General features: G+C 41.5%; 3 protein-coding genes across 3 annotated transcripts in view; 1 reads left to right on the forward strand and 2 right to left on the reverse strand.

The window, feature by feature from the left end:
• The window catches only part of LOC309844586 (olfactory receptor-like protein OLF3), a gene marked incomplete at its 3' end in the record, with an annotated part of 5,764 nt that extends 1,912 nt beyond the window's left edge, over positions 1 to 3,852 (reverse strand). The window contains exon 1 of the mRNA XM_082691663.1: positions 3,675 to 3,852. The remainder of the gene's footprint in view (positions 1 to 3,674) is intronic.
• Positions 3,853 to 25,041: 21,189 nt separating this feature from the next.
• On the reverse strand, positions 25,042 to 38,744 carry LOC309844596 (uncharacterized protein). The gene is made up of 5 exons (XM_082691674.1): positions 38,647 to 38,744; positions 37,326 to 37,488; positions 28,006 to 28,515; positions 27,674 to 27,909; positions 25,042 to 25,185 (listed from the first exon to the last, which is right to left on the reverse strand). The coding sequence occupies exons 2-5, from the start codon at positions 37,328 to 37,330 to the stop codon at positions 25,178 to 25,180; spliced, it is 759 nt and encodes a 252-aa protein (XP_082547800.1). The 5' UTR covers positions 37,331 to 37,488; positions 38,647 to 38,744; the 3' UTR covers positions 25,042 to 25,177.
• A 1,977-nt stretch (positions 38,745 to 40,721) lies between these two features.
• Positions 40,722 to 106,978, forward strand: LOC309844619 (uncharacterized protein). Its single transcript, XM_082691717.1, has 19 exons — positions 40,722 to 40,923; positions 47,534 to 48,167; positions 61,832 to 62,826; positions 63,095 to 63,192; positions 64,482 to 64,695; positions 65,008 to 65,247; positions 66,226 to 66,563; positions 67,855 to 68,105; positions 79,182 to 79,320; positions 82,850 to 83,132; positions 83,221 to 83,746; positions 84,009 to 84,418; positions 85,735 to 86,362; positions 98,207 to 99,183; positions 99,476 to 99,573; positions 100,639 to 100,852; positions 101,169 to 101,408; positions 102,260 to 102,597; positions 104,238 to 106,978. The coding sequence occupies exons 2-19, from the start codon at positions 47,548 to 47,550 to the stop codon at positions 104,484 to 104,486; spliced, it is 6,858 nt and encodes a 2,285-aa protein (XP_082547843.1). The 5' UTR covers positions 40,722 to 40,923; positions 47,534 to 47,547; the 3' UTR covers positions 104,487 to 106,978.
• Positions 106,979 to 144,179: the final 37,201 nt, after the last annotated feature.

The following is a 144,179-nucleotide window of genomic DNA, read 5'->3' on the forward strand; positions in this document are numbered from 1 at the left end:
TATTACACTTTCCTGTTCTCCTAATGCTCAAGAGGAAGAAAAAGACACAGAACAGATTGTCTTCCCATCACTGTCCCCCTGTTGCCTGTGCAAGCTGCCTGGACAACAGGCCAGCCTATGAGTCACTCTGCTCCTCTCGCCCACCCAGCACATCTCTTTATTACAGCCTTTGTCTCATGACAAATGAGAGACAGTGTCACACCCCAGAGAAAGCAGGACCTTTAGAGCCTGGAAATTCTTGCTTTAAATCTCTTCTCTCCTGCTTACTGAAAGATAGAGCAAGCTACTTTGCCTCTTTCAGCTTTATATTTTTTAATTTGTAGAATGTGAGAAAATATGGCCAACTGAAAGCGTCATTGGTGAACTCAAATGTCTGGCAAATCTACAGTTAGTAGTAGTACAGTTAGTTGCCATTAGTGACTGAATAGGCTGGTCTCCATCATTTAGTGAAGATAGCTGGTTGACCTTTCATTTCACATTGATCACAAGTGGGATCTTAAACCTTTGTTCATTCCCCTTTCTACCATCCTGGGTTTCTCTTGCTCCTGGTTGATTCTTTTTCCCTCATTATAGAAACTCAATCCTTGCTACATAATTACCATCCCGATTCTCTCTTTCTTTCACACCCAGAGTTCTTACATGACTGGTATCCACTAGCAGGGTTTATTTCCTCACAACATTCATCCTTCAGGCCATGGAAATCTGGTTTCCATTTTCACTAGTCCATGAACGCTGCATTCTTCAAGGGCACTCATGGCTGTGTAATCATCAAATTCAGATATCTTATTCTACTTTATTTCTTTATTGTTTAAACAACTGAACTATTTGTTCCTTCAAATTCTCCACTCTGTGATGCTCTTCTGTCCTGATTTTCTTCCAAACTAATGGTTTTGTCTGTAGTCTTTGATAATTATTTTGAACTCTGTTCCTATATTACTGTGAGGATTTTCTAAGGTTCTGTGCACAGGGCTTATACTCTTTTCCTATAGCTTCTGCTTGGAGGACTTGTATCTAATACTGGATCTTCCATATCAAGCCCACAATGACCTCCTAGACATCTCTGCAAAGTCCAGATGCATAATGAATGATTCCTAAATATCCCACCATTCATTCAACTCGTATGTCCACAAACTGTATGCCCTCCAGATTCCTTTGTCTCTAGCAAAAGACTAAAATTCCTCCTCTCTCCCACGAAATCATGTTTAATTTTTCCTTCTTCCTTACATTCCACAGAATAAATTCCCTTCTTTCATTGTTTAATTACAATTCTCCCATCTCTCCCTTCTACTTCATTCACACTGCTAATATACCACCACTGTCTTAACTCCCTCCATCTGGTCAGTGCAATTACTTGCTTTTGAATCTCGCTAATCCACACATTGTCCACTGTTGCTAATACTTAGATATCCTTCATGGATACATGAGCTAATTACTTTTAACCCATCAAACGTATATATATTTCTAAAAAGTCATTTGCCTTGAAACAAGATGGGATTGGGAGGGAGACAAACCATAAGTGACTCTTAATCTCACAAAACAAACTGAGGGTTGCTGGGGGGAGGGGGGCTGGAAGAAGGTGGATGGGGTTATGGACGTTGGGGAGGGTATGTGCTATGGTGAGTGCTGTGAAGTGTGTAAACCTGGAGATTCACAGACCTGTACCCCTGGGGGAAAACACATTATATGTTCGTAAAAATTTTTAAAAAATAAATTATTAAGAAAAAAAAAGTCATTTGCCTTGGATTTAAAATCTTTAAATTTTGGTTAATTGATATCCAAATATGTCTGTTTTCTACATGATACAGTCCATTCAAATACCTGGTAGATTAAGAAAATAGAAATAACATCTGTGTTTATTTTTTTGGTGTGGAAATCATCTTTTTTGTGAATTTTACGGGTGTAATTATTCTAAATGGGATTTTTTAAAACATAAATTACCTGACCATTTTAAAATATAAATTACCTATACTTAAAATATAAAATATAAATTATATATGGAACCTTTAAAATAGGTCACATAACAGTAGAAAACTGAGACCCTTAAAAATGGAGGAGGGATCAGAAATGACACTGAAGGGGCGCCTGGGTGGCTCAGTGGGTTAAGCCACTGCCTTCGGCTCAGGTCATGATCTCAGGGTCCTGGGATTGAGTCCCACATCGGGCTCTCTGCTCAGCAGGGAGCCTGCTTCCTCCTCTATCTCTCTCTGCCTGCCTCTCTGCCTACTTGTGATCTCTCTCTGTCAAATAAATAAATAAAATCTTTAAAAAAAAAAATGAAATGACACTGAAATTATAGGGAAAATCAGGTCTTAGGCATGGATGAAGACATCAACTCTTCATTGTTAAAACAGAACATTTGGCCCCAGTTAAAGTACCTCCATGTGCCTTCTCTCATTATCCAGTTATTAATGCAAACAGCAAATAGATCCAAAATTCTTTTTCTCTACAACAGAGATATACAAACAAAAAACAAATGTTCAGATTCCTAATAAAACACATTTTATCTAACTTAGTGCAACTAATTAGAAAGCTCCACTTTAATCAGTTATGGGTTTTTTTTTTATTTAAATAAAGAAAATTCATCCATTTCCCTGAAACTGACATGAACTTGGATGTTGGGGAGCTAAACAGTCTTGTCTGGGACAAGTGAAAGTTCCAAATACAGAAGCAGAACACATGAAGGCAGGTCCCACAACCTACAGATAGTTCTCTCACACTGCTCAAAATAACTCGGAGCCATACCTTCAACAAGTTGACCTGTCCATGGAAATGGCACTTTCATTTAAGGAGAGATTTCTCTGACTCTTGACTGAAGTGTTGGTGAGGTAGACACTGAGAGCATCCATCCAGAGTAGGAATGCTTGCATCATCCTCATGTATGAAAAGAGAGAACCTATGGGTGGCTGGCGTGGCTGGTATCTCAAAGAGGGGTTTGACATCCTGAAAGAAAAAAAAAATGTATTCTCTTTGTGGTCTTGTTAACTTCTTCTATCCAGATTTGGTAACCAGACTTTTCACTTAATCCGAGACTAATTACCAAGACCAAGTTTCTCAAACATGTATGAACCTGACATTCACTTTTGGTGACATTGTTTTATTATGGTATCATGTAAATTCTCGTCTTCTTTATACTGCTTATTCCCTGTGGCTAAGATGAGGGTTTTCATGGCAATATAGTTGCCTCTGTCTGGCAAGTCTCCACAGTGCAATCTTGCAGCCAGCTCTAGAAAAAACCAACCCTGGAATGAGTTAGGACACCTGAATCTTCATTGTTAAAACTGAATCCAGTTCAGTGTCAAAGATTTTTGAGTAAGTCCTTAATTGCCTTACATCTTCATTTATCTTTTTTTTTTTTTAAGAAAATCACAATATTGTGAGAGCCACTATTCAGAAAGACCTGAGATAGGAGGAGTTAAAGCAATAGATAATGTATCTTTTCTTGCCTGAAAATGTTATATTCTAATATTGCCACCACCTGCTAGTCAATATCAATATCTAACAAAAGATATAATCATACTTGTGGTCTTCTTCCCTCTTTCTTTCTCTCTCTACATCAGTACTAAGCTTTAGAATTAAGAATCCTGTTGTAAAATTATACCCAAGCTTCATGCTCCTGCAAAATTCACAGTCATTTAACCACATTTGCTATAATACTTAAGATGAGAAGACCTCACCAGTCATATTTTGTGCCTCCTATTCAAGTCCCTAACAAGTCACATCATCTCTGTCTCTGTCCCTGCCACGGCCACATTCCCACAGGCTGTGGATGCCATTCAGATGTTCATCAGTGCTCACAGAGAAGATGTGCCTGCTTTCCTCTAGGTTCAAACTGGTCTCAAGAGCTCTCCCTCCAACACAGGGTTGGACACATAGAAGAGATACCCCAAATTCCTTGGGTCCCCAGGGTGCTTCAGTCACCTGGGACTAGTTGCCATTGCTAGGGACACTACTAAGAGGACGCTGACAAGAGCTCGGAAACAGCTCACACACAGACCTAATGAGCTTTGGCAGCAGCTGTATTTGCAGGGGAGGGCTGACACATCCCCCCAGGAGCCTTCTGTGTGACAGTGTTAATTGCTGCCACCACTCCCAATGCACAGGACAGGGTCTCCACCCTGCCCTTCTCCCTGTGGAAGGCTCTTCTCCATCCCTCTGCCTCTCACATCTTCATTATAGCCTTAGGTCATTCCAAACAGTCAGAGAAGCTAGCCTTCTGAGGTTGGAGGATGTCTTCCTAGAGCCCAAACCTGATGTTAGCCTTCAAGGCCCCAATCCAGGGAGCAGTGACCGAGGCTGCATCTAAGTCTGCTGGAAACACCAATTCTCCGCTTTTGGCTCCAGATGCCCTTACTTCTCCTTCTGGAAACAGAAGAGATGTGCTTCCCTCCCTTGATGTACACACCATGTCCAGTAGGCTTCTGTGATCATTGCAAGTCTGATGGACATCCTAGCACATTCCTCATGATACTATTTAAGCTCCAAAAATAACAGCATCACATAGATAGATTTAAAAATCTAAATGTATAGAAAGTTGATAAAGGAAGTATTAGTAACTACTGAAAAAAAAATGGAAAAGAATTAAGATCATCCAAGATCCATAAAACAGAAGAGTGAAACTTCTACCCCTCTTCAAACGTTTTTTTTAGGTTTCTAAACATAAAATTGACAAAATTGCAAAATATTAAAAGTCCACAACATGATGTCATTTATGTATACATTGTGCAGGGATTAAAAGTTTATTTTTAATTAAACATTGTACTTAAGATCATTATGGATATACATGCTGTTTTAAGAAATACTATACAAGTATCCTTGTGCCTTTTCCCAGTTTCCCCATGGTAAGTAACATCCTGCAAAGCTACACTGCCATGTCAAAAGATAATATGATATATAAAAGCATATAACTATATACATATTAAATTTTAATGATATGCCAATGTGGTATTATAATGTCACAAGATATTAGCATCAGTATAATAAAGGATACTCCATCACCACAAAAATCCCTCATGTTGTCCTTTTATAACCACACCACTTCCGTGAAGCCCCTACCCTCTCCTCGACATCTGATAACCACTATCTGTTCTCTATATCTAGAATTTTGACAGCTCAAGAATTATATATAAATGGAATCATCTAGTATATTTCTTCTAGAACTGGCATTTTCAGTCAACATAATTCTCTGGAGTTTCATCCAAGTTGTATCTATCAATTGTTTATTATTTTTTATTGTTGATGAATATTTTATGATGTGTATGCACCAACTTTTACTTAATTGCCCACATTATGAAGTTGAACCAGATTGTTTCTGGATGGTGTTTTATAAATAAAGTATTTGTAAACACTAATATTTAAGTTTTTGTGTGAGTATAAATGTTCATTTTATTAGGATAAATGGCCAGCAGTGCTGTGGCTGCCCATAAGAGGGTACAAATCAAACTAACATATATACAAATGGAATCCCAGAAGGAGAACAGAAATAAAAGAATAAAGAATAAATATCTAAAAATATAGTGATGGGAGATTTTCCATAAATCATTAAGTACATCAAACCACAGATATAAGAAATTCAGAGAACACTAAGGAGGATAACTACAAAAACAAGCAAACAAATTTAAAAAAAAACTAGAGATATCATATTCCAACTGCTTTAAAGAAAAAAGATGAAAATCTTGGAAGTAACAAGAAAAACAGGTATGTTATATGCAAAAGAATAAAAACATGAATTAAAAGACTTCTCTTTAAAAATATGCAGGCTTGAGGTGCCTGGGTGGCTCAGTGGGTTAAATCCTCTGCCTTCGGCTCAGGTCATGATCCCAGGTTGCTGGGATCAAGTCCCGCATTGGGCTCTCTGTTGAGCAGGGAGCCTGCTTCCCCTTCTCTCTCTCTCTTTCTGCCTGTCTCTCTGCCTACTTGTGATCTCTGTCTGTAAAGTAAATAAATAAAATCTTAAAAAAATGCAGGCTTGGGGCACCTGGCTGACTCAGTTGCTGGACTTTGTGACTCTTGATCTCAGGGTTGTAAGTTTGAGCCCTACACTGGGTGTAGAGATTACTTAAAATAAAATCTTAAAAAGTATAAGTTAAAAAATGAAACTATGCAGGCTGGAAGGCAGTGGAGTGATGATTAGAAAGTGCTGATAAGAAAGAAATAGTTGTCAACTCAAATTTCTATACCCAGAGAAAATATCTTCTGAAGATGAAGGAGAAACAGGAGTTCATCAGACAAACCAGAATAGAGTGTACTTCCAGAAAATCCACACTACAAAAAATGTTCATGGAGGTTTCTCAGACAAAGGGTACTTGATACCAGACAGAATTTGGAAAGATTTCACAGAAAGATGTGAAAAGTGCTAGAAATGGTAAAATTGAAGATAAACATAATACTCATTTTTTAAGGATTTAACAGACAACAAGATAACAGCGTAAAGTAGAGGCTGCTTGGTGTCAGCTCACAAGCAGGACCAGGAGCTGCACATGACCTTCAGCTTCAACAGACCAGACACAGAATGTGATCCAGACTGGAAATTCAGTTTGCTTCTAATTTCATTTTCTTTTAATTAGGTTTGCTCCTGATGTAGCAAATATATAGTACAAAGAATATTTTTTAAAAAACCAGGATATAAGGGGTACCTGGGTGGCTCAGTCATCCAGCTCTTAGTTTCAGCTCAGGTCATAATCTCATGGGTTGTGAGATGGAGCCCTACATTCCTTAGCAAGGAACCTGCTTGAGATTTTCTCCCTCTCCCTTTCCCTTTTCCTCTGAACCACCCCCTCCATTCACTCTCTCTAAATAAAATATATATACATATATATGTATATATGTATATCATATACATGTATATATGCATATTTTAAAAATATATATTTTAAAAATCAGGATGCAAGTGAAAGAAAGGTAGTCATGAGAACATTTAGTGAATAATTGATACTTGGGATTTTTTTTAATTTTATTAAGTATAATGATAGTATTTTGGTTATAAATTTAAGAAGTTTTTATCTTTTAGAAGTTCAAGTAAGATATCACTTCAGAATGATTGAAGCAAGGGGAAATGGTGAGGTTCTATATAAAACAAGATTGGCTGTGATTTGATCATTTTGAGGTTGAGTGTGTTTAAGGGGACTATACACACATATATACTATGTGTGCCTTGAAAGAAGACTGCAGTAGATGTGTGAAGAAATTTATAGTTTATAATGTATACTTTGGTACTATTGGAAAAGTTTTGCCAGGCACAAGTAATTTTAAAAAACGTAATAAAGTAATAAAAATCAATTTTTAAAATCTTGGCTTTATGCCCTACTAGCAGTGTGGTCTTAAGGATGTTTCTTAACCTCTCTGGCTCTGGTGACTCTTATTTGAAATAGGCCTAATAAAAGTATCTTCCCCCAGGGATAACACTGAGCACCAAATTAGTTAACATGTGAAAGTGGTTCCTGCCTTTACTTGTGTTGTTGAGAAAAAGAAATAAGGAAATAGTCTAATGCTTGAGGATTCACAAGTCTTACCACATAAACACATTACTCAGGTAGAGTAAATTGCTGAAAAGTTGGGACGTCTTCCACTGGGAAACAATAACTTGTAGGTTGCTTTGTTATATATACTCTAACCTAGTGGTTCTCCACTGGGGGGGGGGGGCAATTATATCCACTGGGGGACACTTGGTTCTAGTGGATAGAGGCCAGGGGTGCTACCAAAGACCCCACAATGGACAGGACAGTCCCCTACAACAAAGTATATGGCTCAAAACATCAATAGCAACAAGGTTGAGAAACTGTTCTAATCTGTGACCAGCATATGGAACTGTTTCTTTCAGAGCCAGAAGAACACTCAGATCTAGGTTCTGAAAGGTAAATCAGAGAGTAGCATTTTTTATAGTTAGATCTGTCATGTCAAAAATCACTTAAATGCATCCCTTTTAAGATTAAAAATCTACCAAAATCCTTTATTTGCTTTTGTATGCATAGAGAAAATAGATAAATCGAGTTTTTTTGACTAAAAGACATGTGTTCACAGATGTTCTAAGATTCCACACATGCATTTAAGTACCTCTACCCTGGTGACTAAATACCCTAAAGCCCTGTGGAGATTAAATGTTATGGTCCAGCAGAGAAACAGGACAACCTTTCATACCCAGATGTCCCCAAAGGGCTTTTGTTTTACAGACAAACTTTAAGGATGCCTTTATGGTTATTAAATACTAAATCAGATTTTTATTCTCAAATATTTCTCAGTGCCCAACTTTAAAAACAAGTTTCCCCTTCATGGCTCTAGTGCAGCATTTCCTTTTATGTCGCCCTTCGTCAACAGCCCTTTCCTCTCTACTGTGTGTCCAGATTGTCCTTCGTGAGCATCTACTAATCAGGAATGCCTGTGGTCTCCAGGGGGCCCACTAGGATTTAATGTATTGGCACTGGCTGAGAAAATGTTGCCCTGAAAAATATACAGTCAATGCAATGGAAAAGAGAAAAACAGAAATTTAACCAGTAGACTCTGAGGATCATGATATGTTTCCACATACTTAATGCCCACTCTCAACATTTCTGCTTTCTCAAAAGGAAGACTAGATGACCCTTTGGGTGAAGAAGGTCAACAAGTTCTGCAGCTGGGGGAAGGTGAGGGATCATGGGATGGAAAGTGGACAGAAGTCATACTGTAATTATATTCCAGTCATAAAATGGAGTGCAGTGTTTTCAGCTATTCTCCTCCTGGCTGTTGCTAATTTTCTTCTTTCACCTCCTTTCCTGTTCACATTAGTATACGGGTAGCAGACTGCCCATGCAGGACTTTGACAACCTAGAGGAAGAGTGGAGTAAACATGGGAGGAAGGTGATATGTTCATTTGGACAGCTGAAGCTGTGAAATGTAAGCAATTAACCTCTCATGATATTTTTTCAACCAGTGTCTGAACCTTCCTTCTGTGTTTGGGGTATCCTACCCCCAAAAGAGGCTAACATGTTTTCAGCATTCCTGGCAGCAAGAGCACAGAGTGTGACCCAGGCTTTGTCACTTGGGGGTGTTTATGCTGGATTTGGGACAAGGAACCAACAATCCAAAAAGGGAGGAACTTCCCAGAGTTAAACACTGTGAGGCTGGCACTGGAGGCAAAGCAAATATCATTTCTAGAATCAGCAGTGGTACTGGTGCACTAGGGGTATCTGCAGCACACACTACACTCTCAGACCCAAAAAAGGCTGGTGGTGTCTGCCAGGGACTACTTCCGCAGAAGGATTTTTGACCATTTTTCATAATGTTGGTCAATTCCATGCCTGATTTCAGAGAATCTGTGAGCTATTTAGTCCCCTTTAATAACTGTGTTTTCTGCTTACATTAGCCAAACTTTTCCTCTACTGCTTGTAACTATGATCATTGGATGAAGATATATGAAAATTTGGCAAATAATAGGAATAGTACAATGAGTGGGCTTTTTCCTTCTTTCCATTTTTCTGTTTCACTATCATAACAGGAGAAGGAGAAAAAAAGGGTTTCCTTTTGTGTTTGCTTATCTGCTTTTTCCTTTAAAAGCTTGGCTCAGCCTATAACCACAGGGAGGAGGCCTTCAAAGAAAGGTGATGAAGATTAACTCTTGAAGCTTCAAGGCACCAACCTCAACTCACTCACCTGCCATGACCTGTTTTGCACCAAGATGAGAGCTTTGCCCTATAAAAGGATGACTCACCACAGAGAATCAGGAAAAGCACTTCAAGCTGTCTGTCAGCAATTGCCTCTCTGGACAGCTTTCAAAGCCAGCCTTCTGTCCCTGGCAGGGTCAATTTTTCTAGCTTAAGCATGTAGAGCTAATTGAAAAGATATATTTGTTTGCTTTTCTAGCTACCTTTATTTTCTGGGAAAGTCTTCAGTATTTCCCTCCCTCTCAATCCTCTCAATCTTTTTGTCTTACTCACCTGAAACCCAGAAGGTAGCTTGTTAGGTCTGTAGAGGCATGTCACTCCTCAAATCATGAAAGCACCTTGACTAGTTCTTTCCAGTTGTAAAGACCTTTGGGATTTCTATTTCCTTTTTGAAGAAATGAGATGTAATTCCCTTCCCTTTGTCAAATGGATTTTTCTGACTATCCCTGGTTTAAAGTTTCTTGGCATTTAAGAGTACTTCTCAAAAACCTTTGGAATTAATAACCAACAACTTCTGCAAATTCTTTACCATAGTTCTTCTATAAGAGATGTGTCTAAAAGTTTGGATCCCTCCCAAAACAAAACATTTTAGTGTAATATTCAAATACTATTTTTAAATTAGCAGATGCAGTTTTAGCTCCCCAAATTTTCTAAGAACAGAAACTCATGAAAGTGTATCTATAAACCTTAAGTAACTAATCTAGCACAATTACAGTCAGCAAAATAGCCATAATATGCAAACTGAACATTCACATGATAGGCAGCAGGGAAGTTTTTCTGGAAAAAATGGACTTAATCGCTAATATATAAAATATAAACAGGAGTTAATGTGATGTGTGTGGAGAGGGTGTCCTGGGGAGTGGAGAAGTGAAAAAGAACTTGATGTCTGTGAAAGAGAATGGTCTCTCTACAGCTCTGGCTGTGGGAGGTATCACAGAGCTATGTGTTACCACAGGAGCCTAGATAGGTGAGTGCAATCAAAACATAAGATATAAAAAATTTTAGTCTCTCACAACCCAAAAGGACATGATTATATGTGCCTGGCTACAGTGTGGAGAAAGGATTGTTGGATACAGTAATAGATAGAGGGCCAACCAGGTTAGAGGTATGGTCATCCTTGGAGAGAACTGAAAGCAGGCTGGACTTGAACAAGGTAGTGTCCATGGAGAAAAGGAAATGAATTTGAAATCTGGGAGGTGAAATTCATGTGGCTTAATTATGCATTGCCTTGATTCTCATTAGCAAATTCTTGACTCTTATCTTGGATGGTTCTACCTCAGCCACCCTCATGACTTGACCTTATCTCCTTCACTTCCTCAGCACCTACTGTTTTCTGACCATGTTTGGCATTTTCTACCTCAGATCTTTGCCTGGGTTACTCTTTTGACCAGGACCTTCTTCTCCAAATACCCACATGGCTCATTCAACATCTCCTTTAAAGATCTGCCCAAATAATTGCATTCTCACTGAGACAACCAAGATTTCCCTTTCCTCCACACAACTGATCTTCCTCCTTTTCTTTTTTCTATAGACTGATCATCTTTGAACATCCTTTAAGTTAACATATCCTTTTCTTACTATTGTGTTTGTTAAATCTCTTCCCAGTAGAAAGTAAGCACAATGAGAAAAAAATTTTAGTCTCTTTCACTCACTGATCTATCACCAGCTCCTAAAACACATCTAGAATACATAAATTCACAATAAGTATTCAATGAAGGAATGAATAAATGAAGAAGGAATATATTAATTATCACCATTGTTTTGATGATGAGACCCACTAAATACCAAAGAAATCTTTGGTATCAGTCTCACCTGAACTTTCTTAGCATGTTTGTTTCCAGGTTGCTGACTGTTATACATGCCAAAGCCAGCTGTCTATATTTTCTGAACTAAAATGACATAAACTCAAATTCTATAGCATTTTCAAATGTGCTAAATCCTTTAATCCACAGCTTGAAGAACATGGTAATAAAAAGCATCCTATAAGGAGAATTAAGGTCAAAATGCAAGGCTGTCCATGAGTGAAGTCATCCAAACTCATTTTAAATGTACATTTGCTTGGGGACTACATTGCAAAAACTATATCACCTTGCTTTTCATGGCCAAAACCAAGACACACTTGAAAGACAACTTGTAGCCTCTGGAATCTAGAATATAAAAGTTGACCAAATGACTAATCATTTGCCTATAACTGATTACCTTGAACATTCTAACCTAATATGCTCAGTGGCTTAAGGATTAATATTAGTGCAGTATTTTCTATCACTGTATGTTACTTTTTAAAAATGAGATATGGAGGAGTCAAGATGAGGAGGAATAGCAGACTGAGATGACATCAGGTAGCAGGAGTACAGCTAGATAGATATCAAACCATTCCAAACACCTACAAACCAAACAGGAGACTGAATAGAAGAGTGGCAATTCTAGAAACAAAAACTGACCACTTTCTGAAAGGTAGGACATGCAGAGAAGTAATCTGAAGCGACAGGAAGATAGCCTGCAGGGGGAGGGGATGGCTCCCAGCAAGCGGTGGAGCAATGGAGCACAAAATTCAAACTTTTAAAAGTCTGCTCCACTGAGGGACATCACTCCAGAGGCTAATTGGGGTGGAGTCCTCACAGAGACAGTGTGGTATCAGGTACCGTGGGGTCACAGAATGAGCAGGGGTGTCTGAGTGTAGCAGAGCTCGCAGGTATTAGAGGGGAAGCCAACTACAGAGACGGAGCCAAGGAGTGAGCTCTCAGCTCAGGATTACCTTAAACTGTGTTCTGTGACACAATCAGTCCACTGCCCTTTGAGCAGGGACCCCACAAGTAGCAGACTAGGGAAAGCCACAGGAAGAACAGAGCAGCAGGAACTCTGCCGGGTTTGCAGATCCCAAATGGGGCTCTGTGCCAGATACAGAAATGCTTGGTCATGGCCAGGTGAGCTCGGAGTGCGGCTGGAGACCAGGGAGATGGGAGTGATTGAGTGCTCTTCTTGGAGGGCGCAAGCTCTCAGCTCCCAATCTCCTCCTGGCCAGAGATTGGGAGGCCAGTATCTTCATTCCCAACCTCCAGAACTCAATGGGAAGTGTTCAGGGAACAAAAGCTCCAGATGGTGAACTTAGCCCAGCCCCTGGCAAGAGCAGGGCAAAAAAAGACTAAATCCAACAGGAGAAGAGACATAATAAAGATCACGGCAGAAATCAATGAAATAGAAACCCAAAAACCGCAGTAGAACAAATCAACAAAACTAGGAGCTGGTTCTTTGAAAGGATTAATAAGAGTGATAAACCCCTGGCCAGACTTCTCAAAAAGGAAAGAGAAAGGACCCAAATAAATAAAATCATGAATGAAATAGGAGAGATCACAACCAACACCAAAGAAATACAATTATAAGAACATATTAGGAACAACTACATGCTAGCAAATTTGACAATCTGGAAGAAACAGACATTCCTAGAAATGTATAAACTTACCAAAACTGAACCAGGAAGAAATAGAAAACTGGAACAGATGCATAACCAGGAGATTGAAGTAGTCATCAAAAATATCCCAACAAACAAGAGCCCAGGGCAAGATGGCTTCCCAGGGGAACTCTACCAAGCATTTAAAGAAGAATTAATTCCTATTCTCCTGAAACTGTTCCAAAAAATAGAAATAGAAGGAAAATTTTCAAACTAGTTTTATGAGGCCAGCATTACCTTGATCCCAAAACCAGACAAAGACCCCATCAAAAAAGAATTACAGACCAATATCCTTGATGAACACAGATGTGAAAATTCTCACCAAAATACTAGCCAATAGGATCCAAAAGTACATTAAAAGGATTATTCACCATGACAAAGGATCCAAAAGTACATTAAAAGGATTATTCACCATTTTAGGATCCAAAAGTACATTAAAAGGATTATTCACCATGACAAAGATTTATTCCAGGGCTGCAAGGTTGGTTCAACATCCACAAATCAATCAATGTGATATAATACATTAATAAAAGAACAAGAACCATATAATACTCTCAATAGATGCTGGAAAGCATTTGACAAAGTACAGCATCCTTTCTTTATCAAAACTCTTCAAAGTAAAGGGATAGAGGATACATACCGCAATATCATCAAAGTCATCTTTGAAAAATCCATAGCGAATATCATTCTCATGGAGAAAAACTAAGAGCTTTTCTACTAAGGTCAGGAACACGGCAGGGATGTCTGTTATCACCACTGCTATTCAACATAGTACTAGAAGTCCTACCCTCAGCAATTAGACAACAAAAAGAAATGAAAGGCATCTGAATTGGCAAAGAAGAAGTCAAACTCTCACTCTTTGCAGATGATAGGATACTTTATGTGGAAAACCCAAGAGACTCCACTCCAAATCTGCTAGAACTTGTATAGGAATTCAGTAAAGTGTCAGGATATAAAATCAATGCACAGAAATCAGTTGCCTTTCTTTACACCAACAACAAGACAGAAGAAAGAGAAATTAAGGAGCTGATCCCATTTACAATTGCATCCAAAACCATAAGATACCTAGGAATAAACCTAACAAAAGAGGCAAAGAATCTATACTCAGAAAACTATGAAGTACGCATGAAAGAAATTGAGGAGGACACAAAGAAATGGAAAAATGTTCCATGCTCGTGGATTGGAAGAACAAATATTGTGAAAATGTCTATGCTACGTAAGGCAATCTACATATTTAATGCAATCCCTATCAAAATACCATCCATTTTTCTCAAAGAAATGGAACAAATAATCCTAAAATTTATATGGAACCAGAAAAGACCCTAAATAGCCAGAGGAATATTGAAAAAGGATGCCAAAGTTGCTGGCATCACAATTCAGACTTCAAGCTCTATTACAAAGCTGTCATCACCAAGACAGTATGATACTGGCATAAAAACAGATGCCTAGATCAATGGAACAGAATAGAAAGCCCAAAAATAGATCTTCAACTCTACGGTCAACTAATCTTGGACAAAGCAAGAAAGAATGTCCAGTGGAAGAAAGACACTCTCTAAAACAAATGGTGCTGGGAAAGTTGGTCAACCCCTTGCAGAAGAATAAAACTGAACCATTTCCTTACACCACACACGAAAATAGACTCCAAGTGGATGAAAGACCTCAATGTGAGAGGAATCCATCAAAATCCTTGAGGAGAACACAGGCAGCAACCTCTTTGACCTCAGCTGCAGCAACTTCTTCCTAGAAACATCGCCAAAGGCAAGGGAAGCAAGGGCAAAAATGAACTACTGTTACTTCCTCAAGATCCAAAACTTCTACACAGCAAAGGAAACAGTCTACAAAACCAAAAGACAATTGATAGAATGGGAGAGAATATTTGCAAACGATATTTCAGATAAAGAGCTAGTATCCAAAATCTATAGAGATTATCAAACTCAACACCCAAAGAACAAATAATCCAATCAAGAAATGGGCAGGGGACATGGACAGACATTTCTGCAAAGAAGACATCCAGATCTCCAATAGACACATGAAAAGGTGCTCCATATCACTCGGCATCAGGGAAATAGAAATCAAAACCACAATGAGATACCACCTCACACCAGTCAGAATGCCCAAAATTAACCAGTTAGGTAATGACAGATGCTGGCAAGGATGTGGAGACAGCAGCAATGGCTACAATAGCCAAACTATGGAAAGGACCTAGATGTCCATCAACAGATGAATGGATAAAGAAGAAGTGGTACACACACACACACACACACACACACACACACACACACACACACCAGAATACTATGCAGCCATCAAAAGAAATGAAATCTTGCCATTTGAGACGACATGGATAGAACTAGAGGGTATTATGCTGAGCAAAATAAGTCAATCAGAAAAAGACAATTATATGATCTCCCTGATATGAGGAATTTGAGAGGCAATATTGTAGGCTTGGAGGTATGGAAGGAAAAAATGAAACAAGATGGGATCGGGAGGGAGACAAACCATAAGAGACTCTTAATCTCACAAAACAAACTTGAGGGTTGCCGGGAGAAGGGGGATAGGGAGAGGGTGGTTGGGTTAAGGACATTAGGGAGGGTATGTGCTATGGTGAGTGCTGTGAAGTGTGTAAGCCTGACGATTCACAGACCTGTACCCCTGGGGCTAATAATACATTATATGTTAGCTAAATAAATAAATATGAGGTATGACTTTTATAGAATAAAATGTATAGATCTGAATGTTCAGTGCTGTGAGTCTTGACATATATACCCACATAAGCTGCACCCAAATAAGATATAAAACATTTCTAGAAACACATTTTACACCTCTTGCTCCTTTGTAGTCTATATACTCCCTCAGGGGCAACCTCTTTCTGGTCTTTATCACAACAGATACTAGGCTTCCTGTTCTTGCAATTCATTAAAATGAAATCTCCAGTGTCTAATCTTTTGGGTCTCACTTTTTTCACTCATCACCTAACATACCTGTTTATTTTAAAGAACTGTTTATTTTCTGTCTCTTCTCAATAAAGCAGGGATCTGTATTTGTTCAACACTGTATTCTGGGTGCCCCAAACAGGGCCTGGCATATGGAGAGTACACAAAATTATAATATGTTGTTAGGGTGCAGGTAGTTATGAAATGGTAGGATGAGGGAAGCTTTGTGGTGGAGTTCTGTATCTCGATCACAATCAAGAAACACAAGTCTAGGGGCGCCTGGGTGGCTCAGTGGGTTAAGCCACTGCCTTCGGCTCAGGTCATGATCTCAGGGTCCTGGGATCGAGTCCCGCATCGGGCTCTCTGCTCGGCAGGGAGCCTGCTTCCCTCTCTCTCTCTCTGACTGCCTCTCCATCTGCTTGTGGTTTCTGTCTGTCAAATAAATAAATAAATAAAATCTTTAAAAAAAAAAAAAAAAGAAACACAAGTCTACATGTGAGATGCAATGGCATAGACCTGTACACACAGACACACACACACACACACACACACACACACACACAGGAGTGCATATAAAACGTGAAATCTGAGAAAAACTAGGTGAAGGGTATGCAAGACTTCCTGTACACTTTTTTTTTTTTTTTAAATAGGGAGTAGATAAAGGTTTTTCTGTTTTTAAAGATTTTTATTTATTTATTTGACAGGCAGAGATTACAAGTAGGCAGAGAGGCAGGCAGAGAGAGAGGAGGAAGCAGACTCCCTGCTGAGCGGAGAGCCCTATGTTGGGCTCGATCCCCGGACTCTGGGATCATGACCCCAGCCAAAGGCAGAGGCCTTAACCCACTGAGCCACCCAGGCGCTCCTACACTTTTTTTTTACGACTTCTTGTGAATTTATAATTATTTCAAACTAAAAATTTTTTCAAGTTGTTGATTTGATTAATGAATTCAGCACAGCATGCAGCTGTGTTTTTTAAAATTAGGGGCTGAAAAAGGAAGAAAATATTTAATAATGCTAAGAGTAGCTTTCTTTGGACCTTGTTATGATGGCAGATTTATTTTTATCTATCTAGGTATTTAAGTTCCTAATGGAAAAATAATTTAACTTACGGTTTCATTTTGTTTTGTTTTGTTTTGTTCTCCTTTACATATTCTTTGAGTCTTCTGGCACAGAAAGAAAGAGGTTTCAAATAATCTTTGAAATGTAAAGACCTCAACCATGCCTCACTCCCAGACCCCTAAGCTGAACCCCCAGGTTACCTTAAGGTGAGAATATGTCCCTGGAACAGAGTGAACCACATGGATGGCTAGCAAAGCTATTTTGGGCTTTAGAAAACAATGATCTCTCCAACCAGCCTTCCTAAACTGCTTGTGTCTTCAGGTACCAGAGTAGTCAGTTTGTATTGTTTGGCATTGGAAGCTCAATGAAAGAACAGATTGGGTTCGTGGCTTTTAGGTATTTGCCTAAAGGAAATATTTTCTCCTTGTCCCTCCCACCTGAAACAGAAAGAGAAGTTTTGTGAGCATGTAAGGGCACAGGGCTCCTAATACCACTGGAAAGCCATGCCCATGACTCATTCTTTCCATTCCTAGACGGCAGCTCAGCTTTTTTAATTTGTAGTTCTTTATTTTAATGCAAAACAACCTCCTTCCTTCTTTTTGCTTCTTTACCGGATAGCCCCTTGGTAATAATTCTCAGAAGCCTTTTGGAACTAGCAACCTCTAATTGTGCAAAATGTCTCTGATAGCACTTCGGTGAGAAAGGTGTGTCAAAACCAACAGCTAAGAAAGAATTAGATCCTTTAAAAGGAAAAAAGTCACATTTTAACGAGACTAAAATATTTGTAAGTGGTTTTGTAATTTCTTTTCACCCAGCCTGTGAATTCCTGAGCCTAGGAGCTCCACAAGACACGTCTATAAATCTTACTGAGTCAGGAGCACCTCCCCTGCAAAGTTCCAGCCCCTCGGGCCCCCAGTGAAGCCCAGAAGGAAGAATGGGGGCTTCCATGGACAATAATTCTCCTTTTCACTCTCTTTTCCTACTTTAAAAACTCTAGCCTATTTATCTGTCCTTAGCATTTCTCTGAGTGTGACCCTACTTCTAAGCATGTTCTGAGCTGAAATTGTAAGTAGCGTAGACAAAGGAGTTTTTACCTTTCAGAGTTTCTGGAATATGCAAGATCAGCTTACCAGGCATGGAGAATGAGAGGGCAGGAGGACCTTTCCTTGGGCAGGGCGGCAGGGAGGTGAGTGCAGTCAAAAACAGTGCACGTAGCTACAATGGTAGATCTTTGTGAACTTGTGAAGCATAGGAAGGTATGTCTACAAGGAAAAGACTCTCTTTGAACCCAAAGGGGCCAAAGTTTCCTTGAGGATTATCTGTTTCTATTTTACTTCACTTGTGTTATGCTCATACTTTATTTCTCATCTCAGAATATCATCATCCTGACACATTCCTTTTTTCTTTAGCTGTGTTGAAAGAAATTGTCTCTTCATTTCCACAACATGAAAACTGAGCTCCAGGGAAGAATGAGGATTGCTCAGCGTCACGCAACAATTTAATGACAGAGCTCAGGCCCAACTCTCCAGGTTCTCTGCCTCCATATGTTTTTCCATTGCATAACCCCTGGAGCTCAGCATACTCACTCACCAGTTCCACGTGCTGGAAGGACAGAGAAGAGTGACCCACCAGCCAGCACTTTTACACTTGGCACCCAGGCTTGGGTGCAAGCTTGATTCATGACCCTGGGTCCGAGCTTGATTTCTGACAGCAGATGCAGACACAGCCCTTCCTCTCCCAACCACTTTAGTCATCCCACCTTCTCCTTACCTTCCCATCAAAAAAGGCAAACAGAAACCTTCTAAATAATCAAATAAAAAAAGGCTAACACGATACGAAAACTATGCCGATATGAATAAAGCCAGGCCAGTAGCCTAAGGTATACCACTGCTACCACATTTTGTAAAAAGTGAATTTATGGGGTTATAAGATAGGTGCACTAAATTAATATGGCATTGGAAGACTGTATTACAGGGGAGCTAAATGAGAGATTTTGCTAAACAAACTGCTTGGCAGACATCACCTTAATCAAGGAATGGGCACGAACACATTTGTAATGGGAGAGGTTGAAATAATGTGACATCTGATAGGATGAAGAATTCCCTGTTGCTTCTGTGATGCTCTGGCCAAAACGCATAACCTGAAACTCAAGATGAGGAAATAGCAGAGAAATTCAAATTGAGTATATAGAAAGTAACTGCCTGTAGTTGTCAAAAGTGTCAAGGTCATAACATGAAAGACTGAAACGATGACAAATATAACAGGTATGATACTTTGGAATGGGCACTGCCAAGTCCTTCCTGGGAATCATGGATCTCCAAAGGTCAGGAGGGCTATGGGATCAACAATGAGTCGCAAGACTCTGACTCAAATGTCCAACATCTTTCTGCCGCAATCATCCAGTTGGCTAGTAAGACATTTTGTTTAACTTCAACATGAAAGTGAAGTCCCTCCAGGAGAGTAGAGTTTGTGATCTCCTGAACATTGGGTTTTCATCAATAACAAAAACTGAGGTGTTCTTTCTACCTCATCCTCCCTGGGGCAACATGGGTTTTGCTGCCTCTCAGGGCTCTCTGTCCTTAGAAGAGTAGAGCCACCTGTTCAACCCGTCAGCTCGTTCATCATCCTCCAAGACGTGAGCCAGGGTCCAAGATGCAGGCTCAGCTGTTCCATCCTGAGTCTCGTAATTCTCCCTGGCTCTGCTTTCCTCTTCTGCCTCTTCCATTACACATCAGCAAAAAGAATTCCAGGCTGTTCTCAGGCTGGTTTTGCAAACAGAGTCATGAGTCAAGCTGGACTCTGTGCTTGCCTGAACCAGGCCATATTTTCAGGGTCTCGATTATTGCCTTACAGAAAACTTTTTGTAATCTTGTCCCCTGACAGGCAGTCAGAAATCTGGCATGCATTTACTCAGCCCTCTCCAGCCTTCCACAGACCCTAAGACCAATACCTAGTAATGTGCTGAGCTATTGCTTTCACAGCTTTCAGTTCAGGCATCACCTTTAGATTCTGTCTGCCATTAAGTGTCCTTTGTCTCTTTAATGTATTTGTTCCATAGTTTAAACTCCTTACTTCTGCCCTGCCTTTCTGTACCTTATAAACACCCTTGGCTTTCTGTACTGAAAGATGTGAATGTGACCCCAGGGGGATGTGATTACTTGTCCTGTTGCCCATCATAGACCAAAAGCCCAGGATTCTCGAAATGAAACCAGCAAATCCCATTCTGTTTGGATTTGTCATATTATCCATTGATCTAATGTTATCCTCCAAAATATGTTAATTGACATCAAACCATCCTCAACAGCACACATCACCCATCAAGCTATGAGCTATTATTCCCCGGCATCTTTCACAACTCAGAATAATCCTGACTCTGCAATTGAACCATCAGTTTTAAATTATAGACTTAATTTTTAGAAATGAGAGCACAGAATCCTTTTTTGCCCTCAGAACACATTTTAAGTACCATTATCACTGTCACAGAGTCTACTTCAGCTTCTTGAAACTATTTTTCCAACAGTTTAGCTGCCATGAGTAACCAATGCCATTAGCTCAGTTCTATGACCTGATGGTATTCAAACACTGTAGGGTAATGCACAACAAGAGAACAGCCTTCATGTTACCCAATCCAACACATAACTCATAATCCCAGAGAAAGACTAATCATTTCTTATTAGTCTTATTAGTCTATTTTGGTACACTAGAAATAAAAATATATTTCTTTAACATGATACATATTATCTCTCCATTTTAAATCAACAGCCAATATCACACTTAATAGTTTCTTTAAAGAAAAGATCAGTAGAGAGGCATCTGGTTGGCTCAGTGAATAAAGTGTCTGCCTTCAGCTCAGGTCATGATCCTGCGGTCCTGGAATCCCCCAGAGCTGGGCTCCCTGCTGAGCAGGAAGCCTGTTTCTCCCTCTCCTTCTGCCCCTCCCCACTGTTTGTGCTCTCTCTGTGTCTGTATCTCCCAATAAATAAATAAAATATTTAAAAAAAAAATCAGTAGCATTCCTTCAGACCAGTATGATCAGTTAGGAAATGTAATAATTTTAAAAAAAGATATTTTAGGTGAACAAAATACATCAGCTATAAATGGGATTTATATCAGTTCTAATGTAAAAACCTCACATAATCACAGTGGTTACATACCTGGGTTTGTGCCTGACTTTTTCAGCCCTGCTGCACTTGCCGATGAAAATACACCCGTCCATTTCTTGAGGATATTTTTCAGTAATCCAACAGGTATCCAACTTTGTGGGCATTTTAGTTTTCTATCTACAAGCAAAGAAAACATAGGGGCTATGGTTTTTTTGTTTACTCTTTGTCAGGAGCAGAGGTTGAGGACAGGACTCAGTACCTTCCAGGTAGAAAGAGATCACCATGAGCATCTCCTGGCCATCAGCTAGATCTCCTCAGGGCGTCCAGGTCAGGCCTAGAGTGGGTTAGGGGCAGAACTGGAGGTTAGCTCAAGGGGTATGATTGGGTTGAGCAAAGAGGTTTCCTCACACCCCAGGATCTGTTGGAGTCTATTGTCTTTCAGAATGCATGGACCTAGGTCAGCTTCCAGCCTCTCTGGGGCTTCTAGCCTAGCATCTAGGCCCTGGAAGAAAAGGGATGAGGACAGAACATCTGCCAGGCTGAGGAGGGGTGGATGGGTTGGGAGGCTTCTGCTGCCCCTGGCTCTGCTGAGACCATCTCCTAGTGTCTGTCTTCAGGATATGGGAGATTCCTCCACAAATGGCCAGCCTGAATCTGACTTGCCCAGGGGTTATACACTTGAAATCCAGACCCTGATCTGAGGGAATTGGGGCCCAGCAGGAGGCTAGCTGAAGGAAATGGGTGGCTTTGGAGTCTCTGATAGTGTCATCACTAGGGAACACCATGTAAGCCAAGGAGGGTCTACAAGTGCCCCCTAAGAGTGTCTGGGCCTGTGTCAGATCTGTCAAGACTTGTTAATGGATCCCTTAAAATAGCTTATTTTTCTTCATTTAGAAGGATGATAGCATATTTTGCTTTTCTTTCTCCACATCAGCCTATTTCAATTTCCTAAATGGGATTAAAGAGAGACAGACAAAGGGAGAGAGGCCACAGATTTAGAGTATGGAGGCTATATATTTCAGTGACCAGGAGAAAAAAAGCCCTATGAATTTTTTTAAGTTAAATGTAAAAGCTGAACATTTGATAATTCAACAAAGGAAAACAGGGGAATCCTTCCAGGAACATGTTGGTTAGCATACATGCTGGCTTCTGCTAGAAGGCAGAAACAGGAATTTCCCTGTAAAAATGGCAAAAGGAGGCCAGATCACAAAATTCCTTTTCATCAATACCTAGTGAAATTAGTTTGAAGAAAATTGTAAGAGCAATCAAAACCATAATGAGATACCATTTCACATCAGTCAGAACAGTTAAAATTAGTAACTCAGAAAACAACAGATGTTTTTGAGGATGCTGAAAAAGGGGAACTGTCCTACACTGCTGGTGGGAATGCGAACTGGTGCAGCCACTCTGGAAAACAGTATGGAAGTTCCTCAAAAAGTTAAAAATAGAGCTACCCTATCACCCAGCAATTTCACTGCTAGGTATTTACCCAAAGGGTACAAACATAATGACCTGAAGAAGCACTGCACCCCAATGTTTATAGCAGCAATGTCCACAATAGCTAAACTATGGAAATAGCCCAGATTTTCATCAACAGATGAATAGATAAAGATGTGGTAATATATACAATAGAATATTACTCAGACATCAAAAATATAATCTTAACATTTGCAATGATGTGGATGGAACTAGAGGGTATTAAGCTAAGTGAAATAACTCAATCAGAGAACTATAATTATTATAGGATTTCACTCATATGTAGAATTTAAGAAACAAAACAGAGGATCATAGGGAAAGGAAGGGAAAAATAAAGTAAGATAAATCAGAGAGGGAGAAAAAGCATGAGACTCTTAAGTGTAGGGGACAAACTGAGGTTGCTGGAGGGGAGGTGGGGTGGGGTGATGGGGTAACACGGTGATGGGCATTAGGAGGGCATGTGATGTATGAGCATGTGTTATGTGCAACTGATGAATCACTGAACTCTACCTCTGAAACTATACATTTTATGTTAATTAATTGAATTAAAATTAAAAAAGAAAGTTGTAAGAGCTTAAAAAATTTACTTCTTAGTATAAATCAAAGAGGGAATGGGGGTATGACATCATTCCACAAAACCCAACAGTGAATATAATTTAATAAATGCATGGCATTTACTGAGACCTTCTACATACTAGGCTCTCCTCAAGCTCTGTCTTATGTAAGAATGGGTGTTTGAAGCCAGGATGCCTGGCTCCAAATCCTCTGCAAAAAAATAAGATTCTTCATCTTGGAAGGATGTTTAAACACCATCCCCCGCTAGTTCTGCCTAAGGCTCCTTCACAACCTGAGAAACTGTACTAAGAAAAGAAGGGGAGTTGATAAAATGCTAAGAATTCTTGCTGTTATTGGCCAATCCTGAGATAATGGACTGATGAGGTGGGTAGCCCTGGAAAGAGTAAAATCCTTCAAGGTAGAAATGTCTCTCTACCTCCAATTTAGTCTGCAGAGACGCCAAAGAAAGCTGCAGCAATAGCAGCTTCCTGGGGTTCAAAAGTGCTGCAACCCAGAAGAGAATACATCCAATCAAATGCAGAAAACTCAGAACATTTTGCAATATTTCAGATATTTGTGCTGTGGAGAAGCACTTACCTGAGCAATTCTTTGGTTTCTCAGTTGAATCCAAATTAACTTAAAAGTTACACTGTTGGAATGCCTGGGTGGCTTAGTAGGTTAAGCATCTGCCTTCAGCTCAGGTCATGATCTCAGGGCCCTGGAATCAAGCTCTGGGAATCTGCTTCTCCCTCTCCCTCTGCTGTCTCCTCCCACCCCAGGCCCCCAACTTGTGCCCTCTCTGAATGTTTGTGGCCCTCTCGAATTCATATGTTGAAATTCTAACCCAACCTGATGTCAGTAATATTAGCAGAGAGAGCCATGGGCAGGTAATAGGTCATAAGGGTGCCCTTGAAAGGTGATGAAGAAATCCATGCTCTCTCTTTCTGCCATGTGAGGAAGTGCTCTTGCACTTCCTAGCCTCCAGAAAGTTGTGAGAAAAGAGAGATTTATTCTTCAAGCCACCCAGCTATGATGTTTTTGTTACAGCAGCCCAAAGTGACTTTTTAAATTAAAAATAGCATGTGCAGAGGTGCCTGCCTGGTCCAATCAGTGGAGGGTGCCACTCTTGATCTTGGGGTCATGAGTTCGAGCCCCATGTAGGGTGCAGAGATTACTTAAATGAATAAAACTTTAAAAAATAAAAATAAAAATAGCATATACACTTTAATCCTTCCTTTTTTCTTGCATTCCCATCTATTAATGCACTGCATTACTTTCACAAAAATAAGGAAGTCATTGTCCTTAAAACAGAAGACAGCACTTAACTGTTCTTTAAAAAAATCTGCTTTACCAATCTTCCCTCAGTTTTCCCCCATTCTCCTACTGTTCCTATTTGGATTATGTTTATTTCTCAGTGAAGTTCCTACACTTGATTTCTAAACACAAAATGTTCCAATCATAAGCTTTAAACATGTTTTTGTTTGCCATTGTGTTTGTAATAATTCCATTTCAAAAATTGATCTTAGTCCCTGTTAAAGCCCACAGGGAGGGACATATGAGGACATGGGGAGAGATGGAATCAACCATAAAGGCCCTCCAGTAGCTGATTTATTTTTCTCGAGGCTTTTATCACAGACTACAGTGAAGAGTTACTTTCAGTGTTCTAAAATGTCCCCCCACACACACTAGAAGTCCCTTTGTTATGCAATATAGTGCTTTTAGGGGTGGTGAGGAGAGAAAAAAAAAAGCTTAGGAAAACACACAGGGAGCAAGGCCTGCCTGGTAAATAAAGAAAAGCCCCAGTGAGGGGCTACAGATAGGTAAATCTGTATAGATAGGGGTAGAAGACATTGATTTATTGCAAGGAGTTGGCTCAGGCGATGGCGGAGGCCAGGGAGTTTGGAGCTCTGCAATCAGCCAGCTGCAGACAGGAGAGCGCATGGTGGAGTTCCAGTCCAGAGGCCAACAGGCTCAAGATTCTGGAAAAAGCACAGGAGGATCAGTTCAAAGGAAGGAAGAATTTTCTGACTCAGGAGAGGGTCAGCCTTTCTGTTCACGGGTACAACCACTGTCCCTTTCTCCTTGGAAATCTACAAGCTACCTGTGGAAACCTAGCCTCCCTCAGAACTGCCCCACCAGGCCGGACCACAGATGGAGGGCAGACGTGGGGTTCAGTTCTCAGAGGTTTCCAGAAATGAGCAACTTGGCTTCCCGTACACAGAGGGGTAGTTTCTGACTAGAAAGTCCTCCAAGGCTGAAAGACAGAGGAAGCATCCAGGGTGTCTGGAGGCTTCTATAGAGGCAGACTGGGTGCTCCTAAAAGACCCAAGTTGCCTTAGCCTTGAGCTTTCTCTCTTTCTCATTCTCTCTGCCAAGGCAGCTGCATTTCTCTCTTGCCATGTTCCTCCTCCTCTCAGAAATTCAGAGTCAATAGCACACATGCCTGCCCTCCCCCACTCCCTCCCCTGACACTCACAAAACCCATGATTTTTAGCTGGTTTTTGTGTGTGTGTGTGTGTGTGTGTGTGTGTGTGTGTCTGGGGGGAGACAAGGCGGCAGCAGCCTGCAAACCTCCTCCACCCATACTGGCAGACATCACCTACCTCGGCCAGCAAATTCCCTGCCAATGGGGGCGCCCAGCTGTTTTGCTCAGCTTCTCTCCTCTCACAGCTGCCTCCCTTATCCCCCTCTCCTCGCCCCTCCTTCTCTGACGTCACCCACAAGCTCTTTAAGGACTGGCTCTGGCCCTGGAAGGAAAGTCAGGCCTGGGGTGAGGAGCCCGAGAAGAAAGGCAGAGAGGTGGGGTACTAGGACTGACAGGCCTCAGAGTCAAGAACGCCAGTATCTCACACAGGGTATCGTGTGTGTTTCTACAACCCCAAAAAGCAGCAGAGCTTTAAGTGGGAGTAAGAGAGCACAACCAAGTGTTCTGTTGACAAGGTGCTCTACCCACTACACTTTCTACCTGCAAAGAAGGAATTAACTCTTTAGATGAACAAATGCAGAAGAGAAGATGAACAGAAAGAGAAATAAGCTTAAAAAGGGAAGTGAGCTTCAGAACCGAAGGTGGTCTGTGGGATCCAGGGCAGAAAGGGAGCTAACAGGTCAAAGTCACTCAGAAATAAGTGAAAGAGAAGCAAGAGAAATAGGAGGACAGGCAGAGAGATCCAGGTGGAGAGATGGCTGGCTTTGAAGATGGATCCCAAAAACCAAAGAATCTGAGCAGCCTCCAGGAGCTGAAAAAGTCAAGGAAATGATTTCTCCCCGCAGGTCCTCCTGTCTACACCTTGACTGCAGCTGGTCGGCTTCTGAGCTACAGCAGTGTAGGATAATAAATGTATTCTTTCAAGTCACTAAATTTGCGGTCATGTGTTACTGCAGCCATAGGAGAGGAATGCACTCCGCGGATCGTAAGGAGGAGCCCCGCCAGACGCTTCAGAGTCTAGATTTGTAACAGCCACAGCTTTCTTTCTCTCATGCCCAGTGTCTGTCACCTATTCGTTGATTAGCAAAATTTTTAACACCTTCCTCTTTCTTAACTTACAAAACAATACAAGTGCTATTTTAAAATAATTCAGTGGCTTTTTAAAAGATTTTATTTACTTGACAGACAGAGATCACAAGCAGGCAGAGGCAGGCAGAGAGAGAGGAGAAAGCAGGCTCCCTGCTGAGCAGAGAGCCCGATATGGGTCTCGATACCAGGACCCTGAGATCATGACCTTAACTGAAGGCAAAGGCTATAACCCACTGAGCCACCCAGGTGCCCCAATTCAGTGGCTTAAAAAAAAAAATTATTTACTTATTTAACAGAATAGCACACGCAGGGGGAGCAGCAGAAAGAGAAGCAGAGCACCCACTAAGCGGGGGGCCTGATACCTGGCTGAATCCCAGGACCCTGAGATCATGACCTGAGCCAAAGGCAGACACTTAACGACTGAGCCACCCAGGCGCCCTAACTCAGTGGTTATGAAGGTAAGTATCAATAGCAACTCCTTCTCTCTTAGCTCTGCCCGGTGTATAAGCAATGTAAGATGGTTTTCTTAAAAGAATGTAATCATATGCTCCATTCTAATGCAACTTGACGCTTTTAATTAAAAATATCTAGGACCCGTAGTAGATTTACCTCGTCTTTAAAAATAATCGCGTATTATCGCCTATAAAAATATATTATATCAATTGCTCACTTGTTCATAAATTGTCTCAGATTTATTTCTCAACAAATTGCCCTGCCGCACTCCCTGGACGGGTGCTGGGGTCCCCATTCCGGATCTACGGCCAGCATCTCCCTGCAGAAATGGATACAAAGCGAAGCTTCTACGGTCCGGGGAAAGAGGGCCAGGCTCCGCCCCAGCGCTACAGCCACCAATCAGCTCCTGGGACGCCCCCTCTCCCCTGCCCCGCTCGCCCCGGTGTCTGCCTGAGACTTTCCACGTCCCCAGCCTCATCCGCCGCCCACTCCCTTCTCACCTGAGAAGCTCCTTGCCTTAGGGAACGGCCGCTGCCCTTCCGAGCCAGTCCTCTCCGCCCCGAACCCGCGCCGCAGAAAAAGCCGGGCAAACGGTAAGTGAGAGTCAGCGATGGATTCTGGACCCAAAGAGGCCTGGGATCGACAGAGGCCACCGCCCCGGAGCGCTGCGACCCGGGGGTGGGGTGGGATGGGGGAGACCCGGAGACGGAGGGAATGCCCGAGGAGACCGTGTGTGCTGTGGGGTAGAGAAGAATGGGGACTGGTACGGGGCCTCCGTTTGTCCCCAAGGGGAGGGTGGCAGACGTGTTCAATAGAATTTCTTGCTGTTTACCTCTCGGATTCTTCTCTGCTGTCTTCCTGCAACTCGGTCTCTATTTTCTTCTTGCTGCAGTGTTTGTCACCCTTGCTTGTCAGGAGGCGATGACCTTCCCCTTCCCCATTTTCTTGTGCTTTTTTGGTGCGTGTGCTCTGCGAGGAGCTATTGAGATTTGAGCTAAAAGGAACCCTGGAGGTAATGATACCCATCTCCAGGGGCCTTGCTCTTAAATTATCTGGGTGTTGCTGGTCTCTGCAGGACCACTCCCACCGCCCCCCAACCCCCAACTTTGACCCTTGAAAGGTCAAAGTCCTGACATGCTCCAGGGCTTTAGGTGCCCAAAGGCTCTGAGTGTCTGCACTGGGTGAGGGAGGTGCGGGGTGCGGGAGGGGTGGTGCTGGTGAGAGTAGGTGCAGTGAAGCCTGCAGAACGTTTAGTCTGGAATGTGTTTGGCCTGAAGCTGTAAGTACTGGATTATACAGTTCCCAGGTCAACCGCAGGAGCTGGCCAATGAGTTGGGTAAACCTGCAATCAATGGAGAAGGCTTTAAGTATAGGAGAAAAAGACTTATGAATCAGATAGTAATGAAACTTCTTGAAGGAAGTGCAAGCTCAATTAGACAGAAAGGACCGAATGACCTGTCTAGCAAACCGTGCGTCCATCCATCCATCCATCCTTTCATACTCCAAATTAGTTATTTGTCCACCGACTTCATTTCAATATCTTTTCTTTTTTGCTTTGGTTTGATTTTTTTAAAAATTTATTAGAAAGGGGTATATAAAACATCTAAGAACAGTCTAAAGAATAATGAACAGAATGCCTGATCATCTCCTAGACTGAAAAATGACACTGCAGTACCACAGTAGCTGCTTAAGCCCTTCTCCCTTCCATGAGAGGTGACAGCTGATTTTTGGATTAATCATTTCCCTGTTTTTCTTTATAGTTTTGTGATTTGTGTGTGTATCTCAAAAACATAGACATGTTTGCTTTCCCTATTTTTAAAATTTTCATATTAATGATATTATACTGTAGATACTCAAGTTTTTGAGATTCACCCTTGATGATTCCTTCATTTTCACTGTTTATGGTAGGAGTGTACTATAACTTATCCATTCTACATTTAGGTTGTTGCTCATTTGGGAAATGTGTTAGTTATCTATTGCTGTGTGACAAATTATCCCAACACTTAGCAGCTTAAAACAAAAACCTATTATCTTACAGTCTCTGTGTGTCAGGAATCCAGGAGGAGCTTGACGGGGAGTGTCTGAGGCAGTATCTCTCACTGGCTGTAAGCAGCATTGGCTGGGACTATAGTCTTCTCAAGGCTGAGGGTAGAGGGAACGAACCCCTTCCAAGCTCCTTCAAGTAACTGTTGGCAAGCCTCTTGGCCTCACTGGCTTTGGTTGGACACATGATTTCTTTGCCAAATGGGCTTCTGTTTAGAAACTAGTGAAAACATGGCAGCTTGCTTTCCTCAGGATAAAGGCTCCCTGAGAGAAGAAGAGATAAAGATGAAGGTCAGATTCTTGTTGTAACCTAATCTCAAAAGTGACATGTGATCTTCTGTTTATTAGAAGTGAATCAGTAGTTGTAGACAGCACTCAAGAGAAAGGGCTTACACAAAACCATGAATATCTGGAGGCAGGGATTATTGGGGGCCATTTTAAAGGCTGCCTACTACAGGGATATTAACAAATAATGTTCTCTAACATTCCTACACGTGGCTTCTGGTTCACATCCACAGGCTCACTCTGGCTCCCTCAACTGCATACTCAGGCATAGAATTACCAAGTTATAAGATTTGTGTATGTGCAAATTTATTAGGTTATTTCCAATCTGTTTCCTAAGTATTGAGCTGGTTTTTACTCCCTCTAGCAAGACATGAGAGTTTCTATTACTCCACATACTTGTTATAACTTGGTATTATCAAATTTCATTTTTAACTTGTTGGTGCACATGAAAGTGTTCCACTGTGATTTTAATTAGCATTTCTCTGATAACTAATGAAGTGTCCATCTCTTCAGACATTGGTGAAATATTGTGGTTTCTCTCTGAAATCCTGATTCCTGTCTTTTACTCATTTTCATATTGGGTTGTTTGCTTTTTTTCTTATTGCCTCATTGGAATGCTTTCCTTATATAATGTGGATGATAACCAATTCTTTGTCAGCTATATATGCTGTAAATATCTTCTTCCAATTTGGTACTTAGTTTTTCTTTCTCTTTATGTCCATCTCTCTCAATGAACTAAGTTTTGAATTTTAATTTCAAGTTACCAATATTTTCTTTTATAAAAAGAAAGTTATGTTCTCAAGCCAATAAATTAATTTTAGTATATTTACCTCTTAAAGCATTTATAGCTTTGCATTTGGCAATTTGTCTTAATCTACCTGGAAACTGATTGTTATATTGTTTATTCAATATGAATAATCAATTGTCCCAGCACCAGTGATCTGCAAGAATTCAGTTTTTCATATACATGAATTTGTTTTAAGTTTCCTAGGCCTGTAGTTATCTATTTCCTTAATGATTCTAGGTTTATAAGAAGTCTTAAAATATGGTAGTAAAATTCTTCCCATTTTTTAATTCTTCTTCAAGAGTTTTTAGCAATTCTTGGATCTTTGATCTTCCATATAAATATATTTTTTAAAGATTTTATTTATTTGTTTTAGAGACAGCACATGCAAGCAGGGGGAGGGGCAGAGGGAGAGAGAGAGAGAGAAAATCTCAAGCAGACTCTGCACTGAGCATGGAGCCTGATGTGGGGTTCAACCATGTGGCCCTGTGATCATGACCCAACCAACCAACCAAGAGTCAGACACTCAACCAACTGAGCCAACCAGATGCCTCCATATAAATATTTAAATAAACTTATCAAGTTCTCCAAAACAAGGAACACACGTGTAAACAAACCCGTTGGAATTTTGGTTGATATTGCATATCAATTTGGGGAGAGAAGTCCTCTTTAAGATGTTGCATTTTTCCATCTATGAACTTGGTACATAATGCTATTTATTTAGTTCAACTTCAATGTTTTTTAATGTTTTTTGTAATATTTTTTATTGTTTTCCTTCTGCTGTGCTTATTAAATTTATTTCTAAACACATTATATTTTTACTGTGATTTTAAATGTTTTCTTTTATAAAATTATATTTTGTAGCTTATTGTTCCTGATGTATAGAAAATCAGTTGCCTTTTATATATTGACTCTATATCAAATGTGACAAACTCCATTAGTAATTCTAAATTTACCTATATTAAAGTCTTTCAGATTTGTTACACAGGCAGTCATATCGCCTAAAAATTGGCAGTCTTGTTTCTTCCTTTCCAATCCTTATACCTTTAATTTCTTTTTCTTGTCTTAACTGCATTGGCTAGGGCTTTCAGTATAAAGTTGAATAAAGGTTTTATCCTTTTTGTTATCCTTAAGATAAAAAGAAAGATTTCATTATGTAAACTTTGGCATTTGCAATGGTTAGTTTATAAATGCCTTGTTCAATAATAAGAAAGTTGGATTCTTTTTCTGGGAAGCACTTTTTTAAAATGAGTAGATGTTTTATTATAAAATGCTTCTTCTATAGCTATTGATTTTTCTCATTTTTTTTCCATTTAAATATGTTAATATGATGAAGATAGTCTTCAGTCTTTAATATTTAATCAACTTTGCATCCCTGGAATAGACTGTCTTTGGTAAATATGCAATAATTTTTATATAATGATATAGACATAAGCATTAGATATTTGCATTTATATATGTGAATTGAGATTGGCATGCAATTATCTTCTTTGGTTCTAACTTTATTATTTGTTGATGTCACCTCATAAAATAAGATGGGTAATAGTCTCACTATTGGTATTCTGTGGAAGAATTTGGGCTAGGTTGGAATTATCTGGTCCTTTAATATCTCCTCAAATCACCAGCAAAACCCCAGAGTTTACTTTATCAAAAGGTATTAAACTTATTGGTTCAATTACTTTAAGGATTATAGGACTATCTAGGTTTTCTTATGAGTCAACTTTCATGAATTTATTTGCTAAGATATTTAACTGTTATATATTTATATATATTTTTCAAGCTTACTAGAATAAAATTATTCATAATATTCTGATTATGTTTAGTTTATCATTATTTTGACCTGTACACTTTCTCATTTTGTTTTGACTAATTTTGCCAGAATTTAGACTACTTTATTAGCTCTTTCATTTACTTATACACACATACATAAAACTTAGGTTTTTTTCATTAATTGTTATTTATTTTATTTGTTCTTCTTTGAATTTTTGGTATTTATTTTCTAAGCTTTTAAGGTATATGCTTAGCTCATATGCTTAACTCATTAAGCACTTAAATTTGTGTCACTGCTTTTTAGCTATGTCTCACAAGTTTTGACATGAATATTTTGCAATTATATAGCTATAAGTATCTATAATTTTCATTATGGTTTCTTATTTAAGCCATGCGTTTTTTCACAACAATGTATTTTAATTTCTAGTTACTCACATGAAGATTCTTTTATTATCTTGCAGTAAATGTTGCCTAATTCATTATGTAGTCAGAGAATGTTTGATATCAGTTCCTTTAGACTTTTGAAGCTAGCTTTATGACCTAGCACATGGTCCATTACATTTGTGCACTTGAAGATAATGTGTAGTGTCTAATTAATTAACAAGTGTGGCAATTATACAATCCAGATCTGCCATATCTTATCAATTTTTTATCTGTTTGAATTGTCAATTACCAAAAAAAAAAGTATGTTACAATCTCTCACTGTGATAGTAGATTTTGAAATTTCTCATTGTAGGTGTGTATAGTTTTACTTTATGTATTTTGAGGCTATTATTAGTGAATTGGAGTAAATTGAAAATTTTAACCTTATGAAAGGATTCATTATTATGGCTACCTATTAATGCTTTTAGTCTTAAACTCTTAATTTGCTCAGCTATAAAGTCAAGGTTTCTTTGACTGGTGTTGATCCTGATTGGTGATTACCTTTAAGAAAGATTTATCTTTCATCCTTTGACTTTAAATCTTTCTAAATCTGTTTTAAGTCATATATAGGTCACAAACTTACCTGTAGTTTTTCATTGCTGGTTTTGAAATTATTGCTTGAGGAGTGCCTGGGTGGTTCGGTTGTTTGGGCATCTGACTCAGGTCATTATCTCAAAGTCATGAGATTGAGCTCGGCATCAGGCTCCACACTCAGCAGAGATTCTGTTTGAGAATTTCTCCCTTTCTCTTGACCCCTCCCCTTCCCAAATAATTTTGAAAAATAAGTACATAAAATAAAAAAATAAAATTAGTGTTTGACAATTTATAACTTACCATTGAATAATTTATTCCAATTATATTTATTGTGATTAGTAGGGCAAACAGATTTATTTCTGTCTCTCTCTCCTTTTTTTTTTTTTTGCTAGTTACTTTTTGTCTGATTTATCTATCTCTTTTATTCCTTTGTTTCCCCATTTTACTACTAATCTTATTTGGAAATTATGTGTTGTAATGTTTTAGGCTGAATGTTTTGTATAACACATTTAATTCATAATATTTATTGGGGTATAATTGAGAAAATTTCATATATATAAGATGCACATTGTGATGTTTAGATATATGTATACATTGTGAAATGATTACCACATCAAGCTAATTAATATATTGATCACCTCACATAGTTTACCTTTTGTTTGTGTGTGTGTGTGTATTAACAATTGAGATGTATTATCTTAGCAAATTTCAAGTATATAATATGATATTATTAACTATAGTCCCTGTAGTATACATTAGATCTCCAGAACTTATTTATGTTATATACCTGAATTTTGCAGCCTTTGATCTATACTTCTCTTCATTTCTTTCACCTCCTAGCACCATGCTACTTTTTGCTTCTGAGTTTGACTATTTTAGATTCTACATATAAAGGAGGTCACACATATTTGTCTTTGAATTATTTTGAAATTTTGAAACATTATAATGCCCTCAAAGTTCATCCATGTTGTCACAAATGGCCGGGTTTTTTTCTTTTTCTTATGGCTAAATAAATTCCATTGTACATATATACAACAATTTATTTATCCATTCATTCATTGGATAATGATTTAAGTCATTTTGATTTTTCATATCTTGACTACTGCAAATAATGCTGCAATGAACATGGGAGTGCAAACATCACTTCCAGATACTGATTTCATTTTCTTTGAATATATACCCAGAAGTTGGGTTCCTGGATAATATGGTAGTTCTGTTTTCAGTTTGGGGAGGAACCTCTATGCTGTTTTCCATGATGACTTTACCAATGTACATTCATATCAACAGTACATAAGTGTTTCCTTTTCTCCTTACCCTCACCAATACTTGTTATCTTTTTGATAGTAGTCCTTCCAACAGGTGTGAAATAATATGTCATGGTTTAGATTTGTATATCCTGATAATTAGTGGATTTGAGTACTTTTTCATATACCTATTGGCCATTTGTATGTCTTCTTTTGAGAAATGTCCATTTAGGTCCTTTGCTCATTTTTTAATTGGATTATTTATTTTCTTGCTAGTGAGTTGTTTGAATTCCTTAATTATTTTTGTATTAACCCTTACTGGGGATATAAAGTTTACACTTTCTCACATTCCATAGGTTGTCCCTTCCTTCTGTTGATTATTTCTTTTGCTGTGCAGATGCTTTTTAGTTTGAAGTAGTACCACTTGTGTACTTTTGCTCATTACCTGTGTTTTTAGGGTGATATCCAAAAATTTGTTGCCCAGACCAATATCAAGAAGTTTATTCCCTATGTTTTCTTCTAGTAGCTTTCCAATTTCAGGTCTTAACATTTAAGTCCTTAAGACATTTAGAGTTGATTTTCATATATGCTATGAGACAAGAATCCAGTTACATTTTTTTGCATGTGGTTATCCAGTTATTCCAACACCATTTATTGAAGAGTCTATCTATCCTTTCCCTGTTTCTTTGTACCTTTGTTGACAGTGAGTTGAATGTAAATGTGTGGGCTTATTTCTGGAGTCTTCATTTTTTTCCCATTGGCCTATGTGTTTGTTTTTATGCAAGTACCATAATACTTTAATTCCTATAGCTTTGTAATATAATTAAAAATCAGGCATATGTAATGCCTCAAGTTTTATTCTTCTAGCGGAAGCATGCCTTGGCAATTTGAGTTCTTTTCTGGTTCATATGATGTTTAGGATTTCTTTTTTCTAGTGTTGTAAAAAATGCCATTGGAATTTTGATAGGGATTGTATTAAATCTGTAGATAATTTTGGTTAGTATGAACATTTTAACATTACTAATTCTTCTAATCTATGAACATGGAATATCTTTTCATTTATTTGTGTCTTCACTTTCTTTCTTCAATGTTTTGTAGATGTCAGTGTATAGATCTTTTACCTAATGGTTAAATTGGTTCCTAGGTATTTTATTGTTTATAATGATATTGCAAATGGGATTGTTTTCTTATGGTTTTCTATATATGAGTTTTATGAATTTTAATTCTATAGTGAAATTCTCCAGCCTTGCTTCTATAATTTTTCAACATATTGACTCAGTTAAAGTCAATCTGTAAGAATGCAAATGTCCAAATCACCTATGAGTCTATTTCTATTATTTGTTGTTTCTTCTGAGTTCTTGGCAATGTAATTGGATTTTTAGCCTTTCCCTAAATATTTTATTGGGTAAAGGACATCATAAATGAAAAATTATAAAGTTATACTTGATTTTATTGTTACTCAAAGAGGATTTTGGGGGGGATGAGAAATGACAAAGCACCAGAAGATTACTTTTATGCTATCAAACATTAGTTTTAAGCTTTTTAAAAACTGAAGTATTTTAAGTTTTTACTTTACTCAAGACCATAATCTTTACTCCAAAGGTGTCATTCTTTTGATATGCCATGAATCCTCTCATGTCTCAACTGAAAGCAGAGTGTGTTGACAAGAGTATATTATTTTTGTGACCTTCTTGACCTCCACTGCTTTATTCCCAGAACAGTATAGCTACTGAAATAACTGTCACCTGCTTAACATTTAACCACCATTTTCAACAAGTTTTGGTGGATTTTTGGAGGTAGCAGTCCCTCTCTGTGTGTGCATAGCTTAAGAGTCAGCCAGTGACAAATTAAGGGGAATTTGTACATAGATTTTTTTTATATTCAGTTCTCAGAGATACCTTCTCGTGTGAAATCTTGTCCTATGAGTTCAGTTGGTTTGAGAATCTTGAATCAGAAAGACTGACACTTTTTTTGCTTGGCCTCACTTTTTCTGCATTATGAACTAGAAAATGCCCTAAACGGAAAATTCCCAGCAGATGTGGAGCTCATGTCCTGTGTGTTTCTTCCCTTGGGATTATAGCTTCTCAAGTTCTCCTTGTGTTGTTTCCTCTTCAGAATCTTCCATTGTCTCCTATATTTTGTCCAACTTTTACTGCTGTGAGTTTTCAGTGGAAGGGTTGTTCCAAATAAGGTATTCTCTCAATGCCAGATTTAAAAATTTCTTATCATTTTGTCTTGCATTTCAGGTAATTTATCTAAGATTATTGTATTTCTTCTTGAGATACATCCTTTAGAATTTCCTTAAAAATCTTTTGAAAATAAATTCTCAAATTTACCTGAAAATAATCTTCTCTTTGTTTTTAAGACACTTGTAATGGAAGATAGTGCCCGGGCAGCAGTAGGGGTAAGAAAGAAAGGAGGTAGTATCCAGTTTTAGATTATTATGGATGTCGCTGCCTTGAACATCCTAGTATGTGTCTTTTGGTGATGCATATATATACATTTCTCTTTGGTATAAGCCTAAGAGTGGTATTATCGAATAGTCCTTTTTACACCCAAATTATATTTGAAACATCTTAAAAATACAAAAAGTCTAAAGAAAAAAATTAGTAGCCAACCCTCTCCACTTCCAGAGATAACCAAATATGTCCATATTTTTCCTGCATAAATAAACATAAAAACTCAATAGAAGCATTACAAATTTTTAGCTGAAAATATATATGGAGAGCATTACTCAAGGTATGCCTTGAGCTTGTCCTTTTTAAGAACTGCATAATATTTTATTAGTATGGATTTTGAATAAATTGTTCATGCCGATTTAGCTGAGTATTTACAGAATGTAATATTTCAAAAGTTATTTCATTACATTCAGGATTTCATGACAATCTCATAGTAGAAACTGGAAAAACAGAAACTCTAGAAGGATATAGGATTTAAAATGGTGCTTGTAATGTGAAGTCTGAAACAGAGAGGGGCTAGAACTAGCTGAAATTTTAGCAGATACAGGAAGAAAACAAAGTGTTTATTGAAGATTAAATAAGAGAAGATGAAGAAGAGGAGAAAACTTACAACATAGGAAAGGTGTGATTTGATTCATTTTGTTAAGCTGCTCTTTGTCTTGTTGAGGAGTGTGCTAAGAGTTCCTCATCCCACATTCATGTATCTTGTCCACCCATCCACCAAACAGACATTACCAAACACGTGTTCGTGGCCACATGATGAAGTGGAGAATCTGAAGAAGAATAAAATAAAGTTCTTGACTTATGTTTACTCTAGTTTGGAGACTTTTAATGAAACCCTGAAGTGATACAGGATATAGGAATCTACCCTTTACCACTGAATCCACATTCCTGTGGAAGGTCCAGCCTGGACACTGTTTTGTGGTAGGGGACCATTTTTAACGGTCACTTCTTGAGAATGGTTTGGTCAGGGACACCTTCTTCTTAGGCACCCACAGAATAAGGGCCAGTTCAGTGATGAGTGAAGGGTGAGGAAACAGCAGAATGTACAGAGGCCACACAAATCTTTCAGGCCTTTGGGACCAGCCATAAAAGAGGCAAGTGGTTTCTCTCCCAGCTTCTAAAGTTGAGCTCCCCAAGCTGGATGAGAAGACATGGATTCAAGGCGGGACCATATAGTCAGCTTATGGCTCTAAAGTCAGGTGTTATATCTTGCTCTTACTTGACTAAAATGAGACAGGACTAGGGGGAAAGTTCAAGAATTCCCCACACAGAGAGAAATCATATTTATGGATGTGTCACTACCAGCTATTTGTGCAAGGATATTTCATCTATTTTAGTCTATTAAATTTATCCATTTTTGTTACAAAATAATATATATTCCTACTGAAATGTTAGAGGTGTATGAAGAAAACATACTTAAAACTAATCTACTCTTAACTCTCTGAAGTAACTGATTCTGTTTATATAAGCATATGTAATAAATTTTTCCTTAAAAAAATGCAAGCTATTTTTAATACCTTGTTAAATGTTCATTAAAAATATAAACATAGATACAGCCTAACTCCTGGCACATATATGTATATTTAACTCATCCTTGTAAATAGTTATGTATCGTTTTATATACAAATCTATATTTATCAACCCCTCCCTTGTTGGTAAATAGTTTACGGATTTATTTTTTAACAAATCATTCCGTACCACTCCCGCACTCCCAGAGCTCTGCGGGGACTCCTTCCAGGATTTGGGGCTGCATTCTCTGGCAGAAACAGACACAAAGCAGGGCCTCTGAGGAGTGGGGGCGGCCGGCCAGGCTCCGCCCTCCGCCGTAGCCGCCAATCAGCTCCTGGGTTGTGCCCCTCCCCCCCAGACCCTCTGCACTGCAGCCCAACTACCCCTGCACGCCTGCCGCCGCCACCTCCACCAATTACCGAATCCGCAGGCTGACTGCCCTGTCTCCTTGTCACGTCTCTGCAAAGCAGTCCCTTACCCCTTCAGAGTAGCCCGGTGTGAAAATTGCGGGATAACGGGTGAGTATCGTCCAAAGATGGTTCCGGAACCGGAGCAGGCCCCGGCGTGCGGAGCAACTCCGCGCAACCGGAGTGGGAGAAGGAGCGACCCAGACGAGGTCCGGAGGAGCGCGGGGGAGGGGCGCCTGTCGGGCTGCGAAGGTAGTCAGGGTCTGGGCCTGAGACCGCTTAGGCCTAGGGAGGCAGATGTTTTCCAAAGATTCCCTGTGGTCTCTCCATCTCTGTGTCTGGTTCTTCTGGCTCATATTTCTTGCGTGCTTCATTTTTCTCCAGGAATTTCAGCCCTTTTACAACACTTTTCATGATGAAATATTTCGAACCTGCAGATACATAAAGAAAATAATATAACAGAATTACCAGATGCAGACATTATATTACCTTTGCTTCAGCACACTTGCTCTCCCTGCCCCCCACCCCGTGGGTGTGTATGTGCGTCTCCCCCCACTACTGGTGTGTGTGTGTGTGTCCTCCTTTCTAAGAAACAAAACCTGACAGTTAAAATCCTTTCCCTGTCAAATTTCATATCCATCCTCAGATGTAAGTTAGGGTCTATCCTTCTCACGTATATTTTTGTTTTTTTATTTTTTCTTTTTATGTAAGCAATAGGTGTGTTTTTGTTTTGCATTTTAAAATTTTCCAGACAACTCAGTATTTGGGGGGTTTGCCTTGCAGTGCTATTGTCATTTGAGACTGGAGAGGGACTTAGCAAGCAAGTCTCCAGTCCTCCTTGTTTATTAGCTCAGAACCCTGAGCTCTGTCAGGAGGGAGTTAAAGGACTAAAGGACATGCTCACTGTCACTCAAGTGGTCCTTCACTGGGCAGGATCCTGAAGGTTCTCTTGATTTCTGTTCCTGTCATTCCCTCTATGTTTTATGCCGTTGACCTCACCAACCCACATCCCCTATTGGCTATTAATTATATGATTCAATTTGGGGAAAGATTTAAAGAAGAAAGGAAAGAGGAAAAGGAGGTAGAAGGGGGCTCCAGAAAGGAAATATGACTTGGATTTGGACCAAAACTCTAGTCAGTATATTTAAAAGTATGCATTTTCCTGGAACATGAAGTATTGAGTCTTAGGACAGCCTGAATGTTTTATTTAACAGGCACTGGTCCAGTCTTACTGTATGCTAGTCATTGATCTAAGAACTTTACAAGTATTCAGTCACCTAATTTAGGCCTTAAAATAAACCTGTAATATAGGTACTAATTTTATCATTCCCATCCTACAGGTAAAACTGAGGGCAGAGCAATTAAGTAACTTGCTGAAGCCACTCAGCCTGTAGATTTTAGCATTGAGATCTGAACCCAGGACATCTGATGACAGTCTGAGTTTTTAACTGCTGTCCTAGCTTGCATTTCACACGCTAGATCTAGTACCTGAGGACAATGAAGTCCTGGACAAAGTAGAACTCACAGTTCACAGAAGGGAGGAGCGGCTGTCAACTGGTGATCAGAGAAGACTTCAAGAAAGAAATAGAACGGAAATGTACACTAGCTACCTATTGTCTATTTGAAATGTAATATATTCTTAACTTACAAAAGTAACATAGACAATAATGCAAACAATGCAGAGCTATATAAAAGTTGCCCTGTGCTCTTCCTCAGGTCAGACATTAACAGGTAGAGATGTAGCCCTCCCTTCTCCCATCATAGTACAAATACGTAAAAGGCGATTTTTTATTATAAAAATGAAAGCACAGCTAAGAGTTTTGTATAATTTTTACCCCCTCCCGCAGTATGTCAAATAAACCCCCTGTCCACAACCAAATGGAGATCTAAGCTTTTCCTAAGAACTGAATAATATCGCACAGAAGGTGTCCTATCACTTATTCAGCCTTTCCCTTAGTAACGAATAGTCAGAGAAGTTTGTCTGTAATAGAACGGCCGTCCACTCTGCCCGGATGGGGGCCGCTGCAATGCCAAGCCAGCAGGGCCGGCGACACAAAGAAGCGCTGTCCCCTGCCAAGCGCCGCCCCCTGGGCTCGCTCTCGCGCCCGGGAGGAAGTGGGAAGGAGAAACCCCTCCTTCCCCCCCTACCCAATCCCGGCTGCGCCTCCTCCCGGCTACCAGCTCGCTCGCCTGCGCGCCGCGGGGCTGCCTGCAGGGAAGCCCCTTCCCCACCGCACCGTGCGTCCGCACTGCACCCCCAGCCCTGCCCCCAGCTGCCGCCGAGACCCGGTGAGTGGCCCTCTGCCGAAGCCCCGCAGGCGGGAGAAGGGGTGGCTGGCGGGGAACTCGGCCTGGCTCTAGGGGAGGGCGGTGCCGGAGGCCGAGGGGGCGCGAGGGGGCGCGGGCGGACCTGCGGGACCTGCGGGAGGGGCGCGCCGCGGGCCCGGGGGCGCCGGATCTGGGACCGGTCCCTCGATGATTGTGTCCTGGCCCCCGATGCTGTTTTCTGCTCTGGGCTCCGCGTCGCCGCTGCCGCATTGCTGCCCCTCTCCGGGTTCTGACATCTGATGTTTGTGTTTGCGTGCTTTGTGTGGTGGAGATTCGTACAGGCCCGACCTCAAGAACAGCACCTCCTCCGCAGCTTCATCGAAGCCGAGGGAGGAGGCGGGGCTTGCTCAGGGTCACACAGGTGGCTGGTGACGGAGCATCACTTCTGCCCTACTGCCCTTTGATCTTTGCAAACACTGGCTCTAGGTCTGACTTCCCTTACCACTCTCACTAGTCCCCGGAGACACGTGTGTGTGTGTGTGTGTGTGTGTGTGTGTGTGTGTGTGTAAGTAAATGCAAGAGGCGCAGTGGTCTGTGTACCCCTACCTCACCCAAACGGGGTGTGTGTGTGTGTGTGTCTGTGTGTGTGTCTGTGTGTGTGTGTGTAAGTAAATGCAAGAGGCGCAGTGGTCTGTGTACCCCTACCTCACCCAAACGGTGCCAGTGGGTCTGGAGCATTCCCTGCCAAGCAGAGCTTTTCCGCTCTGCTCCCCTCCTCCCCCTACTACCCTCCCCACCCCAGGCCCCCTCCATTCCTCCTCTGACGTCACGGACAAGCTCTTTGCGGACTGGCTCTGGGCCTGTGTAGGAAAGTCTGGTTGGAGTGAGGGCCTGGAGAGGAGAGAGGATCCCACACCGGAACTCAGTATGGACAACCCCTCGAATTTAAGAACGACCTGTGTCCGGCGTTGTCCATTTCTTAGGACACTGTCCTCTGGGAGGCAGGCTGGTCAACACTCCAGGGCTTGTGCTCCCCATGATGCTGTTCTCCTGGGAGTTCCCTGGTCAGAGGAATGAGCAAATATAAGAGAGAGAGAGAGGCCCTGGGGGACTCGGGAATTGAGAAGGGAATGTAGTAGGATAGGAATAGGGGAATAGAAAAACAGCATTTTAAATCATGCTTACTTTTAAAGAACCACACATACCCCTGATCTCTGATACTTACTCTACTTGGATTTGAAATCAAACTATAAAGCAGGATGTGGTGCAGTACCCAAGACAGGCCTGCTACCCTCCTTCCCTTCCAAATACAACTCTTAAAGGGAAACCCCATTTAGGTTGCATGGGGCTCTTTGTGATAGGAGGAGGGGATTTATAAAGCTCTCTGCCTGAGTTACAGGTTGTACCTTCTGCTTTAGAGGTGTCTTGATTTCCAGCAAGCTGAAAGAGGCCAGAGTTGGCACAGAGGAGAGAAAGCAGAAGCCATGGAAGGAAAACCAAGGATGGAGAGAGGGAGAGAAATAAAAGGGATCTCCCCACCCTACCCCACCCCCCTTCAGGCTGTGTTCCTCTGCAGTCCCCACGCTGGAGTAGCAAACATGGATTCCGGCATAAACAGGAAGCATTCGGTTAAAAAGTCAAGTGTTGGAGTCATGGAGATAGCTGGTTAAAGTGGGAACAGAACCAGCTGCAAAGTTCAAAGAACCCCACAGAGAAGGAAATCAACTTTTTTAGTAGATAAATGCGCAACTGATGAAAAAATGCATTTTAGGTGAGATATGATCAGTTGAGCAATCCATTAATGTATATACTCCATCATTTAAAGTGTGTTTACTTGCTTGTTTGAAGTTCTATTACCTGTGGTATTTTAAAGATTTTATTTATTTGACAGAGAGAGATCACATGTAGGCAGAGAGGCAGGCAGAGAGAGAGAGAGGAGGAAGCAGGCTCCTGCTGAGCAGAGAGCCCGATGCGGGACTCGATCCCAGGACCCTGAGATCATGACCTGAGCTGAAGGCAGCAGCTTAACCCACTGAGCCACCCAGGCGCCCCTACCTGTGGTATTTTGAACTGTAACAGTAATATATACAACAATTCAAAGGATGCAGACCTGGTTAAGGAGAAAGAATACTGTTCACTTCTTCCCTTCCTAATGCAGTTAATGTTGGCATGTTGAAATATGGCCTCCATAGATTTTTCTCTTGTGTATAAAATTCTGGTCCTTAACAGGCTTGTATATTTCTGGAACTTAAGAATGTGGACTCAGTACAAGATTTTCGGGGTTTGAATCCAGGATCCATTACTCACACTTGTGTGACTTGAGCAAGTAACACATTCTCTGGCCATCACATTTTTTGTTTTGTTTGCTGTTTCCCACCTATAAAATAGATAGTGATTGTACAAACTCACAGGTTTTTTTTGTCAGGAGTAAATACTTTATGAAAGAAACTTATAATAATACTTCGAACCTAGAAAGCAGTGTGTTGTGATTACTCCTACTAAAATTACTAGTACTATTGTTATTGTCTTTATCCCTACAAAAATGGGCTTGTGTCCTAAAATTACAATGATGTGAGGTTTCTACTTAAAGTGTATCAAGGGTTGTCTACATAGATGCAAAACAGATTTAACTCATTCTTTGTAATAGTGACGTGATATTCTATGATCCAAATTATCTTCCTTTATCCAAACATTCTCCCTTGCAGATGTTGGCTTGCCATGCATGCACCGTTGGTATCAGGCCGAGGCTGCATTACAGTCTCACTTGTGGAGCAGGACAGGGGAAACTGAGTGTTCCTTACCAAACCCTGGCAGGTAGAAGGAGGCAACTCCACAGGAAAAGCCCTCTTCATTCTGGTGCCCTACTTTTCAAATCTCCAGGCCAACTGCTCATCCCTCTGTCACTTTTCCACAGACAGCTCCCCCATGAACTAGCTTGAAATATAGTTAGTGAGACAAAAAATGTGAGTTCTCTGCTATGAGTGTTTCTGGAGTACCAGCCCTGGCAGTGACTAGGGCCCGGAGAGGAGGGGTCTGATGGGCAGCTCTTTAGGGTGTAGGTATGCGTGGCTGGCTGGGGACTATGCCCCAGGGTCTTATGTTGTAACACTAGGCTGTGGGGTGGGGTAGCATGCAGAAGTGGGATAGGTATGGCTTTGGGTTAGAGAGATGCACCCACAGAAATCATAGATGGTTCTGGAAAATATTCCTTGTCACCTATCTGTCTCCAATTGTAGTTTTGTGTGGCAGTGAGCCTCCTTGTACATATGTCTTCAATCCTGCGGCTCTTGTTTCTGTATGAAAGGTAATCAGAAAAGGGATTACTGGTCCGAGGATCTCACCTCTGAAGTAGGGCTGCCCACTGTTGATTACCGTCAGCGTCTTGGTCCTTCCAGCAAATTGTGGTCACATCCTCCTGGCCTTTTGGACACTGGGCATTATTATCTGCCTTTATCTTCTTCACCTTCTCTTCCTCCTTTTCCTTCCTCCTTTTTGATAATCTTATAGGCAACATCATGCATTCTATTTTCAATTGTCTGACTAGTGAAATTGAGCATATTTTCATAGACTAATTGGCCATTTAAATTTCCTCTTCTATGAATAACTTCTCTTAGAAGGGTAGGATTTCAACAGGTAGAAAGAGGTGGGAGAGGGAACAGGAAGGAAAGAGCATGAAAAGAGACTCTAAAATGAAAGCAGGGCATGTCCAGGGATGCCAAGTGTTCTGGAAGCTGCGGAGAGGTTAGGTAGCCAGAGACATGGCTGGAAAATGTTAGGAGCAGCCAGCCCTGGAGACCTCAAACCCCAAGATGAAGGTGTCAGATTTAGCCCTGTGGGGAAAAGCAAAGCTCTGGGAGGGGGTTCTCTTCTGGGAAATAATACTATCAGTGGCTTTAGAAGACTAGAGGCAAGATCAGGCCCTGGTGACTCAGAAACTGGGTCAGTTTAGTCGAGGAATGAATTACTGAGCATCTGAACTAGGTTCCTGGCACTATGGTTGGAAACCATGTACGATGACATTGACGGGACTGTGACCAGCTGGACATGGGACAGGAGGGAGAAGGGCACTACTCTGACTCTGTGCAGTTTGCTGTCCTGGCTATTTGTGGACACCAGGAAGAGCAGGGAAAGGACAAGCTCTTGTGAACCAGCTGCCTGTTCTATCATCTCAAAACTTCTCTGAGGTCAATGTCACCCTCCGTAGCAGCTAGGGACATTGAGCTCATGTAATGTGCCTAAGAGGAGCTAGTTTGGAAGGAAAAGACTAAATTTAAGACTTCTTTAGTTTTAGAGACCACTGCAGTGGTAGAGTGCTCTGTCAGGAGGGATCTTGAGTTTATTCATTACCTCAGAACCAGGGCCTTTTCATCTCTACCTGAGGAAGGCACAGTGCCTGTGCCCAGGACTTTCTCAAGGACCCATGGAAACACTTGAGAACTAAATGTAATCATAATTAATATTACTGTTAGCATTGGCTCCAAAATGTGAAAACTATAAAATCGGAATCATTAAATTTTTAGCTTAGTATTTACAACATCTATTAGGTTTGGCTTTTGCTCACTTTATAAGAATTCTCTATGGGATGCCTGGCTGGCTCAGTTGGTTGAGCATTTGACTCTTGGTTTCGGCTCTAGGTCGTGATCTCATGGGTCATGAGACTGAGCCCCACGTTCGGCTTCGTATTCAGCTGGGAATCTGCTTGAGGATTCTCTCCCTCTGCCCCTCCCCCCACTCACTCGCTCACTCTCTGTAAAATAAAATAAATCTTTAAAAAAAAAAAAAAAGAAGGGGCGCCTGGGTGGCTCAGTGGGTTAAGCCGCTGCCTTCGGCTCAGGTCATGATCTCAGGGTCCTGGGATCGAGCCCCGCATCAGGCTCTCTGCTCAGCAGGGAGCCTGCTTCCCTCTCTCTGCCTACTTGTGATCTCTGTCTGTCAAATAAATAAATAAAATCTTTAAAAAAAAAAAAAAAAAAAAAAAAAAAAGAATTCTCTCTTATGCACATTTGCAAGTTAAATAGCTTACTCTTACCAAATAATTATATGTAAATACACACACACACACACACACACACACACTCATATATATAATGAATAATTGAGAGATATTTAACCTGTTATTTCCTTTAATCCTTGGGACAACCTTATGTGCTAGACACTTTTGTCCCTACTTAATGAATGAGGAAGTGATGTCTGAGATGTGTTGCCCTATCTCACAGTTAGTAAGCAAACAAAGCTAAGATTCAGGCCCAGATAGCCTCCCTCCAGAGCCTGAGCTTGTAACTGCTTTGCCTATTATCTTGGGAACAAACATATTTTCTGACGAGAAATAGATAGATGTTAAGAACCAAAGATAAACACAAGAAATACCTGCATTTTCAGAAGAGGTCAGGGAAGGATAGAAAGTGAATGGGTCAGCAGGTTGAAGATGATGACGTTGGCTCTGGCCATAACGTTACAGGCGGTGAGAGTCTCAGGGAACAGGACAGCAGTATTGGCCGGTGCCCCTGAGTTGTCAGTGAGAACGCCAACCACTAGATGTCCCAATTATGAAAACACATCTGCTCTCGGGGGAACTGTTTCAGTAAAGTGAACATAGTGGAGGACAGACATCAAGCATCTGAGCAGGGAGCTCCTGGTGAAGAAGCGGAGGATTTATGTGAGGTCACATCCATAGACATACACACCTTTCTCCAGGTACAAGGTACAAGGAAGAAGAATCTGCCATAATTCCTAGCTGATGGAGACCTGGATTCAAGCCACAGAGGACCTATTTTTTCCCCTTCCCCAACCTATGATTGCGACCAAAGAAGATCCTTTGAGGACCCAGACCTTCTAGACCAATATTCTGGGATTCCACAAGCTGGGATGAATAAGATCAACGTGGTTGCTGAGGGGGACAAGGGGCAGCATGAGGCACCACTGTGTTAGTTTCTGGTGGCTGCTGTAACATATCACCACAAATTGGGTGACTTAAAACAGAAATATGCTTCTCTCACAGTCGTAGGGGCAGAGAAGTTTGAAGTCCAGGTGTTAGCAAGGCATTCTTTCTGGAAATTCTGAAGGAAAATCTGTCCTGCACCTCTTCCAGAGCTTCTGGAGCTCACCAGCAACCTCTGGCCTCCCTTGGCATATAGACGCATCACTCCATTTTCTCTTAGTGTTCTCCCCTGTGTGTCTCTGTCTGTGTCCAGATGTTTCTTAAAAGATACCAGTCATTAAATCAGGGCTCATTCAAATACAGCATGACCTCATCTTAACTTGATTTTACCTGCAAGGACACTATTTTCCAAATAAGGTTGCATTCACAGGTATTAGGAGGTGGATTTACAGGTAACTCTTTGGGGCACAATTCTGCCCACATTCTCCACTTCTGTTTGTTTCCTTCTGCAATGGAAAAGTGTCAAGCTCTTTCCGTTTGGCCGCAAGAGTTTAGGAGGACTGGGAAGGGTGTGATGAGGTCTCCTGGGTTGGATACCTTGACACCCCTGGTTAGTCCCTGAGTCAGTTGACAGAGTCTGTCTCCTTTGCGTCACGGGAAGAATTGCCCCTGCTAGGGGAGAAGTGAACCATTTGGCTCCTTTATTTGTTTATCTATTCTTTACCAAACTGAGTCTTTGCTTTCCTCTTACAGAAGTCGATCCAGCCATGGCGACTCCCTCTGCTGCCTTTGAGGCCCTTATGAATGGAGTGACAAGCTGGGATGTCCCTGAAGATGCCATCCCATGTGAATTGCTTCTAATTGGAGAGGCCTCCTTCCCAGTGATGGTGAATGACATGGGCCAGGTTCTCATTGCTGCCTCTTCCTATGGCCGAGGTCGCCTGGTGGTGGTGTCCCATGAGGACTACTTGGTAGAGGCCCAGCTCACTACCTTTCTCCTCAATGCAGTGGGTTGGCTCTGTTCTTCCCCTGGGGCTCCCATTGGTGTACACCCATCCCTGGCACCCCTGGCCAAAATCCTTGAGGGATCTGGGGTGGAGGCGAAGATTGAGCCGGAAGTGAAAGACTCCCTCGGGGTTTACTGCATTGATGCCTATAATGAAACCATGACGGAAAAGTTGGTCAAGTTTATGAAACGTGGAGGGGGCTTGCTCATTGGAGGCCAGGCCTGGGACTGGGCCAACCAGGGCGACGACGAAAGGGTGCTTTTCACATTCCCTGGCAACCTCGTGACCAGTGTGGCCGGCGTGTACTTCACCGACAACAAAGGGGACACAAGTTTCTTTAAAGTCTCCAAGAAGATGCCCAAGATCCCAGTCTTAGTTAGGTGAGTGCACTGCCCCAGTGGGGATTTGGTCCCACATTAAAAAAGACATGGTTCTTGTCTTTAGGTTGCTCCCAAGCTAACAGACGAGCCCTTGGCATTTAGGCATGGATTCCCCCTAAATCAAGCAGAGTTACCCATAATCAAACAGATCACCCTGCATCAATTAAGGTCCCCATTGTTGCTGCCTCCCCAGACTAGAGCACTTAGCTCTTTGAACAAAGAAACTTCTTAGTGACCTTTATGTTCCCTGGCATCTAGCTTAAAATATATTGCTGAATCCCAGAACTGGTGTTGCTATTCCAGGGTCACAGCAGAAGGTTGCTTTGAAATGAAATGTGAGGAAAACGAAAACAGACGTAAAGGGACCCCATAAGACAAAGTCTAAAGAGCTGTGAAAAAGGCTTTGAAATGTCTAGCCAGATGGGATTGGGATGGAGATAAGAACTAGAAGATTCAGAAGGTGATAGAGAAGAAAAGATGGCATGAGTTGTTTGTGCTAAATCTAGGAGTTAGGGGAGGATTTTACATCTGCAGGCAAAAGACCTGATGTTGGAGAATGAGGGAGACAGGTGATGGGTATAGAGGCAGGCTACATGGAAGTTCTGTAGGAGCACTGCCCAGTCTGTTCTGTTCACAGTGTACTCCAGTATCTCACACAGTGCTGAACGTGGAACAGGTGAGTAGGTGCTCAGGAAACACTTGTTGGCTGATGACTGGATGGATGAATGGGGGAGATAAGAGCTGGAGTATAGGAAGTGTACCAGGCCATGCCCTACTGTATGTTAAAACTCACAGCATCCCTGGAGTAGAGAGCTTTGGAATTTCTGATTGGCGAGAGCAGAGTAAAGCAGGATTGGGTGAGAAAGGGATTTCAGGGTCCGTATAGACACACAGAGAATGGGCCATGGCCTCTTCTTGGCATGGGACATTTGAAGGAAAACCCCACATGTGGAATGAGGAAAGACACACTTGTTCTGAGGCATAGTGATTGTGCCTCAGTTGCGATAGTGACTGACCAAACTGATCAAATTTTCAGCTTACCAGTGATCTTCATCCTAAGGAATAGAGAGGTAAGACCTGACCGTAATTCTCTTTCTAAACAATCTAATCCCCCTATTTGTATTCACAGATGTTTTTCTCTACCAAAACCATACCTCTTTTTTCTTTGGTTATATCTAAATCATCTCTCGTCATGAATGATTCTCAACTTGGGGGGTTAGGCTGTACGTGTGTGTATGTGAACTCATATATATGTGTGCACACATGTAAAATCACCTTGAAGACTAACGTCTGAGAAAAAAAATCAGAGTTTATAAGGGAAGTTTGCAGACTCTGTTGTGGAAATTGTGGGTTATCAGTATTGGTTATTTACTAGATAAGACTGCATCACAACTCTCGACTGTCTTTGCTTATACAGCTAGATATAGCATAGCATTGCCCATAATTAGGTGGGTCATTTTTTGACTTGTGGATGGATTGAAGATGGCAGTAGTGATTTTCCTGAGCTGACTGGCTGACAGAAGTATGGAGTAAAAAGTAAAAGGCAAAAGAGGGTGTGTGTGTGTGAGAGAGAGAGAGAGAGAGAGAAATGTGAAATACTGATCAAATGCATGGATTGAGATTAGTATGGAAAAAGAAAACAAAAAAACCCTCTCCTCCTTACCCCAGAGAGAGAGAGAGAGAGAGAAATGTGAAATACTGATCAAATGCATGGGTTGAGATTAGTATGGAAAAAGAGAAAACAAAAAACCCTCTCTTCCTTACCCCATAGTTTTAATATTCACTCTCACTGGGGCACCTGGGTGGGTCAGTGGGTCAAGCATCTGCCTTCAGCTCAGGTCATGATCCTGGGACATCAAGCCCTGCACTGGCTTCTTGCTCAGAAAGGAGCATGCTTCTTCCTCTCCCTCTGCTCTACCCCCGAGCTGTGCTCTCTTCTTCTGTCCCTCTCTCAAATGAATAAATAAAATCTTAAAAAAAAAAAAAAATTCGCTCTCACATAGCCAAAGCTGAAATGTAGACATTGAGCGATGCTTCTCCCACCTGATATTGTGGTTGCCAAACTGTATATCAAAATCCGTAATTATAAACCTAAATCAAGTGATTTTACTTTATGTGAATTAGGCCTTAATAAACCTTTAATATGTCTTTTAGTAGGACTTCTAAAAAGAATCAGATAGATTCATATACAAGGATATGCAATTCAGCATTATTTGTAATAGGGAAGAATAGTATATCTAAATAAATTATAGATTTAATAACCAACCATTCAAACTATGTTTCCAAGAACAATTAAGGCATGAAAAAAATCTTATAGGGGATATTATTAAATGAAATAAAATAGGATGGTAATCTGTTGTTCAATATGTTCCTACTTTTTGGTCAAAAAATACAGCTATGTGCAGAAAATATTATAGAAGGAAAGGGTCAAAATATCATTAATGGGTAGAACTCTGGGTCATGGAATAATGGTAGATGATTTTTACTTTTAAACTTTTACTTTCCAGACTTTCTATGAAATTTTATTAATAAGGTGTATATTTCATCAAGTCAGTTCACATTTAGGAACACTAAAAGACAAAAAAACAATTCATGTCATATTAAACACCTTCCAATCTGTCAATGCATAAATACTTTTTATGACATAAACAGAAAACGTAAAACCAAATTTAACTCTCCAAATGATTCACTTTTTGTCACTTACCTTTTTAAAAACTCTGATATACATATGAATATGTCTATGTGTGTATGTGTTACCAATTGCCAATACTTTTGAATTATGATTCTTCTTTTAAACCATTTTTCAATATTTTTCAATATCTCCTATTTTTTAAAAAAAGTAATAGGTCATAAACACACAACATAACTCTTCATTTTTACATATTATTTCCCCCATTCATCCATATTTTACATTGTTATCATCTTAGTATACATACTATTTTGAATTCCACTCACAAATATTTTTCATTCTATATAATCTTCCAAGTTATATTTGACTCACTTCATGAGAATGCCTCATTTATTTTATCATTTGCCTGCTGTTGAGCATTTGGATCTTTCTCCACGCTTGTAATAGGTAGTACTATACAGAATAACTTCGGAATGTTTTAGAAACATTAGACAATGCAAGATACCGGGATGCTTTTATTAGAATTCAGGAAGGAAGATTATTTCCATCACATGCTTAGCAAAGTTCAGATTGAAAACCCCTATGGATTTAGTTACTCTGTCAAAGGATCTTATTTATTTTTAAACCCTCATTTAAACATGAGAGCATGAATTAAGATAACTTTATTAAACAGATTATCTTATTACTTGCATATTTCTTACTAAATTCTAAATAAGATCTTGGGATCCTCTCACCCTTCTAAGAGTAAAGTGTGGCAGATCTTACCAAGATGAATCAAATTTTTATCAGAGGAAGTCCACTTTATGATCAGAAAAACAAATCCCTAAGTAATAAAACCATATGATCTTTTAGCCTGGTGAGAATACCGACAGATGTTAGGACATGAGTCTCCTACTTGCTGCCCTCACTTCCTGCCTGAAAAGTGTCATCATCTGCATTTAGAATGCTAGTCTCCATGCCCTCTGCAAGACCAAACCACCTGTAGTCTGTTTCCCAGGTGATTTCTACTCTCTTATCATCTTCATCCTCAGTGTCTCTACTGTGCCTCCAGCTCTGAGGTCAATGGTGTTGCACTTTATGTGCAGAAGGAGACTCACCTTCTATTAAGTATTCATTTGACAAAACACTGGGTCCATTGTCATAAACTACCCACAATCTCATTGCAGGACTCAGGATTCATATCATCTGGAAAAAGCACAGATTTTAGAGAAGGACGGCTTTAGTAAGTTTCCGAGCTCTGTCTGATACATGCTGTATAACCCGGTGTCACAGTCACCCTCCCTAAGCCTCATCTCTGAAGTGGGATTAATAATGGCTACCTTTCAGGATGGTTGTGAGGATTCAATGAATTAAGAAACACCCTCAAATACCTAGAACACTTTAATTATTTCCACATCCAGCCTATGGTACATAAGAGTATGATGTCCTGAATATCATTCCCAATCATTGACACTTACCTGGCATTCATCATCATGGTCGTTTATGTTGTCCCAGTTGTATTAAGTATTGGCTTGTTAACTCCTGTTTTTACCTACTTCCTCCACCAAACCGAGACAGCATCATCATGACTCACTGCCACATTTTACCTCTTCGTACATTTAATAAAACAGGTACCAGAGACAAAATTGGCTCCACCAATTAGACATGTGACGCAGATAAAATTTGTCAGTTGATCAATCTTAGGGAGGTTTTACAAGAATCAACCCGAATAGTTTTTCTAATCCTCTATGCAATAATAGTCCTTTGTCTCATTTTTACCTAAATCTCGGGCTTCTATTAAAGAGTTTCAACTCTGTATTTTGTTCATCCATTTATATAGCCAGTATTTACAGAGTATATTCTATATCCCAGGCATTATTTCTTATGTCAAGAAAGTAATTTCCAAAGACCTGAGAATGAAAAGCACATAAACATCTCTTGTACCCAGACCTGGAAGGAATTACAAAAACTGAACAACTGTTGTAGGAAGAGGGCTGTGATACTGAGTTTCACTGGAATCTGGAAACCTGGGATCTTACTCCCAGTAAATGCAGCATGACCTTGGCATATCCTTCCATCTCTTTTTCCCTCTAAATGGAAGTGCTGGAGTGAACATCCTTGTCCTCCTTTTGGCTATATATCATTGAGACTGGTTTTCCATCTACAGTGATTCCCATCTATACTGAAAGTCATCAGAGGTGCATAGAGAAGAATGTTGTACAAATGGTCATACCCTGAAATGTCTACATGCTCCAAATTCCTCAGCTTGAAAACACCCCTGTGAAACCTGAATTGATGAACATTACACATTGATAACAATTTATACTGTCTTCATTTTGAAAGATCCTAAGAGGATATTACACACACAAAGACTTTGAATTCCAGATCATTAAAATTTCAGAATTTTGAAAATTGAGTAATCTACTTGAAATTAATTCAAATGAAGCAAGAAAACTATCAGTTTATGGAAGATAATCATGACTGTGTCTTCCCAAGCAATTTGGAAAGCCAAAATATCGAAGTGGATATTAATAATAAGCTTATTTATAACAAGGATCCACAAATTGTTGGAGGTCATTGCTTGTTACATGTTAGGGATTTTCAGAATGCTAACTATAGAATTTTATGTCAGGATCATGGCCAGGCATTGAGGGGGGTGGTAAACATAGTGCCCTAACTCCTACTCGACCCTTCTCACTTCATGCTTAATTATGTAGACTAAAATTGCATTAGCTGGTTCTCAAAAAATAAGAAGTTTTAGAGAGCAAGTCCAAGTGGGAAGACAGGGCACTTCAGAAGAGTAATTGCTAAATCACAATTCAGATTTCTCTGCCTTTTTATGAGCAGTTTCCGTTCTTCAGTTTCAAAATACATGCTTGTAGTGCTTGCTTTGGCAGCATATATATCAAAATACATGCTTGTTGAAAAAGAACTGAAATAATCCATAAGTATGCAAAGTAAAAAGTAAAACAGCTTCATCTCCACCTCTCCCTCTGCCTGCACTAATTCATTCTTTTCCCCAAAGTTTGGACTCTATCTTTTCTGACTTTTCTTCCATTTGTGTGTGTGTGTGTGTGTGTGTGTGTGTGTGTGTGTGTTTGTGTGTGTGTGTGTGTGCGTGTGTGTGTGTTTGTAAGTGGGAGGGGGTGGTAGAGTTGGGGAAGCAGAAAGAGAAACAGAGAGAGATCTGCAACTTGATTTTTCACTTCATGTATCTTGAACATTTTTCCATGTGCACCTGATAAACATACATCATCTTCCAGAATAGCTATAGAGCATTTCACAGTTGGATTTTTTTCATAAGTTACTTAACCATTTACCTATTAGTATACAATAAAGTTATTTTCTAATATATCTTGAATATCTAAATATTTATAAGTTAAAAAATACATGAGTACCCTACAAGTCAAAAAAGAAATTACAAAGGAAATTAGAAAATATTTTAACCTGAATAAAAATGAAAACACAACATGTCAAAATTTGTGTAATGCAGTTAAAGTCGTGCTTAAAGAGAAAAGTATGCCTTATATAAATGCTTTTATTAGAAATTATTAAAGTTTAAATTCAGTGACATATGTTTTCAATATCAGGAAGCTAAACAAAAATGAAAACCTCACCCAAATTTTGTGGAAAGAGTAAGAAGATGATAAAGATGAGAGCTGAATTCAATGAAACAGGAAATAGAAAATAATAAGGAAAATTAGTAAAATCAAAAGCTGGTTAGTTGAAAAAATCAATAAAAGTGATAAATCTCTCTATATAATGATCACAAAAACAAGACAGATTATGCAAATGAAAAATTCTAGGAATGGAATATGGTTGATTAATACAGATCCTACATGCAGTAAAGGATAATAAAAGAATACTATAATCGTATGCCAATGAATCTGACAACTTAAATGAAATGGACAAATTTCCGGAGAGAGACAAACTACTAAAATTGACACAAAAAGAAACAGAAAATATATGTTAAATGAGTTGGAATTGTATTTTAAAACATCCCAATACTAAATACAATGTGGTTTCCCGGTTTGGATCTTGGAAAATGTTGGTGGGAAAACTGATGAAATTTGTCTAACATTTGGAGTTGATAGCATTTTACCAGTTTTAACTTCTCAGTTTTGGCAAACATACCACGATTGTTAACATGCTAACATTAGGAAAACTGGGTGAAGGGCTTATATAACTTGGTACTATATTTGCAATTTTTGTTTTTTTTTAAATCTTAAAATAAAAATTTTATTTAAAATCAACAACAATGAAAAAAAAGTCCCAATAAGGAACACTTCACATCTAGATAGCTTCACTGATGCATTATATCAAACATTCAAAGAACAAATAATACTAACCCAACATAAACCATTAAAGAAAATAGAAAAGGAGGAAAATTTTTGCAACTTGATTTATTAAACCAGTATTTCTCTGATGCCAAAGCCCGAGAAAGACACTGCAAGAAAACTAAAGAACAATATCCTTCAGGAACAAAGAAGCAAACATTTTTAGTAAAATATTGTAAAAAGAATTAAAGCCACTTTGGAAAACAGTGTGAAGGTTCCTTAAGAAATTAAAAATAGAGCTAACCTATGACCCTGCAATTGCACTACTGGGTATTTACCCCAAAGATGCAGATGTAGTAAAAAGAAGGGCCATCTGTACCCCAGCGTTTATAGCAGCAATTGCCAAACTGTGAAAAGAGCCAAGATGCCCTTCAACAGACGAATGGATAAAGAAGATATGGTCCATCTATACAACGGAGTATTATGCCGCCATCAGAAAGGATGAATATCCAACTTTTGTATCAACGTGGATGGGACTAGAAGAGATTATTATGCTGAGTGAAATAAGTCAAGCAGAGAGAGTCAATTATCATTTGGTTTCACTTACTTGTGGAGCATAAGGAATAACACGAAGGATATTGGGAGATGGAGAGGAGAAGTGAGTTGGGGGAAATTGGAGGAGGAGATGAACCATGAGAGACTGTGGACTCTGAGAAACAACCTGAGGGTTTTGGAGGGGAGGGAGGTGGGGTTTGGGTGAGCCTGGTGGTGGGTATTATGGAGGGCACATATTGCATGGAGCACTGGGTGTGATGCATAAACAATGAATCTTGGAACACTGAAAAAAAATTACAAAAAAAGAAGAAAAAGAATTAAAGGGATCTAAAGAAGGGTTACTACATCATGACCAAGTATGGCTTAACCTAGAAATACATGGCTGTTTTAACATTCTAACATGGAAGTAATTCACCAAATTAACAGAATGAATGAGAAAACCATATAATTCAATACATGAACACACACACACATACACAAACAAGCATTTGGCAGCATTCAATACCAAATCATGACAATATCTTATTTAGAAATAAAAAGGAACTTCTACCATAAGATGAGCCATTTTTGAAAAAGCTATAAGAACTTGCTTAATGGTGAAATATCCTAAGGTTGAAAACAAGACAAGACAAGGAAGGATACCTGCTCTCACTGCTGTTATTCAGCATTGTACCAAAGGTCCCAACCAGTGCAGTAGGCAAGTTAAAAAAAAAAAAAAAAGGCACAGAGATGAAAAACTAAGAAGTAAACCTATGTCTATTTGCAGAAAACATCATCATCTATGTAAAAAAATTCCTTAAAACTATTAAAAAATGCTATAATTGAAATTAGCAAGGTTGCAGGATACAAGGTCAATATAGAAAGATCAACTACATTTTTTAAAAAGATTTTATTTATTTGATAGAGTGTGTGTGTGTGTGCACAAGCAGTGGGAACAGGAGAGGGAGAAGCAGGCTCCCCACTGAGCAGGGAGCCTTAATTCAGGGCTTGATCCCAGGACTCAAGGATCATGATCTGAGTCAAAAGCAGACACTTAACCAATGGAGCAACTCAGGTGACCCAATCAATTACATTTTAGTATACTAGCAGCCAAAAATTGGTAATTGAAATAAAAAAATACAGTATCAGTTAAAACAGGATACAAAATTGTGAAATACTCATGAAGTTAATAAAATATGTTACAAGACCCATACCCTGAAAACTATAAAATGTCACTGAAAGAAATTAAGACCTAAAGAAATGGAGAAATACACCACATTGATGAATCAGAACACTCAGTACTTTTAAGATGTCAGCTTTCCCTCAAATCACGTATAGATTCAATGCAATAATCCCAACCAAAGTTCAAATGGACTCTAAAATTAATGCAAATGAAAGGAACTAACATAACGCAATTTTAATGCTTATGAGAAAGCTAAAGTAATCAAAATCCTAGGGTATTGGTATAAGGATAGGGATACAGATCAATGAAACAGACTACACGATTCAGAAATAGACTCACAGATCCATGCTCAAATTATTTTTTCCAAAGGTGCCAAGGTAATTCTATGAGGAAAAGATAATCTTTTCAACTTATGGTTCTGGAGTAAATGGACACCCTTATGGAGAAAAAGTAAATCTTGATGCTTATCCCACTCCATACAAAACAAATAATTCAGAAGATCTGGACCAAAATGCAGAGACTAAAATTCAAAAACTTCAAATTTTTTGTTTGTTAAAAACTTCTAAATGAATGCACAGGAGAGATTATCTGTGACCTTAGGGTAGGCAAAGATGGCCTAGAGAGGACACAAAAAATACAAGAGCCATAAGGGAAAAGACTGACAAATTGAGCTTCACCAAAATTTTTTTTAATAACTTCTGCAATTCAATAGACAGTATTAAGAAAAAAAAAAGGCAGTCTACAGACTGGAAAAATTATTTGCAGTATTTATATCTGACAATGGACTTGCATTTAGAATACATAGAGAACTCTTACATCTCAATAAGAAGATAAACAATCTAGTAAAAAAAAATATTTTAACATACTTTACAGAAGATAAATGATGAAAGGACAAAAAGCCCACGAAAAGATTCTTAACATCATTATCATCAGAGAAATGCAAATTAAAATCACAATTAGATAACACACACACACACACACACACACACACACACACACACTAGAATTGTCCCTAAAATGACTCACAGAGTTCGCAAGAATGTGGAGCCACTGGAAATCTACTACATTGCTGTTGGGAGTATACAATGATACAACTACTTTGGAAGACAGTTTGGCAATTTCTTATAAATGTAAACCTACTCTTATCATACTACTCAACCACCTCATTCCTAAGCATTTATCCAGAGGAAAGGAAAACATGTCCACACAAAAATTTTGTGTATGAATGTTCATGGTAGCGAGCCTCACACTGGAAGCTACTAACTAAATATTCATCAACAGATGAATGGATGAACAAAATGTGGGATGTCTATCTACCCAGCGGCATACTACTCAGCAATAAAAAGGAAGGGATTACTGAAGGGTTTAATAACATGGATTGCTCTCAAAAATGTATTCTGAGTGGAAGAAGCCAAACATGAGAGGATATACTTTGTGATTCCATGTATATGAAACTTTAGAAAAGGCTGATCTCATTTACACTGAAAGCAAGCACGTCAGTGGTTGCCTGAGGACTGGATCGACTGAAATGGGACAAAAGGTAGTTTTCTGTGGTGATGGAAATGCTATATATTTTTATTGTGATTATATGAGTGTATAACTGTAACAAAATCTCATCAAGACATAGACTTTAAATAAATTTTAGGTGTCAGTGAAGTTGATTTTTCAAAATTGGCATGTTCAACACAGTATTAGAGGAGAACAAAGTTGGAGGATGGACACTATCTAAGGCTTACTATACAGCTACAGTAATCAAGAGTGGTATTTGTGAAAGAACAGACGAACTGAACAGAGTAGAGATCCCAGAAATAGACACACATAAGTATGGTCATCTGATCTTTGACAAAGGAGGAAAGGTCATAAAATGGAGCAAAGGAAATCTTTAAAAATGATGATGGAACTGGATATCCACAAGCCAAAAAATGAATCTAGACACAGACCTTATAATTTTCACAAAATAACTCAAAACAGATCACAGATATAAATGTAAAACAGAACTATAAAACTCCTAGTAGGTAACAGGAAGTAAGCCCTAGATGACCTTGAATATGGCTATGACTTTTTAGATATAATACCAAAGATCCATGAAAGAAATAATTATAGGCTGGGCTGCATTAAAATTTAAAACTTCTGCTCTGCAAAAGACAATGTCAAGAGAATAAGAAGCCACAGACTGGGAGGAAATTTTTGCAAAAGGCACATCTGATAAAAGATTATTATCCAAAATATACTAAGAAATCTTAAAATAATAATAAGAAAACAATCCAATTAAAAATGTTCCAAATACCTTAACAGACACCTCACCAAGATGTACAGATGTCAGATAATCATATGAAAAGACACGTCACATCATGTGTCCTCAAGGAAATGCAAAATGAAACAACGAGATGTCAGTAAACTGAAAATTCAAAACACAGATACCACCAAATGCTGATGAGAATGTGGAGCCTCAGGAACTCTTCTTTCACTGCTGATGGGAATGCAAAACGGTACAGCCACTGCAAGACAGTTTAGCAGTTTCTGATAAAACTAAACTGCTCTTACTATAGGATCCAGCAATCACACTCCTTGCTATTTATGCAAATGAGTTACATCCACACAAAAACCTGCTTGTAGCAGTTTTGTTCATAACTGCAAAAACATGGAAACAACTAAGATGTCCTTCAGGAAGTGAATACATCTGTGGTATGTTCAGACAATAAAGTATTATTCAGTGCTAAAAAGAAATGAGCCAATAACCCAGGAACAGACAGGTAGGAACATTAAATGCCTGATTCCAACTAGATGATGTCTGGAAAAGGCAAAACTACGGAGACAGTAAAAAGATCAGTGGTTGCCAGGGGTGGGATGAGAAGATGAATAGGCAGAACACAGAGTATGTTTAGGGCAGTGAAGATACTCTGTGTGATACTGTAAGTATGGATACATGTCTGCCTTTGTCCAAACCCACAGGATGTACAACAGGAGTGCACTCCATCTATCATTATTACTTCGTTGGGGGTTGGTTTTCTCAGGTTATTTTGGTGCTTCTCTTTCATGCTGTTACTTTTCATCAAATATTTGCTGATTCTTGTTTATTTAAATGCTAAATGGCATTGAAATTCTAGGTTGATTATTATTGGTTATGGAAGTATATTTTCTCAGTAATAATTATCTCCGTATTTTCTCATAATCCCTATTCTTTTTTTCTTGATCTTTTTTTCACATATATGCAGTTACAGATTCTTCTGTGCTTATGGGTTTTTGATCAGTCTGATTCCATTTGATTTATATTTTCAATAAATTGTCACTAACCCAGTTTACTGATTGTGCCCTTTTCACAACTCAGTGCAATCATGGATTTATTCTGATTTTAAAACTTCTGTTTCATTTCAGAAGAGAATGGGAAAGAAAAGTAAACAATCCAGTTCAGATTTTTTTAAATTTTTTATGAAGCAAAAAAAAATTTTATGACGTAAAATCATTTTTTTATGAAACAAAAATTTCTCTTCCCCTGTACCAAAGTCATGGCTATTAGAAATAACATGGCTATTAGAAAACAGATGTTTTTGAGGGTGCCCCCGGCTCAGCATGAACAGGACCCAGGGTCATTGTCTAGATGATATGCTAGTGATTTGGTGTCTGGGCCTCAAGTTTGCCCATTCAGTATCACCCACCTTATCATAATAGGCTACTGTATAAACCTTGATGCCAGTGTATTCATCTAAAACATAGTAGCTTACCTTTTCACTGACTTGGTGGTCAAACAACTGATTGCATGAAATTTATAAACAGAACCCCTTATGAGAATTAAAACACATTTTCTTTTAATTTTGTATACAGGTACAAAGTAATAAAAGTTTTAAAAATTAATATTTTTAAATTTAGAATCACCAAATTAAAGATAGACTGTGCAAGATGTTGCTTGAGAAATAGATACGTCACAGAACTAGAACATTCTACCTGACCTGGCCCCTGACTTCTTTGTGTAGGCAGATGATCATCAGAAGCGAGATTATCATCACAAGGTGGTTCAGTAAACTTGGAATCAGAGCAAGAAGAGCCAGCTGAATGATTTCAGTGGTTAGTGCTTCAAGGAGCAGGAGAGTCACTCGTAGGGTGATACCTTTGTCTTCAGGAAAGGATCATACCTCCTAAGCACACCAGTCTCCCTTCAGTTAACTGGGGTTCTTGCAGCCACAGAGAACACAACACAGACACACAGTGATGCTATCTACGTGACTCCCATTGTCCAGTGTTCGCATGCACTGGCTTCTAGCTGTATGTTGCCAATGTTTACCTAACAAAAGTGGCATAGCCAGTTCTGGGACCTCCAGGCTTTAGAGGTCACTTTACCTCTTCCCCCCTAATGATCCCACTAGGTATCCAGGGCTGCATCTCCCATTTGGGGGATATGGGTGTCCTGAGGTCTTCTTATAGGGGTTTCGTGTCCACAGACCGACCCAAATGGACTGAGAAACACCTTAAAGCATGGATATGAGCCTCCTGTAAGCCATCCATGAACGGGTGGAGTTTGGGTGTAGATAGTTAGTCAATCCTTTGGGTTCAGGTAACAAGAAGGTCTCCACTAGAGTTGAAGCCAGCCAGCTCCCCTGCCCCACCTTTTGAAATAATAGTGATTCTTCAGTGGTGCCACCAACTCAGCCCTCTGTTGACTTGACTTGAAAATTGGCTGCATAAAATTTATAAATAATCTTTATAAGAATGAAAACATGATTACCCATTCAGTTATTTATATAATGCCCAAAAGGCTGAAATGAACACTTAAATGTAGAATAGCTAAGACATGATACTGGGTAAACACAGCAGGGCTTCCTATGAGATTTCCTTTGGAGGATTTGCATTCCAAGAAGGAGCAGAGCAGAATGGATGTCCCTCTGTCTTCCCTCAGACCAGCCTGCACACCCAGTGGGGTCAGATGTGTCTACTTTGCTCTCCCAGCTCTCCCTCGAGAGCTAGAGGTGATCCTATTAGTAAAGCTGACACTTGCTGTATGCCGGCAACTCTTCTCAGAGCTTTATGTGATCACTCCTTTAACAGAGAACACCTGTATCTTTTGCAGCTGTGAAGATGATCTCTCGGAGGACAGAGAGGAGCTCCTGCATGGGATTTCAGAGCTGGATATCAGCAACTCAGATTGCTTCCCCTCCCAGCTTCTTGTGCATGGGGCTCTAGCCTTTCCCCTGGGGTTAGATTCCTATCACGGCTGTGTCATAGCGGCTGCTCGCTATGGCCGGGGCCGGGTGGTTGTGACTGGCCACAAGGTATTATTCACCGTGGGAAAACTGGGCCCCTTTCTGCTCAATGCTGTTCGCTGGCTGGATGCAGGCCGCCGGGGCAAGATCGTGGTGCAGACGGAACTCAGGACACTGAGCGGCTTGCTCGCGGTCGGGGGCATAGACACCAGCATTGAGCCCCATCTGACCAGTGATGCAAGTGTCTATTGCTTTGAACCCGTGAGTGATGTGGGGGTCAAAGAGCTGCAGGAGTTTGTAGCTGAGGGTGGGGGATTGTTTGTTGGAGCCCAGGCCTGGTGGTGGGCCTTCAAGAACCCTGGAGTGTCTCCTTTGGCTCGGTTCCCAGGAAACCTCCTCCTCAACCCCTTTGGCATCAGCATCACAAGCCAAAGCCTTAATCCAGGGCCCTTCCGTACGCCTAAAGCAGGGATAAGGACCTATCACTTCCGCACCACATTGGCCGAGTTCCAAGTCATAATGGGCAGGAAAAGAGGGAACGTGGAAAAGGGCTGGTTGGCCAAGCTGGGGCCAGACGGCGCGGCTTTCCTGCAGATCCCCGCCGACGAGATCCCTGCCTATATGTCTGTGCATCGGCTCCTGAGGAAGCTGCTGAGTCGGTATCGGCTCCCAGTCGCAACCCGAGAGAACCCTGTTATCAATGACTGCTGCAGGGGGGCTATGCTTTCCCTGGCCACTGGCTTGGCCCATTCTGGAAGTGACCTCTCTCTGTTAGTGCCAGAAATTGAAGACATGTACAGCAGCCCCTATCTGCGCCCCTCGGAGTCTCCTATCACCGTTGAGGTCAACTGCAACAATCCAGGTACTGAATGGGGAGGGGACGAAGCGCTCAGTGTGGGGTGCCCTGGGGGTGGAGGGCTCAGCATGGGGGCTGCGGGAGTGGGGCCTGATGACTTCGTAAGGCCATCTCCACTCTTGGCCAGGCACTTTCAAGGAGATGGGGGTGGGGGCTTTAGGTAACAGTTGCAAGAGTTGAGTCAGGACAGCAGGAAGGGAGAGAGCTGTGCAGAGCTGGATGGAGATGGTGTCACAGTGGGGGGATCAAGTTGGCCCTTTCCGTGCTTTGGCAGGCACTAGATATTGCTGGGTGAGCACCGGGCTCTACATTCCTGGAAGGCAGATTATAGAGGTCTCGCTGCCTGAAGCCGCTGCCTCTGCTGACCTGAAGGTAAGGCCGTACCCCATCTCCACTTGATGCAGAACCCAAATATTCTTGCTTTTACGGTCACTGTCTTTTTTTGATCCTCATAAAAAACCTATTGGCAACCCGCGGCATGTACTTTTACCCCACTTTAAGGATGAGACAACTAGGCTGCAAGTGTAGGTAGACTGAAAATATCTAGTACACCTGAAACTAATGTTAACATTGTGTGTCCACGATTACTCCAATCAATCAGCCAATAGATATGATGCATTTCAGAGCCCAGGACTCAAACCTAACCAACTCCTAGCTCTTAAGTTTTGTGCTTTTCTCTTATGTCCCAGAGTGGAGAATAAGAAAGGCACCAAATGGGTACCTAACTGGCTCAGTCAGTAGAGCATATGACCCTTAATCTCAGGGTCACGAGTTCAAGCTCCACTTTGGGTGTGGAGCCTGCTTTAAAAAATAATAAAATGTTTTCAAAACTAAAATAACAAGAGGCACCAAATGGAGAGTGCCCTGGCACGCAGAAGTGTTCAGTCCATCTCAGTTCCCTTTCTGTGCCTGTCCAGTCCCTCGCTGGAGAGCAAGGTCTTTCTTCCTCTTTCCTAGGACACTGGACTGTCCCTTGCTCCCCCAGTCTCCCTCCAGCTCTGTCACTTTCACACCCATGCACACACTCTGTTTGAAAAAGTAGCCATCCTGCTCTGTCCCCCTGGAGAGTCGTTGTGACAGGTAGGGTCTGTTCTGTGGTCTCTGTTCTGGAACCTGTTTAGCATAAACCTGGGAGAACAATCCCAGGACTCCACCCAGTACAGGAGCCACTCCACGGGCCCAGGAAGGGGGGGCCTGGCCAATGGGAGGAACTGGGTCCTCCCTCCAGTTCCTGAGCCTGTCACACTGCCTCCCCCTGGGGCTTCTCTCCAGTCAGCAAAGGGCTGAAGTCCGTAAGACCCCTCTGCCCCATTCCCAAGATGACCAGTCACCACAACAAAGTAGGCAACCCAGGATTCTGTGGGTTTCAGAGACACCTAGGGGCCCTGTGTGGGAGTCAGCCCTCCTCAGTATTCGTCCATGTGCTACACCTGGTGCTTCTCACTTCAGCGTCTCAATACAACCTTTTGTGGAGCTGAAGCTCCTGGGAGGACGTTTACACACGATTCGGTCCACACAGCCCCGAAGAATGATGGAATGGTGTGGGCTAGCACGGGGTCATGGCTGGCCCTGTGACCTTTCCTGTCTCCACCTCCTGGAAGCCCTCCCTTTCCACCTACATACACCCGAGGTGACTTTGCGGGGGGATCTCTCTGCTCCAGATACAGATCGGCTGCCACACGGATGACCTGACCAGAGCCAGCAAGCTGTTCCGAGGTCCGCTCGTGATTAACCGGTGCTGCTTGGACAAGCCCAGCAAGTCCATTACCTGCCTCTGGGGCGGCCTTCTCTATATCATCGTGCCGCAGAGCAGCAAACTGGGCTCTGTGCCCATCACTGTTAAGGGGGCTGTGCATGCCCCATACTATAAGCTGGGTGAGTGGGAACTGTGGGGTGAACCCCAAGGGAGTGGGAGAGCTGGGTCAGGAGATCATCTGGGGCTGTTTGCTGTAGGAAGAGAGAAACTCCGGGCTGGTAGAGGGGAGGAAGCTAAGTTTCCTTATTTTCAGCACTGGGGCCACGGAGATGAAGACCAAACCACATTCTTGGAGATTTCCTAGAAGAAGGATAAAAGGGGTGATATGGTCACTTATGACCTCGGTGTTCTCTTCTTGGGGTTCAAGTTGGATGTTTTAACATGAGGGATTTGGGAAAGTGAATTTCAAGCCCTATGGCCTCTCTTCCCAGGGGAGACCTCCCAGGAGGAGTGGAAGAGGCGCCTCCAGGAGAATCCAGGTCCCTGGGGAGAGCTGGCTACGGACAACATCATCCTGACAGTGCCAACCGCCAACCTCCGAACGCTGGAGAACCCCGAGCCGCTGCTTCGCCTCTGGGACGAGGTGATGCAGGCTGTGGCACGGCTGGGGGCCGAGCCCTTCCCTCTGCGTCTGCCTCAGAGGATCGTTGCTGACGTGCAGATCTCAGTTGGTGGGTGCTCTGTGCAGGCCGCCCCTAACGGCCTTTTTTCAGCAGCCATGCAGCAGGCAGTCAACAGAGTAAAAATGTTTTTCTAGCAAGACATAGAAGATACAAGTCTTGAAAGGGGGGAGATATGTATTTTTAAGAATAGATTCAGCCAAATCCCCCAATCAAAAAAATTGGAAACTACCTAAGTGTCTAACAGAATGGAATACTTAAGTAATATATCGTGTGTACCTCCAACAGACACTTTCTAAAGTAATATTTTGATGGCATAAGGAAATACGGTGGGATTATGGGACCGGAGGAAAGCACGCTGTGGAATGTGCATGAGCAGTATGTGAAATTATGAACAATCTAAGTTGGCATGTCAAGGGTTGTCTTCCAATAGCTGGACTAGCATAGGAACAGAGTGCTAGAATTTCACAGGGATCCCATCGGGGACTTCAAGGAGAAAGTAAAAGGGGTGGGGGTGTCTCGCCCCAGGTCACAGTTGTTGGACACAACATTGAGAAGACACGGAAAGAAGAGATCTCTGCCAGTGGGTCAAGAGCCTAACAAATCAGGGGTGTGGAAATGAAAAAAACGATGGAAATTTCTTTAGACCCCAGTTTTCCTGCCTTACAGAGATGATTACAATAAAATAGCATCAATGTGGGCAACACTGTATCTAAGTAATGAAAAAGGGAAGCCCCCATCCAGGAGTTCTCCATATTGAGAAAAGAGTATAATGAGACAGGTTCCCAAGACAAGACACCCTCACAAAAGTGGAAAAGCTGAAGAAATGTGAAGGATTGTTGGTAACGTGTACCAGTCCCACTCCTCTCAGGTCAAAGTGAGGGGGAGGCACAGTTACAGAAAGAGAAGATGGTGGAGAGACCTGGTGGGTCAGTGTGGATGGCCCTTCTAGCTCTACGGGGTTCTGGTAGTCTTGGTAAAGACAGGAGGGTGTGTTCTAACCCCTATTCCTCCCTCCTGCATTCCCAGGCTGGATGCATGCGGGGTACCCCATCATGTGCCATCTGGAATCTGTGCAAGAGCTCATCAATGAGAAGCTGATCAGAACCAAGGGGCTGTGGGGACCCGTCCATGAGCTCGGCCGCAACCAGCAGCGGCAGGAGTGGGAGTTCCCCCCACACACCACCGAGGCCACCTGCAATCTGTGGTGTGTTTACGTGCATGAAACAGTCTTGGGCATCCCTCGAGGTCGCGCCAATATTGCTCTGTGGCCCCCAGTTCGGGAGAAGAGAGTCCGAATCTACCTGGGCAAGGGTCCCAATGTGAAAAACTGGAATGCGTGGACTGCCCTGGAAACGTATCTACAGGTACTGGGCAAGAAGGGATGGGGATGGGGAGATCCCACTGTGGGGACCTCAAAGTGGACTTAATTGTCCTAGCCATACCCTCACACGATGATTTAGAGGAGAGTCATGAAAGGACCAAAGCAGAGGTAAAGATAGTACTATAGAGTTACCATGGCTGGCTTTAAAGCCAGACTTACCAGAGACTGAAGCCAAACCATGTCGTGGAATAGCGATCTCACACCAAACATCCTGTCCGTTCCCCCCACCGCCCCAACCACACGTCACAGGATGGGACCCATTTTTTTCCTTAGAAACTGCCTCAGTTTCTCCCTCAGGAGCAATCCGAGATGCCTCACTGGTCTCCACATGAGGTTGCCTCTGCGTTTGAATGACTGTCCGGCACCCCAGCTCCCTTACCTCAGTCCCTGGAGCAGCTCCCAGGCCACCATGCAGAGTCTCACCACCTGGGATTCTGGAACTCACTGTCCAGCCGGGTTCTTCCACCTGCCCGAATACCTCTCTGGGTGTACCCACTGCCCTGGGAATGAGAGCGAAACTGCCGCGAGACTCTAGTCTCCTCCCTGGGCCGTTTCACCCCAGGGACAAAAGCTGCTCACCTGTGCAGTCCAGCTAAGGGCGTTTCAGAGAACTGCTAGTGTCGTCCTAACTGTAAGGAGCCATAACCGGGCCTCACAGGGGCTACTCCCTGTGGCCTCGGGACAGCTGCCTTTTCCTAAAATCGTGTCTTACTTAACTTCATTCCGTCCACCTAGACTGTACATCGACTTCTGTTTCTACCGAACTCACATTTTTTTCCTGAGAGGCCACACCAGTAGCCTTGCAGATTGGCACAGACCTGTGACTGATGCAGGTTATGTCAGGGTAAGGGAGAGAGGGACAGTTCCCCAGTTATGGGGGTTTAATGTTGCAGCTGTGAAAGATACAAGGATTTTTTTTCACTTCGGCCAGCTTTAAATCCTTGTGTGCTACCCTGCCGACACTTTGATGATGGAGTGAGCTACATGAGTAATGACATAGGTGGTAAATACTGATAATAATCCTAACAGGTCCACAGCCAGCCTTTCTTGAGTGTCTGCTCTGGGCTGAGCACCGTGCTCGATCAGACGCCCTACTGAGATAAGGCAGGGAGAGCAGCCCATGAGGCCAGCAGCAAGAGCTGCAGAGATGGCCACTGACAGAAATAAAGCCAGTGTTTAGGGGTTCAATACATTCTATTCGTTGATTACAGTGTTTGTTGGGACTTCCTTCTGTGGATTAAATGTCTTTTTCTGCTGCTGCTTTCTCTCTCCAGCTACAGGAGGCCTTTGGTTGGGAGCCATTCATCCGTCTCTTCACTGAGTATAGGAACCAGACCAACTTGCCCACAGACAATGTGGACAAAATGAATCTGTGGGTGAAGATGTTCTCCCACCAAGTGCAGAAGAATCTGGCTCCGTTCTTTGAGGCCTGGGCCTGGCCTATCCAGAAGGAAGTGGCTACCAGCCTGGCCTATCTGCCTGAATGGAAGGAAAATATTATGAAATTATACCTCCTCACACAGATGTAAGGAGTGCCCAGCGAGGTGGCAGGTAGAGAGGTTTGGGGAGGTAGGCAGAGATGGGGATTCACTCCTCGACCTCTGTCTCTTAGGGTTCTAGCCTTGCCCTCTTGGCTCATTGCCCCCATATCTTAATACCTGATAGCTCCATCTCTAGAAAGTGGGTTAAGAACACAGCAAAATGGGGAATCAGAATTTCTTAGGAGACAGACCTTCTGTTTGAGTCTTATTCCTCTGCTCTCAGCTATCAGATTCCCTCCTGGCCCCATACTGGCTTGGTTCTGAGAGCTTCTATGTCAGCCCTTGGTTCACCACTGTGGGCCATGGTCCTTGGGGGTGGTGCTCATTCTGACTTGCCGAGGACTCTCTGGACTTTTGTTTTTTGATGAGTTTTTCCAAAAACCTGACCATAGAATCCACTGAAACACAAATTTACCAGGATACTCAGACAGTTCCTTGATATTCTGTGTCTTGGGCAGTACTCAAAGAGCTTGAAAAGCAGTCTGGTATAGTAGAAAGAGCCCACAGCTAGCATTAGCTCTTGGGAAAGTCATTGTTCTCTCTACTCACGTTTCTTTCTGTGTGAGATGAGGACAAAAATGCCTTCCTGTCAGGGTTGTCCTGAAGACTCAGACTGATCGTTCTGAAGAGGATTGTAAATGGAGGGTTCTTGTATGTTCTGCTGGGCCACAGAGTAGTGAGCTGAGTTCAACCCTTCTCGCCTCAGCTGGGACGTTAGGACCATCATCTCTCAGAGTAGACTCCCTGCATCCAAAGTCTGGTTCTTCCACCTCTTGGTCACATGACTCTGGACAAACTCCTTATAAAATGGGATCTATTTCATAGAATTATTGTGAGGATTAAATTTAAGTTCCCTCTAAAAGGAATTAGAAGAGTGCTTGGCCGTTGGTAGGTATTGAGAAAAGGCCAGCTGCCGTTATTACTAATTAACGTTAATCAGGCATTTCAGAGCTAGACTGCCCCTTTAGAGAGCATTCACAGACGCAATGTGACCCATCCATCCCACCCTACACCTTATACATCAGCTTCTGGAATGATTGGGGTCTGTTGCTTTATAAGCTCTAGGATCGACAGGATCCACAGGCTCTAAATTCATAACGGGGGCCTTAATAGCTACTTGGAGTTTGGTCTCTTTATTCAATTCCATCTTTCAGGTAGAATTCCTTCTTTGATTAAATCAGAAGTGGGAGTCACTTGAAAAATCAGAGCAAATCCAGGAGAGCATTTGTCTTTAGAGACGATGGGCATCTGGCTTAGGCATGGTGTTTATGTTTCCATGGCGACACAGATTCCTATCACTGCCCAGAGTTCCTTTCCAGTTTGGCAGATAAAGTCACACACAGAGAGAAATTTTGACTTCTGAACCAGATAACTGGATAAGACTGACCCAAAATTTTATTTGATTACAATGCAAAATACTATACTCGTTCTTTTATATAGATTATTTAATTTAATCTTCACAATAGTCTTATGAGATGGAAATTTATTGCTCCCATTTTAGAAATAAGTAAACTGAGTTTTGAGGAGATCAAGTAAATTGCCTAAGTCTACACTGCCAATAGATAGTAGACCTGGGATTTGAACCTGGGCACTCTGATTACAGAATGGGTGTTTGTAACTACAGTACTCTGCATGTGCAATAAATGAGTCAGTGAAGAGACCAGCCAGCAAACAGAAGGATCTTTATGTCCCTACTTGCCAGCTCTTTGCCTGTTTGTACTCACCCCTCATCGAGTTTTACCAGAACAGAAAGTCCCTTTGAGTCTCCCAAATGCCAGTTCAAAGAAAGTACTTGAGGTAGGCTCCTAAGGTACTTTGCAAAGACAGAGACCACTTTAGCATCATGAGGTCTTTTAGATTCCTGTTTCTTCAGGTTTCATTTATCATCACCAGTGCACCATGAAAGCATTCTAGTAGTGCACTGGGATTTGAATGATGGGTCATTTTGGTAAAGCACCTGACTCCCAGGACAGACATTGCATGTTCTCAGCAAGGAAATCAGATTCTTAGTCCTCTAGAATAATATCTGTATCCACCCTGACCCTCTTTAGTTCATTTTTAGCATTATGGCCCCGGGACCTTTTTAAAATAGGAAGCTATTCATGTCACTCCCCTGTTTTAATGCTTCCAGTGGGACTTTGACTATAAGATGATGAACTGAGCATATAAGTTTACCTCCCCTCCCTCCCCAGGCCCCACTGAAATTGAAGTCAAGAAATGCAAAAGAGAAGTGAAAACATCTCGGCAAAGAAAACTGAACAGATTTGATTATAAGTGAAGAACATCTCAACACATTTCTGAAAGAGAGAAAGAGGATGAAGCATGACAATGAATGAAAGACTGAAGGTATCTTTCAGATAGAAGCTGATCTGAACAACATAATCCCAAAGAAAAGTGAGCACCTGAAAAGTCTATAAAGAATTATACCAGTTGTAAAAGTGAAACCAATCCTACCCTGCCCCAACCATTGTGCAGACAATTATTGGTATCCATTAAAAATCTACTGTTCTTGTAATTGTTTGTATAGAAATTGAATAAACTGCCTGAGGAGAGGTAGGAGTTGGTGTCCCAGAATAAAATTTCTCTTTTTGTCGAAATAAGTGACCCCCTAGTCTATCAGCTAATTCTCTGACTATGGAAACCCCTGCTCAAGTGACCCAAGTGCTTCTAGTCCTATAAGAGGCTTATTGGAGGAAACAGACCCAACCATAACTGGCAGGGGATACCCATGCCAACCCCTTTAACAGTTAACAGTTACTTGATTCTTAAATGCAAATAGTCAGCTAGGAATCCCCAGTCTCTGGGCATCGGGGGTTGAAGGGAGAGGACACGGGAGGAGCAGATAAGAAAAATGACCAGTTAGAATTTGGAGACCTGAAAAATACAACGAACTCTAGAGGAAACAAAGTGAACATGGAAAGAATAATTTTAAAATCTGTATCTTCAGAGAGATTGCAGGTGTAATTGTAAGACGAGTTCAGAATGCTACAAACAAAGGAGAAACAGAATAAAAAGAGCCCTTGAAAGTGAAATTAAACTGACCAAAATATCCAATAGGCAGGCCGGAAAATAAAGTTGAAGGAAGCCCCTTAGATATAGAACAAAAAGAAATAGCAGAGAAAATGAGGAAAGGAAAAGATCTAGACAATCAATATCTAAGCATTAGGACTATCTGGAAAAGAGAACACACAAAATATAGGTGAAGAAGTAAAATGGAAAAAAATGAAGAACAAAAAGAACTAAGTCTCCAGATTGAGGGTTCCCAATGAAACCTGTATCTAGACAGAATCTTGTGAACTTCTGGAATATTAAGTATACAGGGAAGATATTAAAAGGGTCCACAGAGAAAATAAAGTTAAGTCATCACCATTAGCTCATCCAAAAAATGAATAAGAAATAGACTGGCAGCAGATTTTTCATTAGCAACACTGAATGCTAGAAGCCAGTGGAGCAATCGCTTAAGGAAGATTTTTGTACTCGGAATACTATTGCAAGCCAAACTGCCTCAAGTAGTGTCAAAATAAAGACATTTCCTGACATGCAACTTTTCAGTCGACCTACTTCGAATCCTTTCTGAGGAAGTACACTGAGGAAGTTCTCTGACAAAATAAAAAGGAAACCCAAGGAAAGAGGAAAATATAGAATCCAGAAAACAATGCATCTCACCCAGGCTGTCTCACTCTAGAGTGAGAGTTGTCCAGCAGGATGTGTCATTTTAGCAACCCATTTTAGATGAGAATACACCGTCTCAGCCTCTTTGGAGAAAGTGTGCATTCTGTTCCATAGTTTCTTTGAGAAGCTGGAATGTTTGAGAGTATGGAGACATACATTCTTTACTCAGCAAAAAGAAAATGGAAATGTGTCAAGACATTCAGGTCCAATTGTGAAACAACAAAAACTCACAGGATGTAAGAAGAGCCTCAGTTGGACATTGGCGGTAGGTACCTCTCCTTACAAGTGGCACAGGCTCATGAACACTGAATATGTATGGGAGAAAATGTCCTAGTTCCTACTCAGCTCTCAGTAAACACGATTTACTTAGCCAAAGTAATGCAGATGCTGTTTGTTGGTATTCAGTGTTCTGATCAGCCTAGAGACCAAACATGAACGGCTTACTGTTTTGTTCAGAACTGAAATGGAAAATAATTAATTCTGACAAGTTAAGAAATGAGAGCAGAAAGAGGTTGAGAACTGGTTGTGGAAGGGAAGTGGCAGGAAGACTGGGGCTGCTTAGATAGTCACAGTAGGAATGAGAAGATAAAGTCTGCAGTTGATGGGACAAGAACTGGAGGATAGTATACTGTCCAAAGTTATAAATTAAATCAATAGAAGTCTAAAAATGACGTATCTATCAAAAATTGGGAAAGGATAAGCAAAGGAAAGCCAGGGGTAGTGTCGGTTAAATCCTTATCTTTTGTAATGGGAAATTATTAAAGATTGTCTAAAGTTAATAAGTCAAGAATTGTTGTCCAGACATATTATTTAATGTTAGCAAGTTAGTCAACAGAAGATCTAAAAATAGAAATTGTTAAATGCATTGCCTCTAGGAAATGGGTCAAGGGTTAAAAGGGGTGGGGTGGGAAACTGTGTTTTTCATTTCAAGTCCTCCTGTACTATTTAATTTTTTACCTTGTGCATGTATTTGAAAAATTTTTAATAAACTCAAATAAAAATCTCCAGTGACCTCATATTGACTAAGATATGCCCCAACCAACATCCTTCAAATGGCTTATGATGCCTTCCAATATTGGGATCCACCTGTGTCCTGGTTCATCATATCTCCGCATTACTCTCTGGTTCTAGCCATACCAAGTATCTTCCAGCTAATCATACTTCATGTTCTCAATTCTTCATGTGTTCCACAAAAAGCAAAGCCTGCCCCTGATCTCACCATGTATCTGAGATTAAGCTTACTCTCTGCAGATTTTCAATATTTGTTGAGTGAAGAACACTGAAAAGGAGTTGCCTGAAGTTGGCCAACCAGTGTTCTTTCCCAAAAAGGTATATGATATTTGTCCCAATTCCAGGAAGCATTTCAAGATCATAATGGGTTTGTATGTTTGCCTGCATTCTTATTCATTTACAATTTTAGCAAGTTTTAGTTCTATATGAGACCAGATGGTGTCCGAGGATTTCTATCCACTGGTCAGTCTCCTTGTTATGTTCTTTGCCACTTTGCCTGAATGTCATAATCTGCTTTCTGCTGTTTACCCCCTCCTGTCCCACCATATTTTGGATAAGCAGTCAACTATCTAGGGGATTATCTTTAGGCTCCCAGATTTCTTGTGTCTTGCTATTTGTAGTATTTTGGTGGCTCTTCCTTCCCTGTCTGTTTACTTTCTTCCATTGTCCAAATCCAAGGCCAGATAGAGCTCCCTAAGGAATATCCTTCCGCTCTCACATACTGACCTTACAGATTACTCTATTTAGTCCCTAAACCAAGGTGCCCAGCTGATATCCCAACCTCTCCTAATCTGTATGCTTAGCAAGCCAATAGATAACCAAATAATGTCTTAGATGTTGACTATTTTTGCTGACAGTAGTAACACATGCTATCCCTTCTTTCAAGACTACATCACATCTATGCTTATTCTTTTGAAGATTTTGGTCCCCTGCTCAGCTTCCATTTTGAAAAATACTTCTTTCTTTGACACTCATCCTTGAAGTCAATCTTCCAAGTATGGTAGACAAGGATCTTCTACTTTTCAGACATATTCTTTTTGTTTGTTTGTTTATTGTGTTATGTTAGTCACCATAGAATACATCATTAGTTTGATGCAGTGTTCCAAGATTCATTGTTTATGCACCACACCCAGTGTTCCATACAATAGGTGCCCTCCTTAATACCCACCATGAGGCTCACCCATCACCCTACCCACCTCCCCTCTAAAACCTTCAGTTTGTTTCTCAGAGTCCACAGTCTCATATGGTTTGTCTCCCCTTCCTATTTCCCCCAATTCAATTTTCCTTTCCTTCTCCTAATATCCTCAATGTTATTTCTTATGTTCCACACATAAGTGAAATCATGATAATTTGCTTTCTCTGCTTGATTTATTTCACTCAGCATAATCTCCTCCAGTCCTATCCACATCGATGCAAAAAGCGGTATTCCTCCTTTCTGATGGCTGAATATTACTTCATTGTATATATAGACCACATCTTCATGCATTAGTCTGTTGAAGGGCCCTTTCCACAGTTTGGCTATTGTGGACATTGATGCTATGAACACTGGGGTACATATGGCCTTTTGTTTCACTGCATCTGTATCTTTGGGGTAAATACCCAGTAGTGCAATTGGCGGGTCATAGCGTAGCTGTATTTTTAATTTTATGAGGAATCTCCACACTATTTTCCAAAGTGGCTGCACCAACTTGCATTCCCACCAACAGTGTAAGAGGGTTCGGTTCCCCTTCCTCCACATCCTCTCCAACACATGTTGTTTACTGTCTTGTTAATCTTTGCTATTCTAACTGGTGTAAGGAGGTATCTCAATGTGATTTTGATTTCAACTTCCCTGATGGCTAATGATGATGAACATTTTTTCATGTGTTTTCTAGCCATTTATTTGTCTTCACTGAAGAAGAGTCTGTTCTTGTCTTTTCAGACATCTTCTAATTACACACACACACACACACACACACACACACACTCCACATCCAATTCAAGAGAGCTATAGAAATTCTTTTGATACATTTGGATTCTTGTATATTTGAACACTATAAAGAAGCAGAATTTCTTTGTGAGGAAAGATTGTGTAGAGTAAGTTATTAATGTTCTATCATCATGTTGGATGTTTAGTTTTATAGGTATTCAGTATATTAGAAAAAATGGAATAAATGAATGAGTAAATTAAAAATAAACCATGCATTGTGCTATGATGACAGTACCAGAAGCCAAGGATTATATTAATACAAATATGTGTACATGAGGGCCATTACATGTTACTTCTATTCATCTTTCTTGTCTGAAATGAGGACCTGCTACTTTTTTCAGGAAACAATTATAGCTTTATGAGCACTTCAGTTAGCCCCACCAATTCAAACATACATAATTAAGAAATACATGTAGATGCCAAAAATTTCTTTGCACGAATGGCCTAAATTTTGACATAAAATTCATCTTCACAGAGTTCCAAAATTATTTAGTGTACTTTGAGATCTGAAATAACATAGGTGGGAGGCAGACAGTAAGGGGAAGGGTGGGAACCAGGAGGGCAAAATGATCAAAGGTACAACATAAAAACAGTGAGCTCACACAGTCCAGAAGAGACCGCACAAACACAGAAGACATCCCTCCCTTCCTCAACACAACCTGTAATCCAGGGCCAAGTAAATGTAACGGGTTATATCAATGCCTCTTCCTGTTATCTACAAAGTGTCTGTGCTTTCAATAAGAGCCAGGTACCTGAAAGAGTTCATAAACTCTTCCCTTAGCCTCTATCAAGATTTGGAGAGAGAGGCAACGCCAACTTTTTGCTTTTTGTTTTTTGTTTTAACATCGAGTTTCTCCTTTTGTTCTCACTGTCAGAGCAGCCTTGAGACCAAACTGGTACCAAGGAAACAATAGTAAGCCTCAACCAAGGCTTTGGACATTAATTCACAAGAACCTGTGGCACTGTGAGTTTGACCACTGGTAGCGAACAATCAAAATGCAGAGCGGACTTAAATCTCAATCCTCATAGGAAACTGAAATGAAACTATAAAAAGGCAAACAGCTGAGTCGTGTCAGTACTGTTGGAGCGACCATCGGATAACACCGGGTGGATCTCTGGTACTGAATAAAGAAGAGCGTCTAATGCGATGGGGTGGAGAGAATGTCCACATCATAACAGATGATGGAATCCCTGCCCTCCAGCCAGAGCCCACCAGCAACACAGCTGTAGTTCAACAAGTTAGATTGCAGCAAGGGTTAAACACAGCAGGAACTGGGCATCTCAGTAAAGGGGTGTTCAAAGGAACTACTAGAGAATTGGGGCTTTGAGTGGATAATTTTGGGGAGAGTCTAAGGAAGCAAAAGCAACTCTATGATCATCTCAGTAAATCTCATCTGTTGGTGGGGCTAACTGAAGTGCTCATAAAGCTATAACTGTTTCCTGAAAAAAGTAGCAGGTCCTCATTTCAGACAAGAAAGAGGGATTTGGTCTTGTGTGGTTGCCCAGGGACCTCATTTTTGTCTTGCTTCATCATGGTCTCAAGAGTGCTCTTGTTTGAGGTGGATGTTCTATAAATTGTTAATGCACAGGGGATTGAATAACAGTGCCTCGCTGTGAGTGTGTCAGACAAGCTCTTGCATGTCCACAGCTGCTTTTGTTTTCTTTCTCACCCCAAAAGAATGGATGAAGAGCCCCTGTTCCTCCTATACAATATGAAAATATGCATTCCTCTTGATTGAACACAGGGATAAATTAGGGAAAAAATTAATATCACAAGGTACCCAAGAGTGACCCCGGAAAAGGACGACTCCCTCATGCTTCCCTAGACTGGAAGGAAGCCTTGGTTCTAATTCAAGATGAAGTTGGGACCACAAGTCAATACCGATGGGTCACTTACTTACTGTCTGAAACATCCCCACGTCTGAGTGTTGCTCAGATGAAACACCCCATCCCTGAGTGTTCCCAGGAGGAACAGAAAGTAGGCACGAGGGCAGCAGTTTGCTTTTACCTAGCAGGAATAATGCAACAGTCATTAATCTTCACAATCTGTTTAAATGCACTTGCTAATTGAGCCATACAGGGTAGAAAAAAAACAACTGGAATTTAAAACAGAAACTATAGATGCCTATACATTAGATACATAATGCTTTGATAAAAGGGGTATCAGAAACTATTTTCTCCAGTGCTCAAACTCCCCCTTTTGCATTTACAGTCTCCGTGAGACAGGGAATAAGATAATAAAGATCTGAGGGTTTTGAAGGGGCGAGGGGTGGGAGGTCGGGGTACCAGGTGGTTGGTATTATAGAGGGCATGGATTGCATGGAGCACTGGGTGTGGTGCAAAAATAATGAATACTATTATGCTGAAAATAAAAAATAAATTTAAAAAATTTTAAAAAAGATAATAAAGATCTGTGACCTTACTGAATTTTAAATATTTTTTAACACTAAAAACTAGCTGAAGCCACTAGGAAAATACTTTTCCAAGTTAAATTAAAATCCCTTGTGTTTTATCTGCCCTCTTTTATGAAAAGATCATGGAAATGTTGCCTAACAGTCATAAAATCATAAAATTTTTATAAAATCTGTAAGATACATGTCCCAAATTTGGGCATCCAATCAGGTCATTGGGTCACCTATAAATTCATTCAATCGACATTTATTGAGCAGATACTACAATGCCAGTTCCTGCTACAGAGGGAAATACATAATAAACATAATAAAACATCTGCCCTCATAGTACTTATTTCCACTTTGAACATTAAAATGAAAAAAAAAAAAAATAGAGGCTCCTGGGTGGCCCGCTGATCAAGCATTTGACTCAGGTCATGATCTAAGGGTCATGAGATTGAGCCCCATGTTGGTCTCTGTGCTGGGTAAGAAGCCTTCACTTTACAGGAGATTTTGCCTGTGGAATTTAGGAGTAAGAGGGGCTCATCTCAGCAGTTGCTGTGCCCTCTACCAAAGGTATTGAATGAAGATGTTCCTCTAAGTTCTGGGCCCCTCGTGATGGCGTCATGGACCCAGTAACAAGTGGAATCTGGAACCACATTCATATGGAGAAAACTGATGTGGAAACAACTGACTAAATTTGCACAGCAATGGAGGTCTCGGACTTACATATGGCTGTCCATGAGGACAAATGTGCAGAGTCATGAGAAATAGCTTCAGGTATCCTTGGCTTCTTACTCCATTTTCCCTCTTCCCTCATTAAGCTGCATAATTCAACCTCAATCAAAATTAAGAGACACTTGGATCACAAGTCTCAGCATAAAATGAAAAGCCTTGAGAAGGAAGACCTTGATGTTATATAACTCTGAATAATCCATTTGGAAATAATTGTTTATGTTGTAAAGAAACATAAAAAATAATGTTGCTGGTCCCAAAGGACTAGGAGCTTTGAGACTCTGTGTAGGAATTTTGTTGTTGAGAGATTGGCCTTCACTCACTCCCAACTCCCAACACGAGCCCCTCTGACATCCAGACAACATGTGTGGGTTTGTGTGTGAAGACATCTAAACCACACCGGTGTGCATGCAGTTGTAGAAACTGGGTCTGCTGTGTGCCTACCCAGTGGCTCTGATATTTCAGAGCCAGAAGAAAAACATCCACACTCAGCCTTGGACTAAGTTAGCTCCTCTGGCTCCCAGACAACTGAACTCTTCAGTCAAAAACCAAACATTATGTCTGAACTGGAGATGGGACAAGTTTGGAAACAAAAGAAAACTCCTTGCTTATTCCTTTTGGCAATATTACCCATTCCTACCATACGTGCTCTGTACACTTTTGATCCCAAAATAAAACAGAGTTCCAGGTTAATTCCACAAAGACACCAAAGGAGAATATGAAAGCTTTCCTGAGTTTGATTAAGCGCTGGCCACCTGTCAACATCAGCAGCAAACTATAGCTTCATTGCTTTAGATGAACAGGCAGGCAGGAACTTGCCCTAGAGAAAGACCATGTAATTTGAACAAAGGTTATCATAAATGTACCAAAGAATGAAAATGTAGTGGGTGAGGCTTCTCTAAGTGCTCTCAAGGGAATGACGTTCCTCTTCACTGCCATTATAACACAAATTTAATACGTGCACTTGAGCACGTGAGCTTCGGGAGATATAACTATAACACTCTAAGTGTTAGCCCGGAGCCTCCAAGGAGCAGATGCCACGATGAGATCAGATGTGCAAGAGATTTATTAAGGGAAACACCCCTGAGAGAAAACAGAGAGGGACCAGAGGAGGCTGAGAGGGCCAAGAGACACTGAGGTATTTCATGAAGGAGGGAGCGGGAGAGGCAAGGCTCACACCGCAGGCAGGTCTCAGAAAGTCTCGTCAAGGCCAGTGGGAGGGAGTCCCTCAACCACAGAAAAGTCCCAGCTCTCCCACAAATGGGCCTGCTTCCTCCCTTTAGTCCCCTTAATGACCAGCCAGGAGAGGCCCAGCATGGCCCCAGCACCAGGATACAGAGGCACCAGCTGGGGCTGTCTGTCAAGTACATGCCCGCTTCCCGCAATTGGAGATCTGAGCAGAGCACTCTCATGGCCACCACAGTACTTACTCTTAAGACAGCTGTAGGCACCTGTTCTGGGTCATCTTAGTGACTTAGTAAACCTCTCCAGTGACTCATCCCAGCAAATGCACATAGGTGGATTCAACCACCCTGATTCCTAAATTAGACGCTGGCTAATCCCTTCCAGATTCTTGGGGCCCTTCAGGGAAAGGATATATGGGACCACATTAAGTTTAACTCATAACTAAAAATAACTGAAGAAAGCCCGTGACTCTTAATGCTAGCCCATAATCAGAAAGCTTATGTATGAAGTTACCCCCGCATTTGGCTTTGTGAGAAAGTGGAATTACTGCAAGCATTTTTGTCTGCTTGAAGAAAATGGGCTGATGTACCACAGGTTAATAGGAACAGTTGTGATTTGTGTATGCCTCTTGCTGAGGCCTAACAATTAAGTATCATATTGTTCATGCTTATTTATTTTGTATGACCCAGAAAGAGCCAGTCATTGCAGTATACGGAGGAGAGAGACTAGCATACTTGGCTTCAGCTAATACATACCTACCCTTGCAACTGGATCTCGTAAGGGTCAGGTAGATTATCTGAACAAAACTGGGATCTGCTTAGAAAGGACAGTAGAGGTGAGGAAGGGAATAGATGCTGAAGAGGGAGCCTCAGTGTTTACCACCTGGCATTCTTTTTTTCTTTAAGATTTTATTTATTTATTTGACAGAGACAGACACAGCCAGAGAGGGAACAGAAGCACTGGGAGTGGGAAAGCGAGAAAGAGGCTTCCTGCTGAGCAGGGAGCCTGATGCTAGGCTCCATCCCAGGACTCTGGGATCATGACCTGAGCCAAAGGCAGACGCTTAAGGACTGAGCCACCCAGGCACCCACTACCTGGCATTTATTAAAAACTTCCCTCCAGACTACAAACTCCAATCCAGCCTCCTGGGATATCATCCTAATTCGCTCCTGCAATCGCTGTTACCAAGTTTCAGTCACAGTGAACATTTGCACGTTTTTGTCAAATCAGACTTCACACTGACATCTCCATGCTGTGGACCATGATGTGGTCTCATGGTGTAATGCCCTCCACTCTTATCTGCCCGCACACAACATTCATGTTTTTCCAAGCTAAATGTTAGCGCCCCCTTCCCTGTAAGTTCATCTCTGATGACTAGAAACCACTCCTTCTCATTTTCACACCTACATAAATCCTAGTGGTATTACAGTTCTATCACGTCTACTGTCTTCTGAGATTTACTGACTGCAGGACCATTTCATCTCCCAGAGCACCTCACATGACTCCGGCCCAATGAGAATATGCTGACTTTCATGGAGGAGTCTCTCTTTTCTCCAGGTTGTAGCAAGGATCTGAGGGCTGCACCTGCACACCTTTCAGTCAGACCCATGCTGGCCAGCATCTTTCATTTGCCACATCTTAAATGGACCTTTAAGAAAATAGCAGCCATGTTCACAATAGCCAAAAGATGGAAAGAGCCTAGATGTCCATTGACAGATGAATGGATAAAGAAGATGTGGTATGACTCAGTCATCAATAAGAATGAAATCTTGTCATCTGCAATGATACCAGAAGGTATCATGCTAAGCAAAATAAGGCAGTCAGAGAAAGACAAATGCCATATGAGTTCTCTCATATGTGGAATTTAAGAAGCAAAATAGTCAAACATGGGGGATGGGAAGGAAAAATAAAATAAGATAAAGACAGAGAGGGAGGCAAACCACAGAAGACTCTTTTTTTTTTTTAATTTCTTTTCAGTGTAACAGTATTCTTTGTTTTTGCACCATACCCAGTGCTCCATGCATTCCGTGCCCTCTCCAATACCCACCACCTGGTTCCCCCAACCTCCCACCCCCCGCCCCTTCAAAACCCTCACACTGTTTTTCAGCCATAGTCTCTCATGGTTCACCTCCCCTTCCAATTTCCCTCAACTCCCTTCTCCTCTCCATCTCCCCTTGTCCTCCATGCTATTTGTTATGCTCCACAAATAAGTGAAACCATATGATAATTGACTCTCGACTCTCTCTGCTTGACTTATTTCACTCAGCACAATCTCTTCCAGTCCCGTCCATGTTGCTACAAAAGTTGGGTATTCATCCTTTCTGATGGAGGCATAATACTCCATAGTGTATATGGACCACATCTTCCTTATCCATTCGTCCGTTGAAGGGCATCTTGGATCTTTCCACAGTTTGGCGACCATGGCCATTGCTGCTCTAAACATTGGGGTACAGATGGCCCTTCTTTTCACTACATCTGTATCTTTGGGGTAAATACCCAGTAGTGCGATGGCAGGGTCATAGGGAAGCTCTATTTTTAATTTCTTGAGGAATCTCCACACTGTTTTCCAAAACCACAGAAGACTCTTAAGTGTAGGTAACAAACTGAGGGTCGCTGGAGGGGACGTGGGTGGGGGGATGGGCTGCTGGGTGATGGGCATTAAGGAGGGTACGCGATGGAATGAGCACTGGCCGTCACAACGCTACACAATGCTGAATCGCTGAATTCTACCTCTGAAAATAATAATACACTCCATGCTAACTAAAGTGAATTTAAATTAAAAATTTGAAACAAACAAACAAACAAACAAACGAATGGTCATGCAGTTTCCTATGCTGTTCTGTTTCCATTCTTCAGCCAACTCCTGCTCCCAGATGGCAGACACCTGGATGACCACAGGTACTTTTCGCCCTCCGGCCATGGAAAAACCACCTTGGTTTAAAGCCCTTTCTTCTATTAGATCAACACCAAAATACTCTCGGGAGTCCTTCTAGAAGAGTGCTACTTTACCATAAAGACAGTGATGTAGGAAGAGTCTGATTAAAACCATAGAGACCCTCCCTAAAGTCAGCATTTGACATGGCCCTCTCCTGACCCACTCCCCCAGTGTCTGACTCCACTTTCCTTCCCAAAGGCTTGTTTCCTGGTCTGAAACCTAAGAATTCAACTAACTCAGCTCACATTGGACTTCCACCTGCCAAACAGATTTCCACTCATCCTCCAAAGACTCGGTTATTTACTAATTCAGCAGACATCTCCTGAACATTCTCCAGATGCTTATTCATTTATCCAACCACATGTTTACGTCTTAAGCAACCAGAGCCTACTACATGACAGAAATGAAACTAGCCATGGTGGACACAGCGGGGACAGACGCTACACTCCCAGCAAGAGAGCCTATGAGAGAAACCGACGTTAATCGGTGCTCCAACAAGTAAGTGTGGCGTCGCAACCTGGGGAAGAGTCAGAAACAGGGTATTTGGTGTCGTCGGGTGGAGGATTTGGAATAGTCTGGAGGTTCTGAAATACTTTTCTAGGCAAATGATGGCTGAGTCGCTTTCTAGAAGGAAATCTCACGTTGATAGGAAGCAGTGTTGCGTTGAATAAACTTAAAGGAAACCCTGCAACAAGAATATCCGTGGCACTAATTTCTATTACACTGGCGAACCCAGCGCTCTAGCTTGAGTTCCCGGGACAGCGTCCACTCTCCGCCCACACGGGGAGCACGGGCAGGTGCTGACCACCAGGGGGCAGCCTTGCAACGCAGGAGCCGCGGTTGTCTGCGGCTGCACCCCACGACCGGACTTGGGAGCGCCTGATTCCCAGCGACGATCGCTGGGCCCCGGGTTACGCTGCGGTTGGGCTTTGTTTTCCCCGAATGTGGTTTACTGGGGACTTGGCATTTGCTTTTCGCGTCAAGCGTGACAGCAACTTTGCAAACCTCCCTCTTGTATCCCGGAACTCTCGGAGGGCCGCTTTCGGCCCTGAAACCTGCAGCCTGAGAAACCCTGCCTCCTGCGAGGACCAGCCACGCACCCCGAAGGAGCCCCGCAAGCCGCCACACCGCCCCAACTGCATCCGGTCGGGAGGCGCCTAGCGGAAGCGACTCCCGGGGGTAGTGCCCGCCTTCTGCTCCAGGCCGGCTCCGCCCGGGGCCGCCCCAACCGCGCCGCTCCCTGGCCCGCCGTCCTCAAAAGTTCCCGGCGTACTCCGCCACCCCGGACTGCCGCAGCACCCTGTCTGCCGGGCTCTCCGACCTCTCGCTGCGCCCCGCCAGCTCCACCTCCAGACCCAGCGCCGCTTCCCGCCCTGCCCCGACGCGCCCCCTCCACCTGGAACCAGGACCGCCCCAACTGCGCGCCCCCAGCCCGTCCACCCAGCCTCCAGACCATCCACTGCGCCTCTACAAAAGGCGACAGCGCCCGGAGCCAGCGCGGCACAACCGACTACTGACCGTGAGTTTGCCAGTCGCAGAGCTTTGCGGTTGGGGCGGGGACCGAGCACCTGGGCAGGCGGGCGCGGCCGGGGTGTCGGAAGCTTGCCCAAGAACATGCCCTCATTCCGCCTGTTTCTTTCTTCTCTGGTCCAGGGGTTCGTTTCCTTTAGCCAGCCCGGTGCTATTTGCTGTTCGTCTCAAAACACATTTCTTCGCCTCTTTGAACGTGTGAGTCAGGAATCTGATGGGTGTGAGTGTGTCTGCGCGCTCGCCCGCATCTACTTCTAGAGAGTTGCAGTCAGAGTCGGGGGAACTATTATTCATCTCCTGGTTTCTCTTTCAAAAGTAGTTACCATGATCCTGACCTCAGGCGTCCTGACCTCTTTCACTGCTTTTCCCCACGGCTGCACCAGAAAGCGGAGATCACCCACCTGCCCTCTGATGCTCGTGTGGGTATTGGTTCTCTTTTGTGAGTTCCCTTTCCTGGGAGCATTACTGAGAAACAAGCGGCTGGCTGGGAAAGGAAGTTAGGGAATGGAAAGGAGCTGTGCTTGTACAGGAAATACGGGGGAAGTTCAGGGATGCCAAGCCTGCTAGAGGTTTGTGGAGACTGCAGCAGGAAAAACATTGGAAAAGGGCGGAGAGCCCAGCCCCTGGATCCAGAGTGGGGCACTCGGCTTTTACCGTATGGGGAGACGATGAAACTGGAGGGTTATTACGAAGAGAAGTGGGTAAGGTGGCTTAAGGAAGAGTGTGGAGGAGAGTCCATCCTGGCACTAAAACCAGATCCACTTAGTCTAGATGTGACTACGGCTGTGAGACCCCGGGGACAGAAGATGCAAAGTGAGGTGGGCCGCTGGCTGCGTATGGAAGCAGGAGAGAGGCAGGAAGGAACCAAAGGTAGAGGAGAGCTTTGGTGTCTCAGTTTAGTTTCTTCCCCCAAAGTGAGGCCTGCTACAGGGACTTGAGTTGGGTGGTTTGTTTGGGAAGTGGGCCCAGAATGCCAGAGTGAGGAGGTGGGGAGGGAGAACCAGGAAGGAGGGAAAGGCAGTGAAGCGTGCATGGCTGAGCCTTTTACCACTGCAGGCAGCTGGATCTCAGCTTCTCCTGTAAGGAACTCCAGAATGCACCTGAGGTCCACCACCATGGAGCGTGTCCCCGACACCCCCCCTTCCCCCGGGTGTCAGCTCCTCACCACTTCAGAGCTGCCCCTGTGCACCTGCATCTGAGGTGGAGGCATCTGTGCGCTCAGGAAATTCCTTCATGGCGACTGCTGAAGTTAGAAGTCAGGTGACTGGAAGAGACAGGGGACCCAGGACATGGCCCTTGTCACTTGGGGAAGCTAGAAAGGTCAACAAAGGGACAGACCCATGTGTTTCTTCCACACTTACTGTGCACTCACAACAGGGTGTTTTTCTATGCATTCTCTTAATCTTCACAAACAATCCCCCCAGGGGTGTACGATTCTCTTTTTATAAGTGGGGAAACTGAGGCTTAAGTCATTTATCCAAGAGGAGCTGCTTTAAGGAAACAATAAGCTCAATTTTAGGCACACTGAATTTTAAAAGACCTCTGGAATGCTACCCACATACAGGTTAGGGCAGACATGATAAACTGAGAGGTGTTTCAACTCTCCAAAATGCAGTTTCTGAAAGGTTGCCTGATCTTTTTGTCCACAGAGATACAGCATAATGTTAAATCAACTTCTGCACACCAGCTGTCACCTCATACCAGGCCCTGCAGAACCCAGCCCCTCCCTGAGCCGCTCACGTTCTGCTCTGCCCTGCCCGGTGCTCTCTGGCCACCCTGCCAGGTGCTTCTTTGGACTCGGTGTGTTCTTCTCCTATAGCACTTCGATCTCACTTGAAATGTTAGTTCCAGCTTCATAGTCACATCCTCATCTAGGCTTTTCCTGTCACACAATCTAAATTCTCCAGATGCTTGATAACACATCACTGGTTTACTTTCATAATAGTTATTCATTACTGCATTTATCTGCTTCTCTACCTATTATTGTCCTTTCCCTTCTGAAATATCTGACTCATGATAGTGGGGCCCTCGTCTGCGGTGTTCCTTGCTGCACCCCAGTGGTTGATGCACAGTAGGGAACCCAGAAAATGGTTTTTGTTTGCATGCATTTAGTTGCTGTGTTTCTACTCAGTCCTTCATCAGCTCCGACCAAGCTGAGTCTTTGGTTTTCTCTGCAGCAGCTAGTTGAACCATGGCAACAACTCCAGCCTGTGCTTTTGAGGCTCTCATGGACGGAGTGACCGGCTGGAATGTCCCCAAGGGCCCCATTCCATGTGAACTGCTTCTTACTGGGGAGGCTGCCTTCCCAGTGATGGTGAATGACAAGGGCCAGGTCCTCATTGCTGCCTCCTCCTATGGCCAAGGCCGCCTGGTGGTGGTGTCCCATGAGGGCTACCTGCTGGATGCTGGCTTTGCTCCATTTCTTCGTAATGCGGTGGGCTGGCTCTGTCCCTCACCTGCGGCTCCCACTGGAGTGCACCCCTCTCTGCCATCACTAGTAAGTATCCTGCAAGCCTCTGGGGTTCCGGCACAAGTGCAGCCGGAAGTGGGGGCTCCCGTGGGAGTTTACTGCATTAGTGCCTACATTAATACGATGACTGCAGAGCTGATCCAGTTTGTGAAAAGTGGAGGCGGCTTGCTCATCGGGGGCCAAGCCTGGTATTGGGCCAGTCAGCATGGTCCTGACAGAGTGCTGTCCCGGTTCCCTGGGAATGAGGTGACAAGTGTGGCCGGAGTATTCTTCACCGACATCTATGGGGACATAGACCGGTTCAAGGTCTCTAAGAAGATACCCAAGATCCCATTCCACGTGAGGTGAGTGGTATTTCCCAACAGGGAGTCCAATACATGTTAACAATAGATCCATCTCACTATTTGATGAGGTTTTTTTCTTAAAGATTTTATTTATTTGAGAGGGAGCTCAAGCATGAGCCAGGGAGAGGGAGAAGGAGACTCCCCCCAGAGCAGGGAGCCCGACAATGGGCTCCATCCCAGGACCCCGAGACCATGACCTGAGCTGAAGGCAGACACTTGACCAACTGAGCTACCCGAGCACCTCCTTTTTTTTTTTTTTTTTTTTAAATAGGCTCCATACCTAGCATGGAGCCCAAGCAGGGCTTGAATTCACAACCCTGAGACCAAGACCTGAGCTGAGATCAAGAGTCAGATGCTCGGGGCACCTGGGTGGCTCAGTGGGTTAAAGCCTCTGCCTTCGGCTCGGGTCATGATCCCGGGGTCCGGGGATCGAGCCCCACGTCGGGCTCTCTGCTCAGCAGGGAGCCTGCTTCCTTTCCTCTCTCTCTGCCTCTCTGCCTCCCTGTGATTTCTGTCAAAATAAATAAAATCTTAAAAAAAAAAAAAGAGTCAGATGCTCAGGGGCGCCTAAGTGGCTCAGTGAGGGGGGTTAACTGGTGGGGTCCTTATGATGGTATTAGTGGCTTTATAAGAAGAGAGAGATTGGGAGAAAGAAGAGAAAGAGAGAACAGTCAGTTGAGTGTCCAATTCTTGGTTTCAGCTCGGGTTGTGATCACAGGGGTGTGGGATCAAGCCTGGCATTGGGCCCTGCACTCAGTATGGAATCTGCTTGGTTCTCTCAATCGTACACTCAACTAACTGAGCAACCCAGGTGCCCTTCAGGTTCATCTCAATACACATACTTATCTAGTCTGTTTTGGAACTACCACAAGCCAAAAACAGGATTCTTAAAATGCACTGAGGCCCAAAGAGGCTGGGTTCTGCCTGCTACTCAGTCCTGCAGCCAAATAGAAAACCTTATCTCATTCACCTCTCTGTCTCCGGTGTCTAGTTCCTGGGTTGGTGAGAGTGTGTATGTGTGTTTCTCAAACAGATGAAAGAACATTGGTTTATCTGTGTGAGCACTACCCTGTGCCAGGCCCCATTCAGCGGGCCAAGTCCTACTATCTGCTCATTTATACTCCAGTGCAGGATTAGGCAATTGAGGAAACCAATAAATAGAAAATCTGGCAGGTGTTGATAAGAGCTAGAAGGAAAGCACAGCAGGATAAGTGGACAGAGTAACAGAGAAGGGGGTGGAGGGTATTTAGATCATCGGGGAAGGCTTATCGGTCAGACCCAGTCAGGACTAGCTGGTGTTCCAGGGGGACTTAGAACATGGAACTGACTACGGGTGATTCAAGGGCTGAAAACCCTTAGAGAGACAGAAGGGTAACCAAAGGCTTAGCAATAGCGCCACCTGCAGAGGAAGATGGTAGTGTCACTGGAGCCCAGGAGCTGAGTCACCTGGTGGAAACTGGTGCCTTGCTAGGACACTCCCTGGGACCTGGGTGGGGTCTCAGAGGAGAGATAGTGATTGTCAGAAACACAGCCTGAAGGGCGAGACAGAGACCTAGATTCCTTCTCTCTGCCTGCCTGTCTTCAGGCTTCTACCCATAGGATGGGACACAATGTCTATTTCTCCCACTGTGGTATTAGCAGTCATTAATCATCATTGTCTAGCCCTAGATCTGTTAATTCATTAGTGGTTATAAAATGGTAGGTTTAAACTTCTAGCATTTTTTCATTTAGTATTTAGAATACTTCTATAAAAATGAACTTCCCTGGGATGCCTGGGTGGCTCAGTTGGCTAAGCACCTGCCTTTGCTCAGGTCATGATCCCCGAGGCCTGGGATCCATTCTCACATCAGGCTTCTTGCTCAGCAAGGAGCTTACTTCTCCTTCTGCCTGCCACACCCCTGCTTCTGCTCTTTCTCTCTGACAAATAAATAAAATCTTTAAACAAAAAATGAACTTTCCTTCTTCCATTATTAGCTTGCCCTGTGGTACAATCTGTGTAGGGAAGGCACAATTAAATCCTGGATTCTCCCTCTTCTCCCCTTTTTAACCAGTGTTTTCAAAACACTGGTTGGAGTGGATCCCTAGAATCTTCTAGAGGTCTCCAAAGCATGGATTGAAACACTCACATAATAAATGTGTTTCATTTATTTTTATCAGTGCTAATGATGAAGTAGCTTTGTCGGTCATCTGATGTTTGGCCATTGTGAGCCAAGTCACAAAAAGGCTCCCGAACTCCTGAAATTTTTGACACAACTGTAATGGACGTGATTAGGTCTCACATTACACATTCCTGCCCCAGGACCAAGACCAGCCATTTCTCCAAGGAGCCTGCCCTTCTTTGAGTGGGAAATGGTGTTTAGGAGCCAAAGTTTGCTGAGGTGCTCACAGCTCCTGGGTTGATCATTGCTTCCAGGGCTTTTGAGTGGGCAGAGCTAAGAAGTATTTTAAAGTAAGTATTTTAAAAACACATCAACAGTTCATACTGTTGCTTCAAATTCAACTTCTGGGCTACAAAGTTTTATTTTATTTCAACAATCATATATCTGTCTCCTATTTTCCCGTGATGAGAAAGCCTAGCTCTGACAGAAAGCACCTTAATAACTCATTGACTTTATGCCACAACACACATGTAACAGTTGCAAAATAACAGTACTACCAGCATAGTTAAAGATTATTTCCAGTTCCTTTCATCCCTATGATATTTTTTATGAGGTACATAAAGTCAAATTACCATCCTTTAACGACATTTATATTAGCCCTTCTCTTTGTGGTAATACCACTGAGTGGATACGCAAGTAGACTCATTTGGATACTTTCCTGTTGCTTTCAGGAGTTGCTTTTGTGAATTAATATTATTTTATAATTATGTAACACAGCTGTGTGGATCTAAAGTAAAACCTTAAGAAGTCAATTTCTGTCCCTATTCCCTTTATATAATTTTCTTCTCTCCCTTTCTAAAAAAAATTATTTTTACTTCACTGTTGTTTTATATATGTACACACACACACACACACACACACTTGAAAAAGATAATAGTATGCTACACATACTTTCTACGTCTTACTTTTTTTACTTAACTTTACTTTCTGAGGATGCCTGGGTGGCTCAGTCAGTTGAGCATCCACCTTTGGCTCAGGTCATGATCCCAGGATTCTGGGATCCAGCCCCTTGTCAGGCTCCCTGCTCGGCGAGAAGTCTGCTTCTCCCTCTCCTTCTGCCCCTCCCCAGCTCGTGCTCACTCTCTCTCTCACTCTGCTCTCACCCCCTCTCAAAAAAAAAAAAAAAAAAGCTTTAAAAAGCAGATTATATTACGGTTTCATAATAGCCGATAGATATACACTACATATTTTATTACACTGAAATGTACAGGTGCAGCACAGTTTATCCAGTTAGTTTTTTACTGACAGACATTCAAGTTTTTAATATTATTTATAATTTATATTATATAAATATATAATATTATATATTTATTATTTGTTATTATATAATATTATGTATTATAATATCTAATATTATAATATTAGAAATAATATCTCTAATAATATTTTTCCCAGTATTCTTACTATTACATCTATACTATAATAAATGCCTATGTGCATATGTCTTCGTATTTTTGCCATATCACTGGAAATGAAATTGGCAAGTCAAAGCAGAACTGTAAATGTAATTTCAGCTAAACATTACCAAATTCCCCAGAACTGGGATCCCCAGGAGCCCAAGTCAAAGACCAATACAATGTGCAGGAGGTTTACAGGAAGGGACTCTCCAAATCAATGTCTCTGGGGGAAGGGAAGATGGAAGGGTCAGACAGAAGTTGGGCCATTAGTAGCAAATACTTTTGGTGATATTTTCACTGTTAAGTAAAACACTGGGAAAACTCTTAAGTGTCTAGTAAATGGAACATTGCTTAAATTACTATGGCATATCTTACTCTTCAGCTCCTTAAAGACGTATTACAATAAGGAATAAGAAAATACTCATCATAGACAAAATTAAGATACAAAACTATACTCAGCTGATGCCAAATATAATAAAACATGTGTACATACATAAGTAGAAAAAAACACTAGAAGAAAATACAACAAAATATTAATAGTGATAGGTGATTATTTTATCTTTAAACATTTCTGTATTCTTCAAATTATCTATAATTATAACCCAAAGAAGACTTTTTTACATTACTTTTATGCCTTTTTATAAAATCTTAAACAACACAGAAATTTCCTCAAATTATACTATGTCATTCTTTGAACTCACATCTTGTATTGTTTTATTAAATTGGCAACAAAATAGATAAAGGAGCAAATTCCCCTAACATGTCAATTTTCCTTCCCTCTTTCTAGTACCTGTCCATTCTTTCATTCACCTAAAATGTATTTTGGGGCTCTGGGTGGCTCCAATTCTTGATTTCAACTCGGGTCATGAGATCAAACCCCATGACAGACTCTTTCAGGACAAGAAGCCTGCTTAAGATTCTCTCTCCTCCTCTCTGTCCCTCCTGCCATGCACACACACTGTCTCTCTCTGTCTCTCAAAATAAATAAAAATTGATAGGTAGGTAGGTAGGTAGATAGATAGATAGATAGATAGAACATACTATGTGCCTATTAAGTTCTAGACACTGTTTTGGGCACAGGGCTTACAGTAGTGTTAACTATAGTTTCCACAGTTCATTATGGTAGTGTTTAGTCTCTACTTGAATGACCAACAGAAGTGCTGGGAACATTCAGGTAATGTATGAAAATAACTCTCCCACGTTATTGGAGTTCGTTCCTTATTTGCAAAACTATTACTGAAATAACAATGTGACATTAAAGCACTTGAATATGTTTGTTTCTCATTATCTCCCCAACACAATCTTGACCTTTCTGTAACTTCCATCATCATACATCAATTTTGCTACTTGCGATTGTGTACTGCTATTCTCTATTTGTTTAAAACCATTTCTCTATTTTTTTTTAAGATTTATTTATTTATTTATTTATTTATTTATTTATTTATTTATTTGACAGAGATCACAAGTAGGCAGAGAGGCAGGCAGAGAGAGAGGAGGAAGCAGGCTCCCTGCTGAGCAGAGCGCCTGATTCGGGGCTCCATCCCAGGACCCTGAGACCTTGACCTGAGCCAAAGGCAGAGGCTTTAACCCACTGAGCCACCCAGGCACCCCAACCATTTCTCTGTTTTTAACAACAATCCTTTTAATGGGAGTTTCTAGTCATAGTATATGTGCCATCGTTTGTTTAACTGTGTCCTTTTGTTGAGTACTTAGGTATTTTCTAATTTGGGTACTTCAAGGAGGAGCTGTAGCTGATACATCAGCCACACACATTCAAAAATTTAAAGACCATAAGTGTAACATTAGGTTTCTTCTGTTACATACTTTCAGGAGATTTGCAAATCCAGTTATCCAAAAAATAACATTGGCAATTTGATGGCAAAGTTATTTTTATTTTTTTTTTAAGATTTTATTTATTTATTTCTTTGTCAGAGAGAGAGAGCACAAGCAGGCAGAAGCAGAGAGAGAGGCAGGCTCCCCACTGAGCAAGGAGCCAATGTGGGACTCGATCCCAGGACCCTGGGATCATGACCTGAGCCAAAGGCAGCGGCTTAAACGACTGAGCCACACGAGTGTCCCAGCAAAGTTATTTTTAAACCCTGGTTTTCATATTTCTCTTCCTACTCTGGGTCTTCCCTCAGCTCTCAAAAGTCAGTTTATTCTCCTTATTCAGTTTCAGCTCAAACCCCCTCCTCAAGAGGAGCCTTTCCCATGACCCTATTGAATCTAGGACTGACCTTCCAATGTCACTCTTCCCCATTTATGGCCTAAACATCAGTGATCACAATCCACACATCATATCCCACCTGTGCCCTTGTGAGTGCCTGCCCAGCAGCCAGGACATAAAGCTGCATGTATGCCTTGATCTTGCCTGTCCTGTTTGCTGCTTTATTCTCAGTGCCTGCTGTGTGAAACATAGTAGAGAGCAAGAGATTATTTGTATGCTATATAAATTAATGAATACGTAAGTGAGTACACATCCAAAACCATAAAAAAGAAAGGGTAGCCTAGTATACAGTGTTAACCCCACACTTAACTTCTTGTTAAGGAATGTTTTGCCGGGGGAGCTCAGCCAAAAAATGAGCTGAATCTGGTCAACCAGGTCAGCTCTGAAGTCTAAGAAGGCCTGATTACTTTAAGCCTAGTCCCTTGGCTCAGATTTGTTCCTCCACCACCTGGCAACCCCTTAGAGGTTTTTAGGGAACCTTCCTGCCAGCAAATCTTGTCAAATGCTCCTGGACTGACCCAACAGGTTTGCTAACTTCAAATTCCTGCTGGAGACAGGAAATACTCTGTCTGCAAAGGGGAGGGGCATTCTCTAAAAGCCAACAGAAGATACTCTCCCTGTCCTGTCCCCAAGGGCAAGAGCTGACTGCACACCTATGCTTATAAAGCTGAGGAGGACACGGCACTTGCTTTAATATGCAAAGTCAGATCCGAAGGCACTCAGACGCAAAATACCAAGACACAGAAGAGTCTAGCAAAAACATCATTCCTAAAAAAAAAAAAAAAACCCCAAAAAAATCATTCCTAGAACAACGCCTCAATATATTTACATGTGGCGTAACCTATAAGGTGGAGAATATATTGGGAACTGCTTACAAAGAAGTAAACATCTGCCGGCAGCTTATGCATCTCTTGAAGAGTTCGTGTTCAGTCAAGTGATCCTCACCACAGTACCAAAGAGTTTCCACGTTGTGTGAGGTGAGGCTGGACCCTGGAGTTGCGGTCTCCACCAATCTGACTAATGAATGAAAAATGCTAAGTAAAGAGCCGAAGGTGGCAGTTGTGAGGCTGACAGGTACAGGGCAGGTATGCAGCATCGCCTGACCCCACCCCCACCCCAGAGGCCAGAAAGAAGTGGAAACCACAAATCCTAGAACTATCATTAATGTCTTCTCATGTTCTAGAAGAATGAACACAGTGGGTGAGATTAGACACAAGCACAAAAGCAGCAAAGCTACTTCAGGATTTGGTGGAAGCCGAAAAGGATGCCGGCGTTCCGTCGTCCCCGCAGGGTGGTGGCTGGAACTCCTGCGGTGTGCTCCACTCCTGGTGGGTGGAGTAGGTCTACCTCCGGTCCCCAAAGAGTGGAGGGACTAGCCCCCAGCGAGCACAGCAGTGGGCCCAGGTGACCTTTGTCCTTCAGTTTGTGCTACAACCCTCAGGCCACAAGGAAGTGGAAAGCAGAAACATACCAACCTCCATGTTATCTGGGAAGATGGATGGATGTGAGGTGTGCGTACAAACACATGGGGCCTGGGTAAGTTAGAAAGCATAGGAAGGATCTGCTGACACTAATCAGGGAAAAAAAAATCCATACGCTGACTCTATAAATAAACACTGCAATAAATTTAAAAGGGAAGCAGAAGAGAGACAGAAATTTAGTATGGAAAGACAACAGAATCAGTCATGTCTGAAGAAACACGTGACCCAGTGAACAGACGCAGATTCCCTGAATGTTCTGTTTAGACCTTTCTAAAAATGAATGTTAAATAAGTGACAGAATGAGATGAAAAGGGAGGATTTCAGAGCAAAGAAAACGAATTAAGAACCAAACACCTCAAGAAAAATAAGCCAATTCGGCATCACGAGGAATAGAACAGATGAGGCCATGGTATGGTGAAGGGGACAGTGACTCACTTTCCACTGAGCCTTCTTGTCCTTGCTGTCAGGACTGGGAGGGCTCTTTGCGCTGCGTTCACAAAGCCGCTCCCTCTATCGCCTGCTTGTTCAGCTGTGATCTATAATGAGGGAGCCAAAGGCAAGCTGAGGCCAAATCACAAGTTCATACCCACAAACCCCCTCCCCACTTCCAGGCGCGATCCATGTGACATTCTTCAGGCGCTCCTGCCTGCCCTACACTAAGGAAAGGGGAAAACCAATGGTTAACTAATAGGGATCTCAGTCCAACAGGACTGAGTCTCCCTCAGTTTACAAATGTCTTGGTGATTTTCAAGAAAAAAAGCATTCTTACCAATAACCCTACTTCCAGAAGGAAACTCCCAGTGGCCTTAATGTTAATGCTTGACTAGAGGGAAAAATAACCTTAACTTGACAATGGCAAGGCCTCCAGGATCTTGTAGGTCCTCTGGAGCTTATGAGATTTCTCTTGAAAGCCTCCCTTTTCCCTTACCTCCTGCAACTCCAAGTATATTATCAATTGCTTCTCACAACTCCAGGGCAGCTTTGTACCCAAAGGTGCTGCCCCATGCTTTAATAAAACCATCTTTTTGCTCCAAAGACATCTCAAGAATTCTTGAAAAGCCGTCAGCTTCTAACCCTAACGTCTTTCCTGCATCAATCTGTTGTCTTTCCTGAGCACCAGCAGTCTCACTTCCTTTCTTCCTCAGTGCCACCTGTGCTGTCAGCTCTGAGGAAACAGTTTCCTTTTTCATAAATGCTGTATTGTTTGCACCTTCACATCTATATGTCTGTTATTCATTCATTCGTTTGTGTATTTATTTATTTATAGGTTTTATTTATTTATGTGAGAGAGAGGAATGGGGTGGGCAGAAGGAAAGAACGCCAAGCAGACTCCCTGCTCAGCCTGGAGCACAATGTGGGACTTGATCCTAGGACCCTGAGATAAAATCAGTAGCCAGACACTCAACCTACTGAGCCACTCAGGCACCCCAACTTTCACATCTATTTAAAGCCTCCTTTGTACAACCTATATGTGTTGCCTGACATATACCCAGTTGTGGGCTTAATCCAAAAACTCAATAATTAAAGGAGAGTTTCTGCTGTGTGGACAACAATGACTTTAGAGGCAAACCACCCTGGATTTGCTTCCTGTTTCCACCAGGTATTAGCTAAGAACCATAGAGCAAGCTGCCCAACTTTTCTAAGCTTCATTTGTAATGCAAGAATAATATATTTCAGGTTTAAAAGAGATAATCCATATGTGTAAAAGCCTAGCATATATTAAGCCTCATAAAGTAATAGCTACTTTATTTTTCAGACTTCAGTATTGTAAATAGATCATATACAAGATTTTAAATATTGGTAGATAGATACCTAAGATCATTAATATTGCCCTTATAACATTGTCAGTCTGCTAAGAATTACCTGGTGTCTCATCTACTATGTTCTACAATGCTTGCCTTTCCTTCCTTCATTTTTCTTTTGGGAAACACCCCATCTTTGCACAAAAATATTTCTAAAGGGATGCAAGCTTTCAGTGAAAACATACAGACCACAGAAATGTATAGAGAAGAATGGCAGGTTGTCTTCCCTCCTACACTGCTGTCCCCATTCTCACACCTCAGGACTGAGGGAGCTACCACTCTGAGAGGCTTGATACAGATCATCTAATCTGCTCTTCGGTGTGTGCGTGTGAGCTGAAAACTGGTATTTTACTTAACGTATCCTGTTTGAGAAAGTCTGCTTTTTCTGTATATATATGCCACAAATTAGTGAAATATGGCATTCTAGGCTTTGTCTTGTCCTCAGAGTCCAGGAGAATATTACCCATTATCCTCTGTTCTAATCAAGTGTGTTTTTCATTCTGCTCAATCATCTCTATCCTCTTTTTTATTTTTTTAATGTAGCTGACCCACTGGAAACTAGAGAGCCATTACCTTCCCAAACACAATTATAAGTTCATCAAATTTTAATTTGCTTTTTAGTGGTTTTGCTTTCAGCACTTTGTTTTTAGGACCCTAAAAAGTGATGAAAGTTTTATCTTTCCTCCTCTAATTCAGTTGCATCTCATATTAATACTGGTACTTCTGCTTTCTTTATGCTGTGTTTTTCAGATACAGTTTTGCTGATATGTAGATTACCTCATTTTCAGTCCTTCTGTGTCAGTTTCAAGTCTGTCTTTATAAGCAGCTTATACCTAGATGATCTTAGCCTAATCAAGGTGCCTCTGTCTTTTTATATAGAAATTTAATCCATTCATATATAGTGATAACTATAGTGTATCTCTTACTCTTGCCTTCTTTTTATTTTTATGTTCTCTTTGTTTCCTTCTTGACTAAGTTTTCTCTATTCCTTAAATTCCCCAACACATTTGAGATTATATATTTCATTTCTATTTTTTTAGCAGTTACCTTAACACTTTAAACTTAATTTTTGATTCTTAATTACCTGAGAAATTACATTTGTACATTCTCCTTATTTGAAAAAAGAAAAAATGCCAGTGAGGCTAAAGTTCTTTTGACCATCACTTTCAATAACAACTCTCTCTATCCCATAACCCAAAAGTTTACTGTGGTTTTACCCTGAGTTTTTTGACATTTACACTAACGTATATTGTCTTTATTTTTGTCTTATATAAACTGCATTGCCATTTCTGCTATTTTAGAATTTTTTTGCTCAGCAGAATGTTCTGGACACCTGTCCACATTAATTTATACATCTACCTGTTGTTTTTCACTGATAAACAGCAAGCCATGATATAATTAATGCCAATTTTTTATTTGCTCCTGTTTTATGCTGAAGGGATATTAAGGAGAAACTGTATAAGAGGTACTTTTTTCAATAATGTTTTGCTACTTAAATAAACTATTTTTTAACAACATTTGATTTTTATTATGAGACAATAAAGTTTTACAAAGCTAATTAAAATTTGGTATAATCCCACTAGACAAGATGGCCACTGAAGACATTTTGATAAATATTCTTTAGATTCTGCTTCTGTGTCTGGTTTTGTGTTTTCTAATTGTTTTAGGCTTTGTTTTTGATGGTTTGTTTCACAAAATTTGGCTTATTTAGGGCACAGTATCTTGGAATCTGATTTTTTAATTTTTCCATTAAGCATTTTCCAATATTATCTAATAGTTAATTAATTTACCATATGGTATGCCATTTATAGTTAACCTGTAACTTATTTAACCAATCTCCCGTTGTTTGACATTTAAGGTATCTACAAATTGGTTTTTTAAAAAATCTTGATGGGTGTCTGGGTGGCTCAGTTGGTTAAGCATCTGCCTTTGGCCCAGGTCATGATCCTAGGTCCTTGAATCAAGTCCCTCATCAGGCTCCCTGATCTGCAGGGAGTCCACTTTCCCTCTCCTTCTACCCTCCCCCCTGCTCTCTCTCTCATAATGAACATCTTTTTAGAAAATCCTGAAATACAACTTTTTCTGAATTACACTTAGGCCATTTCTCAATAAAAGTGGTAAATATTCTCATCAGATATAAGTGAGAATTTTAAAAGAGTGTGTGTTTCCATAAATCTTTAAGTGCAGTATTAAACAATCTACTTGTGTTTCTAGCTCAGAGCTAGCACTTTGATGTTTTCACAGCTTTTTTGGGGGGCAAAAAATTAGCTCTGAGAAATGTAGAAGTAGAACTACTTTCTCTAGGAATGGACTATTTTTTCCTAACTTGTTCATATGCGTAATTACTTAAGACATAAAAGTCAAGCCAGAATATCCTCCACCCACTAGCATGGGAAGAATTCCTGGAAGGGCTGACTTGGAGAACATGGATTTTAAGATTTGCATGTAAGGCCACTACCACACTCCTCAGTACCCCATCAAGTCTGTGACCACATCAGTTATAAGAAGCACCATTATGTTATGTGTCACAGAGTAAGAACAAACACTGTCAATTAGACAAGGGTATGCCATCAGTTAGTTGTTAAAAGACTCAATAAAGTAGACTCAATAAAGTAAATGGCATCACATACTCCAACCCTGGCAGTTATTAGTGAGAACGAGGAGATGGGTGTGAACAAGGTCATCTTTGCACCCCCACACAGATTTCCCCAACCAGTGAGCTTATTTCAGTGCTTCTCCGACTTGACTGTAGCCCCTCTGTCCCCTGTCACTTTGCAGATGTGGGGAGGATCTCAGGCAGGATCAGCAGCAGCTCCTGGAAGGGATCTCAGAACTGGACATCAAGACGGGAGGAGTCCCCTCCCAGCTGCTGGTTCACGGGGCTCTCGCCTTCCCGCTGGGGTTAGATGCCTCACTCGGCTGCTTCCTGGCAGCTGCCCGCTATGGCCGGGGCCGGGTGGTCCTGGCTGCCCATGAGGCCATCCTCTGTTATCCCAAGATGGGGCCCTTTCTGCTCAATGCTGTGCGCTGGCTGGGCAGAGGCCAGACAGGTAAACTTGGGGTAAACACAAGTCTAAAAAACCTGTGTACCCTCCTGTCAGAACATGGCCTGGAGTGCAGTCTGCAACCCCATCTGACGCAGGACTTGCGTGTCTACTGCTGCACGGCTTACAGTGACAAGGAGGCTAAGCAGCTGCAGGAGTTTGTGGCCGAGGGTGGGGGCTTGCTGATCGGGGGCCAGGCCTGGTGGTGGGCCAGCCAGAATCCAGGCCGCTCTGCTTTGGCTCATTTCCCCGGTAACATCATCCTCAACTGCTTTGGCCTCAGTATCCTAGCTCAGACTCTCCACGCAGGCTGTTTTCCTGCCCCTACCCCCAAGATGCAGAGCTACCATTTCCGCAAGGCACTGTCTGAATTCCAGGCTGCACTGAGCCATGGGGCTAGGAATTTGGAAAAGCAATGGCTGGCAAAGCTGGGAGCAGATGGTGCAGCCTTCCTACAGATCCCAGCAAAGGGAGTCCCTGCTTACATATCCTTGCACCGATTCATAAAGAAGATGCTGCATCTGTCGGGCCTCCCAGCTGTGAGCCGAGAGCACCCTGTGGCTGGCGACTCCTTTGAGGCTGCAGTGCTCTGCCTGGCCACGGAGCTGGCACGCTCTGGGACTGACTGCTCCCAGCTGGTGCAGGAACTTGGAACGTGCACCTGCAGCTCAGGACACCCCATCACGGTGGAGATCGATGGGAACAACCCAGGTACAGAGTGGGGAGTGCATACAGAGCGTCAGAACCTGGGGGAAGGTGGGGTTCCGGGCTCACAGGACATTGCAGGTACTGAGGTACCGGTGGGCAGCTTCATTTTCTGTGGTGTACTTTGGGGAAGACAGCGTTGAGGTTCTGCTGAGGGCTTTGGAGGGACGCATGCCCAAAGCATGGATGAGCAGAGGTAGGCAGGGCAGGGGCTGTGCCTCCTGGAGGGGCTCTGAGGCTCCAGGAGCAGCAGAGGCAGGTGAGTAAAGAACTCAGCCTTTCCTATGGCTTTTGTCAGGCCACTGTGATGCCTGGGTGAGCACGGGGCTCTACCTCCCACGTGGACAGAGTGCAGAAGTCTCGCTGTCTGAAGCTGCAGCCTCTGCCGGCCTGAAGGTAAGGCCAGAACCCCCACTGCAGAAACCCCAAACCACACAGCCACTTCCTTTTCCTCAGCCCTCAGCAGTGCTACCAGGAGGCCGAGAAGGGACTATTCTGCCCATTTCAGATTTCATAGACAAAGCAGCACAATTTCAGTGAACCTAAAGGAGGGACTGAATGCCAGAGCTAATTTCAGGTACTCAAACCTAAGCCCCTGGATTTCCATGAGTCATGATGATACCTCCCCATGGTGATGTGAGGGGGGCCAGGAGTACCTGTCACAGCCTCAGGACAATCACTGGCTTGGCCAACAGCACATGGCCTTTCTGCCTTGTACGTCACTACCTTCACACCTGAGGGGTGTGCTTCATTTGGTCACAAAGATAGGCTCTAGAGGCAAAATTAAAATTGTCCTCCCTTAGCTCTGAGGGTCACTTCCTATTACAGGGTACCTCCCGTGTCAGCTGCCTTTCTGGAGCTCGCTTACGTTAAACCTAAGAAAAGCAACCTCAGGGAACAGCCCTGACCAGAAAACAGGAAACAGCCCCATCTGACCAGAAAGGGGAATCCTCAGCAAAAGCAGAAGCAGTAATCAGTCTGACCCACTCGGGACAGATCCTACCGCCTCTGGATGGGTGGTCTCCTATTGGTGCACAAGCAGTGACCAGGATCCCCTCTGGCTCATCCTGCCTTTGGAATCAGCACACTAGCATCGGCCCTGCCACAAGAGCCTGGATTCGACCCAGTACAGGGGCTTTGTGGGGCCCTAGTCAGTATCAGCCTCAGGGTTATCCTCCCTCATCTGTCTGGTGACAATCCGCTGTGAAGCCATTTAAATCCCTGGAAGAATGGCTCCATACGACTTTTAGTCCCGATGACTATCAGAGTACTAAAATTTCATAGGTTTCCATGCATAGCTCATTGAAGAAGGGAGCTGGTGTTCTTCTAGTACCTGCCATTAACCCAGCACAACACAGCCACCAACACTACGCACACAGCAGCCCACACACGAACCCCTGCCCTCACCCATACACCATAGGGACCGAGTTCCTCCTACACATGGTGGACTCTCCTCCCCAGGTACAGATTGGCTGCCACACAGATAACTTGACCAAAGCCAGCAAGCTGTCTCGAGCCCCTGTGGTGACTCATCAGTGCTGTTTGGACAGGAGCATACAATCTGTCTCCTGCCTCTGGGGTGGCCTTCTCTATGTCATCGTGCCAAAGAGCAGCAAACTGGGCCCTGTATCTGTCACCATCCAAAGGGTTGTGCCTGCCCCTTACTACAAGCTGGGTGAGTGGACTGAATGCTGAGGGAAGAGGATGCACTGGGGATGCCACCATAGTTACGGGCCGGTTGCGAAGGAAGGGTGGGGTAGGGACTGGCAGACAGAAGGGGAAGAGCTGTTCAAGATGGAAGTAGAGGCAGGAGCTGTGGAATACCATGTCCATGGAGACTTCGGGCAGAACTGAGGGGAGATCTGGAGGCCTGTCCTTCACTTCATAGCATGTAGATCCACATGTTAATAGTTCATTATTTCAGTGTCCTTCTCCTGGAGTTCAAAGTAAGTTGGGGAAAAGTGAGACAAGCCCGTGATATTTATTCCCAGGTAAGACATCTCTGGAGGAGTGGAAAAAATGTATCCAGGAGAGGCAGGCTCCCTGGGGAGAGCTGGCAACAGACAATATCATCTTGACGGTGCCGACGGCAAACCTGCGAGACCTGGAGGACCCCGAGCCTGTACTCCACCTCTGGGATGAGATGATGCACGCTATAGCCCAGCTAGCAGCCCGGCCGTTCCCCTTCTGCCGTCCTGAGAGGATTGTTGCTGATGTGCAGATCTCAGCTGGTGGGTGCTCCTAGTCAGTGGACACCATTTATTCATTCTTTTCTCTTTTTTAATGCCCCATATGTGGAAGGCATAATCTTACTAGTAAAGGAAAAAGACGTAACAGACATAGACCTTGATGGGGGTGAAAAAGATGTTCCCATATGAAAAGGTGAATCATTTATACCTACAAGGTAAGATTTCACAGGATGGTAGAATGATATTTAAATAGTGCTACTAGGAGTTCATAGATAGCAATGAGCCATCTCTTCCTTGTTTCAAGGAGAAACAAATATTCCTTCAAATGGAAGTCAGAGTTGGCAATGGAAGGAAAGAGTAAGGAAAAAAGTTTTTGTTAAGTATTGATTGGTTTACATGAGAGAAAAAGAAGGAAATGTGAGAATGTTCCTTTAGACTTCAGTTTTCTTCTCCTTAAAAGAAGAAGATTATCTGTGCTAAAGAGCATAAATCTGTACAACAGTGGCTTACATGACAGAAGAAGAACTGACATTGCTCTAGCCTAAGGGATCTCAAATTCAGACACAGGACATAGTGTCACAGACTCACATGAGAGGAAACACACAAAATGAAGCCCTGAATGTACTGAGCATGGCTGTGTAATGTGTATTCATCGTCTTCAGGGCCAGAGCAGGGAGGGCATAACCCTGACATGAAAGGCTAGGAAGGGGGCTGGGAGCACTGCGTTTCTGACCAAGCAGAGCAAGCCAGCTACACTCCAGCCAGCATGGAGACTCTGGCATTAATGGGGGCAGGATGCTGAGGAAAAGTCATTCAGCAGAGAGGCGTGAAGGGAGATAGTCTGGGTGCTCCCCACTTTCACCATGTCTCATCTCTTCCTTCTGCATTTTCAGGCTGGATGCACTCAGGTTACCCCATCATGTGCCACCTGGAGTCAGTGCAAGAGCTCATCAATGAGGCCAGCATTAGGAGCACAGGTCTGTGGGGACCCATCCATGAGCTGGGTCACAACCAGCAGCGACAGGTGTGGGAGTTCCCACCACACACCACTGAGGCCACCTGCAACCTCTGGTCTGTCTATGTGCATGAAACGGTCCTGGACATCCCCAGGTCTAAGGCCCACCCTGCTCTGAGCCCTCCAGAACGAGAGAAGAGAATCAAAACACACCTGGGAAAGGGCGCCCCCCTGAATGACTGGAATGTGTGGACAGCGCTGGAAACATACCTACAGGTATGGAGCAGAAAGGCAGGGAGGTGGGGCGCCTGGGTGGCTCAGCGGGGTAAGCCTCTGCCTTCAGCTCAGGTCATGATCCCAGGGTCCTGGGCTCAAGCCCCACATCAGGCTTTCTGCTCAGCGGGGAGCCTGCTTCCCCCCTCTCCCTCTGCCTACCTCTCTGCCTACTTGTGATCTCTCTCCGTCAAATAAATAAAGTTTAAAAAAAAAAAAAAAAAAGGAAGGCAGGGAGGTGAGGGTCAGCAGAGACCTCCATTGTGTAGCATCCTGGACCCCCTTTGCCACCCCCTCCAGCCTGGGCACAGAACACCTGGATAGTGGGACTTCTCTAAGTTTGAGGAAATAACAGGGGTCCTACTGGCCTCCTGTACTTTGTGATATTAACTAAGAAGAAATGAAAAGTATCTAGAAAACAAGTGGAGAAAATACAGCCTACTAGTCTACGAGTCACGAACAGAAGTTCTGAGTTAGTCATTCCTTAGGCTGGAGCACAGCGCTTCCATTCCCCAGTCTTGACCATAGTCGCCTAATAAGTGCTTCAGAAGTGGGTGTTGTTTTGTTGGGCTGTTTCTCTTCAGCTCAGTTCTGTGGATTAAGTGAATGTTGCATCCATCCATCCCTTCATGAGAACAGTGGTGTGTCTCTGGGACAACAGCATTATAGGAAGCTTTTTAGGAGATAACTATTGTCAAGGTTTTCTACTTTAGTCACCCCATTTGAACCTGAAAATGTTTTTAGAATGAATAAATGAATAACCAACCAATCCAACTGAAGAACACTGAAGTCCAGAGGCAGGTGGGTTTCCTGTGAAATATGCACAAAGCCCTGTTTCTCCAACAAACTGCTCTGAACATTAACATAACTGATTTGTCAAACCTGTTCCCCAGATGTCATCTGTCCTTAGGATGTACACCCCAGAGTCAGAATTCTCCTCCACAAAAAGGCAAGTGGTCTGACACCCAGGACCCCTGCTCACTCTGTACCTCTATTATCGTAGCTGACAGGGGCCTCTTGTTTGTGGCTTTCTGGTGGGCTATCCCTCCATGAACACGAGACTCTCCTTCTGAGCTCCTTATCATGTGCCTGGTTATCCTGGTTTTGCCCCAAAGGGAGTGTACAACAGAGCAAAACAGTAGCCTTGAAAATCATTACAGATCTGAGGTGGCTGTATAAAAACAGCGATTTTATTCTGTCTGAAATGTGTTGGACGTTCCCAGCCTTTAGGGTCCCAAAGACCAAAAATGTGAGATATCCGGGTTTCCCATCTCAATCAGGCTCAGACCTATCTGATGCCTAGAAAAACACTTGGGACCTGGGAATATAATTTTTTAAGTTAGAGGTAATTATAATAACTTTCATTTGCTGAGAATTTATGTCTATTCAGATATTTGCTTCCCTGTGAAGTCCCCTAAAAAATTCAAGGTGTGCAGGTTCTGTGGTCAAGAGATGGATGGAATGAGCCAATGGGCTTGTCTTGATGTGCAGGGGTAGAGTGGAGACACGGGGGCAAGTCATGGAAGGGAAGCTCATGAATGATCAAGAGGAAAGACTCACTATGACTGATATACACTGGACGTGCGTGTTGAAGGTACTTCCACAAACTGGTTCCTCATCCTGTCCCTTCCTTCTCTTCTCAGCTCCAGGAGGCCTTTGGGTGGGAGCCATTCACCCAGCTCTTTGCAGAGTACCAGACGCTCTCCGGTATCCCCAAAGACAACACTGGCAAGATGAATCTGTGGGTGCAGAAGTTTTCAGAAAAGGTGCAGAAGAATCTGGTTCCATTCTTTGAGGCCTGGGGGTGGCCTGTCCAGAAGGAAGTGGCGACCAGCCTGGCCCATCTGCCCGAGTGGCAGGAAAACCCCATGCTGGCATATATGCATCGTTAGGAGGAAGAGATGTGCAGCAAGGTGGTGGGGGGAGAGGCAGCTAAGTCATAAGACAAAATGACACCAACATTCTCAGGAAAAGCCCTTATTACTGTTCCCTGGTTTATACTTTTGCTCTCACTGACTTGTTTCAGCATCCTAATCCTCCAGCAGAGGATCTTAACATCTGTGCGTCTTAAGGTCCCGTGGGCTCTCGGCTCCTACTTTTGACCAACAGTGTTGTTGTTGTTGTTGTTGTTGTTTAAGATTTTATTTATTTAAGAGAGAGAGCGAGCACAGGAGAGCAAGCATGAACAGGGGGAAGGGCAGAGGGAGAGAGAGAAGCTGACACCCCAAGAGCAGGGAGTCAGATCATGACCTGAGCCAAATGCAGATGCTTAACTGACCAAGCCACCCAGGCACCCCCTGACCAACAGTTCTAAAGACTATGGCGTTACATAATAGTGTGATCTCACCCCTGCCAGCCCTAAACATGGCTGTTAATTGCTTATGCTTTGAGAACTTTTCTAATAGCAAGAGAGACAGGCTGGTATAGAGAGCCCTGAACTTGGCTTTGGTTCTGTGGAAAAATCTCTTAAAGTCTCTGTGGTTCTGTTCTCATCCATGACATGAGAAGGGGATAAAAGTCTGCTGTTGGATAACGGTAAACATGTTCGTCCGCTGCAATATGCATACACACGCAAGGGTATTCTTTAGCTTTCGCCAGGGCCCGTGGTGGCCTGTCTGTGTGGACAGCCTGCAAACTGGATCCCATTTCAGAGTTGGCCCCCTGGAGGTGGGCACGCACTCTCTGTCTGTGTAAGAGTTTTAATGCATTATCAGTGTTCTTCCAAGCATGACCATTACTGAGATCCTAGCCTGTCTTATGTCCCTTCTCCCATTCGGAAGGATTCTTAGGTGAGACCTAACCCAAATAATTGTGTAAACTCAAAAGAGAGGGTAAGAAGAATACCTGGGTGGCTCAGTTGGGTAAGTGTCTAACTCTTGATTTCGGCTTAGGTTGTGATCAAGCCCCGCATCGGGCTCCACACTCAGCACAGAGCCTGCTTCTCTCCCTTACTCTGCTCCTCCCCCTGCTCACTCGCCCTTCCTCTCTCTCTCTCAAATAAATAAAATCTTAAAAAAGAGAGAGACGCTATAAACTCAGACTGGATGTCACAAAGCCTCTTCATCTTCTCGGTTACTTCCATCTTCTAATACTTTTGTTTCAACCAAAAGTAGATGTCACAATAGCAAAGCCTATCAAGTCCACCAGCCTGTTTGTTCTTTGCACAGAAGAGGTGACTGACCCCTCTGGTCACCACAGAATCAAGGCAGTGTCTGGTGTTAACAGCAGCCGAGATGAGACTGCACGACAGGCCTCACTCGGGACCAAGATTATTCTGGGCACAGCAGACCAAATTAACTCACCATGCAGCCTCCCTGAGCATTCACATTATCCATTCCAACCCATCCCAACTCTTCGCCTAGATGGAGTTCTCATTAGGGCTCTGTCTCCGGGATTAACCATGGGGTGTGACCATTTTTCTCTAGCTTGCTTGCAAACCACATTTTTGTTCTGTTGGCCATCATCCCGTGAGCTGCATTCAGAGCAGAATAGCTTCTCGGAAGAAGTGACTTATGGAATGTCTTTCTGAATCCCTTCCTCCTCCTCCTGATTCTAGGATAATTTCCTTTTATTCCACTATTATCCTTTGCCGAGGGCTTTTCCCATGAAAGGCGCTCAAAAAAACGTGTGAATGCAGAGAACAGTGATGACACGGAGCACAGTCGGTCGGTCCCAGGCATTGTGTGGAGTGTTTTCTATGCTTTATCCCATGGAATCCTCACAACAGACCTTGGCAGTAGGTACTATTATTATCCCACATCATAGTTGAGAAGATGATGTTAAGGGAAAGTAAATAACTTCGGAAGTAACGAAGCGAGTAAGAGGAAGAGTCAGGGCTTGAGTGAAAACCCCAGCAATTAGAAAAACCCTCCATGAAGACTTAGAATTTAAACAAAAATTCACCTAGAAAATGGAAGCTCACCAAACTTCTGATTTATCTCATGTTAACTATGGAATTTTTATTAAATATCAAGTTCAACCTCCAAAGATACTGGTACCTGATTTTCTGGTTGTCTCAGCATATGATTAGCCTCCCTATAGGCAGAGGAAGGATTTGAGCCCAGGAAATTCAACTTCAGAACTGGAGTTCTTCACCAGGATGTTAAGGAGGAGTGCATGGATGGCTAATACTGGGTTTAAGAGGTTGCCTTAGAGACAAAGCCAAAAACCTGACTCCTCCCCACAGTCCCTGTAGTGGAAACTGGAGCCTTCACCTTCTTCCAAGTGGTTCTGATGCCTGTTTCTAAGTTCACAGTTACTTGTCACTGTGACAATCTCAGGCATTCAGAGTATATTTGCTCACAAGGATGTGAATGTAGCCACTGTAAATGCTGTTTGCCAAAAATTAATTAATTAATTAAAAAAAACAAATGCTATTTACCAGGAACTGTTTTAAGTGTTTTTATTTATTTATTTATGCTCACAACAGTCCTACAGAATAAGTACTATTACTGTCTCCCCTCTGCAGAGAAGGAAGCACAGATACAAAGCTAAGTGGTGAAGCCAACCCTGTTCTCTGGGACTCCAGAGCTCATACTTTCCGCCAACACACTACACAGGCTTACCGAATCTGCTGCAACCTGAGCTCTACTTGCATGAATCTTACGTGTATATGGCTACTGACCACAAATGGCCAACCAGATTCAAACTGCTAAAAACCCAACATGGTATTTCACATCTCAGAGTGTGGGGCAAGGAACCACAAATGCTCTTATAGGCTATTCAATCCAATATCTGAAATACCCACGTTCCTAGAAAACTGGATAAATTCCAAAGGGAAGACTCACCCTGGAGTAATTTAGGGAAGTAGTAATGGCTGCCTAGCAGGGTTTTTTTTTCTTTTAAAGATTTTATTTATTTATTTGACAGACAGAGATCAAAAGTAGCGGAGAGGCAAGCAGAGAGAGGGGGGAAAGCAGGCTCCCTGCCGAGCAGAGAACCCAATGCGGGGCTTGATCCCAGGACCCCAGGATCACAACCTGAGCCAAAGGCAGAGGCCTTAACCTACTAAGCCACCCAGGCATCTCCAGCCTAACAGCTTTAAAGGCAATAAGAAGGACTCTGTTATATCTCCCCTCAGCACTACAGAACCACGGCCTTATTAGAAGAATGGGCAATTAATTTCAAAACCACAGAAGCTTTAGTGGTTGGTCACACTGAATGCACCATAAAGACTCTTACTTCTGGCAAATATTGTTAAAATGAAATAACAAGCCCCGTTAAAGAGAATTAAAGTAATTTCTATCTTGAATGGACCTTAGGCAGTGTAGAGTCTGTGGTCACCTATATCGCTCTTTGTCTCCTCCTTGTGGCTACACAGAAGCATTACAACTACTATCCTTGTACTGTTCCCATAGCGGCAAACTCTGTCCCTGCCCTACCTAGTTCTGGTTTTAAAGAGCTATCCAGGCTCCTCTTTCCATAAAGCAACTGACAGTCAATATGCTCTTCACCTTTTAAAAAATATTCTATGAATTTTTTATAGCCAAGAAATAAAACTTTTAGAAGAGGACAAATACACCAATTTCCTGAAGGTGTAATTGGAACCTACTATCCAAATCTTTCTTTAAGGCCTTTGAGAGTTTATCTTTATTACCAAGGCAAATGTCTCACCAAAAGACCCCATGGCTCTTGATCTTTGAAAAGAGATACACAAAGGGAGTATGTTTTGCTTGTCCTATCCATGAAAAATCTCCCAAATCAATTCACTCCTACTCAAATAGAAACAAATTCTCTCTACTGTTTAGCTCAGAATATTGTTAGAATGAATTTAGATTCCTGGCATACAACAGAGTCACTGCCTTTATCAATTACACATATGAAATTTTAATTAGTACCTCTTATCAAATCTATGACTTTCATAAAATAGATGATCATTACAACAAGCCCAAGAACCTTCCCCAAAGATACCATTTTGGCCATAGAGGCATCTAGACCACAGAGAAATATCCTTCCAGAATGAACATTACCTTTGTCTCACTTAATCCCCCCCTTCTAAGAAAGAGGTTTAGAGATGAGTAGCCTTTTCAACTGATGGAGTTAACCCATTCGACATAGGGCAGGCTTCTTTAGCCTAATCATTTAGGACACAAATGAAATAGCGACCACCCACTGGAGAAAAGAAATAATAAGATACTCGTCAGATCCCAGTATAGTCTGCCTTCCCACTTGGCTCAAACCATACAGAGAAGGAAACTTGGCCACTTAGTAAAAAAAAAACAAAACAAACAAACAAACAAAAAAAAAAAAACAAAAGAATATCAAGTGGTACAAACTGCTTATCAGAAAATGAATAATGATACAATAGTCAGTCACAAGATAGTTAAGACTAACAAAAATATGCCCCCAAACAAAACAAAACAAAAAAACCTTTTTAAAAGGCATACTAGGAAATAAAACTCAATTTACCAGAGATTTCACCCATATCTGGGTCAAAATCACGTCACCAAACGGGGCCGCAATCAGGGAATTCTGACTCTACCCTGAAAACCAGAGTCTCAGTCCTCATGAATCTTTATTTCTTTTGAATCTCTGTTCTCAAGCATCCTGTCAAGGATTCTGACCCTGCTGTAGGACTAAATGAGGGCTCTTAAAGGCAGCAACTATGTTAGGCCTGAAGATCTTGAAAGGCTCCAGGATAAAATACTTAGTGCACAGAGAACTCCTGAACCACTTCCAGTAACTTGGCCGGGGTCAAGCTCTGGGCCATGGGAAATGGTATACTGGATCCAAAGTAATACATAGCAAATCAATCTGAAAACAACTGGCCAAATAACCAGATGAAGTAAAATTTTAGTATCATATACTGATGACAACTGTGTGTGTGTGTGTGTGTGTGTGTGTGTACATGAGGGTTTTAAAGACTCTAAGCAGAATTATGCAGTGGATACCTTAATTAGAGTTGATGTCCCATGGTGAGCTCCAGCTACTCCTGTAATGGCAGGAAATTGGTTTATGAATGTAGACACGTGGTTGCCCTTAAAGGACTAGAGCCAATGTATCCCTCTAATTACATCTAAATCCTACATTCAGAAGGGAAAAAAAAAAAAAGAAAGAAAAGAAAAACAGTGTTTGGGGAGATTCTACCCTATTTTTCTCTGAAAATACTTGAAGCAAGATTCCTTGGTGCAGGCACTTCCAAGTTGCAAGTAATAAGTGATTTAATTTAACGTGACTAGGATATTATGATTTTTCTGTCAAAAAGATTCCATCCTCCTGGACCCTTCCAGAGATAACGAGTCTGGGGTTGGAGTTGGGACACTGTCTTAAGGCTTTTAAAGATCAAGTTAAAAGGAAACATGGACATTGTCTGAATCCTGCTAAACCCAGACAATTTGACAGAAGAAGCAACTCGTTACAACTCAGAAGCACGCAGAACTTTGAACTTTACTTGCCATAATCCATTTGTTATAATACAGACTTTAAAACTGAAAAAAAAAGTAGTTTTAGGAACACCGTCATGTTATAATCTACATAGTTATAATGTGTGCTAATAACTGAAGTTGGGTCTTTTAGAGTCAGAACCTCACAACATTCTTGCTATTTTGGAATATGTCATGTTCACCAAAAAAAGTGCGTAAGAGATATGTACAATTACATATGTAATGACTGTAAAGTGAAGCTTCAGGCTTAGCACCAGGCTAAGAGAGTATCACCAGGAATTAAAGCCCCTCCTGTGTCCTTCTAAGAACAAAACACCTTCCTTGCCTCAAGGTGGAACACTAACCTGACATCTGTGATCTTCCCATGCTTTCCTTTATAGTTTTCCTCCCCTTTATGCACAACCTTCAAAAATATAGTTTATTGACACCTGGGTGGCTCTGTTAGTAAGTGTCTAATTCTTGCTTTGGGCTCAGGTCATGAACTCATGGTCATGAGATCAAGCCTGCCTCGAGTCAGTGCTCAGCGTGGAGACTGCTTAAGATTCTCTCACTCAGGTACCTGGGTGGGTTATTTTGTTAAATATCTGCCTTCAGCTCAGGTCAGGATCCCAGGGTCCTGGGATAGACCAAGTTAAAAGAAAACATGGACATTGTCTGAATCCCTGCAGGATTCTTGCTCAATTGGAAACCTGCTCCTTGCTCAATAGAAAACCTGCTTCTCCCTCTCTCATTCCCCCTGCTTGTGTTCCCTCTCACTGTCTTTCACTGTCAAATAAATAAAATCTTTAAAAAAAAAAAAAGATTCTCTCCCCCTCTGTGTTCCCCCACCCTACTCCTCCAACCACCCCCATACACAAATGAGTGCACTCAAAAAAAAAAAAAAAATATATATATATATATATATATATATATATATATATATACTATACTTTTAACTGATTTTTGAACTTTATGTAAACATAAGATTATATTTTATGTAACTTTTATGGCTTCCCTCTTTTATTCAATATTATATTTGTGAAATCCATCTACACTGATACCTATAGCTATAGTTTATTTTTATTTCTGCCTAATACTCTACTGTATGAATATAGTACACAAAACACAATCTGTTTTGCTCTTGATAGATATTTGATTGGATTTATTTGTGTCTATATACTACTGTGACCGTTTATGGGTCTCTACACATCTGAAAGGGTCTCTCTGGTATTCCCTAAGAATGGAACTGCCATGCCATAGGATATGCACAGGTTCAACTGTACTAGATGAAAACAAGTTACAAACAATGGCAAGTTCAAGTTGTACTACTCTGAATATACGATGAGTTTCCATTGCCCTAGATCCTGAGGACACTTATTAGCATTGCTCCCACCCACTTTTTGCCAAAATGAGAGTACATAATAGCATATTAGAGTGGCTTTAATTTATGTTGTGCTGGTTATGCAGCTTCAAAAGATTAATTTGATACTTAGATTTTGTTTCTTCCTCTTGTGCATTTTTCTGTTGGGTTTTCTACATGTCATGATATTCTGTTTATATAACTGGTCAGTTACGTGTGTACCAATAGCTTCTCTCACTCTAGGTTGCCCTTTCTTCTTCTGGTATCATCTGATAAACATTTACTTTTTCTGATAAACATTACAAGTCAAAGTTATTAATCACTTCCTTATATTTAATGCTACTTTTATCTCCATTAAAAATTATTTTGTTTATCCAAACTCCATGAAGATACTTTTCTATATTAATTTCCAGGAGTTTGGCAATTTTCAAGTTCAAATGTTTTTTCAATCACAAGAAATAGAAACACAACTTCACTGTCTAAAAATATGGATTCCCAGGGGCGCCTGGGTGGCTCAGTGGGTTAAGCCACTGCCTTCAGCTCAGGTCATGATCTCAGGGTCCTGGGATCGAGTCCCGTATCAGGCTCTCTGCTCAGTGGGGAGCCTGCTTCCTCCTCTCTCTGTCTGCCTCTCTGCCTACTTGTGATCTCTCTCTGTCAAATAAATAAATAAAATCTTAAAAAAAAAATGGATTCCCAGCTATCATAGCATGGTTCATTGAAGTCTATTCTTTTCTTCTCATCTGCTGGGCCAAGTTCTGTATACTGTGGGTCTTTTGGAGGCTCTCTGCTTTTTCTATTGATTTATTTTTCTATCTCTGTGTTAATCCTATGATATTATTATATTTTTATATTTATTCATCCTTATTTTTCTTCTAGAACACTATTCATGGTTCTTTGTTGCTTCCCTTTCGATTTTAAAATCAGCTCACTGTGTTCTACTGAAACAAAGAAGCAAACAACTACTACTACAATAAAACCCTGCTGTGATTTGATTCTAAGCAATTTTTAAAAAATATATATATAGATCAATTTGTGGGGAATTGACATCTTTTAAGAAATTAGTTTTTCAGTCTATGATCATGCCTTTACCTCAGCATCTCCTTAGGTTTTCTAGATATGTTACTTCATTCTTGACTCCTTCATAATTTCTTTAATGATTTTATTCATTTCTTAGGTGGAGAGAGAGGTAGTAAAAGAGGAAACACAAACAGGAGGAGTGGGAGAGGGAGAAGCAGTCTCCCCACTGAGCAGGGAGCCCCATGTGGGGGCTCAATCCCAAAACTGGGATCATGACCTGAACAGAAGGTCATGATGCTTAACGACTGAGCCACCCAAGTGTCCCTTGAATCCTACCATCATTTTTAATGTAAGTGGATTTTTCCATTATTCCAAATGAATGAAATATTCATTTCACAACTGGAATATTGATTCTATATAGGAATACAGTTAATGTTCATATATTAACTCCAGCAATATCACAAAATATTAGTATTTGTGTTAACTCTGGCAATACTGCTAAACTCCATAGCTTTCAAACTGAGAATTTTCCAAATTCATACTCATATCACCTGTTAGTACTAAACATTTTTAAAATGTATTTCCAGTCCCTATAACACTTACTTGTCTCTTTCTTTATTGTTTATATATTTTCACCTTAATGGTCTGTACTGGCTAGCACCTTTAATGTTGAATAAAAATGGTACCAGTGCACATCCTTCTCTTACTCTAATCTCAAAGGGAAATGTTTGAATATTTCATCACATAATCGATGTCTAACAATAGGTTTTGTACACATCCATGATCAGCTTAGGAAACTTTGTTTTCCTTCCTTATTTTCTAAGAGATTTTTACTGAATGAACTTGGAGTTTAATAAAAAAACATTTGTTCAACTGATGCTACCTTTTCTTTTTTCATCTGTTAACCTATGTGGGTTCATAAATTGAATTTCTAATGTTTAACCAATACGGCACCCTGGTATCAACCTAACTAGTTATGTGCATTGTGACAGGCTAAAGTTATTATTTATAAGTTTAATAGTGTTCTTAGGATTCTCACATCTCTATTCACACCTTTGACTGGGCTACAATTCTCCTTTTTTTTAGTGTCCTTGACACATTTTCTTATCAAATTAACATCCACATCATAAAATAAGTTATTGAATATTCCTACTTTTGTTTTCCTTCGATAAGTTTCATAAGACTAAAATTATTTGTTCCTTGAATGTTTGAAAGAACTCACCAGACACTGTGTCTGGAATTTTCTTTCTAAGAAGTTTTCATAAAATTTCCTTGATGGTTAGAGAATTATTAACTTCCTTCTCAATTCAGTTTTGAAAGTTATGCTTTCCAACAATTTATGTCTGTAACTTTCCCAATGTGTTGGCTTCAAGGTGTTTAGAACATCCTTGTGTGATTACTTATTCTACACATCCCCTCTCCTTTTCTCGTCCTTTTCATTCCTAGTGTTATTATTTGTCCTTCACTTACCTCTTTTGTCTTTTTTTTTTTTTAGATTTTTTAAATTTATTTGACAGAGATCACAAGTAGACAGAGAGGGAGGCAGAGAGAGAGAGGCAAGCAGGCTCCCTGCTGAGCAGAGAGCCTGATGAGGGACTCGATCCCAGGACGCTGAGATCATGACTTGAGCCAAAGGCAGCGGTTTAACCCACTGAGCCACCCAGGCACCCACCTCTTTTGTCTTTGATCAGTCTCACCAAAGACTCATCTTTTCAGACATTCAAGTTTGGTTATTTCCACTTTTTTTCTATTTAAATAATGTCTACTCCTAGTTTCATTATTTCCTTTCTTCTGCTTCTTGGGGGAGGCATATTTTGCTACCACTTTCTAAGTTCTTAACTTGATGTTTTGTTCAATTTATTTTCAGTCTTTCTTCTCTTTTATTAATATTGAAGGATGTGCATTCTTCAATGATCACTTTTTTACTCCATCTTTCCCAAGCAGAGTTCATTCTCTCTGCCCTGTCTCCCTCCATTACAGCAGCAAGGCTTTGGCAAAAAAGGACAAATGAAAATTCTTTCAGATGCTGTCATAAACTAAAATAAAAACTAACCAAACCTTAAATTAGACAGATTTCTTTGTAATCCATTAAAACTGATCCCCGTCTGATACAAAATGCTGCACACTGTACTAACAGCTACAAGGAACATATAAATTCACCAAACTCATCACTCAGCACCTGGCTTCCACTGAAACATTAGCTTTCAGCTCTATGGCTCTTCCCAAATCAGCAGCACTAAGCCCAGGTATCTTGTGAGGCCTCACAGCTGCCTGAGCCCTGCATCAGGACGCACTGCCTTGCCTCTCACCAGAAGCAACTTGCCCAACACAGAATGTCCACTCTGAACTCATATGGTCAGTAGTGATCTTCCAAGTTCCTAACGCAGGATCAAAGAACAAAAATGAAAACTCAAATCTCCAAGGATTTGAGGCTTGCCAAGAGCAGTTGCTGACCTCTGCTTTCCCTCATTTTGTTTTCCTCAGCCAGTCACCATTTCCTATCATTGTGGATCATGTTTCTCATTGAAATGACAGGAGTTTTACAGAGACCCTCACAGACCTCCCTGCTCAACAGAGGGAAATAGTATCATGCAGAGCATGATGGTGACATACAAAGAACACTTGAGGATACTGGGAAGGTCTCAGGCTAAATCATTTCAGTCTCACTTACAGACCCAAATCCAACAAGAACCACCTGAGTGTCACTCAAATGTTCAGGGACGTTGTCTACCCAAGCACCACTTTCCCAAAAAGGAAGCAGGAAGGAGATTCCAAAAGATAATCTCACCTTCTTCACTATGTTTAGCATCTCCAGACCATCCATCACCCTGCTACACAGATGACTCCTCTCCGTCTACTAGACTTCAGCTATAGTCACAAGATGACCAGGTGGACTTCTCTGGCTGTTTCTGAAATGTGAATGTAACAGGCATGGAGGAGGGAGGTGTTATTGAACTTCCTTCCCTGTGTGTTGGAACTGGGATTGTGTGCCTAGAGCTTATGGCAACACTGAGAGGATGTAGCTATCGGGTGCTTGTACTGATCAAGAACATAACTGTATGTGTTTGAATTGGAGCCTCCGGTATCTGGAGCGCATCAGAGAAGATTCCTTGCTGCTGATCTGTTTTCTGTTTCTGATTCCTTGTACTCTGATTCTTTTTCTTTGGTGTACTTTTCAGAGTCAAGTGGAGATTAGAGTATCAAATTCTAAGGAACTTGGAAGGAGACCAGTTAGGTTGCAGATAAACTTGGGCAGGGAGATAAAGTCAAATGCATCTCTGATTGATCTGGGATTGCTCAAGATGTTTTAGGTCTCCTGGACTAGGAAGGGAGATGTACTCTACAAAGAATATTGGACATCACATCATCTCTTCTTTCCTCTTGTTTTCTTCACGTTGGATGCATTCAGGATATCCCATCACGTGCCATGAATGGTCGGTGCCTGTGTTCCCTGATGAGAGGATCATAATGTCCGAAGGCATTTGGGTTCCCTTTCACATGCTGGACCACAACCAGCAGTGATTGGATGGGATATCTGTTCCCCCACCACTGACTCCATGTGCAACTTCTCCCCAGTCTCTATTCATGAGACGGCCCTGGATATCCCCGGCTCAGACTAATTGTACCCTGAGATCTAAGTGGGGAGCCAAGGATCAAAAGCCACATGGACAAGGGAGACCCCTGCATGATGGAACATGTAGATAGCTCTGGAAACATATCTTCAGGTATTGAGCAAAAATAGGGGTATGGGAACCTTCAAACCACCCTCCTAAGGAATATAACATCTCTGTGACCTCAGAAGCCCCTCTACTCCTGCGTCACCCACACTAGCCATCGGCACACAACCTCCCTTTGACAAGGGAGTCTGGGATGCATGGTGGTCTAGTTTTAAATGTTTTAAATGGATAATATTTGTCCTGCTCCTCTCCTCTACCTACAAACTCTGTGGAAAGAAATGTAAGTGGGTGGAGTTACTGAAAATACACCATAATATTTTACAGCTCTGACCAGACAACTTTCAGGTAGAGTTTCAGCTTTGCCAAATGCAAGATCAGTGGTTTCTCCTGAGTTATCTTTATAGCTCAGAAGATGATGACTTCACCTCACTATCACAATGCATTACAAGGGCGTATTTTGGAAAGAGGAACCTTGTAGCAAGTTTCTCAAAATGGTATCTTTTCTCAAATCCCAAGTTCTGGTTTCACTATAAAATAAATAATATGTACACAGTGTTTTAGAGCATTCTGAAACCGTCCCTTCCATTTTTCAATGCAATCCTTGCCGGCTGTAGAAAATACAATCCTCATTTTACAGCTGCAGGAACTGAAGGTTAAGAGCATAAGCAGTTTGCCATCAACCTTTTAACTAACCAGAAAGAGACAGTGTTCTGACTCTTGATCCCATGCTTTTTTGTCTTACGGGAAACTGTCTCTAGATTTTCACTGCCTTCACAATTCGAAAGAGTCTGGGATTACTTCAGACGGCCATGTAGCTTTGGACTTAACACCATTTTCCCCTGGCAGTAAGGAATCTGAGCATCAGGAAGAAAGAGTCCCAGTCCCAGCCAGAAGATTGACAGGCAAGTGAAAATCAAAGTCCCTGGGGACAGACTTCCTTCAGTGCTCTCTGTCTAGACTCCCATCACTCTGGGCTGAGACTCCTGTGCACGGCCAGGTCACCATCAGTCTGACTCCCCACCTTCCACTCCCTCTACCATGGTCAAAATTCAAGTCTCCATATCCTTCATCTCAACTATTCCAGTAGCCTCATCCCTGGGCTCCTACCTCTAGGCATGATCCCAGTGGACATGTCTTCCAAACTGTTGCCAAATAAACCACACACTTCAGTTAAAAGGCCCTCAGCGACCCCCTGTTGCCTTCAGGTAGCATGTCAGACGCTTCATTTTCTGGCTCCCATCTTCCTCCCCCGAGTTCCAGCTCCCACCCTCTCATTCTCCAGCAATTCCAATTTGTTTCTACTCTTCAGAACACATCACCATGGTTCACATTTCTGTATGGTTATAGATATTGCTCCTTCTCCCTGAAATAGTTTTGCCTTCTTTATACACCAGGAAATCTCCCGTTCATCTTTCAAGCTGAGCTCATTTGTCACCTTCTCCAAGAAGCTTTCCCTGAATGTGTTCCTTTGAGATATTATTTACTTGCTCCCCATGTTACTTTTGTGTCCTAATGACACCATGTTATCAGTTGCTTGTTTAAGCAGTGGTCTCTCTTATCAGGCAGTATAACAGAGACTTCTCCTTTTCCATTCCTGGGACCCTTCCCCTTTTCCACCTCCATGACGTGGAGTCCTGTAGATGTTCAATGAAGGCTTGGTTATAATTAGTATGAGATATCTCCTAATGACAGACTGATCACAGCTGAGCAGTAATGAAGAATGACAGTGGTGCCAGTTGAGACACTCCACTTTCACTTGTCATAGGATTTTGATTCTCCAGGGTCCCTAAGGATATTGCTCCAGGGTCTAGGACCAATAGTCCACCTAAACTCACTTACTTTTTTGTTTCCTAAACAAGCAAGTTGCTTCCTTTTGCTTCCTCCATTTTGAGTTGCATTCATCACCTCCTAAAAGTCCTCCTAAAAGTCCAGCTGAAGTATTTGTTCTTTCCTCTAATTTGCTGATAGAGCAGTGTGACTCCTGTCTTTTCTCACCAACGATTTGCTCTGGTGTCACATCTCTTTCCTCTACTCACAATGGATGTATGCCACCACAACCTCAGTCTACACAGTGAAAACACAAGCCAGCTTTTTGCTGATAGTAAAGAGAGACAATAAGGACCACGGGATCCACCTCTAGAATTCCATGATTATGAAATGAGACACTCTTGATTTTAAAGGTAGCCTTGGATAAAAAGAATCTTCAAACAGGTAAAGATTTTTTTTCCCTGTTTTGTAAACACAGAAGTCTGGTCAGTAAGGCTAGCCAATGGTTCTGTCTCCTCTTACAGGCCTTAATTTAAAAACCACTTCTTAGAGCAAAGTCTACACCCAGCTGTGTCCTGACTATAGACACTCATACCTACGGTCATACCCCTGGTTCCTTTCTTACTTCTCAACACATTTGCAGCAATGTTCATTTGATGTTCTCTCCCCTAACTGGCTTGTACATTTCATGAAGGTGGGGCTGATGTCTGTACTTCTCAGAGCTTTACCCCCAACTCATACCACAAGGCCTTGCACACCAAAAGGTATTTGTTGACTAGATGAAGCTAAATAAGACTGAGTTTCCCAACTCCACTTAATATCCTATACAGGCCTATGATATTTAATGAAATTCAAAGACATTCTTCCATTCCTCTAGAAGGGGAGCTGCAATATGACTGTAATTTTTCTCCTATTTTTTTCTACCTCATTACTTGCTACATAGATGTTGGTCATACTGGCTATCAGATCAGATGAGAAGTTAACTTTCCACTGATTTCCTCCTCCACCCCTTCTATATATTCAAGATTCAGTACCAATAAGAATGATTTCAGCAAAAATTTTGTGGGGGACAATGATGGAAACTTTTTTAAAAAATATTTTATTTATTTGACATAGAGAGATCACAAGTAGGCAGAGAGGGAGAGAGAGAAAGGCGGGGAGGAGGAAGCAGGCCCCCAGCCTAGCAGAGAGCCCAATGAGGGACTCTATCCCAGGACCCTGAGATTATGACCTGAGCTGAAGGCAGAGGCTTAACCCACTGAGCCACCCAGGCAGCCCCAATGATGGAAACTTTTAAGGGAAATCATCAGATTTAAAAAAAAATAATAATAATTTGTTTATTTTACAAAGAGAGAGAGTGCACTCCTGCACAAGAGCAGGGGGAGGGGCAGTGGGAGAGAAAGAATCCCAAACGGACTCTGAACCCACCCCAGAGACACACGCGAGGCTCAGTCTCATAATCCGAAGATCACAACTTGAACAGAAACCAAGTGGCAGATGTTTAACCAACTGAGTCACCCAGGCACCCCAAAATAATCAGCTCTTAATTAAATTCCTTAGGTCTTGACGTTTTTATACTGTCTTTCATTCTTCCCAAACCTGTTTCTCCTCACCTGAACTACAACCAACTTTAATTTTGGAGAGGCTCTTTTTTTTTTTTTTCTGAATTGTCACTTTCACTGGTCCTGCTGTAGGTCTTTACATTGTGGATCAAAGGCACTCCTCTAAATGAGGATGATTCCCAAATCTCTTTAAGGCATAAACCAAAAAGCTCCAGTCCTTCCCTGTCTGTCCTCAAGATGGCACACTAAGCACAGGCTCCAACCTCTCCAAAAAACGTGGCTCTGAATTACTAGAAAGACAAGATCTTTTCTAAAACTCCAACACATTATTGGAAAGCCAGAGGCTAGCTCCCCACTAAAAGACCCAGGAAGATGGTATCACATGGTAAAAAATAACCAAGAACCTGCCTGGTGCAAAGTGCTTTTACAGAGTAGGAGTAGCCATAGGAATTCTCCAAGTCTAGAAGATTGGGAGAATCCATAAATCTCAAGGACGCAGAATGATACAATTCTATACAACTAATGTGTTCAGACTTCAAAGATTATAAGAGAAAAACATCATAACCTTGAGACAATATAACTTGAAAAACTGAAGACCTGCTCAGGATTAAACATTTGCAGCACAGTAGAGTAGTAAGAAACTTTCTATAACAGTGTATCTACTAGAAACCTCTGGCAAAACATTAACAATAGTTAAAAGTCAGAAGAATTCACATTAAATTCAAGAACATGAGAAGAATGTTCACTCTTGGTACTCCCATCAGTATATCCCTGGAGGTCCTTACTAACGTATGAAGATAAGAAAAATACACAAACTGGAAAGGAAAAAACAAAACAGTCATTATTTTCAGAAAATACAACCCTCTATATTTTGGGGGTGAGCCTAAAAGACTTGCCTGAGGACTCAGATGTGGCAGGGACAGGGAAGAGACATCAAGCATGATACCTGGGCTCCTGGCTTGAGCCCTCAGTGTTTTTCATATCTTTAACTGTTATAGTGGGAGATGGGAGTATGGGATTAAGAAAAGTATCAACTAGGCAGTCTGACAGAACAGAAGAGGTCAGGTCTGAAATAGAAGTTTAGAACTCATCAGACTATGGATGGTATTCAAAGACTTAGATCACACTGAACTCCTTAAGAAAAACATTGAGAATGCTACCAGCCAGCATTTTGAGACAAGTGGATGAGACTGGCAAGGACTAGCCTGGTAAGATAAGAGAAAAACCCAAACTACTTCTAGTATCACAGACCTACAAGAAATAAAAAAAAAATTTTTTTAAGCAGAGAAGAGGGAGACATCCCCAGTCATGGGGTGTTGACTGCTCATGAAAAAGTTGTGTAAACGGAGGGTGGAGAGGTGACTTTGGGATCAGTCCTGGTGGAGATGATCTTCTCAAGGGAGGTGGTGGCTGAATCAGAAACCCAAAAGCGGTAGCTTCAAGGAGTGGGAAGTGAAGAATTTGACCCCCTATATTCAAAATGCTCTTGATAAATTTTTCTTGGTAAGGAAACAAAGAAAGAGGTGACAACTGGAGGGATAAAGGATTAAGCGAAGAGTTCTTTTGTTTTGTTTGATTTCTCAGTATGGGTCACACACACGATGCTGTACTGGTTTCAGGTGTACACCATAGAGACTCAGCTTCTCTACACCATATGCGGCGCTCCCACAAGCGCAGGCGCCAACGGTCACCACACAACACAGTATCACCGACTGCATTGCTTATGCTGTACTTTATTCCAGCGACTTATGCATTTCATACCTGGGAGCCTGTACACCCCATTCCCCTTCACCCATTTTACCCATCACCCCTTTGTCCATCCCCTAACCCCTCTCCCTCCAGCAAGCATCAGTTTATTCTCTGTATTTGTAGGTTTGAGCCTGATTTTTGTTTGGATTTCTGGATCCCACATGTGCATAAAAGCATGTGGTATATGGCTTCCCAGTCTCATTTATTTATTTAGCATAAAACCCCCCAGGTCCATCCATGTTGTTGCAAATGGCAAGATCTCATCCTTTTTATGGCCAAGTAATATTTCACTATATATAATAACAATAAACATAGGGCTGCATATATCTATCCAACTTAGTATTTCTGTTTTCTTTGGATAAATACCCAGTAGTAAAATCACTACATCATATGATATTTCCATTTTTTTAGTTTTAGGAATGTCCCATTCTGTTTTCCACATGGCTACCCACAATTTTTGTTTTGTTCCCACCAAGAGCACACAGGTGTTCCCTTTTTTCCACATCCTTGCCAACACTTGTTATTTATCTTTTTTTTTTTATTTTAGCCATTGTGACAAGCGCAAGGTGACATTTCGCTGTGCTTTTGACTTGCATTTCCCTGATTATTAGTGATATAGGCATCTTTTCATGTGTCTAAAGAGTTTTTTTTAAGACAATGAAATACTAGAAAATATTTGTTTGAAGATATGACTAATCCAGTACGGAGAGAGAAATGCTGTCTTCAAAATTATGTGTTTCAAAGGGGTGGGGAAATAAATGCATTTGGTTTTATATGAAATTATAAAGTAGTTTTCAAATAAAGGAAAAGAGATTAGACAGAACATGATCCACGGCACAGCCAAACTGATTTTCATCTTGACTGGACTTAAAATTTCTTACATGCTTGCTGCTTGAGAGACCAATGTATAAAAGATATTTTTTCTTTCAAAGACATATAATTAGCTCAGATGATCTTCATGACAATAAAATATCTGGGGACTTCCCCCTAATAGTAACACCTTACTTCTCAATGTATCCTTGGGTATCTAGGATGAAGCCATATTGACAACAGACTTACTAATTACTTCTACAGATGAAGAAGTGGAAGCCTGACCAAATTCATACAGATTGACTATTTATTCTCAACTCATTCAGTGCTGTTTAATTTTAAACAGACACAGGGGATGTTTAGTTGTTTGGGGGTTTCATTTTGTTCTGATTGATCAGCATTCGGATCCTGGTTCTGCCTGGGGTCCCCCTCAAACTGTCTATGTCAGAGTGGAGGATAAGGTCCTCTTTCACAGTACACTAGGTAAAAATGCCAAATACATATCTCTCTTCCTCTCAAGCCTGAAACTAGAGCAGTCAGTCACGTCCACTGGGACACTGAATACCAAGTGGATGCACCAGGGGAGGATAAAAGTATGGAATTAATTCTTTTGGTAGCATCCGGTGGCTAGTGGTCACAGCAGCTGCACCTTAACCAAACTTCCTGAGGTAGAAATTGTGCTGCAGTTCTGAACATCTAGCTCCTGGCTCTCCATACGCACCATTAATTATGACAGCTGCCCAAATTACTTCCTCTGAATCCCCTTCCTCCAGGAATCAGCCAAGGTTTCCTTTCCATTACCTTACAACAAAGATCACTGAGTGCTACACTAGATACACTCCCAACTGTAGCATCCTCTAGACAGCCTGGCAGCCTCTTCCTCCAAGAATTCATCCAGTTCTTGGAATCTCTGCAAGCCCAAATGTACTCACAGTTTCTCCTGTGCATTAGGTCTCATTTGGCTCACAAGGCCCTAAATCTTGGCCACCTAAGGTTGGTCTTGGAGTGACAAGAAAAAGACTAAATGTGTCAGTGTAAGAATACTTACAACCTGAGCATACATCTCAAGAAAATAGAATTCATTTTAGTTTTACCTTTGTGCGCCATTTTCCTCAATGGATAACCAGTGCAATGCACATTGGTTTTCAGTGAGTAATTGTCAAATAAGTAAATCCAGGAAAAAAATCATAAACAGTACAATGTTTGAAGAGAAAGCCGAAATAGGGTCAGGAAATAAAGCTTTCTCTTCCTTTCTGTATAACCTTGAGGTCCTCTCTCTGGCATCACTTTCCTTATTTGTAAAATGAGGAGACAAAGTAGCTGAGTATCTTTTAGACCAGGAACTCCTTGATTTGGGAATAAATATACTTAAGATTGGATTCCAGGACTCAAGAGTTCCATTGTGCAAGTTTTCTGTTTTGTTTCTTTTTAATCTTTCTTTAGTGAGAAAAAATGGGGTCTTATTTATTTTTTCTCAGCACTCAGAAGAATAAATGTAGGTTTTATTAATTAGGAAAATGGTAAATGCCAGTGTGTCCATGGTTGCTCACAGAGGTGTGAGTTCCCACAGGAAGGTGCCGAGGACCTGCCAGGAGCTGTACATCTATTGAAATGTTACCTCCCTGGGGACCAGCACACCCATATTCCCACAGCACTTCCTAAGGCTAACCTGTTCTTCTCAGGGTTAAACTCACTGCCACAAATTGCCCAGCTGGGTTTTAATTAAAGCTCTGCTCCCACTTTCCCTAGAGTTTTTCTATCATATATCCTTCTCTCCCCTCCTTCTCCTTAGTTACATCTTTCCTTTCCCTTAACTCCATCCACATAGGCCCAGGGTGAAGACAGCAAACAATAATAAGGCCCTAAGAACTGGTTCAAAGCCTGCTGTAAAACTTTTTAAATTAAACCCTCGAGATTCTAAGAGTCAGAATTAGAATGCATGATTTGAAGTGAACTAACACAAAGCAGGCATAATCCTGTGCTCATGGGTCTGCTGGGCTCTGGGTACTGAAGCCTAGCAAAGAACTTTTTCCCCCATTGGCCATCCTGCCCTGAAAATGGGCAAAGTTTTCCTTGAACCTTTTAGGAAGGGTCCCAAATTCTCCTCTTGTTGAACAGTTAGCATGTGCTTAATTTTCCATTACTGACATCAGTTGCTTTGATGACTGTCTATAGAGATAAGCCTTAGCATCTGTGAATATGCCTCAAAAGATTCCTAGGATTGGAATTAGAGAGTGGAAGGGCAGAAATACATTAAGGACTCAATATAGAGGCCAAATTCCTTTCTTCTTACTCACTCATAGAAGCAAATATTGATTGAACATTTGTATTTCTCAGGCACTCCTCTGGGTGCTAAAGTACAGCTGTGAACAAGAGAGACAAGTCTCTGGTCTTATGGAGTGTCTGCTCTAGTAGTTAAGGAAGACAATAAAGAAGTAAGAAAAAAAACACATGATATAATTACAAATGGTAGCAAGTGCCATAAATATACAGTAGATGGGATGATGGAGGATGAGGGTTGGGTTCTTCCCTTCTATTATACCCTCATATAAGTATCAGCAGATTTGGTCAGTTTTATCTCCTAGACAAACAATTCAAGCTCTCTCACTACCTTCTTGCTACCTCCCTAATGCCAGTCGTCACCACCTTCTGCCTGGACTTTCCCAATACCTTCTTTTGCCTCATTTTATTCTTCCCACAGCAGCCTAATTGAGTCTTTCACAATGTAAGTCAGATCTTATAACTCAGCTGCAAAAGTACTTCAAATAACTTGCCCTTTCTCAGAGTAAAATCCAGTCATTGTCATGGCCTATAAAGCAAGACCCAGCCTGGACACTGCTACCTCCACTACTGTTTCCACCATTGCTGTCTTTTCATGTGTTCTTTTTCAGTTCCAGGTGTGATCCTGCCCCAGGGCATTTGCAATTGCTCTTTCCACTGTTTGGAATGCTCTGTCCGCAGCTATTTCTTATTTCTTTGGTTATTTGGTCAAATGTTTCCTTTAGGAAAAAATAATCATTGGCCATACCAATCACATGGCTTCCCCGTATCTTTCTTCTTTGTCTTATTTTTATGTTTATGATCACGCTTATCATACTTGACAAACTTATTAGTGTATTTCCTTTATTCACTATTTTCACTCACTAAAATGGCAATTTCATAGGTAAAGGACTTACGTGTTTTATTTACTGCTGCCTCCACAGTGCCTAAATTGATACCTGGGTTCCATATTTGTTGAATGAATGAACAAACCACCACATTCAAAGTCTGTTCCTGGCAGGAGACTTTAGGGATATGCCATAGGACTAGATAATGTGCCTTTTCTTGTTTTTTCATTTTTTTATCACTGACATAGATCAAGAAATAACAGAGGGTTTCACAAAATGGTATAAAAAAATGACCTGTTATCAGAAGTATCTGCAGCAATGTTTAACTGCACATCACTAACCATTAGTAGGCAATAAATACAGTTTAGCAGGTTGTAAACAGCTTTTAACAATGAGAATACATCCAGCTGGAACAGAATGGAATTGAATTGGTGGGAAAAACTAAGCATATCATATTTAATACAGGCAAGTGTTATTTTGTGAAAGTTTAAGTATATGCATATGGGCTTTCATGCACATAATGAGGTGCAATGTAAAATGTATTTATGATAAGTCATAACTTTTTAAAATTTTAAAACATAACAACCTAGAGTGTTGACTCTTGGGAGACTGATCCAGAATTCCCAGGATTTAGTAAAACAACAGCAGGAAAATAATAAAATAGAAAAATAAAAAGGAAAATGGAAAATAAAAATGCAAAAGATAAATAATCAATAAAATACAGAGCTAGTCCTTCTGAAAATATCAAAAAATTAATACCTGACCAGCTATACAGGCCATGATAAGAAGAGAAGGCATAAATTACCAATTTTAGTAATGAAGGAGGAGACATCATTACAGAGCCTAAAGATATTTATAATCATAAAGATTAAACAGACATGTTCTTTGAAAGAAATACTAGCAAATCTCACTGAAAAAGAAACAGACTTCTAAAATAATCTTATATTCTTTTTTAAAAAATTGAATTTGTGGTTAAAAACCTCCAGGCTCAGGTGGCTGCACTGGCAAGTTTTCTGAAACATCTCAGAAGAATAATACCGATTCTATACAATTTTTTCCAGAAAAGAAAAAAGGAGGTAATGCTACCTAGATCATTTTATGAGACCAGCATTACCTTACATTAAAAACAAAGACATTAAATAAAACTACAGACCAACTATCCCTCATGAGCAGAGATATAAAAATCTTTGATAAGATAGTAACAATTGCAATCCATCAATATGTAAAAATGTTAAGACATTATTGACTAAGTAAGGTTCATCTTGGCATGCAAGGGAGGTTAAACATTCAAAAGCTGACTTCAGAATAATTCAGCACATTAGTAGACAAAAGAAGAAAAAAAAAACATATGCTTATCACCAAAGATGCAGAAAATCATTTAACAAAATCCAGCATCTATTCATAACAAAAATTCTCAAGAAGTTACTAATGGAAGAGCACTGCCTCAACCTGAGGAACAGCAACTACAGAATGGCTTGCTAACATCACAATTAATGGTGAAAAGAATGTTTTACCTCTAAGATCAGGAACATGGCTAGGAGGCCACTCTCACCACTCTTACATGACATCACACTGGAAGTTCTATTCATTGCAGCAAGACAAGACAGAAAAAAGACATAATGAAATACTGATTGGAATGAAATAAATAAAAATGTTTCTCTTCACAGATGACATGATTGCATATTTAGAAATTTCTAATCTGTAAGAATTGTATTAGAACTAAAAAGTAAGTTCAACAATAGGTAGAAGGCCAATATAAGTTCAGGTTCCAAAATGAATTGTATTTCTGTATGTATTAGTTATGTTACTAATGGAAATTGAAAAATTTCAAGCAGTATCATTATAATAGCACCAAAAAAACAAAATATTTTGGTGTATTTTAGTACCAAAACTTACAAAAACTGACAAAACACCAAAGTGTTTATGATCTGTGTACTGAAAACTCTAAAACACTGATGAAAGAAGTCAAAGGCCTCAAAAAAATTAAGATATGTCTCTTTCATGAGTTGAAAGTCTCAATGTTGCTACGATGTCAACTCTCTCTCATCTGTTGTATACATTCAGTGTAATCTTAATATCATTGCAGGAATTTCTGTAGAAATTGAGGAGCTAATTCCCAACTCTCTAAGGAAAAATCAAAGTAACTGCAAGAGGTGAAACAATTTTGAAAACTACAAACTTGGGGGACTTAAATGGCCTCATTCCAAAAATTACCATAAAGTTACTTTAATGAAGAGAGTATGGTATTAGTGAAAAGACAGACACATAAATGAATGTAAGAGTGGAGTTCAGGTATAGACTTATTCATAAATATCAACAGATTTTTCACAAATATGTAAATGGAATTCAATGGAGAAAGAATAATCTTCTCATATGACACTGAGATTTGTTCTTGTTTGTTACTCAGCAATAGCTGACTAGAACACAAATTTGTGCAGAAATGTAGGCTACTGCCGTAACAGACCAATCACTTGAAATATGCAATATTGGCTTTGGGCTTCAAAGGACTGTTAGTGGAAGCTGGAAAAAAACTTCTGGCATCATTATATAGAGGCAAAACATTTAGCATAAGTGTTGCCTGTGATAACTTGCAAAGCAGAAACTGTTGCTAATGAAATTATCCCATTTCGCAAAGAGGTTTTGAAAAGAAGTGCTGAAAGATGAGCTGACTGCTACTAACTACATTGTTAAGGTACTGCCTGAAAGAGCTGAACTGAGGAAAGAACTAATCAGTTTGTAAGAATTTAGAGGGAACTTAACAAGTTGTGAATGTACAGGGTTGAATAATGAAGCAATTTCCCACCATATCAAAGATATGACAACTAATACACAGTCTCAAACGAAACACCAAATCCAGAGTGAAATTGAGTGAAGTGTATCAGAGGTAACAGAACTGACTGGAAGCTTATAGAATCAGATTTGAAATCAACAGGATTGAAGGTAGTTTCAGGAGTCTAGAAGGCAAGTAATCAGGAATTGTTAATAGATGAAGGGATCTCATTAGGATAGAATGAATGAATGCCAATTATCTTCAGACTTGTTTTACATCTTCGGAAGATTTGATCCTGAGGCGGAAACATCAACCTAGTCAGCATGTCTCATATGCCCACCCCTTGAGTAGAAGAGTGCAGGACCCATGGCAAGTTTCATCTGACTACGGAAGAGTTAAATACTAACATCAAATCTGGCCATTATCAGGAGGTAAAACATGTGAAAAGAAGAAAAAAAAAAACCCTATTTTCCATACTTAGTAAGTTCACATGCCTTGCAGAAGATGGTAAAGGAGTGTCTCTCTGAGAAACAAACTGAGGGCTTTAAAGGAGAGGAGGGTGAGGGGATGAGGGAGCCTGCTGGTGGGTATTAAGGAGGGCATGTATTGCATGGAGCACTGGGTATTATACATAAACAATGAATCTTGGAACACTGCATTAAAAACTAATTATGTGGGGCACCTGGGTGGCTCAGTGGGTTAAAGCCTCTGCCTTCGGCTCGGGTCATGGTCCCAGGGTCCTCAGATCAAGCCCCACATCAGGCTCCTTGCTCAGCAGGGAGCCTGCTTCCCTTCCTCTCTCTCTGCCTGCTGCTCTGCCTACTTGTGATCTCTCTCTCTTTCTCTGTCAAATGGATAAATAAAATCTTTATAGAAAAACAAAAAACAAACAAAAAAAACTAATAATGTATCTTATGGTGACTAAAATAACACAATTTTAAAAAGGAATATTCCATTTAGTACATGAGTTCATTTCTGCTCCCTCTCAAACCTCTCTAAAATGACAAGTAAGGGACTTAAAAGGTATAAATCATCAAGAATTAAGAAAGGAGGGATGGTGGTGACAGTAACAAAATTTTAGACTTTGCAGAACAAAAGGATGGGTAACCATCTTAGCAGACTGAGGAAATAGAAACCTGAGCTGGAAATATGTAGTCCTGAAGCCTAGATTTATACTGCAGAATATTAGGACATCTCGAATTAGGAAGGGTTGGGGTTTGAGGGTTGGTTTAAAAGTCTGCGCAGAAAAAGTTAGGTCCCTATTAGTCAATGAGCTACTCCTACTCTACCCAAGGAATAGAATGAGATAGGAGAGGTTGAACTGGCAGTGCTCTATGCTCAAGGATACCATACATATCCCAGAACAGGGGTGGTATGCTGAAAACAGCCACTGGGTGAGGTTTCTTTCCCATCTCACCCTCAGATCACCTTTCCTATCGGATTTCCAGAACACTGGCAGGCAGATATGTATATACCCTACTGGCTAGAGATTAGGGAATTCCTTTCTGAGTACACTGACAGGTCATCAGAACAAACTTACAGATCCCAACATTTAGAGGTCTCCCATTAAAGAAACAGAGGCCTCACTCAATTGCTGACTCCCACCAATGAACAAGATTTGTCTGTACATATTGTGATTCCAGACAGCTTTTATTGACCTCATGAACAAAAAGTTAGGAAGCACCTGTCATTTAAAAAAGCTCCATTAAGGCGCCTGGGTGACTTAGTAGGTTAAGTGTCTGCCTTCAACTCGGGTGATGATCCCAGCGTCCTGGGATGGAGTGCCGCATCGGGCTCCCTGCTTGGCAGGGAGTCTGCTTCTCCCTTTAAACTCCCCCACCCCCTGCTCATGATCGCTTTCTCATGTTCGTACTCTCTCTCTCAAATAAATAAATAAAACCTTAAGAAAAAACATGCCTCTACTATTAGAGAAAATATATGCACAAAAAGAAATCTCAGGAGAAAAAAAGATATTACCTCAAAAAAAGATATTACAAAATATAAATAAAAGATATTACAAAATATATATTTCCTCAAAAAAATTAGAAAAGGTATGCGTCTATCAAATAAGAATAGAACATTATAGCACAGACTAAAAAAAATAGGAAAACCAGAGAATACAATGTTCTCTAAAATCAGCAATTTGACAGTAGAAATTAAAAATTCAACAAAAGAATTGGAAGATAGTCAAGAAAATCTCCCATGAGCAAAGCAAAAAGAGAGGGAAAACTAGAAAAAAACACTCTAAAAAAGAGAGAGAGAGAACAACAGAGCAGTCCAGAAGGCTTAGTACCTGAATGAGTTCCAAAAAGAAAGAACAAAGAAAATGGAGGGAACATTATCTAAAACCTAACAACTAAATATTTCCTTGAATAAAGACCATGAGTTTCCAGATTGAATGGCCCCACCAAAGTGCTCATGATCCATTTTAGAAAGAGCCTACACCATGCCACAGTGTCATGATTTGGGTTACTCTGGAAAAAGATAAGACACCAAATGTTCTCAGAAAGAAAAATATAAATAGGTTACATGAAAAAAACTGACCAAAAAAATAAGATTGTACTTCTCCAAAGCAACACTGGCGGCCAGTACCATGGAATGAACTTTCAAAATTCTAAGAAACAAGGTTTTTCAGCACAAAATTTATAACCCACCCAAAACAGTAATCCATTGTTTGGGCAGATAAAGACATTAACAGACATTAAAGGCTTCAGTAACATTTTAAAGTAAGTTTCCAAGGAAATACTTGCCAGTCAATAAGAGAATAAAGGAGGGAGAGAAAACCCAGTACCCAGGCAACAGGGATCCAACAGAAAATGAAAGTAATGTTCGGTATGGTGCTAAAGAAAGATGCCAGGAAGACAGCAGTGAAGTGAGCAAAGACCAAGTAGTCGATGCTGGAGCAGGAGCTTTGAGCTCCAGGACAGATGTCTCCATAACACGTGATGAATTGACAGTTTGCAGATATGCCCAAATGCATTCCACGATTCACACTACTGGCTCCATGTTCCAGGCAGAGGTAGTGATAGATACATAGAAAGCTAAGAAAACAAAAGATGATGTAATTATTGACTCTGGGGGAAACAAAAGTTTTACAAGAGAGGAAATATAGTAATTGGTGATAATAGTATAATCACGGCTCATCCATGAATAATATTAATATAATTACAATAATGTATACAGCAAATATCATCCAAACCAAAATCACGATGTAACTATTATACAGGGAAAAGTTGTACTTGTGCTTGTCTCTAATGTGTTTGTTTTGGGGAGGAGTATAAGAAAGCCAAATTCCCACCTTCCCCGTGGAAAGCTGAGAAATAATATGTGAAACTGAAAAAAAAAAAATCGACCAACAATAGATTGAGATTGTTTTTTAATTACACTGCCAGAATAAATAATTAAAAGACTTAACACTGAGGAGAAGTCAGAGGTAGGTGGGTGTAGAGTAGGAGACTGATAACTTTATTCAGTCTTACATAATTATTTTTCAGCTTATCAAAATAAAACTTCAACTCTTAAAGAAGAGTATTTTCCTGCCAGGAGCTTGAGGATGAAGTGAGGTGTGTAGTAAAATTCGTGGCACAGACTTATAAGGAATCATGCAGCCAATAGCCAGTAGAGTCTGACTTGGCCGTCCTGTGCAGGGAAGCCACCAGAGCCAGGCCCTCTCCAGCTCCTCCTGGGGAGTAAGACTGCCTCCTGAGAAGCCTTCAGGGAGCACAAGGGGCAGCAAAACCCTCCAGATGAGACTACAGACAGTGGGAAGATACTGTCCTGCAGACAGTAGCTCTAAAACAAAAATTTCTCTCAGCACCTGGGAGTCAGTGCATTTTTTATATATATATATATATATATATATTTTTTTTAATTCAGATTTTTTTTAATTTTTTATTTTTTATAAACATATATTTTTATCCCCAGGGGTACAGGTCTGTGAATCACCAGGTTTACACACTTCACAGCACTCACCAAAGCACATACCCTCCCCAATGTCCATAATCCCACCCCCTTCTCCCAAGCCCCCTCCCCCCAGCAACCCTCAGTTTGTTTTGTGAGATTAAGAGTCACTTATGGTTTGTCTCCCTCCCAATCCCATCTTGTTTCATTTATTCTTCTCCTACCCACTTAAGCCTCCATGTTGCATCACCACTTCCTCATATCAGGGAGATCATATGATAGTTGTCTTTCTCTGCTTGACTTATTTCGCTAAGCATGATACGCTCTAGTTCCATCCATGTTGTCGCAAATGGCAAGATTTCATTTCTTTTGATGGCTGCATAGTATTCCATTGTGTATATATACCACATCTTCTTGATCCATTCATCTGTTGATGGACATCTAGGTTCTTTCCATAGTTTGGCTATTGTGGACATTGCTGCTATAAACATTCGGGTGCATGTGCCCCTTTGGATCACTAATATTTTTTTTATTTAATTTTATTTTTTCAGTGTTTCAAGACTCATTATTTATGTACCACAGTGCATTTTATATATACATATTATTTTTAATTTAATTTAATTTTTTCAGTGTTTCAAGACTCATTGTTTATGCACCACACCCAGTGTTCCATGCAATACGTGCCCTCCATAATACCCACCACCAGGCTCACCCATCCCCCCACCCCTCCAAAACCCTCAGTTTTTTTCTCAGAGTCCACAGTCTCTCATGCTTTGTCTCCCCCTCTGATTTCCCCCAATTCACTTTTCCTTTCCTTCTCCTCTTGTCCTCCATGTTGTTATTCCTTATGCTCCACAAGTAAGTGAAACCATATGATAATTGACTCTCTCTGCTTGACTTATTTCACTCAGCATAATCTCCTCTAGTCCTGTCCATGTTGATACAAAGTTGGGCATTCATCCTTTCTGATGGAGTCATAGTATTCCATTGTATATATGGATCATATCTTCTTTGTCCATTCATCTGTTGAAAGGCATCTTGGCTCTTTCCAGAGTTTGGTGATTGTTTTTATATATTTTTAAAAGATTTTATTTACTTATCAGAGACAGAAAGAGAGGAAAAACAGTAGGCAGAGAGAGAAGCTGAACTCACATGAGCAGGCGTTCAACATGGGTCACAATCCCAGTACCCCAGGATCACAACCTGAGCCAAAAGCAGATGCTTAACAACCTGAACCACCCAGGCATCCCAAGAGTGGATTTTAGATTCAAACCTACATAAAGGCCTTCTAAATTTAAGAGGCACACCCCCTGAGTAAGCACAGAGGGTCAGTCCTCAAGGGAAAGAATGTGGACCAGAGATTGCTGTCGCCTTACAGTAAATGTGTTAGGATGAGTAATAAAATAATACAAATACATGGTATTTACTGAGGCCTTATTGTGCTGTACCATACTGACCACTGCACAGAAGCATCCCTCTGTGCCCTCACTACAACTCTATACACTGGCACAGAGAGAACGCCGGCTATGAACTCACCATGTCACACACATCATGTTAAATTCCATTCAATTCTCGAAATAGCTCTCTAGTTGACGTGTAGTTGCTCTTTTGCCCATTTATAGATAGGGAAACCAAGAAACAGAAAGAAAAGTTCATCACTTCCCCAATGGCGCACAGCTAAAAAAGTTCACACCAGGAGTAGCAAACTGAGATGACATCAGGTCGCAGGAGTTCAGTTAGATAGTTATCAAACCATTCCGAACACCTACAAATCCAACAGGAGATCAAAGAGAAGAAGAGCAGGAATTCTAGAAACAGAAAATCGACCACTTTCTGAAAGATAGGACTTGCAGAGAAATGAATCCAAAGCAACAGGAAGATAGATGGCCGGGGTTGGGAGGGGGGGGGGGCGTTCCTGGCAAGCAGCGGAGCAACAGAGCACAAAATAAGAACTTTTAAAAGTCTGCTCCTGGGCGCCTGGGTGGCTCAGTGGGTTAAGCCGCTGCCTTCGGCTCAGGTTATGATCTCAGGGTCCTGAGATGGAGTTACCCATCGGGCTCTCTGCTCAGCAGGGGGCCTGCTTCCCTTCCTCTCTCTCTGCCTGCCTCTCTGCCTACTTGTGATCTCTCTCTGTCAAATAAATAAATAAAATCTTTAAAAATAAAATAAAATAAATAAAAGTCTGCTCCACTGAGGGACATCGCTCCAGAGGCTAAGCAGTGGTCATAGGGAGTAGGGAGGGAAAAAAATGAAACTAGATGGGATCAGGAGGGAGACAAACCATAAGAGACTCTTAATCTCATAAAACAAATTAAGGGTTGCTGGGGAGTGGGAGGGCAGGGATAGGGTGGCTGGGTTATGGACATTGGGAGGGTATGTGCTATGGTGAGTGCTGTGAAGTGTATAACCCTGGCGATCACACACCTGTACCCCTGCGGCTAATAATACATTATATGTTAATAAAAATTTAAAAACAAAAGCCCACACCAAGATTCAAAGAATATGAATCCCAAGTCTGAAGAGGGAATGATGTGTGTGCTGGCCTACAGCAATGCTGGCCTACAGCAATACCAACCCCCTGGGGCTTAGAGAGCCCTAATGAGCCAAGAGCTCAGAGCCACTGAGGAACTGAGTCAGCCCTCAAATCCAGCCTTCGCTGAGCCCAAGGCCCACCTGGCTTCGCTATGTCATGCTGCCTCCATAATACAGAATCCAACAGAATAATGGAAGCAAGCCAGTTTCTGCCCTAAGATTAACACTCACAGTGATCACAAACACACTGACCAGAAGTATAAAACATATAGAGAGTTTGGACATATGAAGTATGGAGGTCAACAGTAAGAATCCTCAAAGCCCGAGAATGTGTAGTGGACAGTCACCTGCCCTTAAGGGGAATGGTATGGCTACCTTTTGCCTGCCCCCTTCCCTTCTAACACTAACAGTTGTGGCTCACAGGGAAAGAGTTGAGACTCTGACATCAGTCACTCTGCAGCCAAATCCTGGCTCTGCTTCTTACAGTCTGTGCAAACAGGGGCAAGTCACTTCATTCCTCCAGGCTTCAGCTTCTTTATCTGCAAAATGCTAATGACAGTAGTGTTGTTAGAGAATTAGGTGATTCAATCAGTGGAAGAGCTTACGATAGTGCCCAGGACACAGTGAAGTGTCCAAGTGTTGAGTATCATTGCTTCTTTACCTAAGGACCTCGGCAAGTATGCTCTGCTCCCAACTCAGGCTAATTCTTGCTGTGGGTTGGTTGGGACTGTCAGGCTTGCTTTTGGTTCTGCTCTGCTCTTGGCATTCCACACTTGAGCTGGTGTCCTTATCCTCCACCCAGGCCTGCTGAATTGCATTCCTTACCTCATACAGAGGACCCTATGGCCTGCCCCTCCTGCCCCACATTTCCAGTGACTAGATCTCTACTACCTGCCTTCAGAATTCCTTGCTGCAAAGTACTTGCCCACCTTCATGCTACCTGACTTCCTCCATCCTAGCTCGATTCCCCAGATCCTGGTTTTTGTGTCGACATGAACTATAGTGGTCTTTACTACTATGCACTTACTCTGAGACTGATCTTTGGATCTAAGATTTATAGTTCAGGTTCTTCTCTTCATAGAACTGTCAGTCATAGTAGCAACTAAAATTGATATAGCCCATTACAGATTATGCACAAATATTCTCTAACTCAACCTCCACAAACAATAATCCTCAGAGATAGGCACTGTTATTGCATATCTATATAATCAGGCAAGGTATATAATGTATATATACATAAGTTGTATATATACATATATACCTATATGTATATAATCAGGCAAGTCCAAAGTTGCAAAGAATTAGTGGCAGAGGAGATTTAACTAGAAACCAGGGTTTTTGACTGCAGATATTGTATCCTTTCTACTGTGCTCATAAAGTCTGCAGACTCAAGACCCAGTTATAAAAATTTCCAAGCCTCATTCAGAGACTTGATGTTTTATGTCCAAATCACAGCAATCAGCTTAGTGAATTTAGAAATAAATGACAATATTGATGAGTCAGCTGCTAAAATCACGGTCAATAAAATAAAATAAATTCTAAGCCTTCAGTCTGGCCCAGCCTGGCCCTCTTTTTTTTTTTTTTAAGATTTTATTCATTTATATGACAGATAAAGATCACAAGTAAGCAGAGAGGTAGGCAGAGAGAGGGGGAAGCAGGCTCCCCGCTGAGCAGAGAGCCTAATGTGGGGCTCAATCCCAGGACCCCAGGACCAAGACCCAAGCCAAAGGCAGAGGCCTCAAACCACTCAGCCACCCAGTCACCCCTGGGCCAGTCCTCTTGCTCCTGGTTTTACACCTGCATCAGTAGCTGCTATGCATAATCATCTGGCCACGTGCAGCCCAGTATGTTCACTTCTGACTTCAGCATACTCTCCAGCTCATGAGCGCTCTTTATGTTCATGGTTCCATTTCTGTCAATGGTCTCAAATTTTCCCTACTCGTGAAGCCTCAGAATCCCATTTGGCCCACCCCTCACCCTTACCTGTCCCACTCAATTATCTACTGAAACTGAACATTCTCTCTGCATGTCGCTCCTGCATGTAAACTCTCCCTTCCTCTCGGACACCCACTGCCTGGACCCAGACCCTCAAAACTTCCCATCAACTACCATTCTAGTCTTCTCCTTGCTTTCAGGTTCTCCTTTTTCATTCCATCTTAAACCCACACCAGATGACGTAACTGAGGTTATGTCACTTTTTCTCCTGTAGAAAAACTTTTTGTGGCTCCTCATATCCTTCAAGATAAGATCAATTCCTTCTATGTGCTGAGAAAAGCCAGTGTTCTATGGATATTAATAGGTCCTTCATTAGAAACAGAAAAGAAAGAAATGCTATCTAGTATCATCTCTGGCCCATTTACATGCACACTAGCTAAGAGCTCAAACATATGCTTAAGAGATCTGAAACTTTTTTCTTAAAACTAACATTTTCAGGGAGCCTGGCTGACTCAGTAAGTAGAGCATGTGGCTCTTGATCTCTGGGTTATAAATTCAAGCCCCACGTTGGGTGTAGTGATTACTTAAAAATAAAAACCTAACATTCTCAAGATGCATCTGATCACAGAACACTTTTTTCAATGAAAACTTAGGAACATTTGATTGACAATGTTCCACAAAACACAGTTTAGGACATTCACCACCTCACCTCCACATCCCTTTCTGGACTTCCACCACTACACTATATAAATCCTTTTTGGCCTTGATATTGGCTCCTGACCAAGGCAGACCAAGTTCTACCTTTGAGTTCAACAATATCCTTCTCTGACCACCCAAAAAGCCCATGGAAGGCTCCAGACTCAGCTCACTGCATTGGGAATCATATGTCACAGATTTTTCACATGGTCCTGGTTTTAGGAGATTTGTCCTTCTTAATAAAGATGATTAAAATAAGCATGAAAAGTGACTTTATTTTATTTTGAGGGATTCTTATTGTAAATAAATTCACATGTTGGGAAAAAATCCTTTATGAAATCACATATCCTGACTTCTGGTTTATATAGTTGGTTTGCTATAATTGTTGAACAGACCTATTTTTTTTGTTATGTTTATTAGATACATTGTCTGCAGTTCTATATTATTAATTATGTTTTATAGCCCTTCATACCTCTCCTATCAGGTTGGTCCATTTATCTCCAGTATTCATTTATCTTCCAGAGGTCAATGTTAATCACTTAGGTCGATTATGATGATTCTAAGGTGCTATCAGACTAGCTAGCCGAGAGACTTCAAATGGCAAAGTTCTTATTACCTGAAATACAGGTTTCACCTTTAAGAACAAGACTACCTAAAAAAGGAATACTCTGCTTTCATTTAAGGAGTAAGGCCTAGTCATTCGTGAGGCATCTTAAAGACACAAAGATTAAAGGAAACAAGAGGCATTAGTACCACAGTCCTCATTATATCCATTTGTAGAACCCAATGCTCCTTTTTAAGACTCACCTGGTACTCAAATATTGTAACCAAAGAGCTACATAAATAATTGTACAAAAGTAGAAAATGTACCAGAGTGTCCAGGTGCTTAGATATAAAACAAGTGAATGCACTAAATTATTTGTGGGTGAAATAATAGACTCTTTGGGATTTCCTTTAAAACACTTCAACAAAAAATAAAATAAAAATAAATAAAAAAAATAAATATCCTAAGAACATGGGACAAAACCAGATTAAACAACATTGGCAAAATGTTGAGAACTGTTGAATTGGATAACTGATACATGAGGGCTTGTTACACTATTCTGCCTGTTTTTATGTGTATATGAATATCTGTATAGTAGAAAGATATAAAATGTGTAGACAACTGATATTTACTAAAGAGGAAAGAAAGGGGCACCTGGGTGGCTCAGTGGGTTAAAGCCTCTGCCTTTAGATCAGGTCATGAACCCAGGGGTCCTAAGATCGAGCCCCATGCCAGGCTCTCTGCTCAGCAGGGAGCCTGCTTCCCTTCCTCTCTCTCTCTCTGCCTGTCTCTCTGACTACTTGTGATCGATCTCTCTCTCTGTCAAAAAAAATAAAGAGGAAAGATGATGATCCAAGTGCCTTGCTTATCAGGTCTCTACCTCCAGCGGGTTCTACTCATTCCACTGCCAATAATTAGACCAACCAAATAAATGGGAGTCAAGTCTCCTCCCTGTCCTTTTTTTTCCTGCTGTTCATCTGTTCTTCTGTCCATCAGCCTACCTACTTCCCCATCAGTTCACCCAACTGCTACCTGGGCATACATTCTGCCCTTCCTTTATCCATCGGTTTTTGTAAACCCTCATTATAGTTCACCTTAACTGCAGACACATCAGCTATCAACTGATGTCAGGAATATGAACCCTCTGCCTTTCTCAGTCTTTTTGTGTCCTCTTGATTTCTCTGTAACAATGTGAATGCTGATCTTACTGCTGCCCCAACCCTGACCTTCTGTCCACACTCTGATTCCAGGACCTCCTCAGATGGTGCCCTCACATAATGCTCACCACCTGGCTTTGGAGAGGCAGGGGAATGTTCCAGAAAGGTGTAACAGAATCAATAATATGTCCTATCATAAAGTTTCAAGGAGGGATGCCTGGGTGGCTCAGTGGGTTAAAGCCTCTGCCTTCGGCTCAGGTCATGATCCCAGAGTCCTGGGATCGAGCCCCGCATCCGGCTCTCTGCTCAGCAGGGAGCAAGAGCCTGCTTCCTCCTCTCTCTCTCTCTGCCTGTCTCTCTGCCTACCTGTGATCTCTGTCAAATAAATAAATAAGATCTTTAAAAATAAAAACATAAAATTTCGAGGATACAGTGCTCAAAGGGGCAAAATGCACTAGAAAAATCTATGAAAAAAAGTAGTTAGAAGAGGGTTTTAATAACTAGGAAACCATTATCAACTGAGTAGTTCAGAAATGATAGAAGTGATTTCTAGGAGTGCAGAATTCAGGCAAGAGGGCATGGAATAGACTAAAAACCTTACCTAAGAATGTATACAAATATGTGAAGGAAAAAAATGTGTAGAATCTTCAACAGAAAAAAGTTCAAACCTAGGGGTTTTCAAGACAAGTTAGGCAGACCTATGCATGTTTGAAAGAGAAAGGAGCCAGTGGGAAGAGAAAGGATGACGAATGAGGATGTCAGAAACCAGAAAAACACGGTCTTGGGAGTGATCAAGAGGAATAAGGATGAAAATACATATTGAGAATTTGGCCTTGTAGAGGAAGATACACCTCTTTTCTGAGATGAGAAGGGTAAATTGAGGGCTCAAATTTTAAGGAGACTGACTTTGAAAAAGCTAAAAAAATTTCTTGAATGTTTTCAATGTTCTCAGCAAAAGAATTATTAAATGAGAAAATACTTGGCACAAGGCCTAAAGCATCATAATTGTTTTATGTTCGGGGGTCCTAGGAAACTCAGTAGTCGTACAATGGTGGCAGTAAGAGCAGCAAAGACTGAGGGTTTACCACATCCAGGAACTCTTCCAAGCTATGCAGTAGTGGTGGAAATTTAAAGAACAGGGGAAGCAATAAGCAATAAGCAACAAGGAATATCTTTTTTAAGAATAAAATAAGTAGAAGTAAGCTTGAGAAAAACAGAAGGCTGGTTGGCAGAGATAGTATGGAGATTTCCTCTGCAAATGAGCAAGCTATTATGAGGCATCTACAAGAACTCGAAGTTTAGCCAGGCACTGGTATTGGAAAAGGCTGGTAGGTGTCTGATCAGAAAGGAAGCTACAGGAATGGATGGATTTGAAATAAGTAGGCAGTCCTACTACACAAGCAAAGGTACAATCAGTTAAAAGGTTTAGTCAATGTAATCTTTTAGAAGGGTTGGTGATGCTTGAAGCATCTCCTTGCTACTCATTAAGCAAAGGGGAAATAGTCAAGGATGAGAAGTGTGGTTAGTAAATTAGTATGAACAAGAAAGTCAGCAACAAGGCTCTATAATATTGCCTCATTTAAAGAACTAACTATGTGATTGCGAAGAGGTTGAAAATATGGCCCTCATCCTCACATTGCTAAGTCTTCATTATGAGAAATCATCAAAGATGCTACAAAGCAATCTTGGAAATTTAACAGTAGTGACAAGCATTTCTGATGTGAACTACTGATACCATAGACCTTACATGAGAAGACAGGATAATAAGGGAAGCATCAATCATTATTTCATGCTAGTTAGCTACAACCAATTATATTCTTTCCTATTCCCACCACTTTTAGGAGAAAAAGAAAAGAACTAAGTCTCAGAGGGAGGGGCAAAAAACTAACGTGACCATAATCACTTTGTGCTGGATGTGTTTCCATCTGGGCGAGGTTGGCAGTGTGGCCTCAAAGTCACATTTGGGAAATATGCTGCTTCATGTACTAAAGTTTAACAATACTTCCAAAGTGGTCACAAGTATTTATTGCTCAACTTCAGAAAATAAGAGGAAAGAAGTTGAATGAGTTATGTTTTCCAACAAATTGCAATTAGCTACCGTGAAAGACACTTGTTTTAGAGCGGCATGATAAGGAACATGGAATCAGGTAAGGTAAACATGTGAGCCCAGCTTTGTTTCTCTCCATTGGCTTTTCATGGAGTTGCACCTGATATAATTAATGACTTTTATTTAAATTCATTGAGAAATTGAGGCCTGGGTGGCTCAGTTGGTTAAGTGTCAGCCTTTGGCACAGGTCATGGTCTTAGGGTCCTGGCATCAAGCCCTGCGTCAGGATCTCTGTTCAGGGGGAGTCTGCCTCTCCATCTCCATCTGCCCTTACTCACCCCCACTCATTGCATGCTCTCTCTCTCTCAAATAAATTTTTACAACGACTTAAAAAAAAATCCCTTGAGAAATAAGACAATTTTGCCTTCATTTCTTGGCAAAAAATATAATTTGATCCTGAAAGTCTAGTATGAAAGCAAGATTAAAATATAGGTCAAAGATTCACATCACAGCAGTGAGGACAGAGAAATAGTAAAGAGAGATTGCGTTGTTGTTTAAATGTTCTTATCTGTGACAAAAATGATGCTGAGAATCTCTTCAATGACTATCGTCCATTCTAATTCCTCCTTTCAAACAGCCTAATTATATCCTCTATTTTTCTTGGTTTTTAAAATTAATTAGTGATATTTCCTTATAGAACTATAACTTTTTGGTACTTGAGATGCAAGTATCACTTCCTGGACTATTATTTCTACCTATATTTTATTTTCTTAACCAAAATATTTACTTTCAATGTAGTCAAATCCACCAATTTTTCTCTTAAAGGATTGTGTATTTGGGGCACCTGGTGGCTCAGTGGGTTTAAGCCTCTGCCTTCGGCTCAGGTCATGATCCCAGGGTCCTGGGATCGAGCCCCACATTGGACTCTCTGCTCAGTGGGGAGCCTGCTTCCTCCTCTTTCTCTGCCTGCCTCTCTGCCTACTTGTGATCTGTCAAATAAATAATTAAAAATCTTAAAAAAAAAAAGAATTGTGTATTTTACTTCTTTTTGGTATATCTGGAGTGTCTACTTGATTTTTCTTCACATGATAAACCTATGTCTCTGAAACATTTATTTTAAAATTAAGGCATTTTCTACTGATTCATGATGTATCGCCATTATTTATTGACTTCACCTAAAAAATACATGTTTTTGGACTGTGAGTCTGTACTGTATGTCTATTTATTGTTATAGAAATGCTGATTATAGCTTTGCAGCATGTTTTAATATCAGGAGAGTTACTCATCCATTCTCCTCTCCATCTTTGTTCAAAATTTAAATTTTTTTAAGTGGGGAGGGACAGAAGGAGGAAAGGATCCCAAGCAGGCTCACTACTCAGCGTGGAGCCCAAGGCAGAGCTCAGTCTCACTACCCTGAGATCATGATCTGAGCTGAATCTAACAGTCAGCTGCTCAACTGAATGAGCCAACCAGGTGCCCTTCTTTCTCATTTGTATACATCATTTATACATGATTTGATGGTGTGTGATTTTTTTAATTTAAATTCAATTTAATTAACATACAGTGTATTATTAGTTGCACAAGTAGAATTTAGGGATTAATCAATTGCATATAATACCCAGTGCTCATTACATCAACTGCCCTCCTTAATGCCCATCACCCAGTTACCCCAAGCCCCCACCCACTCCCCCTCCAGCAACCTCAACTTGTTTCCTATAGTTAAGAGTCTCTTATGGTTTGTCTCCTTCTCTGTTTTTGTCTTATTTTATTTTTCTTCCATTCCCCTATGTTCATCTGTTTTGTTTCTTAAATTCCACATGAGTGCAATCACATGGTACTTGTCTTTCTCTGACTGACTTATTTTGGTTAGCATAATACCCTCTAGTTCCATCCACATCATTGCAAATGACAAGATTGCATTCTTTTGGGTGGCTGAGTAGTAAAGATTCCATTTATATATACCACCTCTTCTTCACCTATTCATCTGTTGATGGACATCTGGGCTTTTTCCAGAGTTTGGCTTTTTCCAGATATTATTGCTATAAACATTGAGGTGCATGTGCCCCTCTGGATTACCATATTTGTATCTTTGGACTATATACCCAGTAGTACAATATCTGGGTTGTAGGGTAGCTCTATTTTGAACTTTTTGAGGAATCTCCATACTGTCTTCCAGAGTGGCTGCACCAGTTTGCATTCCCACCAACAGTGTAAAAGGGTTCCCCTTTCTCCATATCCTCTCCAACATATCATTTGCTGAGCTGCTAATTTTAGCCATTCTGACATGTGTGAAGTGGTATCTCATTGTGGCTTTGATTTGTATTTCCCCAATGCCAAATGATATCGAGCATTTTCTCATTGGTCTGCCAGCCATTTGTATGTCTTCTTTGTAGAAATGTCTGTTCAGGTCTTCTTGACTTGATATTTTGGTTTTTGGGTGTTGAGTTTGATAAATTCTTTATAGATTTTGGATACTAGCCCTATATCTGATCAGACATCTGCAATATCTTCTCCTATTCTCCTTCTATTCTGTTGCCTTTGAGTTTTGTTGACTGTTTCTTTTGCTGTGCAAAAGCTTTTTATCTCATGAAGTCCCAATAGATCATTTTTGCTTTTGTTTCTCTTGTTTCTGGCAATGTATCTAGCAAGAAGCTGGTCAAAGAGGTTACTGTATGTGTTCTTCTCTAGGAATTTGAAGGATTCCTGTCTCACATTTAGGTCTTTCATCCATTTTGCATTTATTTTTTGTATATGGCATAAGAAAGTGATTCAACTTCACTCTTCTGCATGTGGCTGTCCAATTTTCCCAACATCATATGTTGAAGATAGTGTCTTTTTCCCCCTGGATATTTTTTCCTGCTTTGTCAAAGATTAGTTGACCATAGAGTTGAGGGTCTTTTTTCCTGCTTTGTCAAAGATTAGTTGACCGTAGAGTTGAGGGTCCATTTCTGGGTTCTCTATTCTGCTCCACTGATCTATGTGTCTGTTTTTATGCCAGTATCATATTATCTTGATGATTTTACTGTGTAATACAGCTTGAAATCCAGAATTGTTATGGCTCCAGCTTTGGTTTTCTTTTTCAACATTATGTTGGCTATTTGGGGGTCTTTTCTGGTTCCATACAAATTTTAGGCTTGGTTGTTCCAGCTCTGTGATAAATGCTGATGGTATTTTGATAGGGACTGCACTGAATGTGTATATTGCTTTGGGTAACATAGACATTTTAACAATATTTGTTCTCCCAATCCATGTGCATGTAATGTCTTTCCATTTCTTGGTGTGTTCCTCAATTTCTTTCATAAGTGTTCTATAGTTTTCGGAATACAGATCCTTTACCTCTTTGGTTAGATTTATTCCTATGTATCTTATTGTTCTTGGTGCAGGTATAAATGGGATTGATTCCTAGCTTTCTCTTTCTTCTGCCTCACTGATAGTGTATAGAAATGCAACTGACTTCCGTGCATTGATTTTATATCCTGCAACTTTGCTGAATTCCTCTATCAGTTCTAGTATTTTTTGCCGGAGTCTTTTACTTTTAGATTTTCCACATAGAGCATCATGTTGTCTGCAAAGAGTGAGAGTTTGACTTCT

This window comes from Mustela nivalis (genome assembly GCF_964662115.1).
Source record: "Mustela nivalis genome assembly, chromosome: 12".
NCBI lineage: Eukaryota > Metazoa > Chordata > Mammalia > Carnivora > Mustelidae > Mustela > Mustela nivalis.

Coding starts and splice junctions, on each gene's coding strand:
- LOC309844596 (XM_082691674.1), bottom strand. Junction 27,910..28,005: donor AGCAGAGAAGAATCCGAGAG/GTAAACAGCAAG, acceptor TCTACCCCACAG/CACACACGGTCTCCTCGGGC.
- LOC309844619 (XM_082691717.1), top strand. CDS start 47,548: ATGGCGACTCCCTCTGCTGCCTTTGAGGCCCTTATGAATGGAGTGACA. Junction 64,696..65,007: donor TGCCCCATACTATAAGCTGG/GTGAGTGGGAAC, acceptor CTCTCTTCCCAG/GGGAGACCTCCCAGGAGGAG. Junction 83,133..83,220: donor ACGCACCCCGAAGGAGCCCC/GCAAGCCGCCAC, acceptor CTTCTGCTCCAG/GCCGGCTCCGCCCGGGGCCG.